Here is a 144,179-nt window from a genome sequence, read left to right on the forward strand (position 1 = left end):
AATGAGTATTTTTACACTTAAAATAAGATCATTAGAAAATATGCACTTGAAATAAGACTAAGAAATATTTTTTTTCTTATTTCAAATGTAAATTGTCTTGTTCCATTGGCAAAGTGTATCACTTAGATCCTCAATTTTAGAAAAAATGCACTTGTTTTAAGAAAAAATTACTTATTTAGATTTACATTTTTTGCAGTGTACTCCAGTGTTTTTTAGGGTTGTTTTTGTTCCTTTGGAGGAGTTGTCAAATTAATCTTAGACTTGGTAGATCAGCAGCTAATAGGAAGGTTTTCTTGCTCTCTCCAGGGTTTGCTGGAGTCCCTACCGTTTAGATCCCCCCTCCCTCCATTGTTGAATCTATTTAGACCAAGTAATGATTGTTATTTTATTCTACCACCTTTATTGCAATTACATTGTCACCAGTGGTGTCTAAAGTACGCACATTTGTTACTTAAGTAGAAGTATAGATACTGCAGTATAAAAACACTCTGGTAAAAGTTGAAGTATCAACTTGACCTCTTTACTCAAATAAAAGTGAAAAAGTATGTGCTCCAAAAATAAAGTAACCTTTAAAAAACAGCCAGATGCCCCTATATGAATTAAAAGCTCAATTTTTAACTATTTTGAAAAATTCTTTGAGATAGGGCCAAGGATGAGGGAGGTCTTGTTGGTCTCCGTCTCCCGATACGCTCTCGCCTGTGTCCGACCTTTCAGACATTTCAACATCTTTTTCTAAATCCGTCATTTTAGCATGGCATAGACAATTCACGTTTGCTTCTGATGATTTCCTTTAGCTAACCAATGAGTGTTTGCGTTATATAACTCATCCAGTTACACCAGTTTTCACTAGATGTGGATGGAGCCAATGATCTGCATTGGATGGAGCAGATGACGTGAAATAAATATTTATAAACATTAAACTAAAGCCAAGAATTATTAGTAACATTTGTTTTAAAAATGTAAGGAAAAGAAAGTACAGATACTTGTGTGAAAATGTAATGAGTAGAAGTCAGAAGTAGGAAGAAAAATAAGTAATGGAGTAAAGTATAGATACCTAAAAAGTGTACATAAGTACAGTAAGGAAGTATTTTTACTTTGTTACTTTACACCTCTGCTGAATCCTAAACAAGTGAAGTGTGGGGTTAAGGGTCTTTTTTGCTCAGGGACCCAGAGTGTCAGTCTGTGTGAGTGGGGCTCAAACTCAAACCCTCTGGATTCCAAGCTCTATGCCCTAACCACTAGGCCACCACTCCCCCAAAGCTGATTAAGCAGCTTTAATGAGATCTATGCATGGGAACTCATGAATTACAACCAACTTTCCAAATAATATATCTAATCACAGTTCATTTATGATCCTCTAATAGAGGGGCAGATTTGGTAGTTGTCTACAAATGAAATCATGGTTAAAAGCAGTTTCTTATCTTTATTATCTGTCTGGTATGTAAAATGTTTAATGTATGATGCAATTGTCATTTTTTTTCAGCTTTGTAGCTTTCATAAATGTTCTGTAGGGTAAAGATTCTAGTTATTTAAACCTTTTTTTAGATTACCTAGACATATGAAACAAACCAGGTCTGCGGAGAAGTGCCCACAAAGACGAAAGCTCAGATATAAAACCGATATGCTGCTTCATTTGCAGTTTTTAAACAAATTTACTTTCTTGAGTACCAGTATATCAGTGTGTAATTATTCCTTTCTGTCTCCATCCTGTCTGCTGCTGTGAGTGAACCTTAACATACTGTTTTTGTCAGGCCTGTTTGTTATACATGTGTCTCATGCTTTAAATGTTATGTTAACATCAACCTGTCCAGGGATTACAGATGGAGATTAGCATATGGCTACAATCTGGCATATTTAGATATAATGTGCTCATTAATATGAACTGCACCTTTTTAATTATCATACTGTATCACAAATACAAGATTTTCTCTAGTACATAAGCTATGTTGGTATATCGCCGGCCACCTTTAGCAATGCAGAAAAGCATGAAACAGAAAAAAAAACAAGCAAATAGTTTATATTTTAAAATATATTAAGAGAGCAGCAGAAACAAAGCGCTGCTGTTAGTTCTGGACTGAATGAAGGGACATTTCCATGTCAAATCTGATGTTCAATTAAAAAATGTGTAATTCTGGTTTGAAAATGTTAATTTTATTTACTTAAAATCAAAAACTGAAATAATTAGTTGCTAAATGACCTGATATATATCAGGTCATTGACCCTTTATAATTCAAAAATATTACATATTTTTGACTTATTAAAAAGAAATACCAGTTTTAATCAAATCAGAATTGGAACCTAAACAGAACGGATAAATTCAGCTGTAGCAAATTAAGAGTTTGTTTTTCTAACTGGGTCCACAATAACATAAAATAATATTTATTAGATGAAAACTAAAATACCATCTAACCGCAACTGAAGCTATCACCTTAATATATACATATATATATATATATATATATATATACATATATATATACATATATATATACATATATATATACATATATATATATACATATATATATACATATATATATATATACATATATATATACATATATATATATATACATATATATATACATATATATATACATATATATATATATATATACATATATATATATATACATATATATATATATATATATATATACATATACATATATATATATACATATATATATATACATATATATATATACATATATATATATATATATATATATATATATATATATATATAAAAATCATAATTACAACTGAATTTTAAAAGTAAAAAAAGGAAACTTTTGCAGAATCCATCTAATTTTTAGCATTTTTTCTGACATTATCCCTGAGCAACAGCTGGCTTGTAGATAGCATCTAATGAAATCCTTTATGATGCAGCTTTTTTCCCTCCACTACTCATCCATTTTTTTGGGCGATGTTAAAGATATGTGTAGTTAACTAGCCTCTCTGTCACCTCTTATATGTACCATTTACACCCAAAAAGAAAGTTGGGAAATTGGAACTAAAAGCTGACCTTAAAGAAACTAAAATAAACAAAAATCAGTTAGATACACTTCTACTAAAAACATGAGCTTATGTAACTGCAATTAAAACTGTTATTAACAGATCTTAAAAGGAGAAATTGGTAAACGTCACCAACACTATATATATATATATATATATATATATATATATATATATATATATATATATATATATATATATATATATATATATATATATATATATATATATATATATATATATATATATTTTGTGAGCTGAGTTACTGAAGCTGCTCGGTCCAGGAGAGGCCAGGGTGGTGTCGACACCCAACAGCAGCTTCATGGGGGTTGGGAGCAGGGAGTGGAAGTGGCTGACAGCCCAGATAAGGTCTATCAGGAGAGGCAGCATCGTGTTGGGAAAGCATTGCTCCACTGGTCACACAGGGAGCTGGGATGTCTTCCTACACTGGAAAAAATCCAAATCTAGATAAGTCAGTGCATTTGTTCTTGGATTGAGGAGGTAAAAGAGACATTTTGCCAATGGAGCAAGACAATTTATGCTTAAAATAAGAAAACACAATTGCATTGTCTTAATTCAAGTGCATTTTATCTAGTTATCTTATTTTCTGAGTGGAAATACTCATTCCATTGGCAAACTATTTCATTTACCTACTCAAATTAAGGCTAAATACACTTAATTTAAGAATTTTTTTTTACTTATTTCTAGATCGTTTTTGCAGTGTAAAGGCTAAATCTATGGAGGACAGGCAACACATGAAGACCAGTATTATTTTATCACATTGGTTCTGAGCCACAAACATTAGATTTATAATGCGTTACATAGATATATATAGTCTTAAAAGTTTCCATATTTTGTCAGAGTCTCATAACTACCATTTTTTTTAAATGGTAATATTTATGTGGAAAACCAACAGAAAGTTATTTAAAAGTTCTGTAAATGTGGAAAGTGTTGCATATATTGGAACCAGTTTTAAATGTGGTTCAAGCAGCAGGTGGATGTTTAGGAGGATCACTTCCTCTTTTTCATACTGTTTGTTCACCAACGTTCTCTATCCCATTCTTTACAGAAAAGAAGAATTTATACAAAGATAACATTAAATGTAAGAGACCTCTGAATTTGAATTTATTCAGAGATGTCAGTCTTTGACATAAAGCTCCAGAAAAGTTGGCCACATTGATAAAGTCTTGTTAGAGTTCAGCGAGGGGGTTTAACAGTAAAAAGGAGTTGAACAGAAAACAACACGTCCCACACTTTTTTCAAGTCTTTTTTTAAAGATATAAGTAAAATCAAATTATCCTTTCACTTCTACTTCACAATGACTCACTATTGTGGGCTATTCTAATTAAATACATAAAAGATTTAAATTATATGCGCCTAATTGTAAAGAAAAGGATCAAAACCTGTACCATATATTTTATAAAGATCAAACTATGATATTCACTTTATATTTTTTTTAAGATAAACCTGTTTTTTAACTGTCACTTTGACACTGGAAAAAAGCTAATTAGCTTTTATCAGGACATTTTGAGTTTAGCTGTTCCTTTTAATTATTTAATTGTTTTGTTTTTTTTTATTTCATCAAATAAACCCTTTTAGGTTAAATAAACTACTATAATACATCTTTCTGTCCACCTCATAAAAACAAAACAAAAAAGTTTTCCTATTGTTAGCTTTAGCGGATGCTACCAGCTAACTCAAGTTAGCCTTAGCATTCTGCTAATAGAAAATTTTAGTCTTTTTTTTATTTTTTGCAATAGAAATATTAAACAATAAGTACTTTAGTTTTTTTTATGACAGTTTTTTTTTTTTTTTTTTACAATCACTAGATAAGTTGATCTATTCATCCCGTATTTTCTTAGCATTTAGCACAGACCTACATCAAAGTATTTACACTTAAACTATTTAAGTCTAGATATTTTTATTTGGCCTTTTTATTACAACTATATGCCTTTAATATATAACAGTGTAGTAATCTTTTATTCTGATGGCTTTAACATTACAACAGGTTATTAAAACATAAAAAGGAATTTAACCATAACCCTGCAGTCATGGATTTAGTTTCCTTAAAACTCAAATAACCTACAGATGTTACCATGTTTTTATGCTTTATATTTTAAGAAAAGTCTTTCATATGATTGGTAGATAAAGAGATATGAAAGATTTGGCAGGAGAATATATATAAAAAACTTATAAAGACACAGAGATTCTGCAGCAATATTTAACACTACTAAAAATGTTCTATGGTAACCATTATAGATATTCAAAACTAGAAAAAGACCTAAATAAATGCATTGCCCTATAAAACTATTCAGGGATATTTAATTTAAGTTGATAAGCTGAAAATTAGTTCTCTCTATAAACTACTTACTGTTGCAGTTTAATACGTAATAAAAATCCAGGTCTTTCAAAAAGGTTTTCATTTTTTAGGAGTTAATAACATGTTTTAATGAAAACTGGAAAAAAAACATTACTCCTAAAATAAACGTTGGGCCGCTAATGTAGAAGTTGTTTCTTGCTTTGTTTACGTCAATAGACTTTAGAGAAAATCCTGATTAAATTCAACAACTATTTTTTAAGCAAAGGTGCTTCATGGAGAACAGGAAACTGATATTAGATGGTCAGGCAGCTGCTTAACACATGTGCTGCTCGGTTTGCCTAATGTAGGTTTGAAAAGGTTACAGACGATGTTCCTTAAAAGAAAATTATGCAAGAAGAACAAAGAAAAGTAAAAAAAAATAATTTCTATTCATGCTTAGCAATAAAACATGTTCATAACATAATTATAGAATTATTTCTATTTGGATTTTCACACAACATGGAATATAAATCTGCAGCATTAAGTGAAGCTTTTGAAAAACATTTTCTGCTTTTCAGCAAGAAATAAAAGTATCAGAAGGTGCAATCAAATGGTTATTAGGTCAGTCATTGCTAAATTCATCCTAGCAGCTGGCTGCTTAAAAGAGACTCTGCTTGAAAGCTGTAGTTTTAAACCAGCAGCTCCTGTTTCTACACTCTTTAATGCAACCAGAAGTATTTCCAAAGAGCCAAAGACTTTCCTGCAAGAGAGGTGGAAACCTTTTTTGTTCAGCCAGCTGACTGGCAGTGACGTCCAAATGGGATAGAACTTAATAAAATAACTTTAAACAAAAGGAACAACCTTTTTTGTTTAAAGTTTGGTTTATATTTATAGGGGCATCCATCTGATACTTACCCAGATTATATCCCTACCTGGTAGGGTACGGGCTGCATGACTCAAACACCCACTTCCAGGTTAAAGAACGAGCAGTACTGGGGGGGGAATTGAAACCTGTGGTGTTTCGCTGCAGACAACCAGAACGTTAATCTATATGATAAGCAGCACACTATGTTTGAAGATTGCTTCATCGGCAAAAGGACCTAAACATTTGGACTAACCAGATGAATTTAATGTATTCTTCCAGGTAAAGGAAGATATTCAATCTAAATGACTTTTAAAATAACAAACAGCTTCAGAACAAAGACAATAAAGGGAGTGAAGGAGGGTTAGATTATCATCTCACAGGAAATGCTCCACCAACACCAACTGCACCATAGTCTGACTGCTGCAACCCCCCTTCCCCCAATAAAGAATAGCTAATATTCATTACATGCAGCACAGAGCATTAAATCTTAAACCTTTTAAATGTTGACCTAAATTGGTTAAAGTGTCCCGTCCACCTGTGAGAACAAAGCTGTGTTGCAATCGCCTTTTTTCGAAACATGTCAGAATGTTCTGGTGGGACCCGAGCAACCAGCCTGAGGTGACTTAAGAACCAATTAAAGCATGCTCATCGTTAGATTTAAGATTTTTCTTTTTTGTAATAAAATGTAAAGTGTTTTTTTTTTTTTTTTCTAAAAGGGGGGGGAAAGAGCGGTGTCTGCAGAGAGGCAAAGAGAGGGCCGGAAGAGCAGCCTGTGACTGTTAAACCTCTTCCTGTGGGTGGCGTCACGTGGCTGAGGAGGCTTCAAAAGGAGGGAGCTTCTTCTTCTTCTTCACTCACTTCTTGGACGGACAGAAGACACCTGCAAGGCCGGTGGGGGGGGGGTCGTCGCTTTGACTAGGCAATCGATAGAAAAAGGGTAAAGTATGAGGGGAAGATGACGCCTTTTATTAATCAATTCAATCAAGATTATTTCTATCGAGGTGATTTTTTTTTTTTGCTTTGTTACTTCTCGAAACCTTTTGTATATATTTTTTGTCTTTTGCTGTTTATTTTTAAAGCTTATTTACTGTTTATGTTAAGCATTTCAAACCAAAAATGTTTTCTTTAATGAATTTGTAAATGTATCGTCATGGTATCTGTAGATAGCTAAATTTGAAAGTGATATCTTGTAACCCTGCTTCGACTAACTTCTGAGCGAACCACGAAGCAGACAGAAAAGCTTACTCATGTCTTAAAATGGCTTCCTTGAGATAGCGCTTCCGCTGTTAGTCGGTTTTAAAACTGCTCTAAAGCTTAAAAAAAAAAAGAAATGGAAGGGTGGGGTCTTCAGGCTGATTTTGGCCATTTTCTTTGTCTTCTCTGGGGTTTGACATGTTAGCGAATCATTGATTTGCTTTCGAAGTAGGCCATGCATACCGATGTTTTATGACAAACCAGGAAGTGAACGTGTTCTGGTTTTGCATAGAAGCAGTTGAGACGTGAGGTTTTTCGGGCTGACAGACATCAGAGGATGGGGGTTGGTGCAGCTGCAGGAACCCAAACAGGTGCAGAAGAAGAGAGAAGACCGCAGAGGAACGCTGGATGTACAGTGCAGTCATCCATAAAGTAGAAAGCACTACTAAACTCCTCGCCACAGTGTAGTGTTTCCTACTTTATGGATGAGTGTACTGTTTGCTTCAGGGAGCCGAGCGGAGCCCGGCAGGGCGTCCATCGCAGGAAGTCGGAGAGAGAAAAGAGGAAGCTGCTTTGTCTCGCGGGGCCACACGTTACCCAGAGTGTTGCAACAGTCGGTTCACATGGGCAGAGTGTGGCGCCGAGCAGAGCCGGCTCCTCTTTCTCCACTTTACCATCACCTGCTGGGAAATACGTGCACAGCAAAGCTTTCATGATCATCTGTATGCTGTGAAATAATAAAGATGCATTAGAAAACAATCCTTTTATCTTCTGTTTTTTCTTTTTTTTTCAAGTAAGACCAGTTTCACCTTTTTTCTGTGAAAATATACATATTTTATTTCAGTAAAAAAAAAAAAAATATTGAAAGAATTCACCACATTTTCAAGTCAAGAATATCTGTCTGAACTACAGTCCTCCAACAACAACGCGGCTCGGACATGCAAAAAAACAGCAAAATAAAATATTGTCAAAATATATACAGATGAGCTTTCAGAAAGGGCAATAAAAGAATAATCATATATAAAAAGGTTCATCAGTATTTTTTTTTAACAATGAATGTAGATGAGGAAAGACAGAAAGATTTTCTGTGAAAATATAACCGTATATACACACAGCTTCTCTCCCGCTGCAGCTTCGATCCTGCCTAGCCAGCTGAGATGTGACAGCAACGTAAATAAGGCGAACATGGGTAGAACATGCATGCAAACGTCCTGTAAACAACATATTAAGACTAAACAAGGTCTTCTTGTAAGGCTAGATATGATCATCTGAGCTAAAACTATCTACATGGGTCTAAGTCCGAGCCACTGAGCGGAGGAGCCCCTCGTGTTGCTACGCAGCAGATAAGAGGTCTAGACTGGTACATTAAAGGCCGTCGAATACATTACAACCATCTGCTGAACATTTCGCCAACTTTGGAGCATCCACCCTTTGTTAAAACACAAAGTAGAGAAAAAAAGAAACACAAGAAAAGAAAGCTTACAGTACTGCCTCTGGCTTGCATCTATCCCGCCGACTCCTCATCTAAAGTGTCTTTGACAAACCGTCCCCTTGTTTCATTCTTGGCATTTTCGTGCTCCCTTTATAAATTAACTGAAATATTGCAAAAAAAAAATAATTAAGGAACCCTAACCCATCCCGGTGAAATCCCTCCCACTTCCCATCGCTGCTGGGAATATTAGGTCTCTCATAACTGTGGTAAAAAGCAAAGCACCTAACATTTTGGCATATTCTGCAGCTTGGTGATGACTAGATCTAACATGTGCCTAAAAACACTACAGATGAAAACCTGAGGAGCTGCCTGAGGGCAGCACAGACGGAGACAGGGAAACTGGTGAAAGAGGGCCCGCTCCACACGTCTGCAACCAAACCGAACGCCTACTGCAGCTCCGCTTTAATCAATAAGCAACGTTATAAACAACAAAGCTTGGTCCTAATCCTCTAACAGAGCGTTATGTAGAACTAAAGTCAAAGCTAGGCAGCATTTCTAAACACTTCACTATGGTTCTGGTGAAAATGAGTTGACAGAAATCCTAACTACGCTGCATATGCTAATAGTGAACATTTATGTTGTAACACAGAGTTCACTTTACTCCTAATATGGAGGTGAAAGAGAAGACATAGGGGAGAGTATCATTCAGTGCAGACGCTCTGCTCGAACGCAGGAAGTGATGCTCCTGTGAAATGCTACATTCAAACCATCAAACCAGAGTCAAGCCACAGCGCCCGGCAAACTGCTCTCTGTCGCTCTAATCAGGTTCTTTCCTTTGGTTTCCGGAAGAACCAACCTGAATCAAATCAATGAACGGGCCTGTAGTTTCTAAGCTGATGAGTGGGCGAGCATCTGTGAGCAGATTAAAGGTGGGAGGCATGAGAAAAGCTCGGGTTTGTGTTAGTAAAGAGGGGTGAGGAGGGCTCAGTCTGCTTAAAATTAACAAGAAGTTTGTTCATGTGTCTGTAGGATGAGTTAGCTGTTAGCCTATTATGAGCTAAATCGACCCCTTCCTGGTCCATATGGGGAATGCTGGCGGCTATAGAGCTAACTGGGTTCAAAGCAATGACCAAATCCGTCATTATATTGGGAAAATGACAGAAAAATGGCGCAAAATAAACCTTCCACACCCTTAAAGTGTGTTAAGATAAGTGACTGTGGAGGATTTATGAGGGACCAAACATTTGTCTCTTTTTAGCTAAAAGTTAGATTTTTTTCACGTTCTTAGTGTGAAGAAAGCGTCGCTACAACAAAATCTAAATGTATTTAAAGACTTTCACATCTGTGCCTGTAATTAACTCACACAGACCGCTAGTGGATTTTATTTGCCTCGCTTCGACTCCAAAACACAGTGGTTCGAGGTTTAAAAACACCGATCAGGACCAACGGTTCCAAGCTAACCAGCTAACATCTGATGCTACTTCATACATACACATATAAATATGACTTAGTATGAAAAAACACCTGGCGATATAACATAAAGACATCCCTACAGGATGGATAGTGCATTTTTTAACAGCCAGACAGAAGGAGAAAGAAAGAAGTGCTGTTTCTGTCTGATGGCTGTAGATGAATAAATAAGGTGGCACACGCATATGAGCGTTAAAGCTAACGTTGACTCGGCCGTGTGAGTCTGGGTAACGTCCGGCCTCCTAATCAACACTGCTCAGCATTAAATAAGTAAATAGTTCTTGCATTTCCTTTAATTATTGCCATGTTTTTAACTCTGACGACGCAGAGGAAATTTAGAGTAACATCAGCGAGTTTGCGTGGTTCCACATGCGGTGATGCATGCTGCGTGTCTAAGTCCAAGTTTACAGCTGGTCTAAGGCAAATGTTTAGTTCCTGATGTTTAAAGCATCAGCTCACTGCAAACAGTATCAGTTACCAAATGAGACCAACGGTACAGACAGAAAAAGTGCTTAAAACGTGATGTGAGTGTCCAGGGTCTTATTCTTTCTTGCTGGATCCCAGTTTTTTTAACAGTTTCTTGCCTTTGGAGAAAAAGCTCTTCTTCTTCTTGGGCTGAACAGTGGACTCTGAGGATGCCGTGCTGTCCGAAGGAGAGCAGCAGACCTGTCCTGCGGCTGGATCTGGAGCAGTGTCCAGGACAGGGGCTGGACAAGCGGTGGCTTCTAGCTGGGGTAGACGGCCTGTTTGTTGGGTCATGTCTGGACTAAAGGGGTCAGCTGGGGGGCGTGAAGCCTCTTCTGCTGCTGTGGGATCCAAGTCTTGTTCTGAAGAGGATGTGCAACTATTCTACAAGAGGTAAAGCCAAGCTTTAGTATAGATTTATATTATAAAGAATGAGTATTTACAAAAAGGGGAAGCTTTTATTTATGTGTGTTTGAATAAGCAAGGCTAACATGTGCTGGAGGAGGGAAGGCGGAACTATAAAGGAGGTTCTTAACAGCACAGGAGTGGGATTCAATGGTTCTGTTAGTCCAAAACACTTACGATCAAGTCTCAAAGTGTACAGATCGTTTTTGCTTCTGCATGCAGGAAAAATGTCGACCAAAGAGATGCAACAGGCAGAGTTAGAGAAAACAGGAACAAACAGCCATCATGCAATGTGAGAATGCAGAATCTGAAGAACTTGTGGATTCTAGCAACCCAAAGAATGGCAACACAAATCAGGTGGTTACCAACATGTGAGCTGTCGATGGACAGACGGACTGAGTTACCTGGGATTCTTTCCTGAGTTCTGGGGCCGGGTTCTGGACACTGGCTGGTTCTGGTTCATCAGGGAAGGCTTGTAGGAAGTTGGAGGGAACCAAGCCTCTGTGTCCGTTCAGCTCTCCCTGAAAGAGGAATGAGAAATATTCTCTAGAAAGGCTGGATCTGAAACTCTATATGGTTCATTTCTTTATTATCACACAAGGAACTCAGGCTCTTCGGTAGCAGCAGCATCTCAGCCTCTGTCTCATGGCCTCATGTTTGTCAACTGCTTGTTTTGAATTCTATAGATGCTTTACACACAGATGTAACTCCATATGTTCTCATCCTCTGCAGTGCCTTTCAAAAGTATTCACACCCCTCAAACCTTTTAATCTTCTTGCAGCTAAAATCGGCTTTAATGACAGAGCGTCTGAACGTAGTGCAAAAAGGTGAGATAGGAGGAAAGGTGAACAGTTTCCATGCTGATGAAAAGTAGGGCTGACACAATTAATCGGATTAATCGTGATTAAGTGATCATTGAAAAAAATTGTCAACTAATTTAGCAATCGATTAATCGTTAACTGGAGTATAGAGACTATAAAATATGCCTTTAGTTGACAGAGCGACACACTTAGAGCAGTGATTATATCATAATTGTGAAAAAAATATTTAACATTTTGCATTTAAGATAAAAAAAATTTTTTTGTCTGTCAATATGCTTTATCCAGAACTCTTCAAGTGGGAAATTTTAATTTGACCTGGTTCAATTTTGTAAAAACTCTCCTTTAAAGAACCTTTTATTATCTAATTATTAATTGATTAATCAAGAAAAATAACTGACAGATTAATCGATTTGCAAAATATATGTTAGCTCTAATGAAAAGCATTTCCACCACATGAAGATGCTTTAACCACTCTGCTCTACACTAGTAGGTATATATATACATATATATATATATATATATATATATATATATATATATATATATATATATATATATATATATATTTTTTTTTTTTTTTTTTTTTTTTTTTCTTTTAAAGATGATTTAGTCTTATTTTTCTGTCACTTAGCATTTTGAACCAAAAGGTTTTATATAAATCTTATTTGACTAGGTAATTTGCTCAAGTTGTTTGCTGGTTTCCAAGATGGATACTTTGTGTTTCTTTCCCTTCGTCTTATCAAGGCCACCTGAGCTAGTGTTCTCTGCAGCTCCTCCAGTGTCCCCCAGGGGTACATGTTGGTTTGTAGTTGCACTTCCCTCATTGTTTTTAGGCCTTGGATTAGAATCTAATCCTTTTAACTTTCTACAAGTCTTTCTACATGACTTGTCTGCTGACTTCTGGTCTTTATGATGCTGTTTTCCTCCAATTATTTCACACCATAGAAATGAGCAGATTTAATTTCTTCTCCAGTAAAGTCTATTTACCTATCAGATGACTTTTAAAGCCAATTAATTTAATTTGGTTTTAATTCACTTTTCTGAATAAATAAGCCACAAAGGATTCTTTTTAATTATAATTTTGCAATGCTTTGGTTTTGCCTGACACATAAAATCCTAATCCCACAGCCTTCAGCCTGAACTATTAGATAAAATAAACAAACAAAAGTCGACAATGTTTATTTCTCAGGTAGAAACAATTAACTAAAGAAATGTACATGCAATAAAGTAATAAGCATCTTATTCAAAGAGGCCTTTTAGATCCTTAGGGCATTTTAAAACTTGTAATTTATGATTAAATATAAGATGTTTTAAGATGCTGCTACGCTGAGGGTTTGAACTATTAGGGATTGTTTTGCACAAATGCAGGCCAATCATTGTAGATGTTGTATAACTTCCTTCCTTTTGCATTTTCTAGAAATATTTAGAAAGTTGTAGAAGATCTAAGGTTGAAGGATTGACAAACTTCCTCAATCTCAAACTCACGTAGAAGAAACCATCTTCGTCCATGTCCCCAAGGACGTGAATGATGTCTCCTGCGCTGAAAGTCAGCTCCGCCTGAACAGAGTTAAATCAGAAAAGAATATTTGATACATATAGCAGATAGAGCAAGTAAAAAGCTAAAATAAAAGGTCAGGTGTGGGGTCAGACCTCTATATCAGTGTTGGGGGAGCTCTCTCTGGGATCATAGTCAAAAATGGCAATCATCCTTCGAGCCCCTGAGGCCTGCTTCCCTGCAGCGGCGGCACTTTGGCTGGGATCTGTGAAGCAAACAGCTAAATCAGAGCTGCTCTCAATGAGAGGGGGCTTAAACAGCCTGTAGAGCTATAAAACATGCAGATGTTTCTTCATGCTGGGCTCTCACAGTCAAAATTCACCCCACTGCACAAGTTAGAACAAGAAGAAAGCAGGGATTAGTAGTTAGTGATGTGTGCCTGCTTTGGGCCAGTGCCTGTCTCCGGTCATCAGGGGAGAGGCGGGGTTCGCCCAGCACAGAATAAAACCATGCACGCTACTGTGGGAGGGGCACCAGGGGAACCATGCATGAGGGAGACATGCAAACTACATGCAGAAAAACCTTCTTGCCTAATTAGTGTTCAACAACTAAACATTTTCAAACATGGTTCACATGCTCAGAACATCGTGTTTAAGGATCCCATAATGAAAAAGCTGTTGCGTCATGCTGGCCGTTTAAGGGCTGAAAACAAACCTCGACTGGAGGAGTCTATGCTCTCCTCCCAGAGCGCTGCAGACTCCACTGGACAAGAGAAAAGAAAACATGAGGTGAAGGGAGGGACAGCGGGAACTCTGTAGAATGAATCCAGAGCTTGAATGAGGACAGTTCTGTCTGCAGAAAGGCCAGCTTCACACTAACAGCTTGGTTGGTCACTTTGGACTATTAGGGCATATCTCTATAAAATCCTAGGATGGTGCGATTTGAAAAGATGCTACGGTGAATAATAAAAATGTTGACGTCTACCGAGCACAAACTAAGCAAAAAACATGCAGTGCCTTTAAAAGTACTCATATCACTGGATGTTTTCCCACATTTATTTGTATTAGATCCTACGGAGCCCCTCTGATGACATGGTCAAAAATTTTTTTTTTATTGTGGCCACGAAGTAGTATTTCGTGCGCACAAAGTAGTATTTCGTGGCCACGCTATAAGTATAACGTGCGCACGAAATACTTATTAATAATATTAACATCATTCCTGGACAACTGGGTAAGCAAATCGAGCGCGCCTTCTCTAAGGTCTAAGGCGCGCTCGATTTGCTTACCCAGTCGGTCTCCGCCAGTCACGTGACATTTGTTGCCAAGACGCTATTTTAGCTGGAAAAGGCGTAGTGTAAACAACCGCAGCATAGCTAAACGAAGGACTAAAGGCCCGTTTACATAGCAGCCTGTCCAAGATAAGCAATTACAGTTAACATAAGCCTGAAAACAGGGGCGGATTTATGGATATTATTAATAAGTATTTTGTGCGCACGTTAAACTTATTGCGTGGCCACGAAGTAGTATTTAGTGCGCACGTTATACTTATTGCGTGGCCGCGAAATACTACTTCGTGGCCACAATTAAACTTTTTTTTTGAGCATGTCATAAGAGGGGCTCCGTAAGATCCTCTCATATCCAGTTTTATATAACTGCCTGGCTGTTAAGTGGAGCAAAAAAAGTAAATGTAGTTTTTTAAATTCTTGTACAAGAAGGAAGCAGAGTTCAGAATTAAAATTAAAAAGGGGCATAGTCATGTTAGACATTTTTAAATGTATACACCTGTAGCTCACTTCCGTTACATACAAAAGTCTTTCTTTTGTAGGTTTTTTGTTGTACCCTTTTTTTTCAACTTATCAATGAATGAAACCCTTCTGTGTATATTTACAAGAACAGAGAGGTATGATACTGCGCTTGTGTTCAATGGGTAAAGAAGAAAGCGATGGGCTAAGCTATTAGCATCTCCCACCATAGTGTGAAAATAAAGAAAAGTCAAAGATCTAGTGTGAAAAAGTGGAATTTTTTTTGATTTTGAGTAGGATAAGAGTCCATTAGCCGTGGAAATACAGTATGAATGATGGTGTTTACTGAAGCAGGGAGCTAACGCTGCAGAGGTGATAGATGTTTGAGAAAAGGTCCTTATTAATACTAGTGATAGCAATGCTATTCTTTGTCACTACAGTGAAAGAAAAGAAAAATATTATTAATAGATTAGTTGATTGATTGTTATTTTTTTTATAAAAACAGAAAGAAAGGGGTGAAGACTAAAATCAGATTATTACCAAGAAAACAGCATTTTAATTCGTTTAATTTCTATTCATTCAAATTAATTGATGATATATCCCTGTTTGTGTTTGTTAGGAAGCGGAATTTACTTTTTCCCTTCATGTTTGAGCTGTTGCTTTACTGCGAGGCACTGCAGGACGGTCAGAATCTACAGTGCTGCTGCATCAAAAGGGTGTTTTAAGTCACGCCATTTTAGATGGAGGGCAGGAAGTAAACTGTCAATGGAGACAACAGCAGCCCAGATCCAGTATCGTAGGGATTTAGATTCTGTTTTAAAGCTACAAGGAAATACCAAATATGTTGGATGTGACCTCTACCTTATAGAAATTAGCCATAGAATGACAAACTATCAGGTCCTTCATCCTTCTACCCCAATCAGCAGGTGAAAGCCTATAAGTTCTGTCCAGAACCTCTGCACCATATGAGCCGAGATTATTATCGTTTGGTTTTCATCAAGCTGAGCGATGGTTCATATGTGAGATGGGAGTCAACCGTTAAAGCCCAGTCTACTGACTTAGCGGGACCCAAATAGCCTTAAAAGTCTATATTAGTCCACATTAGACTTACTAACTAATTACCATATTGGCTTGAATATAAGATAAGACAAACGATGTGAAAATGTGGGGTTGTCTTATAATTGGGGTCTAACCAATTATACAGGCTCACATTTGTCTGGTGTGGCTACAGCAGAGGTGGCCAGGTTTTTGTAAAGCCAGTGACTTTGCTGTGGCTGGGGTCATCTTTCTATCTCAACAGAGATAAAGTGACAAGGATGCAGCAGATGGAGAGTTGCTGCCCAGAACGGAGTGGATCAAAAGTCAGACAAGTTTGCAAACATTTGAGGCAGAGTTTGGAGGCCATTTTAAAAACAATGCTGGTCAACACAGCGGAGTCATCAAATAAACGTTAGGCAATAATGAAACAGGGAGTTACAGTGCAATGTCAGAAGATGGCACGTGGACAGCATAAGAAAAGCTTATTGTGGTCCACAAAGTGGAGGATACAGGACTGCAGGGTGAGAGTGGGAGTGACAGCGAGCGCCGCGCGTCTGTGAGTAAAAGCTTTTTGAGACGTTCCACGAGCAAAGTTCAGATTGCATTCCAGATGAAGTTTTCCAAGATTACAATTAAATGTGTAATTACTTTTCTTTACTGTTTATTGTTATTTAATTGTTCAAATATTTCCATGCAATATTATTTCAATGAATTTCTTATACTTCAATATAAAGTTGTCTTTTAAAGTCATAAGGAAACAGCTGTTCCAAACGTTGCATTTCGGAATCCTCCCAAGTGGTGCTCGACTTTACACGAGTGAATAAAGTGAATGTGATTGGTCGATTATCAAGGGGGCGGGATTGTTGTGGCGGAAGGTTCGCAAGCAAGTTTGTCGGAAGCATCTCGCTAACCAGTTAGCAACTTAGTGCTAGTAGGTTCCCAAAGAGAAATGACATTGGGACCAAGTAGCACTTAGCAACAACACTGTCTAGGAATGCTATGGACAGCAGAAAGCACAAGAAGAGGAGAGTTTTGTGTCGGAGGTCGTGGATGAGTCTCCTCCATCATACATTTTTTATTTAGAGGAGGAAAGTTGGGACGAAGATGTTGTGGAAGAGGACGCCAGGGCGGCAGAAGCTTGGTTTGGTGTAGAAGGCTTCCAGCCGTACATGTTTGAGCCGTTTCCTCGCAACGCTGCCAGTTCTGTTAGCTCTACGCCTGCTGTTGCTATGCTCTGACCGAATAAATTTGATTGACAGATGACTGTTGATTACAATTGGCCGAATTTAGGTGTTCAGGCTGACTTATGACTAACTGGCCTGCATAAAATAACGGAAAAAAACAACACAGATTTTAAGACAAGATTTAAAAAAAAAAAAATTTTTTTCTAACTTTTGGGACAATATCAGCCGATAAAGAGAACATTTATAGACATGTTTAAGCCAGAATGAGTTGACATTTAAATATGACTTCCCTACAACTTTAAACAAAATGAATTCAGTTTAGGAGTCTTTTTTCCTTTTTGTTTTGTTCCTAAAAAAAATAAAACACAATGTTTTTTTATTTTAATTTAAGGTTGTCTAACATTTAAAGAGTCTAACAGACAGATTCTCACACCTAAACTGAGAGGATCTCTTAGCTACACTAATTTATATTGGCTTGTTACATAAAAATCCAAAAAACACACATAGGTTTTCCAAAGTGTGTATATTTATGTTTCTATTCAGCTGCACGGGATGTAGTCTGTGTGAAGCTGGCCTTAAGAGATGAGAGCGGGAGTGAACATTAATTGATGGATGCAGATCTGAGAGCATGAATGTTTGAATTGGTGATCAATGAAGTTGCTTTACAGCAAATGGGATGCAACTTTGAAATAAACTACACATTAAAGCTACAGTGTGTAATAATTACAGGCATATAAAGTCAGAAATTTAATATATTATACATAACTATGTTATTTATCATCACCTATGAGCTCAGCCTTTTAACCATAATATTTGCGTTGCCTTAGAATTCGTTATTTATAATTACATAGGAGCGGGTCTCGCAGCCATGGGGGCTGACATCTTTGCGCTACGGCAAGCGCAGAGGCAACAAACTAGCGATTGCGAGATCTCCCATGACGCTCAAAAATAACTACGGCAAGTTGAGAGAGATTAACTGAGACGGTACTGAACAGTAGATGGCAGTATTATGCCTGAGAAGCGTTTAGTCTGCCTGAAACCAAAGAAGAAGAAGAAGCAGGTATACTGCGCCTCAGTAACAAGAAAGGTGAACAAGGCGGCAGGCGTGAGTGACTTTGCAAACTGTTTGGCACTGTGTGGCCAAACATCAGACGAATGGAGGATCATGCCTACTCTGTATCACAACGAAAAGCGGCGGACACCGAACCCCCGTCATCTAAGAAGCGGAAACACGACGAGAATAAACGCAAGCGTGACAAGAAACGGCAAAAAACACGGATCAACATTGGCACGGCATTTACACGATGGAAGTCACTGATGGAGGAAAAAGGTTTTCAAAGTGACGCTCAAGTTGCCAGTTTTCTCTTGGACAGGTAATTAATCCTACACACACAATTGTCTAATATCACTGCAGTTTTGGGAGTACAGGATGCTCAGACCTGTCTAAAACAATAACATGCTGCGTGATGATGCTGTTACTCTCCAGTATACTTATTCAGCAACGTCCCTGACGTTTCACAGATAATGATTCAGTAATTTTCTGTAAAATAATTTTCTGGATATATACCTCGGTTACTTCTCTCCGGCTCCTTTGGAGATCTTCAAGCCTTTCCTCCTCTGCTCTCACCCCGCTGGCACCCCTCCCTCGCCTGGCCCTAGCTGCACGGCCTCCCTGCCTTCGCCCTCGTCCTCTCCCTCTCCCTCGCGTTGTAACCCCCGTGCCACCAAAATGACTTGGACTCTGTAAACGGGGGATATATATTCTTCCAGCGAACACAATCTCGCTGTTAAACTAATGACTACAATTACTTCGTCTGTTTATATCACCATGCAAAGCAGCTCACCAAAACGTCACAACGATGTAGAAAAAATAACGGGTATATTTATTATCTTAAGTCTACATGAAATCTATACCCTACACAGACTAATGAAATACTATCTGTAAAATTATCTATGTAAACAAACCTCATCACTTGAGAGGGTAGGTGATGTGGACGTCGTAGAAGAAATTTTGTCCCGTAACGCTCGCCGTACTGTTGGGGGGGAGAAGCGGTGGGGGGGAGATGTTCATGTTGCTGCGGTCTGTAGTCTGACCGCTAGATGTCGCTGAAAATTACACACTGTAGCTTTAAGTCATCCTGCAGCTTTATCTGGTGTTACTGAGTAGATAAATCAGGTCAGACAATGAAAAAGTTTGTGTGACTTAGAGGGACCAATACAGGGTGAAGATTGCTGATTGTATGAATAGTTGGCCTAAATGTTTGGAATCCCTTACAGTGGCTGAATCAGCAACTGGAAGAAATGAGACTAATGCGAGAAAGAAGCAAACCAGAGAGAAGACAGGAGGGATGAGAAGCCACAATCTGCAGCGAGACACACCTTTCTTGGATCGTCTCGGTTTCGGCGGTGGAACAGGGCGGCGTGGAAGCTCTGCGTATGTGCGAGAGCCTTAATGACGTTTAGAAGGCCAGAAACAATAAAAGAAATGGAACCAAAAAAAAAAAAAACAGAGACAGACAGATGTCATTTTTTTAATAAAAACAAGCAGCCCAGACCAAGCTGACGATGAGAAGCCAGCGAAGAGCGACACAGACGGCGACAAACTGGTGAGCAGCAAACAGAAGGGAGAAGAAGTGGAAGTGAAAAGGTTAAAGCATCTGCATGTTCAGCTCTGGGTAGGAAGCAGGAAACAGAAGCAAAGTGTTGGCTTGATCTTGCTGCTTTGCAACCCACCATTCACCACAGACAAACACTCTGACTCATTCTACTTTTAACCCCCCAAATATGGTCATAGCTTCCTTCGGTGCAACACAGAACACGTCAGGTTAGTCTAATCGGATCGCTCTGTCTGAGTCACCAAGCCACAATCTATAGGGAGCTCGGTTTGCTACTTTATCAGTAAAAAACGCTCTTTGAATTTCCTTTTACGCATTTAGTCTAACAATAGACAAGCCAGAATATTCTTCAACACGTTTTCATACACCCTCTCTAGCAACACTTAGGTCTCATCTCTCCAATGTTTTCATGCAAACTTCCAGTAGAGTTTTATAACAGTAGGTCTTGAAACAGGCAGTAAACATATTAAAGGCATAAACTACCTGAGTCCTCCTGGTCATGGCAGACACACAACAGGCTTAAATTGGAGGCAACCGAACTTGTGTCCTCCTGGCTCCGTTGTTTTGTATGGGTTTTATCTGCTTGTCTAACCTCTGAAGAATGAGTTCAAGAACCAACCACTGATCTCTATTTATTCACTGGATTGCTGATTGCCCGAAAAAAGTCAAGCCACCATCCGCCATGCTGGTACTCCCTACTCACATGGAGATGCGCAGTAAAAATGCCTACATGTGTAGCATTTGACTGCAGAAAATAAGCAATTTGCCGGCTGTAGGAATACGTTCCACAGCTAGTTTAGAGTCAGTGGATGTACTAACCAAGAAAATCCTTATATACACTGATGTATCCTATAGTATAGTATGTATCGTAACCTTAGTCTGCTATCTCGGACTCGGAGACATTGACTGAGTTAGCCATTGACATTGTGTCTAATGTTAGAAAATAGAGGAAATACAAAGTAATTCAATGTCAATGTAGTAATTCTTTAATAAGTGGATGACACTCTCGTTTTGTAGTGTTTGCTGTATTTCTCATTTGAAAAAGCTATGTGCTGAAAGATATTGCATGTTATATGGATGGAGAAAAAGAACTCAAAAATTTTTAAAGGCTGATGCACACAGCATAAAAGTATATGGCATCATCCATGCACAGTTTGCAAATAGGAAAATACTATAGCATTAACAGACATGTACTCGTAATTCAGTCTTGATGTAACATTTTTTAAATTATCTGTAAGGAGTAATTACCATAACAATGTAATAAATACATGTACATTACATGTACATCATCAAGTTAGCACGTTTGGCATGTCAGTATTATTATGCTCCATTAACACATTAATCTGTGATGGATATGTATAATATGTTATATTACATGATCTATAAGACTTTATAATGACTATGGAATGTGATGTGCTTATTTGTATTATTATAAGTTAAAGTAATCTACTTATGTTATGAAACAGCAAGTATTTGTCAAAGTGATGAATTTATACACCCATCCATCCATCCATCCCGTCACACTTATCCCAAGCGGGATCGCGAGGGGTGCTGGTGACGACCTCCAGCTGTCTACGGGCGGGAGGCGGGGTACACCCTGGACAGGTCGCCAGTGCTCCGCAGGGCAACACAGAGACAAACAGAACAAACAACCATTCACACAAACTCACACCTAAGGAGAATTTAGAGAAGCCAATTAACCTAACAGTCATATTTTTGGACGGAGGGATGAAGCCGGAGTACCCGGAGAGAATCCACGCATGCTCAGGGAGAAAATGCAAAGTCTTTGCAGAAAGACCCTGGGTGTTGAATTTATCTTTTATTCTAAAAGTCTTAAGTCCCCCTGAAAATGAGAACATCATTGTTGTTCAATGCTGTAGTGCTTGTATCGTTTACATTGCGACGGGTCTAAATATCGAGCACCAATATGGCAGACAGTGGTGTCACTTCAACCCCGTACTACCAACGGGCAATCAGCAATCCAGTGAATAAATAGAGATCAGTGGGACCAACCTGTAAATGCTTGGAAGCTGAAACCACAATCCTTCCCCTCTGTTCAGCGATGGCTTCACTGAAAACAAAAGACTCCAACAACCCAGGAGAAGGACGATTTGCATCCAACTTGGAATGTTCTTAGGAGGGTGAACCTCAAAACATTAGAGCTCAAACTGCAGATCGCTTCAGTACAAGCAACAGAATTAACAAAGACTCCTGGATAGCTGTCAAAATGTTTATGGAGAATCTGAGCGAACATCTGGTTGCCTCCGATTCAAGCCTGTTTTATGGTTGCTAAGATAACACCATTGTCTGCAGATCTCAAGCAGAGCTACCCTCCGTACCATCATCATCCTCAACACTGCTCACTTATGTAATTATAGGCTTTAGCTTTACTGCTTTCACTGTAAATACAGGGAGCTTTAAGTGAGCTTCTGATTTCTGAGGAGCATTTCCAAGTTGACAAAACAAATGCTTATGCTAGCTTTAATGTCAGGTTGTCTCACCTTATGCAGTTATAAAAATGGCTGAAAAAGGCTTCTTGGAAACAGGATATTTATAACTCAGGAAAACAGGAAGTGATCAGTAAAGATGGACTGATTACGTTTTCAATAGATTTACAGGAAGTGTTTTAACTGGGGGGGCTAGACCTATGACTTCCATATTTACTGCTAAATATTGACCTGAACTGTTTCTAAAGCCCCATTTACACTACCCTCTGAAACCGATCCGTGTCGAGTTCGGACCGAGTTTGGATCTGCTAACTATGCCGAGTTTGGTTCCTTACGACCGTTTACACAGTTTACACGTTTAGGACAGTTCCTCACCTTCTAGTGACGATCTGTGGTAATACTGCTCTCTAGTCGGGTTGAAGGAGGGAATCAAGCAAATCAGAATGGTGGCGCCCGTAACTTTCAGGAAGTTATGCTTGGTTATAATTGTGATATTTCGTTGTTTGTGGAGAGTCAGGCGAAGAAAGCAGCGTTTGGTGAATTTATTTAACTGAGTCGGCTTTTGGGAAGCGGATACGACAAACAATAATCTAATCAGGCCTTACAGACGCAGGAAACAACAACAGACGTTGAGGTCCATCACACTGCTAAGCAGATTCATCGCTGGAGTTTGTGTGGCAAGGTAGGGAGGCTAGTATTTTATGAATGTCTTAAATTTCATGATTATGGAGGCTGACTGTAGGAGATGGCTCGGTCTACTCATGCACTCTTTGTTATCTGAGAACTGAGCCAGAACTGAGCTGCGCCAAGCTCTACTGTTGAACTAGCACTAGTTTAGCGATGTTCCGTTGTGTCTGGCACGGTCTGGTTCAGTTTGCGTGCCATTTACACTCAAAAGTTATCTCTGTTACCGTGCTCGGACCTTTCTCGGCACGGTTTCAAGAGGGTAGTGTAAATAGGGCATTAGACGTCTAGTTAAGCTAACACTTTGGTCAAAGGTTAGTGTTGCTTTAAAAACACTGGATTTTAGTGACTAGATGTAGTAGAGCAGCTGGATTATTCTAACATCTTCATAGTGAGGTTCTACTACTGCAGTAAGAGATACAATTATTTCCAAACATTTTTCTACACATCCTAATCCAAGTGACGCCAAAGAGGGATCTTTATGCCCCGTTTTCTTCTTGAATCTGAAATATTTATGGAACCATTTTCACTTACCACTTCAACATGGAAAGCAGGGACTTTATGGAATGTTTTACAGTTAACATCATCATACAACTGGTGTGGAATCAGGTTTTCTGCCCGTTCTCACATACCGATCTTCTCCATGGAGGTAGCTGTGGAAAGGAAGCCTTGCTGCAGTAGCTGCTGCTGGGTCTCCTCATCCTCCACCTGGATCTCAGACACCATGTTACACGGAACGTAGCCCAGGCGGCCACCCGTCTCCCCCCGGTAGAACCCATCCGCGTCTTTATCTCCATAAACCTACATGAAAGAGGGTGAAATAAGCTAATTTGCAATATGCTGGATCAAACTTCATTTAAACAGTTTAAAATAACAAGGATGCATCCTTACTTTGATGATCTGTCCTTCATTAAAGGGCAGCTCCTCCTCCGCAGCATCAGGATTGGGAGACATGGTGACAGGGTCGTATGGAAAAAGGGCCACAAAGAGGCGCACGCCACTGTCTCCTTTCATCTTTGGTGATTCACCTGGAGGAAGTCAGTCACATTAATTAACAATTATTAACCAATGATACAATATGATCCCAAGATTTAAGAAAAAAAAAGAAGATTAATAGAATCAGACCCCCATTTTGATGAACCACAGCTATAATGCTAACTTTCTTGGGTAACTCAAAACAGTGAAATCCTTCATTACATAGAATAGTATTCTTCAATCATTTCTTTCATTTTGCGTCATCGGATGAAGGTGCACAGTTGAAAAGGTTGCACTGCTGCAAAAAACCGACCCTAATTCCCGAAAGATCTTAATAAATTCCAAGCTGCTTCCCTCTGCAGCCTACAGGTTCAAAAGTAGCAAGACTGAACTGAAAACAGGTCCACCTGTTTCTAATAAAGATCTATATAGTGTTTCTAATAAAAAGAGAAACCTGGGTCAACAATTTAAACATTTCAATGCCATGCTATACTGATGTAGTATGAGTAGTATAGCAGTAATATGAGATCTAAGTTTTTTTTCTGTATTCATTTTATATTCCTTATATAGGTTTATTAGTGGTTCCTAGAATTTCTGAAAGTAGAATGGGAGGCAGATCTTTAGTTATCAGGCTCCTCTCCTGTGGAACCATCTACCAGTTTTAGTCCATGAAGCAGACAACCTTTCTATTTTTTAGGCTAGGCTTAAAACGTTCCTTTTTGATAAAGCTTATAGTAAGAGTGGTTCATGTTATCCTGAGCTATCTCTATAGTTATGCTGCTATAGGCTTAGACTGCTGGAGGACATACAGTAGGGACCCCTTTTTCATCATTCTGCGTCATTCTACTCTATTCTCTCATTCTGCAGTATTTGTTGGTTCAATCTCTAACTTTTAATGTTAATATACCTTGATAAACATTGCTGCAGACCCCTGTGATAAACTATTTCTTTTCAAGCCGGAGCCACATAGCTATTTGATCATTATTTTTTCTAACATAGAAAGTATATATAGATCAGTGCCTCTATGCTTCCTTTATGTGTCTGCTTCTCTCTCCTTGAACCCCAGTCGGCCTCAGCAGAAGGCCGCTCACACACAGTCTGGTTCTGCTAGAGGTTTCTTCCTGTTATAAGGGAGTTTTTCCTCACTACTGTCGCTGCATGCATCCTTTGTGTAAGGGATTGCTGTAGAGTCCACAACAAAATGCCAACCAATATCTACGGTTGCCACATGTTCGTTCAGGAGGAGTGAATCATGCCGCTGTGTGTCTTTAGATAGAAAACCTTGAACCAATCCGACTGGATGATCTCATCAGATGGACCAATATGTTTCTCCAGGACTTTTTTACTATTACAATATATACCAAATTGATGTTTTACATTCAATTAGTGCAAAAACACACTCTTTTGATTATGTTCTTTTTTATTTTTATTTTTACAGTGTCCTGTCTGGCAATGTGGCAATAGGAATAATTGTCTTGATGCCAAAAAGAGACCAACAGATTTTGCTTTCACAAGTGGAGCAGTACGGCTATTGCCATAGTGTTCCGCTTGATTAATGCATATAAATAGCTTTATTATAATTCATGCAGGGAGTATCACAGATTTTATGGACATTGCAATGTAAGTAGAACAGGAAAGGAAAAACAGAAAAAAAGAGAAAAGATGAAAGAAAGAGGAGATAAAAGGAGATAATGATGATGTTCTAATCTATTAGGCAGAACCTGGTGAACACATTAGCTGGTTTGCACCGAAACCCTGGAGATATTTTAAGCTCTTTTGCACCTCCCCCCAGCGCTAACCTCAATGCTGCTATGAGCCAAGTTGGCCCAGTGCTTGTCCTCAAAACAGGTAATCAAGCTAAACCACTGATACTAAGCTGTGTGAGCTCTGTGACAAACGTGCACTTAGTCCTCATCTGCAGCCCAGCAAAGGAGAAAAACAACATTTGACCAAAACTTTGCAATCAAACTGCTGCCTTCACAGTACAGTTAAAAGGCGTTTAATCGCTCAACACGCCCCATATCATGCAAAAAGAGTTTTTGTCTTGGCAACACAGGAGGATAATACATCAGTGTGGCTCTGGGCTTTTCAAAGCTGAAGTCAAAGGACAGAAAGGTAAGAAGCTGCGGTTGAGCTTAAGGTGCTCACCTTATTTGGGAGAATCAACCCATCTGTAGCAAGAGACACTAACAAACGACTTTCACATCCTCACACATCTTTGAGCAAAAAGCCCGGAACTTCTTTCTGCCCCCTTCCGCTATATGCACACGTGTCAAACATTGCACAGCCATGCCGCTCGCTGGGCCACCAAACATTTTTAGGATCGGTCAATCCGGGGGTTCAGACTGAGCGCGAAGTGAGGGAGGGCAATGTGGAGGAGGAGGAGGGGGGCGTTCATGTCTTTAAAGCAAGCCTTAATGCACAAGGTACTAATCCGACAACCTTGATGTGAGAGGGGAACCAGGAGAGCGTCAGGATCGCCACAAACTCTTCCACTGAAACCAGGAAGACAAAGGCAAAAAGGAGGGAGTAGCCTCTGACCTTTGTACTGCCTGGCATGGGGGCTCATCGCTTTAGAGGACGGCTCTGCCTGGCCAGCCCTGGACGGGCCTGCTGCCACAGCTGGAGGGATTTGGCTGGGCACCTGTTCAAGAGGAAAAAGAAGAAAAAAAAAATAGCATTCAGCACAAAAAAAGGTGTTAACCAGACAGAGGGGGGGAGGGGGGCAGCACTGGGGATGAGATGTTTACTGCAGGTACAGATCAGTAAAAAGTTACACTTCATAGCTCCCCTATGGTTTCAGTTTTGTTCAATATGACAGCAGAGAAAACAGCATTATGTAGCACGGGATATTGTAGCGCTGCCCCTCTCCAACCCGTTGCTGAGCTGTTCTGGTCAGCTGGCTTAAAGCGGGCTAATTCGCTCCGACCTTGTTAATCAGAAAGACAACTTCAGAACTTTTGAAATAATTTTCCTAAATGAGTACGAGAATCAGACTTTTTCAAATAAAAATGTGTGCGTCGGTGTCTTCAGCTAAAAGCTGCAGGAAAATCCAGAGAAGTTAGAGAGCTATAGTTTCTCTTTGTTTTTCATGAGCCAGAAAAGCAGAGCACAGAGCGCCGTCCATAAAGCTCAGATTTGGTTCTCTTTCTGTGTTGATGTTAATCCTGGTAGGATGCTAACGTTAGCAAAGCCTTGCTATCACTACGCCCATCTATTCTCTACGAAAAGGCCGATTCCGACAATCAGAAACTGACCTCCAGGCAGACAGTAAGTGCTGCTGCTTGTATAACTTTTAACCTCTTGTGTTAAAGTGCATAAAACGGTGATAAACAAACAATGGCTAAACAAAACTATGCTGCCAAAAATACACATAAATGAACACGCACACAGACGGACCAAATTCATTAAAAACTTCTATAAAGAGGTCTGAATGAGCTCTATTTAAATGTTTCTTCTCATAAAAACAATAAAACATGAATTTAAAGACAATTTCAAAAGGATTCTGCAAGGCGATTGAGTCCTATTTATTTGTGTAACAAAATAAACAAAGGAATAATGTTTTAGGTAAGGATAGCATGGCAGTAATCCTCAATATACTACATTATTTCAAAACAAATGCTACTTCCAAGCATTTGATTGTTTATATTTCTGTGTTTCTATTTTAAACCTACAAAAACAAAAATTTAGATGAAGAAGAAAAAAAATTAATATTTCATACGCTGACAAAAATGAAGGATTTCTTTTGTTAGAAAAAACCTAAGTATGTATGCTGAGGAGAGTTTGAAAGCAGCAGAAATTGAGCGATCAGAAGAGAAGGAGGGACTCAACAGAAACCTAAAGCCTGTTTCAAAGGAGAGCTGAAGGGAGCAGAGAGGTTAGGTGCTACGGCGTTACAGGGAGAGCGTAGGGCGGGGGACGACACAGATCACATCCACTGCAGCTATGTTTACCGCTGATTCGGCCTTCGGCTCTCTGCGGTGAGCAGCTTTGTGCTCCCCCTGAGCGCCCTCCAGCCACCACTCAGAGCTCATCTGCTCCACCACCACCTCCCCTTGGCTGTAAGCCACCGGCTCTTCGTTGTCCGTGCCGTACTCCACGTCGATCTCCATCCTACGACCAATGGGGGACTTCAGAGTACGTACCGTTTTGCTAACTGGGTAGGGTCTTGGCGGGGTAGGGCCATGGTCGGGGTTTTCCATGGCGGCGGCGGCAGCCATCTGGCTCCTGAGCATGGCCTCCCTTCTAAGGCGGTCCCCTAGCCCTTTGAGCAGCGCTGTCTCTTTGATAGAGGGGGTACGTTTGGGTGGACAGTGGGCTGAGACTTGCCTGCCGCTGGAACTCTCATACAAACTCGCGCTTTCATCTTCAGGATAATTGACGGTGTCCACAGTGTCGACGTAGTGCACCCTGTGCTGCATCTTCGGTTTAACCTGCGGCGTTTCCTGCCTGACAGAGGGCTCTTTGGTTGGGGGTTTGGGATCTCTGTTGAAGTGGTGGTGGTGAGAGGGGCGGTGCGAGTGATGCAGGGGAGCATGATGGAGGTGCTCAGAATCTCTGGGATGAATGGACCCGGGTCTAGGCTTGCTGCGGTGGAGTAAAAGCTCTTCCTGACTGCTGTCCTCCTCCTCCGTCACCTCGGCGATGCTGAACAGCTGTTTACACTGTGGCACCTGAGGAGGCAACTTAAGGATCCTCTCCAGAACGTCTTCATCGCTGTCTGGTGTCTCCAGTCTGCGTGACTGCAGAGTGTTTCACGGAATCAGAAGCGGAGCGATAAAGGTTTCGGTTTAAACAGTCGACGTTATCCGAGGCACAAACATACGTTCAGTCATGCAAGGAAAAAAAAGAGAAAAAAGAGAGGAAACACAAAACAACAAAAATGATTAAAAAATAAGAAAAATGAAACAGAAATTAGAAGTGAACCTCACTAAAAGAAGCAGAAGCTGCAGAGACCATGCAGACAGAGGCAGGCATTCATTTATTTACCCTGTTGGCTCCTACAGTGTACCCCCTGGACTGAGATTCTCCAGAGTACAGGTCCTCCTCCTCTTCCTCCAGGATATCTGACAGATCAGAGCGGCTGTTGTTGGCATGGTAGTCACTGTGAGGCTCCACCAGCCCTCTGCTATAACTCTGAAGGCAAACAGCAGCACCTCAGTTAATCAAATGAAAGTCATCTACTGTATATTTACTGCCTCATAACGGTAGGACTCCTTCACCTCTAATGATCCCAACAAAGACAAAGATGAGTTCACCCGAATCAGCTTTTATTTGTTGCATATTTTTTGTAGGCTTGGTCCTTTTAAACTTATAGGTCATAGCTATAAAGTATTACCGTATTTTCGTGACTATAAGGCGCATATAAACGTCTTTTTTCCCCCTCAAAATGTGCGGTGCGCCCTATAGAGCGGTGCGCCCTATGTGTGTTGTTACTGCGGACGTTTGAGACCACCATGAAAACGTTAAAGGGGGAAGTGTAGGCGTGGATTTTGTATAAAAGAACAGGTAGGTGCTTTATGCAGAACTCCTCATCTCCTCATTGAGGAGATGATGAAAGAGTGGCTGAAGGAGGTGAATGTAAGGAGACCAGGTGGTTTTTTCCACGCATCACCATCACTGTTAATCTGTGACTCATGCGTGCCCATCTCACAGCCGATGTGAAAAACATGGTGAAACAAATGAACGCTGTGCTTGCTGTTATTCCGGGAGATCTGAAAAAGGAACTTCAACCGCTCGCCATCGGTGCGAACCGGCCGTTCAAAGTAATGCTACGTTCACACCGGACGCAGCAAGAGCAGCAAAATCACGTCTGCTGCTTCATTTTTGCTGCTTGTACCAGTTAGTTCTGACGTGCGGCTGAAGCTGCTTTGCTGCTCTGGCTGTGCGGTAAAAAAGTGTGTCTGATGCGCGTTGGGCGGAGCTACTCTATCCTTTCTTTGCCCTGCAGCTATATTTGCTGTGATCAGTGGGATCATGTACCGGTATATAAAACCCACGCCCTATAACCCGCTGCGCCTTATGTGTGTGTTAAATACAGTAATGGCACACATAACTGAGACTGCGCCTTTTAGTACGGTGCGCCGTATGGTCGTGAAAATACGGTATGTGTTCGGAAAGTTATAGATTCGAGGAATGTTTAGAGTGGAGGAGAATAAATGCGTCAAATATTTGTAGATGAAAATGTAATTTATAATTTTGATGGAATTAAAATATACAAATATTTACTTCTGGTTAGTATTTTAGTATCAAAGGATTCTACAGTATACCGATAGGAATAGAAGGTTCATATGGGAATCAGGAATTGGAGAAAATAAAATGGCTTCTTCAACATTAGAGGTTGCTGTTTTTGATTTGAAAAGTGTGGAGTTAGGAAGCTGAGATGGAGGCATTTCTTGCAAAAAAAAAGAAAGGTTTGAATTTATTTAACGTCCTCAGACGGAGAGTTAGAGCTCTGACTGAGGCAACCTCAGTACATACATTCATTCTCAAACTTGAACAAAAGGAGGAAAAACAACTTTTTTTCATAAAGGCCATTCCCTGCTAGGTTAATATATCTTTCACTGGCCAGATGGATCTTCTAAAAACAACAGTCTTCCACTTCATGCCATGAAGGAAGCTGTGTAACTCATTCTTTATCTCTCATGACCTTCGTTTGGAGCAGGTGAGGCTAAAAACAGACATACCTCAACATTTTTTACTCCACAACAGGTAAGTAAAATGTTTGTTAATGTGAAAACTAGTTAGCGGACATGGCAACTGGTAGAGACGGAGAGAGGATGAGTACGCCACTTACTGGCTGGGAGGAGTTCACCTGCAACTCCCACCTTTAAAAGCTGCCACTGATGAAATTGATAAAGGGATTATGAGGTTTTGACAGCATCAGGTTGTTATTAAGACTCAAAGTCCTCCTCTTAACAAACCACATACTTAGGCTGGGTAAATAATTGCATTTTCAATATAATTGCAATTTTAAAAAACGCAATTTTCAATCGCAGAGGTGCTGATTTTTAATCACACTATAATTAACATGAGTAAGACACAAAATTTCTCCCTACAGCACTTCAGATGGAGGAAAAATGCTTGAAGTGGGTTAATCCCCACTCAAAAAGGTAGAGATCCATGTATGCAAGTAGAATTTTTTTTTTTTTACGGCACTAGTGGCTCGTTTCTTGGACAGTAGGCTGACAGGAGAAGGGGGGTGACATGCAGCAAAGCCTTTGTTTTTTTTTCTGAAAGCTTGGCTGCAAAGGAAAATCAAAAAAAAATCACAATGACAAGTTTGGTTAGAAAACATTGCGATTCGGTGTGCTGCTTTGGTGAAGCAATGGTTAGCGTGCACTAGAGACTGACATTTTTTTCGGGAATCCCACGGGTCACGGATTCCCGTGGGATTCCCGTGGGATGGGAGTCAGTATCAGTAACGATCACGTGATTGGGACGGTACAGGATTAAACATTAACGGCAGCAGACGGGAGCGGGACCAAACCAATAGTAACTAAAAGAAACTAGGCTCGATGCCAAAAAATAAAATAAAATAGAAAGAAAAAAAATCCAGTACTGGCGCCTCCATTTTGTAGTTTTTTTCCTTGAAGCCTACACTATAATGCGAGTCAAAAAAAACTACATGACCCAAAAACCAACAGTGCTTCCGCTCTGAGTTTTTCATCCACGCTCAAAAACAAGAATGGGAGTGGTGCAGGAGCGGGAGACTGAATGGGAGTGGGAGTAATTTCACCAGGAGTGGGATGGGACAGGATTTAGATTTCTACTCTGGCCCGGGATTGGGACGGGACACAATTTTTTTCTGTGGGAGTGGGACGGGACAGGAGTGAAAATCCACTCCTGTGTCAGTCTCTAGCGTGCACGACCCGTCTACAGAGGCTGTGGCCGACCTGGGTTCCAATTCGCCTGTGGTTCTTTACTGCATGTCTCTCTCCCTCTCTTTTACCCCCTTTACCATCAACCTACTTTGCAATAATGAGCCACTAGTGCTAAAACAAAAAAGCAATAAAAAAATAATCCCTATTTAGACTTTTGGCAAAATCATTCAGTCTACCACATATGGCAGGATCACCTCCTGATAATCATTGGAAAATCGACACGCCGGCGTACCTGCTGCCTGCTGCAGTACGATGGTTCTTGGTCTTGCCTCAGGAACTCCTCAATGGACACCAGGCGAGTGTTCTCCATTTCCTCTTCCACCTCCGACTCCAGCGGTGAGGTGCTGGGTGGTCGCAGGACGTTGGTGCTCTGTGGGTTCAGGAGGTCGACGATCGGGGCTTTAGGTGGACTCGGGACGCGCTCAGGGGTCCCGAGCTTGGCACAGGGGTCCTCGATGAACTCTGTGATGGATGGGAAAGGACGTATTGTTCCGGGGCTGTCCGTGTCTCTGCGTAGATCCAACACCGGCGCTGGTGCCGCATCTGGAGGAGGTGTCGCCAGTGCTGGAGATGGCTGAGGAGCTGTGTTGATGGGGCAGGCCACATTCACCTACAGAGATAAATCATCACAACATCAAGACTTCATTCAGTCAAATAGAGTTTTATTCCCCTTCCAGCTACTAAAAGATGTCAGGCTGAGCATTACCACTGGAGGACTGGGGGGGGCCACTGGTAATGTGGCCTCGCAGACAGTCAAGGCAGCAGCAGAGTAGGGGTCGGCCCAGGCCTTCACATAGGAGGCAGATGCCAGGTGATCTTGGGCGTGGTGAGCCTGAGGCAGGTTGGCAGCAGCCTCCGCTGCAGGACCCGGCCTGTGTGGGCCTGATGGCAGAGAGCTGGGCGGCACAGAGACTTTGGCAGCAGGGTTTCCATAGAAGGATGGAGGGGGCAGGGTATTGCGAGCTACAGAGCTGCAGGGGAGGTGTGGCACAACTGGGGCGGTTGGAGTAGGGCCTGCCATGACAGCAGCCAGCCTGGAGGGCACGTTTACTGGAAAAGAGTCGCAGGATTCCCCATGAGCAGACATGGTGCGGACAGTGAGCTCCTGAGCTGCCTGGAGGGACTGGATCTGAGAGGGGCCCAGCAGAGCGCTTCCAGCTGTAGGGGAAGCCACCTCCAAGACCTTCCATAGCACAACAACACAAACACATTATAGAAGCCTTCACTTATACCAAGAAAAACACATCAACATGTGTTCTGATGATTATAAATCCCTCTTAAAATGTGAGCTTGCCTTCTTCCTGTCCGCGTATATAGTGTATCCGGTGACACGGACTCCGTTAGAGGTGCCAGCAGCATCTATAGTGACCGGCAGCCAGCTGATTAACGCGATCCCAGGAGAGGGGCCGGGCTCCAGCTGTACGTCCAGCGGGGCATCAGGGGGACCTGCAGCCATTAAAAACATTACACCACAGGAAGCAGCCAATCTATATGCAGGTTGCATTTCTATACTAACACAGGACAACACAGCAGGAGTAGGACTCTAGGAAGCTGCCAACTATCTACCTAAATGCATGAGAAGGATCCAGATACCTGAACTCCCAGAGTGTGGGCTGGAAACTGAAGCAAATGTGAAATAATTATTTTAAGAAACTGGTTTTATAATTTAGGGCCATACAGATACAAATCACTCTGACATCAGTTTGTTCCAATATTGTTGCAGCAAAGAAGATATTTTATAAATCTAAATGAGAAAAACAATACATGAAGCTTTAAAAAACATTTCAATCAAATGTTCTCAGATCTTTTTTTTCCTCATTTTCTTTCAAACAAATGTCTCCCTTTTTTATTTTTTCTCAAATGTTACCTTTCAGATTTTCTTTTTAACGGATTTTATATGTACAGTAGAATGTTTGATTTCTGTTTTGAGTTCCACAAATTGCAGGCCTTTTTTTTTTAATTGCGTTCTGCAGATCACATTCTCTTCATCTCTCGGGGATTTTCTCTAGAGCGAGGATGCATTTCTGTTGGTCAACAATGACATCAGCAAACAAACACTCTCATTGGTTAATGTGTGTCATGAGCGAGCAGTTTTGGTTGAATTGATCTGAGACTTTAAAAACAATTCAATTCAAAAACTAAATTTGACAAACAGAATTTGGAAAAGCAAATATATAAATATAAAATCTATTTTTTTTTATGGAGGACCAGGAGAGTCACTGAAAAAGAAATGCAACCTGTTTAAATATAAATCTCACATTATACAATTAGAAGTCCAATTTAAAAGTGTTTTGTAATTTCCAATTTGAAATGAAATTATTCAAGTAATTGTAAATTGCATTTATTAATCCATTACAAAATGCTGCAACTTGAAAAAGTCTTTTCAAATCCCATTTCTAAATGGAGATTTACCAATCATCATTCATAAATACCTTTCCTCATCAAACGGTTCCATTTTTTATTTTTCACCTTGCATTTTCAAATCATTCTTACAGCTGTCTCTTTTTACTTTATCCATTCCATTAAGTATTTCTATAAACCTTCTTCTGCTCTGTAAACACACTGAAAACCAAGTTCAGTTAATAGCCTAATTTACACTACCCTTGGAAAACTGATCCATGCTGAGACCGGTCCGAGCTCGGATCAGTTAACCAGGCCGAGCTCGGTTCTGACGACCGTTTACACATCACACTATCTCGGTTCCTCGACTCCTCGTGACGATCTGCGGTATTACTGCCAGTATTGAAGGAGGAAATCAAGCATTTGGTGGCGGTAATGCACCAAAAGTTGTTTGCCAACCGCCATAAAACACAACAAGAAGAAGACGAAGAAGGAGGCAATCAAGCAAATCAAAATGGCGGCGCCCATCACATTCAGTAAGTTATGCTTGATTATTATTGCTGTACTTCGGTGTTATCATTTAAAATGCCATTATTTAAAATGTTGCGTGGATTATGATTGTTGTTTATAGTTGAAGAAGAAGTTGTTCTTCTTCTATTTCTGGAAGGGCATTACCGCCAACTACTGGAATGGAGTGTGAATCGCGATGTGCAGCCAGATGGAGATGACGTGTTCTGCTCATGCGCTCTTGTTATCAGAGAACCGAGTCAGGGAAAGACCGAGCCGAGCCCACCGCTGGAACTGGTCTGCAGTTATCTCGGTTCGGTTGTGTCTAGCTCGGTTCAGTTCAGTTTGCTTTCCATTTACACACGATAAGTTCTCAGTTACTGAGCTCGGACCGGTCTCAGCACGGTTTTTCAAGGGTATAAATAAGGATGATAGGGAAACATATTTCTAATCAGGTTCTAATCAGTTGTTGTTTCTACATCCCCATTTGGAAAGAGTTCAAACACATTTTGCAGTATTTAATAACGGATTAAAGCATTTAATTTACATTTTTTCTTTAATAACTTAATTTAAGCTGTTAAAACCAGACTATTAACCTTATGATTGAAGCATTCAGTTAGAAACTGCTTTTTCTCTCTCCTGGTCCTCCATTTCTGAATTATGTAATTACTTCAGAGTGGGGTTAGTTCGTCCAAAAAAAGAAAAAAAAAAAAAGGACCCAAAAAGCAGAATAAATTCTTCACCTGGATCAAACGTTGGATAGACCAGCTCTGCATATTAAATCAAATGATTAGTGGTGGAAAAAAAACAGAAAATGTTTGAAGTCCTGACCTGCCATTAGTGTGCTGAAAGTAATGGTGGCGCTCCTGTGTTCCCGCCGCTCCACAGGCAGCTCCCAGGGCGTCCGGTGCGGCCGCGCCTCCACTTTGACTGCGTACTGCAGGCTGGGCTGGAGGTTGTTGAGGCACAGCGAGTAGCAGCCGGCCTTCACCAGCTCGCACTCCTCGTCGTTCAAGGACACAATGTGCACGTAGTTACTGTTGCTGGGCAGCCAGGTCAGGCTGGCAGATGTGGCGGTAACTCTGTCCACGCGCAGCTGCGTCGGCGCCACGCTGACGTCCCGGCCGACCAGCATGCTGCAGCGGAGCTGGTCCGACAGGCCTTTCTCCGTGAGGCTTTGGACCGACACCCGGTAGGCTTTGAGGTTAATGTCCAGCCGCTCCAGCACCGCTTTGGTCTGGGCGCCGAATGGCACATTCAGACGCAGCTCCTGGTCTACGTACACATTGTAGCTCCACACGTTTCCCCACCCGGCCGGCACCAATGGCGGATCCCAGCCAATGATGATGCTCTTGGCGAGCTGCTTGATGAGGGTAAGTTTGCGTGGGTAAGGCACAACGTCCACTCCTACCTCCTCCAAATCCAAGTCCAGGCCGTTGGTGAGGGGGGCGGGGACAGACAAGGCCGACGCTGAATCTGAGAGGGTCGAGGCGGGGCCGGAGGCTGCCGGGGCCTCCGTCCTCTCCAAGGTGCTGACGCCCACCTGGAGGTGACGCTGGTGGCTGGCACTGTGCAAGCTGCTGTCTAGCAGGGAGTTGTGGGACACGTCCCCAGTCTCAGGGTGCTGAGCGCTCATTACGTCGTCGTCTGACACACGCTCCACAAAGTTGGAGGGAACCAGCCCTCTCCGCCCATCGATCAGCTCACCTGGGCACATCAAAATATTAAACATCAAGTAGAAATAGCAGGAACATTAGGCGGCTGAAACAGGTAAAGATCATAGTTACCTTCATAGAAGCCGTCATCATCCATGTCTCCGTAAACATAGATGTATTCCCCAGCAGTCAGCGGTAGCTCGACCTCAGGGTTGTCGTTTGGACCATCATATGGATTATAACTGTTCCAGGTGAAAAGAGCTCAGTGCTCAAAATGAATCCCTTCAAGCTATTTATATTCAAATAAACTGGGTTTAATTCAACAATTACCTGTATCTGGCAATAAACACCTGAAGCTTCGCCGCTCCCCGGCTGGCCGTGTACGGTGCCGGGGCCACATCGACGTCCAGGTCCTCCACTTCACTGGCAGTGTCCACCTGAGGTGGCAGGGATCCAACAAATCAGTTTTAACATGAGAAAAAGCAAATAAGGAAAAAAAAGCCATCCTTCCAGCATCTTATCATACTGCTAAGTCCTCCCCAGCAGGAGGTGGAGGGGTGGTTAATGACCTTTAAGTGGTCCTGCAGGTGGCGAAGAAACCCCTACCAAAAGTACCTCACAGTAGCATGTAGCCACCTTAGCAGGCCTATGGCGGCCATGGAGAGAGAATTCCTCCACCCCTCCAAAGAAGCACCAAAGGTAAACCTCCTCATCACCCTTCATCTGCTTATCCGTATAAATCGTGAAAAGCTGTTGCTGTTTAGAGGATTCACCCAAGAATTCATTTTTCCGAAATTAGAAGTAACTTGTTGAAAAGTTTCAGAGGCAGGTTCTATCTTATATCAGAGATCTGATCATTCCTTATGGTCCTAACAGAGCTCTTCAATCTCAATATGCAGGTTTTCTAGTTGTTCCTAGAATTTCTAAAAGTAGAAAGGGAGGCACATCCTTTAGTTGTCAAGCTCCAACTACCGGTTTTAGTCTGTGAGGCAGACATTCTGTCTGCTTTCCAAACTAGAGTTAAACTTTTCTTTATGATGAAGCTTATAGATGGAGTGACTCAGGTTATCCTGAGCTATATTTATTGTTATGCTGCTATATGTTTAGACTGCTGGAGGACATAGGGACCACTTTTTATTATTCTGCTTCATTCTATCTCTATTCTCCCATTCTGCAGTATTGGTTAGTTCAACCTCTAATTTTATGCTCTCTCTGCTTTTTCTAATCATAGTAGCTTCATCTGGTTTGTTCCTGTTTGTCTTTGACACCATCGTTGACAGAAATATCCACCGAGCTGCTGCCATCAACACCACCAGTTGTAGATGATGGTGCTGGGCCTGCTTTTCAGTGCTTAGTCTTCTTTCTCTCCTATACATAGCTATGTGCTCAACTTTTACTGTGACTGACTGGATGTGCTTCATGTTATTCCTTTGACATGAAAACTGGCTCTGAGCTTGTCAGTGTGAATATTTATTTCCTAGAGAGAGCCATTTGTGAAACTAGCTTGAGGGGAAACATGCATTTCAATCCGATGGTTCTGAAGTACAGGATTTGGTTTTCTGTCATTTCTACAGGATTGGAAGAAGTTACAGGTCGATATTTAACAGCTTGTAGACATTAGGTTGAGGGTTGAAAAACCTAAAATAGGTAGAATATTGAATGCTTCACAAGTGTCAGTTCTGGCATATGAAGTAAATCACTTTCATGCACTTTTCACTGAAGGATCACTAGCGTGTTTACATTAAGCCTGATAGGGAGAAGGCGGTCATTGTTTTTGCACAAGTCTTAGCAGATTATGGAAACATTGTGATATAATCCATAGGTGAAGATTCCTGTAAGGTGGCTAGGGGGTTGAGGTGATGCAAGGAGAAACAGGGACAGTTAATTACATAAAAAATGTGACATAAATAATGGAGAAAAAAAACCCTGCCATGCTTAGAAAAATTAAGAATTACCTCGTTTTATCATAAAGTTTGCATAAAGACCAGATAAACAGAGACATATATATATTTTTCAGTTTGTTTTATGTTGTTAAGTATTTTGAAAATCTAAACCTTCAGGACTTAACAGGGTAAGGGTATTGTACCGGCACAACTTTTTATTTTCTAAAGCTTTGATTACTGACCTCATATTGATACTGACCCAATATGATATCAGCAGGAATCATTTATACATTTATTACTTATTTTGCATTGCAGCATGTATGTGCAAGATGCACACATTGTTTGCATTAAAATCAATAAAAATTAACAAAGCTTGGAACATTTAGCAAGTTCAGTAGAGCTGGTTATTTTTGAAAAGGACAATGATATATACTAGCCGCCAGGTAGAGATAAAACTGTTACTCTGCTGAATCACACCACTCCATTTCCTATAAGACATCTGCATATTCAGGTGTACATATATACAGGTTATCTAGATAAAGTGTGGCAAAAAAACAGCATGGTGGTTTAGAGGTGCCTGCAAAGGAAACCACCGCCGTTGACTGTATGTGATATTGTGCAGAGTGAGTTACAGGATGTGAAGCAATGACGATAAACAGGACGAAAACATAAAATGAGTTTATTTTCGAGGTTAACAAATTAATCTTTTCAGGACTAATTAAAGCCTGAACAGACTCGGCCTATACCACTATTATTTATACTTACACTGCAAAACGTTATCAAAAAAAAGAATACAAATTTCTTAACTGAAGTGTATTTACACTTCATTTCAGTGGGTAATTGGATAAGTATTTTGGCCCTTAGAATAATACAATTATGTGCACTGCACTTAGATACAATAATGGATTTTTTATCTCATTTTAAAAGCAAAAATTGTATTTCATTGGAATATAATACTACCGTACTTATATCAAATCAAATAGACTTTAGGATTTTCTTATTTTTAATTTACCTTTTGCAGAGTAAAGCGAAGGCAATTTTCTTAATATGTCACATTTGCATGAAAAGACAAGTCTAAGTGCTGGACGTTAGAAGAAACAGGGCTTTAGTTTGTAACATATAAATAAAGAGATTTAAAATGTAAAATAAGATGATAATATATATACATATTAAAAAAAGAAGTTGGACAAAAATTGAATTAATAATTTTTACATAGCTCATTAAATTCCATTGATGGATGATGGAAGCCCATGACACCACATCTGCCGAAACAGCACGAGAACTTGTAACCCGAATCATTCATGGAAAATAAGCCACAGGCTTATAGATGCATCTGCCCTAAACTACTGAGGTGTCAGTCTGCTCATCAAACAATGTTTTAGTCATAAGGCTTCAAAATAAAAAGGCTATTTTAAGTGAATTTTTTCAGTAAAAACTCACTAAATGTCCCTGTAGTCTTTTTTTATGCAGGTGACGGTTTGAGCACTTTTACAGTTTTCTGTTTATTCCAGATTAGTGTAGCATAAGAACTAAAGCTGCTTCTGCATGTTTGGCTTGGTTCTGGATGGTTGATCTACTGACAACAAGTCAGTATTTATTTTGGAGCTAAGCCATTCAGTGATTTACAGACTAAAAGAAGTGTTTTAAAGTCTATTCTATAAGAAACGGGGAGTCAATGCAAGGAGTTTAGAACTGGGCTGATGTGGTCACCTTCCTCGGTTTTAGTGAGGATGATAGCAGCATCATTCTGGATCAGCTGCAGCTGTTTGATCCACTTTTTAAACCGACCTGGGAAAACACCACTACTATAGATTAAGGTATGAATCAGTCCTGCTTAGACATCAGTCCTTTAACCTAGGAGAAGTTCTTCCGGTGATTGAAGGCTGACTTTGTTCCTGTCTTTATGAGCCTCCGAATATTCAGGTCTGAGTCCATAACTACACCCATATTTAGAGCCTGATAGGTGGTTTCTTGCTGCATTAACTGAAGCTTTGTGCTAACTTATAAACTCTGCATTTAGTCCAAAACTATTACTTCAGTTTTCTTTTTATTTATCAGAAGAAAAAATTGGCACATCCACGCAGAGATTTCTTCTATGCGTTTACCCAGAGCTTTAATGGGTTCACATTCACCTGGTGAGTGCGGAATATAAAGCTGTGATAGCTTATTTTGTTTATAAAAACCTGATTTAGGGAGAGTATGTAGATAGTGAATACGCCCTAATATAAACCCTTTAGACCTGATTTAGCATATTAACATTTATAAAATGTATTTTTACAAGTATAAAAAACTACAGCAAATTGTCTTTGACATTAAAGTGGAGAAAATATAAACTTTGGTTCAAAATAAAGTTGAAGAAATGAGTTAAAGCTCTAGGATGAACAAATACTCCCATCTTAAATCAGTCACTAATCAAACTGATGTCTCAATATAAATAAACATAATAAGAGAAGCTGTATTCATAGTTCTCTGGGGAGATAATCATTCCCAGCTACTACTATATAACCTTCATAATCCACAGTGCAGAGTGGATTATCTCACTAAATATGAGCTTTGGGGGCTGAAGGGTGAGTAGATAAACGGACCAACGACATGCAGGAACAGAGGCAGACTCCTTAGATCCGCATTCAGGCTGCAGACCCTAAATATTCATCTTATGTTTGTGTGCAGAAGAAGCCAGGGTTCAGTGCTTGTATCCAATGATAGGCAGGTTTAAGGAGTTTTTTTTCTAATCCAATAAATCCATGGAAAACAACATGACTGTGCAGAAATAAAGACAGAGGAAGATCTGCAGCCTTGATATAAATATATTCGAATGAAAGCAAATGTTACAGGTCCATTTCATTTAGCTTTCTAATTTCTAATTCAAAAAGAGTTTTAAGTTGTGCATTTTACAGTGTATTTAAGGCGGTAGTGTCTGACTTTTTATCTGCAAAAATGAAGTATTGGTTTCATAAATTCATATTCTGCAAGAGACTAATAGAAGTTTCGAATGAGTAATTAAATATAGATATATATAAGTGGCAGCACATCCAATTAAACACGGCATGTTACATCATATTAGTTGATTACAGTAGCTGAAAGAGGACAAACTTGCTAGGCTTCAGCGCTTTAACTGTATATAAAAGACGTGCTGTCAGAATAGACAGTGGACCGTTCTAGTAGCTGTTTTCTAATGAAATGGAGGAGCATGCATACTCTTTAAAGAGCTAGAGGGAAGAGAAACCAGTAGAATATCTTACTACTGAATTGTAACGAAACAGTTTAAAATTACCTACATTTACTAAAAATGCCCAAACCTGCCTGTGAAAAAGAATAAATTTTAGTTCTTGCAGTTTTCACCACAAACCTGAGAAACGCTTAATATTCAGTTTCAGCTGCTAAAAAGAGTAGCAGGAAATCCCCAACAGCCGGAACGGCTTTCACTCCCAGCACTGTGGGCCACTGCTATGCAGAGGGGACTGCCACAGACACAAAAGTTTAGTAGGATCACAATCCTAATAAGTCATTTTTTTCAACTCATCAATGCCAATAAAGCAAAGATGATCTCTTGATTGTAAAGAAAAGAACAAAGAACATAAAGAACCGGAGCATTGAGCATTCAGCTTCCAGAGCGTTTGACTTTGAAAAGCACAGGGGTCTAAGTTGAGGTGCCATTTTGAAAATGCACATGGTGTGACCGTTATAGAGCAGCAACATGCAGTTAGGTGCCTTGCCAGAGGGTAAATTTACATGGCAGAGTTTCATTCCCTCCAGGTTGTTGCACAGGTGGAATAAACAGTCATAGCTTAAACCCATCTAATAATCTGAACCAGTTGTATTTGTCATCAAATATCTTTTCTGGTCTTTTAGTTTCACACATCATGAGGAGTTAAAAGGTACCTCGTGTGTTGGGCTTGATTTGTGCGGGCTGAGGTGGGTGTCAGATTTGGGGGTGAGGTGCGCGGCTTCCGACTTGGAAGAAGAGCCTGACTTGCTGACGCTGATGCTGGGCAGCTCTCGGTGCTTGGTGACAGGTGAGCGCTCCACCCTAGAGAGTCCAGCAGCGTGCGGCGTGGACCCCCGGCGTAAAGCAGCAGCCACATCTAAGAGAGGGAGAGAACACTTGGTGAACCCGGTTGTCTCTGACCTGTCTGGATGGCATGCAGGCAGCTCAAAGATGGCTGATTAATACGGTGGAGGGTGAGAAAAAAAAAAAAAAAGATCCCGTGTCCATCTGTCTGAGGTCGTAGGTCATGCTACCTCATGTCGCCATGTATCACACCAGCAGCGTTAAGGGGCTTAACCGCCTCTAGGCTCAGACGTTTTAAAGATCGGGCAGCGATTCTGGCCGCCATGTGATGATGAGAAACAAGTACAAGCCCGGGTATATCTGAGTGGTAACCATGGCGATGCAGGGTGAGATGACAGATCAGAGCATGCCGGGTTTAGGTGACAGTGGTCAACACAGAGCATGATCCAGAGAGACGGAGGGCGTACCGAGGGGGTCGTCACCCTCCGGGCAGGAGAGAGGGTCACCTCCCTCGAGACTCCAGAAGGCTATTTCCCCCAGAGACACCATGTCCAGTGTGACACCAGAGCCGTCTAAAACACAGAGAGCGCAGCAGAAAGAGACAGACAGCTCCTCAGGAGATCTGCTGATTTCAGGCTGGAATTCATGTTAGAAAAACTTTTTTACAAACATCCCTTTAGATGCAAAAAAAAAAAACGTAAATGAAAAATAAAATAAAAATATCCAAAAACCTCAGGAAGCATTTGAATGAGTCTTTACCCTTAAAATACAACAAGAGTAAAAAAAAATAGAAATAAATAAAAATAACAAGAGGTTCTAATTTTCATTTTTTCTATGGTTTTGGCGTAATCCCTGCTCCTAGTATATAGTTCTTTAGCTAGGTTTATGACTGTATACTTCGATTAACTATTATTCAACTACTAAATTAGTTGAAAATGTTTTTCATAATCAATTAATCGTGTTTAATCAAAAAATTTTCAGCTCTAATCTTTACTACAGTTTAATAGTTTTTTTTATTTCTCTTGCAGTTCTTTTTTTTTAACAAACCCTTTATTTAGTTTGAGGTTTAGCCTTTAGACTTCTTCATATCTTTACTCTTAAGATAGGTGTCTGTGTTGTAAACTGTTTCTAAACAATAGGAAACAGGAAAGACACTGAGCCTGGAGGTTTTCTCCTGTTCAAAGGGAGCTTTTTCTCTCCACTGTCGCAACAAGCATGCTTGGTGTAAGGGATTGCTTTCGAGTCAATGCAATTAACTGGTTTTCCTTGGATAGTAAACTTTGAACCAATTTGACTGGATGATCTAGTTGAATTGTAAAGTGCCTTAAGATTACATGTGTTGTGAATTGGCGCTATAGAAATAAACGGAATAAAAAATGAAACTTAAAGTATACAAATCACAAAATAACTGCTTTTACATTGATTTAAACCTCAGGGCATTAAGAAACTTCCAGAAGAATGTTTTGTAAAGGTCTTCACACCATTTCATGCATTTTCAGAAACAAACTATAGTCTATATAATGCAACAGAGTAGTATCTTGGCATAAGGTGGCTGCTAAATGATGCAGAGCATTTTTAATACTTCTACTAATAAAAACATCTGGTTCATACATATCTGTTTTAGCCCTAAATAAAACCCTGAGCAACTAACTATCCTCATGCTCTGTTAATCAGTGAATAATTCAGTCTCTCTATGAATCCCGCTTAGCATTCACAAGAGAACTAATCATGTAGACAGAGGATTGCTGTGAAAAGATCAGAGGAAAGTAGTGGAAAAGGTTTGAAGCACAGCTTGGTTAGATCACAATAACTCCAACATCACATAACTGTCAACTGACTGCCTGAACTCTGGAGCAGGTGCAGAGATCCACAGTAAAGGAGGGAGACGTTGTGAGCAGGACAACTATATGCTTCTCAATGCAAAATTCAACGTAATGCATGATAAAACAATTAGCACTTCACATCTTTATTTCTATGACGAGGTATGGAGGTGGCATCATGATGTTGAGGGGTTGATTTCGTTCAGCAGGGATAGAGAGTTTAGTTGGAACTTCTGAGATAGAAAGAGATCCAGGATGATGCCCAGTTAGAGGCGGGAAAGCTGTTAGTAGGTCTGAGCCAACCTAAAGCTTCTGCAAAGCTACTTCAACTAATTTCATAAGCTAGTGCAACATGGTTCATAGAGGTGTTGGCTTAAATGGGCCTAAAAATAGCAGCAGATTCTTATTTGTAAAATATTTTTCTGACACTTTAAAATAATACTATACATTGATTTGGTCTATCAGATAAAATCCCCCAAAAATACATTGCGGCTTGCAAAGGTCGTATCAAAGACCTCGAGGAGGTGAATCGGTATAAATTCTTTTGAAATATTAAACAAACAAATCAGTTATCAATAATGATTAAAACCGCGCAAAGCCAGCTCCTCACCTCGTTCAGTAGTCAGGCCCACTCCGTTGGTCAGAACTGAGAGGCCCGGGTTGTTGAGGAGCGTAGAACTGGCCAGGTCCACTTTGGAGGCCTGCAGTCGGAACTTCTCCAGCTCCTGGGACAGCAGGCCAAACTGCTCACTCTGACTGCGACATTTCTCCTCCAGCTCTCGTACCTTTGACTTCATGCAACATGGAGACATTTAAGGAAAAGGCGTGAACAGGGAGTGAACGCAAATGTTTCAGCATCATTAGGTGGGGCCTTCATGTCATGATAGTAAATAAAACAAAAGGGAACATCAATTTAAATCTGTTGTTTTAAGGATCCAACACTACAAAAGTGACTGAAAGTACAACTCTGCATACATCACATTTTGTTACTCTGCATATCTCTTGTTCTTTAACACTTTCTGTCACTTCCAACAGCAAAACTGACTGTATTTTATTCTCTGTTTAACAGACCAACACAAAGTAAAGCACAACTGTAAAATGAAAGCTAAATGATACAAGGCTTAATTTGTATTTTTTGGGGAGGAAAAACAAAAACCCCTAAAGAAATATGGAGAGTGTCTGGATTCAGCTTTAAAATCTCCTCCTATTTCAGTTACAGCCTCTCATCCAAAAACAGAAATCTTAATCCAAGCTTTATTTTCATCACATCTTTATTTTTGTAAAGCACTTTATATGTTTGACTAAAACCTTCCTGGACTGGCAGAGGTCTCTGAAGAACACTGCTGCTGGGCTCCTGACCGGATCTTCATGTAGCTCCAATTTAAATGCGACTTGCCTGGCTTCCAGATTGTCATAGAATCCATTTTAAGATTTTGGTTTTGATTTGGCGAGCATTGCACGGACAGACACCAATTTATATCGCTGAACTTTTACATCAGGGCCTTAAGGCTGTGTGATGTAGACCTGCAGATTTAGCCTTGATAAGCCAAACTAAATGTGAGATTAAATGTGTATTTTAGTCTGGCCCTGATGAATCAGACAGTGGAAGATTGTTGATGAGAACAACCCGATGTTTTTCAAACCATGTCTGTTCCTATTGGCAAACGCTCTGAACAATGAGCGCAACTGAATGTGACGTAGTAAGCGCGACAGAAAGCTGGTCAAACAGCCTGTCGGTAAAACGGCAAAGACGTCCTTAAAAATGAAATAGTGTAGAGCCTCTTCCTGCTCACATTTTAACAAAAACCCCAGGTCTAACCCTTCCAAAACTGATTCCAAAGCTGAGTCAAACGAGAGCTGTTCAATAGTTGTTACCATCTTCCTTGTTGTGCTTTCTCCAGTGTCGCGCAGCTTTGTCGTCATGCCCTCTAAAACCCGCCCTCTTTGCATCCAGAAATTAAAAACACATCTCTGCGTTGTGATTGGCCCACTAGTTCTAGGGCCTGGATCATTGATCGAGGCTAGACCAAACGCAGGCAAAAATTATTTTGGCCGCTGGCGGGTGGGGATAGCTTACTAGGCTACTTCCGAATGTCTCCTATACAAAAAAAAAAAAAACTAATGCCTGTTTTTTTTTTTTTTTTTTCTGGGTCATTTAGAACGGCCTAGACTCTAGGATTAGTTTTGGGCTTTGACTAGGCCACGTTCCTGCTGTACGCACAGTTATCCTGCTGGAATCTGTTTATCCATCCATCTTCAAATCTAAACTAAACTCTACTCATAAAGCACTACCCCATAGCATGATGCTGCTACCACCATAGTTTTCACTTTTGGTATATTTTTTTTTTACTGAAATGTGGCCTAAACGGATCTCTGACCCGTTCCAATCTGAGCCGTTAACCTCTGCAGCTCTTTTAAAGCTATTTTATTAAGGGGCATCAAACTAAAGGGGTAGGAACCGACAAAGATGGCAAATAATTTTTAGGTAAATTAAAACATGGATCATTTTCTTTCACTTTATGATTATTGTCTACTTTGTGTTGATATATCAAACAGACGTATCGGATAAAATACAAGGAAGTTTATGATTTTAACAGGAAAAATAATCATTTTTAAAAAGCTATAGTATGAACACTTTATGAAGGTCCTGTGAATATCAGTGCTCTGCAGAAACCTTTAGTTTTTTCAATGTCCACTTTTTTTAGGTGAATTTTACTCAGTTTATTCAAACCGGACAGTTCTGGTCAGCAGATAAGCTAAGAAATAAAGAAGGTTTCTGCAGAACAGACACAAACACAGGTGAGAAACACCTTTAGAATCGTTGGGAAGTAGAAGTAGTAGAGGGCAATAGGAGGAGTGAGAGAGATATGGTAGAAAAGGGGAAATTCAGTCAGGAAACCTTTAAAAGATCAACATTTAACTCATTGCTTTTTTCTTCAACCCACATAAAATCAGTGAGCAGGGAGGTTGTTTGCTATAGCTTTGTAGGGGATGGGGGTGTTGAGGGGGATACACAGCTCAACTCCAGTTTCTATAAGTGGCTGATTTAACTTCCGGTTGTGGTGGGAGTTTTTAAACAGACTGGTCTGACAAAAGCTGCAGGCTGAAACTGTCTGAACAACATTTCCTGTCATCTCTCACCTACACAGTGGTTTAGCTACAGGACTGCCAGAAACACCTTCTAAAGCTTGAGGGAAAAACACAACCTGTGAGAAACAATAATCTGTTTTGTTGCCTACATGGAGCAAGATGAGCAAATATGATAAATGTGGTGAAATGTTCTCAGTTCAAACTGTGTCACAGATCTGTTTCTGGCCTGGGGTGATTGGCCTGATTTAAACAAGGCTTTAGTAAGCAGACACTGCAAATCAAGTCGCTAGAAGCACTAGAAACTACGAGGTCCATGTGTATCGTGGTGAGGGGATTAAACTAAAGCAGCCCAGCTAGGTTTTTTTAATTCAATGAGCCACATGGAGGTTAAGGAAGGGAAACGATTGATCCAAGGAGGGCAGAAAGTACCTGCATGCAGTCCAGTGTGCTCTGGTTAGCAGCAAGAAAGCAAAGGACAAACCAGAGGTTCATAAAAAACAAACACGTGCGTCAGACAAATAAAAAAAAAGGATTCTGGAAGGATAAAAATGTATTTTAGTCAGGCAGAAGAAGCAGAAGTTTGAGTCCAGGTCAGCAGCCAGAATCACTAGAATGTCTCTCGGCCCTCAGGAGCCAACATCTGCCTTTCTAATAAAAGCAAATGTTCTTGCTAATCTTCTTGAAAACATGTTTTTTCCAGCAGACTGGGGGGAAAGGCCTGCGCATCGAGTCTACGCTCTCTGCAGGACGGAGACTTTCTCCTGTGATGCTTTGAGTTTGAAATAAAGAGACAGAAATCGAGAGGAGCCAGGAAGGAGGAAGTGAGCCGTTTAACAAAAAAAAAAAAAACAGGAGCAAATATACTCTACCAGCTCCCTCCGCAGCACGAGCTCAGTCAATGCCTAAAATAAAACACATACTTCTTTAGGGAAACAAAAAAAGGAATCTCTAAACAAAATGCACCGCATGTACTGAAGCTTGATGCTGACGACAACTTAGCATCAAGTGTCACATGACGAAGCAAAGAGAACAAAAAGCTCTCAAAAGGATTTTTTTTTCTTGCTTCAAATTTAAAACCACTAGCCAATCAGACGGGGTGTTAAACTGCTGCTGTCTGGTTTGGGTTATTCTTATTTTGGAGCCCAGAGGCAGCATGAAAGTCAACAAGCAACAGAGAAAACAACTGTTCAAACCGTTCTCCTCTTTCGACATCAAAAGCAGCAGCTTCTCTGAAATGTTTTTAAAGCAAAAACCTGTTCTTTTTGCTTAATATGAGCCAGCTCTTATTTAATCATTTATATATCAGACTTTATTGCATCTAAGTGGAGGGTTTAGATAAAAAAAAAAACAACAGGGAGGTCTCTTATAAAACTGTAGGAACGTCTCTTTAATATAATTTTTCCTGCACATTCTGTTACAGTTCACCTCTTATAAGCACCTCAGGGGTTTTTAGTGAGAGTAGAAGTGCTGCATGATATTTAAAATGTTTATTTGGGTTCATAACGAGTGCAGGAAACTCACCTCCAGCATCTGAACCACTCCTTCATGTTCCCTCTTGGCAAATAACTGAGCCTAATAAGTAAAAAGACATAAATGTTGGTCAATAGTTAGTAGGGCAATTTGCAGCACAGAGAGCTACGCTGATGAAAAACTTTTATTGTGCCCTAAGGTTGCCTCCTGCTGGTCAAAACAGCCCGTTGTACCAGAACACAATGAGGGCCTGTTAATTATGCTGCTATGGAGACAAACTTTTGTTCCTGAGGTTCTCACCCGCTGCAACCTTTTGATCTCATCCTGCTTGAACTTAAGGATAGCCAGTGCCTGCTCATGCTCCAACTCCAGCTGCTGCCTTCGCTCGGCGACCTCTCGCATATGCTGTCATGGAAAAAAAACATGACAAGACACAAACCCAACCCCAAAATAAAATAAAAGAATGTTTGAATAAATGAGAAATATAATTGGTTTTGAAGCGAAGTTTGGCATGTGTAATGAAATACCTTTAGGACCTGCTCTAGGTTCTCCAGTTTGGCACGGAGTTTCTGGTTCTCTTCGAGAACTGAATTGTGTTGAGCGGTCACTTCAGAGAGATCTTCCCTCAGCTCCTCATTCTCAGCCCGATCCTGAGAGACAGAAACACGTCAACCGGCCGGTTCCCAATGAAACCGTTAGTAGCCAAAAAGAGTTGAGAGACACAGACCTGGTCGAGCAGCTGCGCCTTCCTCCTGAGGAGTTCTGCCTCCTCCTTTAGTTGCTCATGTTTGCCTCGCTCATCCTCAAGCTGGCTCTCCTGTTAGAAAAACAAGCCCAGCTTTCAGACTCACTGTTCCTTCCAATGCAACATTAACACCAGGTGACAAGAGGAGGAAACAAAGGTTCAACTTTCTCTTACTAAATCCAGACATCTCTTCTGTCGCTTCTTTACTTCATGCTCAAGGTTTTCACATTCTTTTCTCTTCCTGCAAAGCTCCCGCTCCTGGAAAGAATGAAGAAAACAGTTAACGTTAAGACTCGTTACGTTTAATAAAATTGTAAAAAATATATATTTATTATTTTCAGTTTTACCCGCTCAACAGTAAACCTAACTTGTAATATTTAATAGAAAAAAGTGCAGCGGTTTTGATTTCTATAGAAAACAGAGAAATACAGTTGTGCTACGTTCAGGCCGCACGCATCAGAAGCAACAAATACACGCGTGCTGCTTCATTTTTGATGCTTGTACAAGTTTTGTTCTGACACGCAGCTGAAGCATCTCTGCTGCTCTAGCTGAGTTGTCGAAAAGTTTGTCTGATGCCAGTTGGGCGGAGCTACCCTATTCTTTCTTTGGCTGTAACAATGGCAGCTATATTTGCTGTGATCAGTGGGTAATAAGTAGTTTTAATGTTTTTCTGTGAGAAAGTTCACCTGAAAACTTCATCTGTGCAGTCAGTTCATGAAGATTACGATCCTGCCTTCAAATATTAGCCTCTCTGCTGTTTTCCGCTACCGTTTACAGTGGATAGAAGGTGTTTTTCATGTACGTGATCAAAACAACAGGCCCCAAAATAATGTGGACATATTTTGCTGGCAGGTTTTGACATTTTAAATTATTTTAGGCGTTAATTAACTGTTTTATAGGAGTGATCATAGCGATCTGCATCAGCAGTACTGTGTCTGTCTTCCTGCCGGCTCCCAGATTAGCTTCTCTGATTGGTTGATGCAGCAGAAATCTAAATTTTCTGACTCCAGCAGCTGCTCCTTCTGAAGCAAATCCCACGCGTCAGATGCTCAGAAGCACATGAGGTACTGCTCCTGCTGCTCAGACGCGCTGCTCCTGCTTCTCAAAATGCAGCTTTTTCTGCACCTTGATGTGAGTCAACCATTGACTTTACATGTAAACTAGCTGTTTCTGCAGTGCAGTCTGAACGTTGACTAAGTCCTGGTAGATCCAAAACAGAGAGAGTCTTGCTGTTAATGAAGCAAAACAAAACAAAAGTCGAATGGCTTCAGGCTTATTGTTTTTTTCGTGTTTGTATTGTAACAAGCAAAAAGAGGATATGAAAACATCCCGCTTTTGCTTTATTTAGCCAAGATTAATAATTTGGTAGCTCCGAGTCTGCTACAGGATGATTTAGATTCTTTTTATCATTTAATTAAACTTAAATTGAAAAACCGGGATCCTTTTAAGCCTTGCATTCACTTTTTTAAAGGTCTCATGTAGGCCAAATTTATAACTTAACATTTCGTAGACATGTATCTGCCTCAGCTGCCTGGGATGACTAAACATATTTACTGTATTCATGAAATCTGGTGAAGGGCGTCGAAAAATCATTCTGAGCAATAAATGGCCCCAAGCTGCACTTTGGACATCAAGGGTATAGAGGGAACATAAATTAAACTAAAGAGTACCTTAAAAAAGTAACAGCTCTGTTATTTAATCACTTTAGAACCTCAAACATTAAATGTATATCATTGGATTATTATCTGTCAGACCAACAATCTGTACTTTGACTAGACCACTTGGACACGTGCTTATAATAACTTTAGCATTGGCTGTATGTTTGGAGTCATCCTTGCTCTATAAGGTGAACATCCTTCAGGTTGCTTCTCAGAAAATATATAAGTTCAATGCTCAGTTTGCGCTCTTGTTACATCCTCTTTGAATATATACGATACTCAACGGGATGTTAAAGCTGCGTTCATCAAAATAAAACTTGACAAAGTAAGTTAAAGGGACACAAAAACTTTTACTTTTGACATTCATAGAGTGACGTTCTCCTCTTTGGTGAACACAATACATTGACTTTACTTTCCGTGTTGACCTCTGACAAAACACTGCAGAGGTATTACAAAGCTTAGCATCCTCTAATTATTCTAAATGCAGCTTACATGCAGGAGAAGCAGAGGAGAAATCAGCTTATTTCAGCACGGCCACAGGGCCTGAATAAAGTATTAGCACACCCACTATGTGTGTGTTTGTGTGTGTGTGTTTGTGTGTGGGGTGGGAGCCACAGAGCGTGCTGGCTAATTGCTAACCACAAGCAGCTGACTGGAAGAGACAGGGGACTCTCAACAGCGATGACATGGCAAGACAATAAAGATAATTAAACTGCAATCTGTGGTCCGATTTGGTTGATTATGTATCAGTCGCAGTTATTGGGACAAGAGCGATTTCTTACCCTTGTCAGAGCCTGAATGCTCCTATTTATGTTCCACTTGTTGCTGGAACATACTGTGGTCCCCATCAAAGGGAAATAGAGGCTATTCTATTCAATCCAATTCTATCAGATCGGAGCTGTAAAAGCAATGAACATGCCAACATGGTGGGAACTGGTTTTATTAGATTAAAATAACAGAGAGGAGGTGGGTAAGAGGAGCCACTGGGTAAGTGGCTCCTCTCACTGGGTAAGTGCCCCCCCCCCCCCGTATATTCGAAACGGAAAATATTTGTTGTCATGTGAGCATAAATTCTGCAGACAGATTCCATTTTGCTGTCAATGCGAAATATAGAAGCATGTGGTAATGTGGTTAATATGTTGTCTTTACATAAAATGTTTTTTTTGCTTGTCACTGCTTTTTTTTGTTTTGTTTTTTTTACATTTTTATAGAGTTAGAATTCTGCCAAAATGGAACATATGTAATAATAGACTAATAGGAGCCATTTTATTTAACACTCTCGCCTCGATGCCTGTGATTCTGTTTTTGGATGTTCGTTTCAACTTTTGTTACTTTGATGATGGAACCAACACTGAAGGAAATCCCACCACTTCAGACAATAAATGTCTTTTCTTGTTTGTGGCTAGTAATGTTTACAAAGCCTCTCCAGAATTTGTAATAGGCAAATCTTCATTAAATAACAGTCAAAAAATGTTCTGGCAGCAGTAGCTATATGCTCTAGATTTATGATTAATGTTACATTTGGAACTTCATATGACCTAAACCAAAGTTAGCTCATATTGAGGATGGCAAAAGACACATATATAGAGATATGACATTTACAACATTTACAGCTAATGATAAGCATTTTGCATTTTTTGTCCATCATTGTGTTGATTAAGTTATCAGTTGATGACAAAGATGTCTATCGGACAGGCTGCTCAGTGCGCAGTGGGTAGCACTGCTACCTTGCAGCAAAAAGGTTCTGGGTTCATGGAGTTTGCATGTTCTCCCTGAGCATGCGTGGGTTCTCTCCGGGTACTCTGGCTTCCACAGTCCAAAAACCTGTCTGTTAGGTTAATTGGCGTCTCTAAATTCTCCTTAGGTGTGAGTGTGTGCATGAAAAGTTGATTGTCCAGTTTGTCTCTGTGTTGCCCTGCGATGGACTGGCGACCTGTCCAGCGTGTACCCCGCCTCTCACCCGTAGACAGATGGAGATAGACACCAGTATCCCTCGCTTGGGATAAGTGTGACGGAAAATGGATGGATGTCTGTTAGAATCAAGTCAGAATTAAACTATTGAAGAGATAAGTAATGACCTTAAGATGCTTTGCTAACATTATTAGCCACAGCCAGAAACAATATATTACTGTCTCAAGAGGTGGGAGTTCCTGAAAAGCAGCAAATAACAGACAGTAAACCATCTCTGGTAGTTTCTAAAATTTGTCACAAACATGTAGAAACAGGTCTGTTCAAGCCATGAGTGCAAAGAAGGAGGAATCAATCATGCATGTTACATATTGCATGATTGATTCATTGCATTGAATCTGCATATAAAGTGTTCAAACTGTTCATTGAGAGTAGTTTACATGAACAAAACTGCTCCTATGAGTATTTAAAATACATGTACCCTATTGGCACAATTCTTTATACATTTCTGCCATTTTGACTGTTGTATGCTTTACATGTTGAGATTGGCTTTAAATGCAAAGCTGTTTTTTTCCCCCCAAAGTGATGTGTGTTGAGTAAACTGAGGCAAATATCCGCCCGGTGGCGCCAGTGTACTGCAGCCCCGCTTCTGTCAGTGAGCCCCAGGGCAGCTGTGGCTACAATGTAGCTTGCCACCATCAGTGTGTGCGTGAATGGGTGAATGAATGTAGTGTAAAGCGCTTTGGTCAAGTCTCCTAACTTGAATAAAGGCGCTATATAAGTACATGCCGTTTACCATTTACCATGTCTTGGGTTATCGTTCTCTGATCTCTTTCCAGTCATTGAACACCACACACCTACGCTCTGAAAGGTGGAACTGATACCAGTTTCAATGAGGATGCTGATTCTCAGTGCAGATGGGTCAACATTTGTGCCAAAAAGTCCTTCTGAACTGAAAGGGAAGCACAGAGCTTATAAGAAGCCATTCATAAGAAATCAGTTTTTGATTTTTACAGAGACATTGCAGCAGTTTTTTTTGGTTGGCTTTCAAAGAGAGGGGAATAATTTTGGCAGATAATATGAAGGCTGAAAAGAGTGAAGTAAAGCTACTCTGTTTTTTGTGTTTCAGCTTTTTGGGGGAGCATGCTGGACTTAATAAGAACAATAATTGAATTTTATTAATCTCACACTGGAGAAATTGACCTCTTCATTTGACCAATCCCCTTGGGGAGCAGTTGGCTGCCATTGTGCGGTGCCCCGGGAGCAGTGTGGGGTTAAGGGTCTTGCTCAGGGAGCCCAGAGGGCAGGCTGTGGGGATCCAACCAGGTACTTGCAACCTTCTCAGTGCACAAGCGCACTGCTCTAACCACTAGGCCATCACTCCCCCAAGTTATGAGTTAGCTAACTTTTTTAAATTTTATATACACAGAGAGTGAAGTAGTTTAAAGTAATAGCAAAATACCAAGAAACTATCCAAAAACTATGACAGTTACAATAAATACGATCATTATCTTGTCTTTTCTTCTCAGTGGTGAACATAGGGATCATAAATTGATCCCAGACCTGACCAATCAGAACCTTTTGCACAGACGCCAAATATTCAATAGCATTATGATAGAGCACATGTACCAAGCTCCTGTCCTTTGGGCTGAATGTGGCCTGCCATGGGATTATTTGGCCTTTAAGAGTTTAAAAACGAAATGCCATGTGATAAAGTAGAGAACTAGATGAGGTCAGGCTAGGCAGCATCTGCTAATATAAGGTCATCCCAAGTTTAAAATGCTAAAACCCCTATTTCATTTGACAACAATCAATATTTTTAAATGTGTATTTTAACTTCTATGTCTGCATAGATCTAAATGGAGTGGACTATTAAACTTTTTTTAGCAAATTTATTTTAGTAAACTGATCACAAACGATCTCATCAGTTCACGGTTGACTGCATTTTCATTCTGTCTTTATCAAATGTAAGAAAAACCATAGAAATTTTATTTCACAATATACATCATGGCTTTTGACTTGAAAATGCGGATGTTTGATTCTTTTCTGAGCTGAAGCGTGCATTATGTAAGGGCTATTCATTAATTTCTGCCTTTTCACAAAAGTGTACAAAACACATTCCTTTTGGCGAACGCCTTTTTCATATCAAAGGAATTAGAACCTAAGTATGTATTACACTGTTTGATAAAACTGATGTCATTGCACACTTTTACCAAAAAGGGAACAATTCAGTTTAGAACATAGAAATAATAAAAATGGATCGTTCTTTTAACAAGTCAGAATGATCTAGTTTGCCTGAAAGATAGAAAGATTGAAGGCTTTTGTTTCTCTTGTACTTAACATCAAACCCAATCTACCAGGTAAGAAAAATAAATAAATAACTTACCTAAAAAACTAAAAACAGTATATGGCTAACCTCATATTGCCAACATCAAACCAACCTGCTTTGTGTTGTTAAGAATTATCAAAATAACAGCACACATCTACTCCCTACTTCCCACCGTTGTGCTATGAAGGTGTGGGAAACATCTGAGCTATGAAGCACTGTAACAGATCCTACCAACCAGGACTCATGCCTAAACCTAAAGGCATGATATTATGCTCATCTCATTTATGTTCTACGTCGACCACAGACTTGCAGAACGTTGACAACATGCATGACAGGCTGGCCCGTGCAGCTTTTGTACCTCTTAATCTGGCCGAATCTAAGGCGGACTGCAAGTCAAAGACCGCCAGTTAGACTTAAAGCAGTGGGATGACTAAATTTTACACAGCATCATACTGTGCTATTGTATCTTACAAACCCTTTCCCCCAGCGGATGGCTGGTCCGCCTGTACTAACCTTTTTATATTCATCAACTCAGCAAAAAAAATAACCTCCCCTTGTTTCATTCTGTGAAAAACACATCAACACAGAATATGGATGTAGATTACTCAGTCTGGTTAACAAAAAAAAAAAAAAAAAAGGAAAAAGCTTAAATGCTTGAGACATACGTTTGTTGAATTTATAGGGATAATCTTGTAATCCTTTCATATTCTTTTGGATTCAATCTAATATAAATGACATTCTTCTTCTTTTATGGCAGCACATCTGTCACCATCAATTTTGCTATACATTAATATGAAGATTTCAAACTAAGTTTACCCTGAAGTGTATTTAGGTTTGGAAATAAAAAAAGGTAAAGAAAACAGGATTATTTAACAGCCCTGACAATAAAGAACAGGGATCACAGTGAAAATCGGGGAATATATCCTTTTTCTGAAACATCCTAAGTGCTGCAAAGACAAATAGGAACCAGGCAAGAAAATAAGATAATTAAGTATTTAATGTTGATGACATTTTAAAGTTAAATGTTGAAATTAGTTTGTTTTACACTGAAACCTAATACCAGACGCCTGTCTATCAATCAGATATAGAACTGGACATTTAGATTAACATGCTGAGTTGTGTTTTAAAATGTTGAATTGTCTTTTTGCAACATTTATTGGGTAAAAAAAAAATTCCTAAAAACAAAGATGACACATATAAAAGTGTCTCTTCTTATGTTCTCCATTAGCAGAATTTCACTTATGGACTCAATAAAAAACGAGATAAAGAAAACAATTCTGTGATTATTTTTCCCTTAGCTGAAATTTTAAGGCTGAGACAGAACAAACACAGACGTAGCTTTGGAGATCTTAAATTTGTCCTTTGTACCTTATTCAAACATCACTTTCCTTTGGAAAGCACCAGAAAAAACAGTAAAAATTACAACATTTGGAAACAGCATCAACTCCGGATCCCAAAGCTTTATCATCAAAGACCACCGGGATGGACGATCTGCTGTCTGAGCCTTTCCCTCCCTGGTTGACCTGCGTCTGTATTTATAAGTCATACAGGAACATCTAAATCTGCACATTGTGTAAAAGTGCATTTTATCGTGATTTATCCGACATATAATAAAAATATTGAAGCTTTTACCGCTTATTCTGATGATTATAGCTACAGGTAAAGAAAACACAAAAAGTAATTTTAAAAATTATAATATCACATATCAGAAAAGGATGTTTAAAGCAAAAATATCAAGCTTTTGAAAAGTATGTCAATTTCTATTCTTGCGCCATAAACCATGATAATGACTTTGAACATGGGGAACCAATGTCCATTAACCATGTCTGTCCATTGGAAGAGAAAGATGAACATTTTTCAGATTCTCCACTTCCACCATATGTTTTTAAATTATATTTGATCAATTCATACATTTACTGTTGAGTAAGGACAAAGCTGAGAAGATGGACGCATGGTACGCTAGGCTAACTTATCTGAGTTGTTGTTTATAGAGCTAAAACGAGCTTTATTTCATTAAGGGTTTAAACCTTAATAAAATGTTAAACTTACTGTATTTTCTCACATGCTCATTACATTTCGATTACCAAAGTATGACAAAAAGTCATTTAATGGGAGTCCTCATGTCTGCTAATATCTAGCTCACAAGAAGAATCAATTAACTACAGATTATTGGTTACTGATTAAGCAGGAATTTATATTTTGAATCGGTTTGAAAACATTCTATTTGCTCTTAAGCAGTTAAAAGCTTATTTGATCTCATCCTAAATTGTTCAAGATGAACCTTGGTTCTCTAAGATAAATTCATGCTAAACTGTGAAATCATTACATCCTCTCATTGATTATGATATTCAAACTTTTTTTTCCCTTCTTTGGATATAGCAGTTTCACTAGTTTTAGAAAAGTTTTTAACTGAAATATGTTAGCTTTGGAGCTGAATTATTTTAGTTAATAAACTCTTATTTTGAGAGGAAGTTGTAGTTACTGTATTCCATGTATGTGCAGAAGTATTTGTTTCACCATGAGTTACGCTCAATTCACAGTTTCATTTCAATCTGGAAAACTCACAGGAAGAGAAAAGACAATTAGGAGAAATTTATTGATACAATCACTTAGTCTTTGGCGCTCAGACCTCGGCAGGAAACATAGAAATTAATTATTATAGATATGCATGAACAGGAGCAAAGAATAGGGCTGTTTCCCCCCCAGGCCTGAAACTGGTGGTGGAGTGGAGATAATTGAAGTTGGTCAGTCTGTAGACTGCTGGTTAGACGGTCTGCTGAGCTTTATGGAGAGCTCCAGTGGATTGTCTGAGCTGATACTAGAGCTTCACTCAGGGACCTGGAGGATGGAAGTCCAGTTGGGTAACATTGGTTGAGAGAACCTGTCCATGATGAGCAAGCATAAAGCGACAGTGGAGAGGAAAAACTCCCCGTTGGAAAGAAACCTCTGGCAGAACCAGGCTCAACATGGCGGCTGCCAGACCGGTTAAGATGAGACAGGGAACGCAGTAAGAGTCCGGGAGGAATGACTCTGATGAAGCTTTAGCTACAATGGTGGAGGAGGGGCTGGAGATGGGTTGAAACTGTGTCATCTGAATGAAGTCACACAGCGCATCCACCGCCTGCGCACTGGAGCAGACAAGTGCGTATCAGAGGCCTTTTAAGATGAAACATGGATGCTGATTGGCTTTTGTGGAGGTGTGGTTCAAAGCTGATTGGCTGTGTCGCAGGTGGATGGAGGAAAGTAATGGATTTCTCCAGTTGAACTTCCGCCTAGGCTCCATTTGTGATTTTAACACGGAGGCAGTAGGGCATGTGTTCACTAAAGCCGTTTTCGGGCCCGACTTTCCAGTCGTGCGAGAATTTTTCGATCGGGCCGACTTTCAGCCTGATCGTGCGTCATGTAGTGTACAGGATGTAACGAGGGGGGATCAGCCTCTCACGACCACCTCCCGATCAGGAATGGTGAGGGCGGGAGAAAATCGAACATGTTTGATTTTAAGTCAACCGTCATGAGCAAATCGCTCAGTGGGCAAACAAGGATTCCTCTTCTTTCTCTCAGATGAAAACACAGAAGCATGGCGGAGGTGTGAGTGAAATGGAGTTCTTTCTGTAAAATTGACAGACCGTAGTAGCCATGTTTGCTTAGCCAGGTTTTTGTCCAAATAGGTCGTTGCCTTTTCTTCTTAGGGCTTTCAGCATAAAATTACTAAATTGCCGAGACAGCGAGTTTCACTCTAGTGAGCTTCATATTCTTCTTCTACTCATTTGGCCTCCGGATAGATGAGTTCCAGTAGTGCCATCTCTCTCCGGGGTTGAGCCCAATGTAGTTGTCAGACGTGCAGTGTGAGCAGGTAGATCGGTTCAGAGCGTCCGGCCGCACGTGCATTGTGAGCTGTAGCTGCGTGCAAAGACTGAAAAACGACAGTGTAAGTCCGGCTTAACTATGTACGGAAGTCCGGATATTTTCTGCTTAATTAACGTATTTACTACCCCTACTAGGGTGAGCATTAAATATATTATAGCTGCACAACACTATTCACTAAATACCTGGTATTTAAGTGAATAAGTTACTGCAAGGTAGAGCTGAAACAATCAGATTATTCATGTTTAATCGATTATTAAAATATTTATCAACCAATTAGTAATTACAACTAATTTAGTAATCGATTAACTGGAGTGTAGAGACTCTAAAACATGTCTTTAGCTGACAGAGCAACCTAGTTAGAGTAGTAATTACACCAAAATTGTTAAAAAGAATTTTTATAGACATTTTACATTTAAGATTAAAAAAATGTTTTCCTCCTATCAACATGCTCTATCCAGAACTCCTCAAGAGGAAAACTTTTAATTTAACCTGGTTTAATTCAGTAAAAAATCTTCTTTAAGAAACAATTTGCTATCTGATTGTTCATCGATTAATCAAAGAATTATCTACAGATTAATCGATTAGCAAAATAATCGTTAGTTGCAGCCCTACTGCCGTGGCATAGAGGCGATCAGTCTGTAGCACTTTGTGGGTTTCACAGACTCCAGGTTGCTTTTATAGCAGCCTTCAGGTCATCTGTAACGTTGGGTCTAATGTTTCTCATCTTCATCTTTACAGAAGCTCATAGATTTCAGGGGGAAAAAAACATTTAAAACAGATCAAATGTTGCGAGCTATATACTCTCTCTTTCAGGGATACTGTATTTTGAGTTTTGATGATGTGTAAGCCATAATTATTTAAAAAAAAAAGAACAAAAGGTTGGAATATACAACTCTAATTACTCTATATAGTTTTTAAATCTTTCTTTTTTTTGACATGACTGGCAGAAAATGAAGCAGAGATGTAACTGTGATTCAGTCCTTGACACCACGCTGCAGGCAGTGAGCTGATTTTCTGTTTCTAAGGGAAGAGATCAACTAAACATTACGTAACGAATCTGACTGTACTTTCTCCATCAGCTGCAGCACTGATTTAGGACTCAGCATCACCAGAGATCATGGAATGCACAGAGGATTGGAAAGCTATTTGCAAATTCAGCAGAACCTTTAGCTTGTGTTGAATCTCTTGCAAACGCATTTATAAACCTTTTCACATGTCGGTTTCTACAACGTCACGGTGTAACCACAACCTTTGATTTTTCCCACTGAGGTCTTTTTCTTAATTGAGCAGAAATTCTTTAACAAATACAAACATTAAAAGCCTCCTTTATTCTACTATCCCTGCTAATCCTTTAATGGGAATTTGGTGTATTCTTAGACGTCTTTTGAAGTATTTTTACTATATAAATATATAAATATATATATAAATAAAACAGGCTATAGAAATAGAAACCTAAGGTGGTTTTTCAGGTGCAAATGCACAGTAAATGACGAAACAAACTGCATATTCATGTGATGCAAAGTCCAAAACACACAAGCACAAAAAGCAAGGCGCAGTAAACAACAAACCGAGCTGCATAAACATGATGCAAAGTCCAAAACTCACAAACTCAACAAAAAAAAAAACAAATGCAACAGAAAAACGCTGCAAACAAAAGAAAAATGTTGCAATAACTAAAAATAAAAGCAAAAACCTGTAGAACACAAAACACATGGAAACAAAAAAATGCACTAATTGCAAAGAAAATGCTGCAATCAGAGAAAAAATTATGCGAATAGTAAAAACAGCTGCAAACTCAATCTTAAAAAACCAGAAGTGCTCCAGACCACTAGAGGGACCAAACACAGATTAATGTGTTTTTGACTTTGCATTATAGCTGTGCTTGCAGCTCATTTCGCTGTTTGCTGCATATTTTCATCTGTTTGCAGCTAATTTCTTAATTCATAATTTTTGTCTGAGCATTTTCCTTTTGCATTTGTCGTCTGTGCTTGCTTGCAGCACGTTTTTTGCAGCTTGTTTCATTGTTTACTGCAGTTTGGGACCCATCAGCCACTGTAAGAACCTAGTATCACCCTCTGAGACCACTACTGTTTAGCGAACCCATGCAGATCTTTTCTTTACTATGTACAAGCTGCAGTTAAAACTGTTATTTTAGATGTAAATGAAATAAATTGGAACCAGACCGATAAAAATATGTGCCATGTTAGCAGCCAGTCACAACATATTTGCAATGTGCAAATACAACAGGCTCATACCAGAAAATGTAGTCGTTGCTCCTCTGTGGGTTCCTCCTGCTGGGAGGAGGTCGGGCTAAGGCCCGGTGGGGGCGTCACTTGCAGCCACGACTCCCCCGCCTCTGCCGGAGTCTTCTCACACCTGGATGGAGCTTCATCTAACGCCACACGCGGGGTCTCTGCTAAAGCCTAACAGGGGCAGAAGAAAACAACATTTATACCTGATTAATGTAGCAACAAAACTGTACAGTGAAACCTAAATCTGCAGGAAGGGGATTAGCGCTCAACCTCCTTCCAAGTGGTCCAACTACAATCAAAGAATAATCCAGGGGAATCCCTTGATCCTCCAACATGACTGAAACACATTGGCGGTAGGTCTGTCCTCACTAATTAGCCTCAGTGTAATGACTTGCATGTTTCACTGAAGATATCTCCTCCTGATTTTCTCCACATTTATTCAACAAACAGACCCTATATGGTTCTGCAGCCTGAGGAACAGGTTGAGGAAATGTTTCTACTGGGCAAAGGATCGGGAATCAGTATCTAATTTTAGAACAAACTTGCTAATTCTCTGAGTAAAACTGTGCTAGTGCAGCCAAGGCCATGACCCAATAACAGGATCTAAGATGTCCGTCCACGTGCCCACAGAGAGGCCCTGCTTTACTCTTCTATGGTTTTATACAGACTTCCTTCTCCAGCATCAAGGCCTGATAAGTAGTTTTGGCCGATCTGTTGAGTTAGACGAGGCTGTCTTAGGTTGATCTTTTGGATAAAAGGCCAGATGGTTTAGAGGCAGAGATGAAAGGCCTGCTGGAGGCTCTGCAGCGACATAGAAAGATCAGCTTCATTCCTTATCTTTATCTTCCTGAGTTCATGACAGGTTCTGTCACATCACAGATGAACATAGCAGAGCTCCCCACATTTTAAAACTAGTCAAACATCCTTGCACCAGTCAATCCTCACGCGACTCCTAATAAGCTTGCAGCACCTTTTACCGTACACACTGATTAAACAGGTTAAAGTAGATAGAGTTAGATCCGCTTGTCAAGCTTCTGCGTCGGTGGCAGCGGAAACGGTGGAGTGACCAGATTGAATGTGTTTGAATGGTGCTGCATGTTAGGGAGGTTTTTCTGTTTGTCGTGATCACATAATCCTGTGAATACATTTCTTTTTTAGAATTGAAGGGGTGAGATTATGGTCTAAAAATGAATTTTAAAAAGACTTCACTTAATTCTACTTTCTAAACCTATTTATTCCCTCAAGCTGTCAAACACCTGCAATGCTACACAGAGATGGGGAAGCTAGACTTCCTTAGGCTCAAGGTTATTTCACCACCGATGCGTTTTGCTCAAACTGCACCTTTTTTTGATCAAACTGTATGCAAAGACCTTGAAAGATATTTGCAGCAGTTTAAGATAGCAAAAAAACTCAATAGTGCTTTGGTGGCGCAGTGGTTAGCGCACATCTCCCATGTATGGAGACTGTAGTCCTCAACGCGGGTTTGAATCTGGCCTGTGGTCCTTTCCTGCATGTCTCACCCCCCTTTCCTGTCAGCCTACTGCCCATAAAAACAAGCCAATAGTGCAGCAAAAACAAAAAAAAAGCCCAAATAACGCACAGACTCAGTGATTACCAAAGATCTCCCTTTACCAACTGAAAACATGTTGTTCGTATAATTTTTTTAAATAATTGTGTCCTTTTATTTGCTGTTGGGAAGTCTTGGTACATTTAATATGTTTTTAATATACTCTGGGAAACAACATAAGTGTTTACAGTCGTGAATATATTTAGTTGTACAACGTTCATGTTTTTTGTGTCCATCAGGGTTTTGTTTAAACACAATAAAAAAAGGGCAGGTTAAAAAAAAAAAAAAGGGTAACAACCAGACTGGAACTATAGCAACAGCAGCACTGATTAATGGACTTTTATAAAATATATGTGTGTTTAAAAAAAAACACTAAATACAATATAGTTAAAAAAAACTGGGGAAAGGAAAGGGAAGCCTGATTATGAATTAATCTGTCTGTAATTTTTATTTTATTGTTTTTAGATCAGCTGTATCATATTACTTTTGGCATATATTCTATGGCAAACCTTTTCCATTTTTCAAATGTTCATAAAAAACATTTTCTTTCTCTAAATGAACTCTATAGGTTATCATTTTCCTTTGATAAATATCAGCTACTATCTGAGCCCATTCTTAAACGATTTCTGTCCTCAGCTTTTATAAATGGTGCTTTTTCCAGCTGTTATAAGTATAACACTTTGACTACAATCTTGAGAAACCTTTAATGATCTCAGGAGTAGAAAATTTTTGATTAGACTGATGAGGGCTTTCTTAGGGGTTTCAGGTTTTCATTGAAGCCAAATCTGATTTTCTGCATCCTCTGCTTTTATAATTTTTTTTTTTCTTTTTTCCAGCATTTGTAAGTATAGTCCACAGCTACTGTATACACCAATAGGCTGCATTGTTTGGGTTCTAAGACCAAGAAAAACGCTTTAAAATTTAAGTTGTACACAGGCTTTTAAAATATGTCTAAGGGCAGTGTTTTTATACTTTTTATTTAAATATTTATGTACAGCCTGATATCCCCAGAATCTTCAGCACTGACCAAGTCTTTGTGGAAAACGAACACTTTGACACAAAAGGGCTTATTTTACCAGCAAAGTGAGGTCAGCTTCAAAAAGTAAGGACAATCTGCCAATCCTCCCTCTGTTATGGTGTCCTTGGCTTCAGGGTTAGGGTTAGGCCATAAGTCTAAAGCATCACACTGATAATACCAAACCATAATATTGCATATTTGCACCATTTTTATTTGTCCTGAAATGCTCTGAACGTCCATATCAATGCTTTTTTGCACAATGTGTTTTTTTTTCTCTCCCACACTGTTTACATTTGATCACCGCTGCACTTTATGAAATGGAAATGTTAATTTCACTGTTAAGCTGCTGCTCATTCACTGTCTGAAAGCTGTTCAAAACAAAATTTCATTTGTATACATTCTGTGTATGCAAAATTACAACAAAAGTTATCTAGGTATAAATAATTGGGTTTTTACTATTAGATAGAAACATGAGTTTTAATTAAACTAGATGATGCTATAAATGTTATAATAAAGTAAAACTGTAATATTTCCACTCAGTGCTATCCCTCTGCTCCATGTCTGCACTTGAATGTTAGACATTTCAAACTGACACGGTTTATAAATAAATGATATGCAGTAATCCTCTTGTTTTTTTCCTGCAGCTAAACTTCTCTGCAACAGAGCAACTGTTTTCCTGAGATGATAATTTCAGAGCAGAAAGAATCGGTGTTCGGATGATATAAATCTAACATGATTTAGGTGAATAACGTCGTAGAGCTGACTGTTATGTAAGCTCTTATTTATACTGTGCTGAGCGTAAATAGGGATCAGCAGAGAGCATCTGATCAGAGCTTCTGTGATAAATGTTCACTTATAGACACACTGAATTAGAAAAAGCTTGAAGTAGAGCAAAAACTGGCCCTAAGTTTTGTTACTAGAATAAAAGTCTTTATTTGCTCTTTAATCAACGAAAACTAAAAAATTTAGTGAAATTCTGAGAATATTGTTAACTAAAATACCTGAAGAACGACATTAATTTACACCAGTCAATTTCAATGAATATAAAATGAAATGACTGGGAAAGGATAAATATTAACAGTAAAAATATACAAAAATAAACCATTCAATAAAGTTTAGTAAAAAATTATCCTTCAGATTCTCTTGGATCAGAAAGAGAGGAGTAGAAATAGTTTAGGTGTTTCTAATTTATTTTTACCATTTTAAATTTCCGTTCAGGATTTCTAGAAGAACAAGTAATTAATTAATGATAAAGAAATTTTAATAAGAAAACAACTGTAAACATTTAAAGCAACTCCATTTAACACATTTTGATGTGTATTTGGGCAAGGTTTAAAACTGACCAGAATATCAGTGTATAAAGGTGTGAATGAGTGAATGTTACCCTAATGTTAAATACCATCAGAATAAAGTCCATTTACTCAATATATTTATTTTCCCACTCATTGTTAATGACTCAGTTAATGAAAATACGCTTTAAGAGAGAGAGAGAGAGTTACCATCAGATTTGAAACAGTTCTAAGAAAAACTGAGTGGAAGGAAGAAGGAAAGTTACTTTGGTGAGGTGAGACTGAAAGCAGAGATATTATTGTTGACGGTTTATTTTTAGTCTTTCAAATTTACTGTAATAAGTTTATTTTTCAACTAGTAATAAGATGTGCAAGGAACCCTGATTTGATCCCAATAAGGGAAACTGCAGAGTTAATGGAACCATCATTCCCACAATTTTCTCAAGTTTCCATCTTTACATCTCTCCAGTATTTTCAGATAAGTGAATAATCTTAGAATGTGTCTAATAATAATTATTATGAATATTGAACTTCATTGAAGAAATATTCCTCTGCATTTAACCCATCCTCTTGGGGAGCAGTGGGCTGCCATCGTGGGGCGCCCGGGTAACAGTGTGGGGTTTAGGGTCTTGCTCAGAGGGCCAGAGTGTCAGTCTGTGGGAGTGGGGCTCAAACTCAGAACCTCTGGATTCCAAGCTCTACGCCCTAACCACTAAGCCGCCACTCCCCTCTACCATCTGTATGGTGTCTAATGAACTTTTAGTTTCCGACAAATGTATTTACATTAACTATTAAACCCTCTCCAGGAATCTTTCCATGGTATCCCATTCTTTTTCTTCTATCTGGATTTTTTACTTCAATTCTCTCTCTACTCTCTACTACTTCTCTCTATTCAATTCTACTTCTCTTTTAAATGTGTAAGGGTGCCTCTTATACAAATTCAAAACATGTCTCCTAGTTGTTTTTTTTCTTTTCTACAATTGAAATTAGTGTTGAACCAATACCAGTATCGGACGGGGCCCCGATACTGCCCTAAAACGGTGGTATCGGTATCGGCGAGTACCAACAAATACGGCACAGATACCATTTTGAGAGCCATAAGTTTATTCAACTATTGTCACCCACTCCTGGTAGGCAATAAAAACTTTTTATTTTTTATTATCCAGTAGAACTTTTTATTAAAAAGTTCTACTGGATTCACTTTGCATTAGATTTTTTCCTGCTTCACAAAGGTAGGCAGCAGCTTGACAAGGCCATGATGGCAATTATTTACATTATTATGGTATCGGTATCGGCCGATACTGCACAGCCAGGTTTCGGGTATCTGTATCGGGACCAAAAAATGGCATCGGCGCAACACTAATAGAAATCAAATATTGTCCTATATCATTTTGATCTTTATTAATTCTCCTCTTTTCTTTAAAATTCATAATATGATGTATAATTAGCAGAAATCTATACATATAATTTGCAGAAGGATCAAATTGCTCCCTGATTTGTGAAAAATACTTTTTTCCTAAAAACTGGTTGAGAGTAATGAGTGTTTTTTTTTTCATTTTTTATATGTGGAAACATATTCAGACAGAGAGGCAGAAAAAGCTCCAACAGATATCATATTTGGTAAACTGTGATAAAAATGGGCTTTAACTGGTATAACTGTTTTTGAGGTGCCCTCAACTGCTTTTGGAGGGCACCTCAAAAACATTTTTTTTTTGCATTTATAATTATAATATAAAATACAAAATTTCATGATAAAAAATGCTTTTTAGTTTCATTCTGTCTGAAAAATGTAATATTTTTATTCATCAAAGCTTCTTTGATTTCTTTGCTGTCTTTCTTACACTAAAGGTTGTTTTTTCCCCCACACTACTGTTGCAGTTGGGACCAAAAAGTACAAACTAAATGACTTTTATACTGTAAATAAACTGCATACCAGTTAATTAATTACTTTATATATTATAGGCAGATATGCAGAGCCACAAAATCCAAATTTACTAAGAGCCCCAGGAGTTTTGAGCTGGTCCTGTAAATACTTTTCAAGCTAAATGGATATTGGTTTTGCAATAGGCTAAAGAGAAACTTAAATAAGTTTAAGACAATTATTACAAATATGAAACAACCAGATAGCAATTTATATAACACTCCTTTATTTAGGAGCTGCAGACATCAATGATGATATAGACCACAGAATTCCAGAATCGGGCCCCTGAAATGATTTTAAATGGCCCCTGAACAGTTAGAGAAAGAGACAAATCTGGTGATTTTATAAAATTTAGCATAGACCAAAATGCAGAATAATCTTGATGCTGGGAATAGACTTAATACATTTTCTAGACCAACAAAACAGAAAAAAAACTGTACACCTTCCTTTATTTACACACTTAGGAGACTCCATCAAAAATACAATAACCTGTTGATTCATACATCGTTTTGGTACAAGTAAAGCATTCGCAATGTATTTCTAGACAGGCAAAGAATTGCTAATGAAAATATTTTAGTGGTTTTAATAAAAAACAATTATATATACATGATTGGGCAACACTTATATAGACTAACGCACTTTGACAACAGTTTTGAAAAACTGTTGATGATCTCAGTAGAAGATTTTTGATTAAACTGATGACAGCTTTCTTTTGGGTTTCAAGCACTTTAAGAGCAACTCTCAGTTATGAACAACAGCTTATGTCACCAGCATTTATCAAAGTTAAAAAAGTAGATGCTGTGGCTTGATGTGTTTATTGACAAGAAAATGGTGGCAGTTCTTATTTGTGATCCATTAAATCAATTGAAATAAACAACAATGATCAAAAATCTAAATGGATAAAGGGAAAGTTTGCAAATGTTAATATCTAGCTATCTGACTGGTGCATTTCCTATTTAAGGTCAATACTTGATTATATTAAACAAACAATTTAATAGCAGTATATTTGAAATGAACTCAGATCTCCATCACATATCAATGAGAATCATTTGATGAAGAAGAGTAAAGTTAAGATGAAGGTTCGCTGTAATTCAGAGGTGACAGCAGGAGCCTGTAAGCACGGTAAAGGATGTAGCGCCGTAGATCACCTGTCCATCCTACATCCCACTGATGCAGCCAGTGGATCCTGGAGAATCTAGCACAACCTGAGCCCAGGCGTACTAAAGCAGGGTCACTTCCCATCCAGCAGGCCCTGGATGCCATAAGCACATTGGTGTAATCCCTGCAGACTACTGAAACGGGTAACTGGATCACTTCTTTTAAAAGCACCTTAATGGATTGGCCTGGCCGTTGATTTTCTTTTTTAATGCAGAGAATATCGATGTCCATCAATCAAACCTTTAACCGCGCCGTCACTGGTTTTCCTTCCGTCTAAATTCCGCTTCCAAGAGGATCCAAACTATGCCGGTTACAAAACCCTGCATCTGACGGGCTGCCCTCACTAGGCCTCATGCTTTCTGATTTGTAAGAAAGCGGCAGTCGATCATAAACAAGGTGGGTTGGGATGTTTTGCACAGATTGCTGAAAATTATTTTAGATTTGAAAGAGAAATCTGGAGCGGTGCAAGTCACCCAGTTATAAACTGAGACTTGTAGAAATAATTTAAAAAAGGGCAAATTAGTCTAAAATCTAAAACGAATCCAACAACCTTAAAACTGCTTTTGCAAAACCTTCACTTGTGATGACACCATTTAGTTTTTCTCCTATTTGAACCCTGCTGAGTTTCACATTCACACCGAATGGACACAGTTAAGCCAACAGAACCAGAAGAAACAGAGATCCGGCTTAAGAGAAAAACTTACCCCTTTAGTGTGATCTGTGGCAACATCTAGGCTTCCCCCCTTTGGCCTGCTAGTTATCCAGAGCAGGGCGAGATGGAAAAGTCTCTAGTGTGGCTGCAGTCTTACCTACCATCCAAAACCCTCTCACCGCTGCTACAGCAACAGAGAGCGGATTACTGGACTGTACCATTCTGTTAGGAGGGGATTAGAGTTCACACAACATGGCCCCTTTCTGGGAGCGCGCGTGGCTCTGGAAGTGCATGTGTGCGTCCCACAGATGAGAGATTACCACAATCGGCATTCTCACTTGAGCTTCACAGGCGGAGGAGAAATTTGCAATAACATTATCTGTGAATCAAATGAGTGCCTTTAATGTTATGTAAAATGATTTTTATCAAACGCAGGCCGCCTCTTTTTGATCTATCCCTCAAAAGGACGCTAGAAGTAGAAAATATGAACCAATATTCATGCTTTACATAGCAACATTTTTCCAATTACAGACAGGAGGCAGATTGCTACAAGAGAAATTAATTAAATATGTTTTTTTTTCTGTTTTAGGGGTAAAGACTGATAACTCAGACAATACAGCTGTGTAGCAGCGGCGAGTACAGAGAAGATCAGCATCACACGCAGAGAGGATCAGAGGTTATGACTTTGGTAGCTTTGATCAGGCCCAAGTTAAAGACGGGGAATCGCCTCATTATGGCTGCTAGCAGATTAGTATCAAGTCCAATGACAAGCCATTACATAATACTGCCAAACGGCCTCCGTTCCAATGTAAACAGAGCAAACCTCTGAGAGCTGCATTTACCACCACAGCAACTTTAACCCCTTCTGTGTTTTAGAGGCAACAGGGCAATGTCTGGTTATGCAAGTAAGGGTCAAGACTGCTGCATTTGTTAATCAACCCTGAAAAACACTCATTACTGTTAGACTGAATACACAGAGCTCTGTCGTTAGCAGGGGGTGTTGAGTTAAGGGCTGTGTACACTCCTGCAGCAGTGTGTCGCAGGTATGATGCAGACATTTTTGATTTATGCTCAATTTTGAAGCGTGGCTGCGCCATGTTTATTCCACGCCACAACACAAAAGGGGCAAATCCTGAACTAGCTGTGGGTCTAGATACAGCTGAGGAGGTGAGGAAGTGGGGGCAAGTTTGTCCGAAAACGGAGGGGCATGAGGGCGAAAAGCAGGGATCCAGGTGAAAAAATGGTCCCAGCGTTCTCGCTCACCTCGTTCTTCTAGCTGGTCCAACTTCACAAGTCGTTTTCCACAATTGCGGTCATACAAACAAAACAAGCTGGTAAGGTACCAAACAGAAGATACAAATAGTGTAGTGTAGCGATATAGATTTGACCAATCAGAGGCCTCCTGTCTGCGGCACTGTCTGCAATCACCTATAATTTGGGAGAGACGCAGGAGAGTGTCTGTGGAAGGGGCGGGGGCGTGCCTGCTTTCACTGTGACAACTACGCAGACGACCTGGTTTCGTAGTAGTATAAATCCGCCTTTATTATTGGGATCCTTTACCTTCCCCTGGCCTGACTCTTTGGCGTTTTCCTCACTCTTTTCGGTGCCGTCACCGTCGTGCCTGAAGTCGCCCCGCTGCTGGGTGGAAGTGACGGACAGCTGCCTCTGGAGCCGCAACACCTCCTTCTGAGACTCTCTGAGGAGCTTCTCGTACTCCAACTGAGGCGACCGAACAGGGGAATCCTGTGAAACGAGGTCAGGAAAACATTATTAAACCTATTTAAAAAAGTAAAAAAGAATTCACTGGAGGCGTTTCGCTTCCCATCCTGGAAGCTTTTTCAAATCAAAAAGTCAGAATTAGCATCGAGTTTGAGGCTTTATAGAGTGGATCAAAACAAAAATAATGAAACCACCCCTTATGAATGGGGAGTCATTTTGGGACCTTTGTTCGCCTGCAATACCCGATACTCTACGCCTCTGAAAGGGGGTTCTTAGGAGGAACTGTTGGCCTGGCTGAACCTTTCAGTTTTGGAATCAATTCTTTCAATATTTTTAGATCTTTAAGATAAATAAAAATATTTAAAGAAGTTGTAGCTTCTACATTAAAGACACTCAGTTTAAAACCCCTATATGTAATACTTAACACATAACACCTATTAATATGAATAGTTTCTGTCAAAATGTGAAAGTTTTAATTGTTTAATATAGACCTCTTGTTTCAATTGAAATATAACTGCTCCCCAAATAAACCTATTCTGCTTTCCACCCAGCAGGGGCTCAGATTAGGCAGAATCAGCTCTAATTTACAGACAGGCAGTGAGAAAGACAGCCTGTTCCTGCACTGTCATCTATCCAGATATCAGCAGTGACGCAGCCTCTGTAATACAGGCTTAGTTGAGATGGAGCTATACCTAAACTGACCAGCAGAGGGCAAGCTTGTGGTGGAGATGACAGTTGAGGAGAGGGTTTTAAACCTTAAGCTCATTCTACAGCAAATAATTAGAGGGAAAACTAAAACATTTGCACCTTGGCGGGTCCCAGCCGTGCCTCGAGCTGCCGGCACTCCTGCTGCAGAGAAGCAATCTCTTTGTCCTTACATAGCAGTGCATCAGCATGCTGGGCCAGGTCACGAGCTCGTTGGCGGGCAAAAGCTCTTTTGTACTGCTCCACGGCACCAGGTCTAATAAGCGAAGGAGGATTCACCTAGATTGGAAAAACAGAATTTAAATAAAATAAGGTTTTCTATACAAAAAGGAAACAAACTTGGTTTTTAAAGGTATTAGAAATGCATTTTAGGGATGCTCTAATGCAATCACATTTATCTAACCAGGGGCTCAATGCGGAAAGTTTAAACAACTAATGGATTCCTTAAAGATAAACTCTGCTCCCAGAGCATTTTCTGACTGTACCAGCTGAGTTTCCACTAATGCTACGTTCAGACCGGACGCAGCAAAAGCAGCAAAATCACGTCTGCTGCTTCATTTTTACTGTTTGTACCAGTTAGTTCTGACGCGCGGCTGAAGCAGCTTTGCTGCTCTGGCTGCGCGGTGCAAAAGTGTGTCTGACGCGCATTGTGCGGAGCTTCACTATCCTTTCTCTGCCTTGCAGCTATATTTGCTGTGATCAGTGGGAATAAAGTAGTTTTAATATGTTTTTAAGTGAGAAAATACACCTGAAAACTTCATCAGTGCAGTCAGTTCATCCAGATTACAATCCTGCCTCCCAATGTTATTTCTGTCGGAGCCGCTCAGACCCCCACATACCGGCGGTGCGCCGACAGAAGGAATCCCTTCAACAGCAGCCTCTGGCCGGGTCGCCTCCTCGCGGTTCACCGCGGCGGCTGGTAGGTGTTTTTCATCTAAATAATCCGATCTGCAGGCAGCACAATAATAAAAGCGAACATATTCAGCCGGCAGATGTATGCATTTTAAGTTAATTATGCGTTAATAAACTGTTTAAGAGGAGCGATCAGAGCAGTCTGTGTCATCAGCGCTGTGTCTCTCTCCCAGCCAGCTCCCAGATCAGCTTCTCTGATTGGTTGACGCGGCGCGTCGAGTAGCAAAAATTCAATTTTTCCATCTCGAGCAGCAACGCGTTTGCGGCGCGTCATGCGCATCAGATGCTTAAACGCGCCCGACGCGCTGCTTCAGCTGCTCAGACGCGCTGCGCCTGCTGCTCAAAACGCGCCGCGGGACCTTTTGCTGCGCCTTGACGCGCGTCAACCATTGACTTTGCATGTAAACTCGCTGCTTCTGTCGCGCCAGCTGCCTCCCGTGTGAACGCAGCATAAGATCCATTTCAGTTTCTTTTAAAAAAAAATGTAAAATAGCTAATGGAAATTATTAGGGGCTTCTTCCCACTTTATAACTGAGTTATTTTAAAAACAAAAAAACATCTGCAAAGCAGCTAAATCATAAATATCAATATCAAAAATATTACTATCTTCAATCAAATTCCATTATTTTGTGAAGCATTTCATAAAGAGTTGGCCCGGAGCTGCTTTTCTAACTCAGAATAGTGTCTGGACAAAAAAAAAAAAAAACATCATAATAGGGTAGACTTGAGTAGATTGTTCAGCAACCACCGGTAGTCATCAGAGCACTCTGAGAATGTGACATTTAAATCGAGGGAGTTGTTCAAAGAGATTCCAGGAACGCCATCATAGAGCTTTATCCAGAATGGTACTGTTCTAGGAACAGCGAAATTATGAGAAAAGTCCTCAAGCTCCCTGCCAAAGGATCAAAACTAACACAGAACTACTTATCATGTTATGCTAGCTACTTTTTAGCCGATGATCAGGCATTGAGACAAAGGTCAGGCATTATTAGGGCGGTGTACCACTTTGAGGTTGGCCTCCTGTAGTTTCCTCGCTCTTTCTTCCAGTCTCTTTGCAAGAACAGTCAGCTCGGTGTTCTTTCTCCTCAACCGCCTGACCTTCTCCTCAGTCTCTGGGGCGCTGCTCTTTCTCTAAGAACACACAAAACAAACAACTTGATCACAACGTGTATATATCTATAGATATTTATGTCAGTTTAAAGTCGAATGTCACACAGAAAAGCATGAAAACATGAATAAAATGAAACAACCGAATAAAGGTCTGCAAAATAGAAACTAGTGGTGTTAGAATTCTCTTTGTTAAGTATTTTGTGGGTCTGGCCTACTTTCTAAAAAGCTTTTCATCAAGGGAACACACACCCACCCACATATACACACTCAGTTATTTTTAGTCCTACCAGCAGGCCATTCTCCTCCTTTAGAGTGTTGCAAGTCTTCTCCAGCTCGTCGAGGGCTCGCAGGAGCTCTGAGTTCTGACGCACCAGCAATTCATAATCCATCCCATTCTGTGAAAGAAGCAAAGCAGAAACATTCAGTTTATCAACCATAGTGTGAAGTTCTTTGTTGGTTTTTTGGGGGTTTTAGAGAATACAAACCAGGCCAAGAAAGGGATGAACCGGTTTAATAGCTACAGAAAGTACTCTTAGGTTAAATTTAAATGTTTCAGATTAAACGAGGGTAATATAGACTCAGAGACTGAGGTTGGCAGTGGTAAGCAGAGATATAAACCTGCGTTTATGGTTTGAGAGATGTTGTACACTATAATCTGAATAATGGGGATCAAATGAAAATGAATAAAAGTCACACTATAATGGCTCTTAAAAGTATAACCTATACAGACTTTCATTGTCATAGCCTCCCTAAACCTCCAGTGATGAGGGGGGGTGGAAATTCCCACCTGAAATGATCCGTCCACAGCATAACTACCAGTGTCCCTGGTCGGTGGGGAATAATAATAACATGTATTTTTGTTTCGGTAAACAGCGTACAGTTATAGCCAAGGCAGAAGACAAACCTCTAAAATCAACACACAGTCAGCAACAGGGGTGCCATCACAATCTCAGAAGTAAGGGGGACATAGTTTCAGTGGTTATATAAAGTTATCAAAATAAATAAGAAAAGAACCGGTGAAGATTTAAAGAAAGTCAGTCCTCGAGGACCGTTGTCCTGCAGGTTTTAGAGGTTTCCCTATTCCAGCATAGCTGATTTCCATTAATAGAGGCTTTTGCTGAACTGCAATCATCAGAATAAGCTGTGCTGAAGCTGAGAAATCTCTAAAACCTGCAGGACAGCGGCCCAGGACCGACTGTGGAGAGGCCTGCTTTAAAGCAAAGCCCAACTTATTGACCAGAACAGATAGAGAATTTGTATAGGCCTGTATTAAGAACAAAATGGGAACTAAAGAAAAAGAAAAAAAACAGCAATAAAGGCTGTGGGATGGTTTATATGCTGACTGAGGCAGTGAGAGCTGATTCTCAGAGAGAGATCTATGAAGTTTGTCAGTTTTTTTTCTCCATAGAGTCATGAGCTTCACTTACCTGATCTGTCTGCCCCTCATTTTATTTTTTTATTAAGGCACAAAAAGGATCACTACTTTATCCGTTTTCTGTCCTCCTGGACTCCTATGGTGAGTAAAGTATTCTATTTTTTAATGTTTAATTGATTGTTTTTGCACAAGTCTGTCCCACTTGCTGTGTATGCTCTATGAAACTCCAAAAATGTCTCTTTCCCTGTGCGGTTAAATCAAAAATGTCTCTTTCCCTGTGCGGTTAAATCAAAAATGTCTCTTTCCCCGTGCGATTAAATGATTTTATTTTCTATTTTCCCCCCAAGTGGATGAGTTTTACTATGTAACCGCATCTCTCTTCCTGTCAGACCCATGAAATTGCTGCTAAATTGCTGGTTAGTCAGACTGAAATAGACCTGGAGTCTATCTTTGTTGGAGCTAAAATTGTGTTGGGTGTGATCATCTCCATTAACTTTCAATGTGCACTATACGCCACAACCTCGCCCAACACAATTTTACATCAGATTGGTTGGAACATTGGATTTTGTGTGTTCTGGCCTTTACCCGCAAAGACTCTGCATCTTCATCCACTGCTTCTGGCCTCTGCCCTTCTTTGATTTGGGTCTTTTTTAATGTTGCTTTAAAGATTTGGCTTTAATATGTGAAAAGCCTTAGAGAGCAGAAATCAAAGAGCCAGATAGCAAAGTATGTAACACAGAGAACAACTACGTAGGATAACATGTTATACTTGCATGTATTAATGCAACTGTTCCGCCCATGGTCAGCAGGCTCACTTCTCCACTTTGGAGTCCTTTTTGGGTAAAGCTTTGATCACATCTTATCAGACAAACATTCTTTCACTTTTTCAAAAAAAAAAAAAAAAAAATGTCTTTGCTCCTATTTTTTGCTGATTTTATTTCTCCAACCAAACAAATGTGTCTCTGTGTAATCTATGCCTTCAACAGTTGTGAAATGATTTAGATAATCTTCTAGGTCAGAGACATCTGATTCTCTACAGAAGGAACAGAGAATCTCTACACCATCGTAATGGAAATGTACAAAACCTAAGTTATGGCTGCAGGTTCTCTATATCTTCCCTCCTGATGCAGCAGAACGTATTTCAGCTCAGCAGACACTGACCACAATATTTAATAGCCTCTGAAATCTCTGGCACTTTCCATAAGCCTCACACCAAAAAAAACTTTAAAATGACTGAGATCAGGGAAAGAAAATTAAAATAGAAATATGCTGATGATGTAGGATATAAGCCCATATATAAGCCCAGAACTTCATGGTATCTTTATTGTTATCTACCATTAAAAGAAACATTGTGTTGCTTAAAAAAAAAGAAACAAGAAGGAGCATCTTATTATAAGACTACTTGCTTCCATGCATTTATCAGAGGCGGAGAAATACTACTTATCCGACCGCACAGAGTACATCACAGGGATGTGCTTGGTAACACGCTATCGACACAGATGACTATTAAAGCTAAACAATAAACACTGCTGTTGGTATATTACAATGGAAAAAATAGAAATCTAGATAAGTCATTTTTTTCTTAAAATAAATGCATTTGTTCTTGATTGAGGTGGTAAGTGAGATACTTTGCCAACAGAATGAAACAATTTATATTTAAAATAAGAAAAAAAAATATTGCATTGTCTTATTTCAAATGCATATTATCAAATTATCTTATTTTAAGAGTAAAAAATCTAATTCCATTGGCAAATCATCTTATTTACCAACTCAAATTAAGGGTAAATACGCTTAATTTAAGAAATGTTGACTTATTTTTTCTAGATTGTTTTTTTCAGTGTAGGACGACTGGGTTACCATCACTTCTTAACGGATGCACCAACGCTGTCGTCAACTAGGGCTGGGCGATATAGAAAACAAGCTCATCGATAAAAAAAAAAAGCACATTGATCGATATCGATAATTATTGAAAAGATTTTAAACCATATTTTATGTGCAGCTCTGCCTGGACATGTTATGATATTGCTAAATGATTTAATTTTATTAGAGAACACAAACACAGACTTCCAATTAAATCTTTATTTATCCAACTTTTTTTTAACCATAACAGAATTATTTTAATTCCTGGAGATTCCTCGGAGGCAATGCAGAGCCGCCCCGGGCCCTACACAGCTCGTACTCCTGCGGCTGTGAGCGGCTGAGATGATAAAAAAAAGTTGGTTGCGTTATCAGACTTGGTTTTCACTGGTTCCCGACACATTTTACAGATGACTGTGTTTTTTTTGTCCGACTTGCCATGACCGAAATACTGCCAGACTGCCGAACTACAAAAACCCTTCTTTGGAACAATTTCCTCCGCCTCTCCTTGCTGCGACATCTTCATGTGCTCTGTGTTATCGTTTGAGAGGGCGGCGCTTTGTGACGGCGTGCCTGGGTCCGCGATTGTGATTGGTTGGGAGGAAGTAGTAACTAGAATAAACCTACATGCTAGGCTACAATGAGAAGGAAGGAAAACTGCGTTTCTTTATCGAACTTTTATCGACCCTCTTTTTTTCTATTGCGCCCAGCCCTATCGTCAACACACAATACGTTACTATTTCTTTGACTCTTTTTAATTTACCAAGACAGAAAAGCATTTCCTCAAAGATGCTTCTAATTCTAAACTAGCTGCATTAAGTGGCATAGCTGGAAGTAATGAAAACTGGTAAGTAACAGACAAAACTTAAATCGATGCAGGACAGAAAACCCTCCCACATCCCTATACCTTGGGGCAGTGGCTAATTCACTCTGCTGATAATATCCAAGCCTTGATATTGTTAATTTGTTGCTCTACATTGTTGTTATGGCAAAGACAATGAACTGATTGATTTAATAAATAGTGATCTAAATTGTTATTACAACAAATTGTACGGTCAGGAAAAGCTACCTAAACTCTTAAATGTCTGACTTAACTTCACAACTATATATTAACATAAGGTATATTTAGTTTTGGTTTCAAACTAATGCTAAAGAGCCTATATCCTGAAAAAATAACCTTGTTGAATTTTTAATTATTTTATAATTAGGGCAGAGCAACCAATTTAATTTGCTTTATAAATGCAACTTAAAAACACAATTTTTAAATAAATCATGATGCGCTCAAGCTTGGTCTCTGGTCCACTCTATAAAGCCTCAAACTCAATGCTATTCTTGACATTTTGAAGTAAAAAAAGCTTCCGGGATGGGAAGCAAAATGTTTTCAAACTTGGAAACAAAGTCCAGCATTGACAGGTATCAGCTACTGCAGGCTAACAAAGAGCCCATGCGACTGCCAATTCATAAGGGGCGGACCCATTCGTCTGGTTCAATTTGCATGTTTTCTAAGCCAAAACAAGGCTTTGATTTGTGGTCCACTCTATAAAACCTTGACCTCAAGCAAATTCTGATATTTTGAATTGGAAAAAGCTTCTTGGATGGGAAGTGAAACATCTTCAAACTTGGAAAACAAAGTCCAGTGGATTTTTTAAAAACTTTTTTGCAATAAACTTTGGTCAGATTACATTTAACAAGACTAAAGGCTGATTTATACTTCGAAACCAGGTCGTCTGCGTAGGTGTCGCAGTGAACAAAAAGACGTCCCCACCCCCTCCGCAGACACTCCGCTGCACCTCTCCCAAATTGTAGCTGACCGCTGAAAGTGCCGCAGACAGGAGGCCAGCTTGTTTTGTTTTTATGACCGAAATTGCGGAAAACAAACTCGTGAAGTTGGACCAGCTAGAAGAGTGAGGTGCGTGAGAACGCTGGGACCCATCTTCCACCTGGATCCCCGCTCTTTTTCGCCGTCATTTCCCTCCGTTGTTGGACAAACTTGCCCCCACTCCTCTCCGCCTCGGCCGTATCTAGACCCACAGCATATAGCGCAGACCACGCGCAAAATTGAGCACAAATCAAAAATGTCTGCGTCAAGCTCACTGCAACACACTGCTGCGGGAGTATAACCAGCCCTTAAGACCTTTAGGGGAAGGTAATAGGCCTAAAATGGGTTTGCTGCCCCTTCCATTCATGAGAGCAGAAATATCCGTACAAAATTAGCAGTAAAATCCTGGGACAACGGATTGTAGACAAGCAGGGTTTCAAGGCCATGAAAGCATGAAACCTTGTATAGGAGAATCTAAATAAAATCTCAACAGCAATATTTGTTAAAAAATATTGCAATTTTCATTGTCATCATTCAGCTTTTGTTACAATGCAACCCTTAATAAAAGATTGCTGCATTTCACGTTAGTCCCTCATGTTTGAGTACCGGTAATCCTCATGAATTGGACCCTCTGAGCGACAGTCACTTCCTATCACATCACTGTTTTCAATTGGGCTGTGTTTACCTGCTCTCTAAAGGAGGCACCTCGTTTGACTGCGCTGCGCCTAGAGGAAACAACATTTCGTCTTTCTCCAATCAGTAAATAATGACATGAGGCAAACATGATAAGTTCTGCTCAAAGTTGAGACAAAAAGGTTCATTTAGCAGCTAATCCATGAGGTACTACAACATTTCTTTTCTAACAAATGAAAAAAAAAAAATTATTTTCACCTTACAAAAGCTGTGTCTCTAGAGCGACATCAGGAACTGAGCAGAACATAAAACAACAAAACAAAAAGTATCAAATCAATATGCTGGATATTAATCAGTTTATATGACTAAAAAAACTTAAACTGAAGTTAGATTTTCTGATTTTGAGCAAATAATAGGCTTAAACAGAAAAGTAATTTGCAGGTTACTGCAAGTAAAACTAAACCAAAGCTAGAAGGAAATCTTCCTTAACTATTGCCAAGTTGTGCATAAATGCCTCTCCTGTCTTCGTTCTGACCCAAATGATAGTGGATTCTATTCAAGCGGATTTTCACATCACTGCAAATAATGCTGAAACTGCCTAGAGGATTTTCTTTAAATAATAATGCTGCTTCAGAGGAGCAGAATCCGCAGGAAGAAAGGGGCTGCAGGTGGTGAGGTCTGTCCAAGGCCAGTCTATATATTAGTATTCAGCCCATTCTCTCTCACAGTCATGTTGGTTGCTTTGGACCTGGCTCAGTTAGGCTAGGCAGCTGTAAATTAGTAGTGAGAGGGCAGGGGTCTCTGCACAGACGTCTGTCGGGTGAATCTGAGCCGGAAACAAGGCAGGAAGAACAGCCTGGCAGACTAGAGGCTGTCTGCTGTAACAGTGGACACAAATATTTATTGCCTTTAAAGAACCCCCTCACTTTTCTTAAACAAGAAAAATGAAAGTTCCTGTCTAACCTCCGTTTCCTGCTTGGCCATGTCTTTTGACCAGTTGGAGAGCATGCGCTACGTGAGTTTAAACTGGGAAACAACTATTCAGTCTGTTATATGTGTGTGTGGAGGAGGTGTGTCTCTTGTGATACAGCCTGCTTAAATATAAGGATAGGAAATAATTTAATTGAGTGTTTAACTGCTTTATAGGGTGCGCTAGCTCTAGAATGATACCTGCCATATTTCATGGTCACCATGGTGACCATCTATGCATCAAGAATTAGACAAAATCGAAAAAAATCGATTTTCCCCATTCTGAATCGGTTCTTATATTAATTCCTAAAGATCGATTCATCTAACCAAAGATGGATTAAAAAAGAAGCATTTCTACTGTCCTTACAGCCACCATTAACCACCCTTCTATTGATAATTTGCTGTTGACTATTATTATTCCGGTACTAATATGTTGCACATAAGGCTAAAACAAATAATCGGGATTAGGTGATCTTTTAAATTATCCTCAACTAATTTAGAAATCAATTACCTGAAAGAACGATCCAGTCAGTGCAGTAATTTTACAAAAATTCCAGATAAAAAACATTTTTTTTTGTCCATCAATATAATCCATCCAGAACATATCAAGTAGCACAGTTTTACCCTGACCTGTATAAAACCTTCACTAAGGAACTTTTTGCTATTTGATTATAAATGGATTAATTGAAAAAGTAATCATCAGATTAATTGATTTGCAAAATATAGTTTGTTGCAGCCTTACCCCTTGCTCACACTGGCTCCGGTGCGGTTACCGAGCCGACGGAGACCGCAACTCCCGCACACCCCCTCTCACACAGCCCTTTTGACTACAGTGCGGTGCGGCTCTGCGGCTCCGGCAACAGGTCCGGAGATTTAACAGAAGTTCACATAAGTTCACGTAACTTCACGCGATAACACGGCCCAAATAAGGATATTTGCGAGAGCTTGTTGCGGAGGGCTCCGGCCGCAAGGATAGCTTTCTTGCGGAATTTTCTGCAGCGCCGGAGTGTCTCGGTAACCGCAGCCGGACAGCTCAGCAGCCGGTGAGAGAGGTTTACGTCTTTTTAATGACTTGGAATCACTGTGGCGCCGCACCCACCGCACCGCAACGGTAAGACCGGAGTCGGTGTGAGCCTGGGGTTAGTTGCGTAACTACACACATGCATTTCAAGTAATAAATCAATTCTGAATCTTCAGAATGAAAATGGAATTGATTCTTGAAGATGGAAGTTAGGCGTTGCTACTAGCTTTATGCACTCAGTCAGACAGCCACCAGCAGCTACTGACCTCAGCCAATAGGAGAGCAGCTGCAGCGGCGGCGCTGTTACAAAGCCGCCCCTCTGTTTTCACATTTACAGCAGCACATGAAGGAAACACAGGAGGTGGCAGAAACTGCTGAGAAAATACTTAGATAAGAAAATATATGCAATTAAAAATAAAATGAAAACCTAAATAGCTAGAAATTAATATACAGGGTGAATAAGCATGTTTTAAATATATTTGGGTAGTAAAAAAATAAGAAAGTAATTTTTTTTATTAATATTTATTGTGGCAGGATTGGTCCTCCATATTTCAGAAGAAAACAAATGAACTATTTGACAAAACAAAATACTGTAAGGATTGTAAAATGATTAATGAAACTAATATAGGACAATCTAAATATCCAATTGGATTGCTTTGTTTGTAAGATAATATAAAGAACAGTAAAGCTGCTTTTCCTGATGTCTTCCCTTCAAATTGCCAATCCAATTAGCTTTGTTTGCAGGCAGATATAATAAAATATGTGATCTACCATGTTGAATTATTGTGCAAAGATTCCAAATATTGTTTCATAAAATATACTATAAATTCAGATCTCAAGAACCACTGGTTCTTCATCCATCCATCCATTTTCTGTCACGCTTATACCTGCCGGGGTCGCAAGGGATGCTGGTGCCTGTCACCAGCTGTCAATGGGCGAGAGGCGGGGTCCACCCTGACCCTGGACAGGTCGCCAGTCCATTACAGGGCAACACAGAGACACACAGGACAAACAACCATTCATGCACACACTCACGCCTGAGGAGAATCTAAAGAAGCCAATTAACCAAACAGTCATGTTTTTGGACTGTGGGAGGAAGCCAGAGTACCTAGAGAGAACCTAAGCATGCACAGGGAGAACATGCAAACTCCATGCAGAAAGACACCAGGCCAGGAATCGAACCCAAAACATTCTTGCCGCAAAGCAGCTGTGCTACTCACAACTCCACTGTGCAGACTGCCTCTATAAATCATAGAAATGTGATCATGTTCATAATTTTATAAATTAAGATTTTACACAATCTGTGAATGTTTTAAGCAGTAACGGTAACTAATTTTAAGGGCTATTATCTTGAATATTAATACAGGTGCAATTACAGTAAGTTCTTTTTGCCTGGGATCCTTGGAAAGCTTTTGATTTGGGTATGGAAAAGGCATCCCTTTAAAAAGAAAATGCTAACATCAGCGTTTTTAGCTGACAGCAATAGATCCCCCACCAGAACCCTCTGAGGAGTCTGGTAACAAGACAAAAGACACAGACAGGCAAATAAGCACTCATGCATTGCCATGTGGGCCTCTTTGTTAGACATGATCGCTGAAGCACCAAGAAAAGAAAAGAAATCTGATCCTTTTCAGATATTGTTTATACATATTTTCTCTCTCACACTTGTTTAAAATATGGTTAATCTATCTATCAATTTGTCATGACAGAGACAAGAAGAATGGTTCTAAAGGGCAGATCTTTCTAAAACCCCCCCTGTAAACATTCTTATGAAACTATTCTCATAGCAGCAGTACTTGTTCAAAACCAAACAACAATAATTACTGATGCCTCTCCAAACTGCAATAACATTATTCTCGTCTCAAAGAGAAAAGAACCACAAAGCTGTTTATGTTCTGTTTCATTAGGATCGGATCCCTCCCAATACTCATATATAAGTCATAAGGAATCCCTCTTAAGTGTCCTCTTCAATCCCCCCTCCTGAATTTATTACATCTCATCTCTGCGGGTAGCTGACGCTGACAGATTTGGGGGGGGGGGGGGGTCCTCATATGGAGAGAACAAAGAGCCAACATTGGAGTCCCCGTTACTCCCCCCAGGCATTCTACCTCCAACCTACCTCCTACTAACCATCAAATAAAAATCATCCAAATTAGGATGCAGAATCAAACTTCGCTTGAAATGTCGTTTTTTAATCCTAAAACTGGAAGACAAAAGAAGCGCACATGACTCAAAACCTCATAGGAGCTATTCAGATTCAATATACATTAAGTAAATCCCAAATTTACTACAAGCTAAATTATTTATTTCTTGTGAACGTCAGTGTAATCTAGTTTTCTGATCAATCTAACAGACGGGTTCCAGGTTTGGGCTTCCCTTTGCAAAGCAATTAACACTGCCTCTTCAACAAAGTAATTAAAACCCATTTAGGCATGTCTTCCCCTTCATCTTGCACTCGACACATTAAGCCACCTCAATCTCCTGAACCTTCAAGGGCCTAATAAATTGTTGAAAGTGCATAAAACGTCTGGGCATTTCAGAGGCAGAAGGGTCTCCAAACGATTTTCCTGCAGCGTCAGCTAAAAGAAAACACGTAAAACAAAGTAGTAGAGATGATCTAATGGACCAAAACCCTGCAGAGGGCCGATAACAAAACACATCTTTATTTGTTTAAGAAAATTACTTCTGCATAAGAGCAGGAGAACATCAGCAGCGACTATGCTTGGTGTGGTGTAAAAAATGAGTTTGCGGATTCTACTTCAAGATTTAAAACCTCTCCTCTGACCGTAAAAAAAAAAAAAAAAAAAAAAAGCTTGAATGCAAAAAAAAGTGATTAAAAATCAAACTGATTTCACTGCTAAAACAAAATGAATGCAATGTCCTTCCTCTGAATCATGAAAGCATGTCTGGGAAACACAAATAAAGGGAAGTCTGCAGCACCAGAACAAATAACAGTAACCTGCCAGTCCAAAGAAAACATAAACAGCAGATTTTAGTACGATAGCCCAAAGTTAAAATATAATGCTTTTAAAGTATCGCTTTATTTACGTAAACAAAAAGATATCAAATAACGTCATAGCTTTAAAACAAAAACGCAACAGCTATTACATTCCTGGAGCTCTACCCTTCATTATTACAGATATAACATTGCATGTATTTCTCTTTATTTATTTATTAATTTTATATCTAAAGGTGTTAAAAATCAGCCACTTAGTTTACTCGTGGTAAAAAGAACTGCGAAAGCAGGTGGATTAAAGATGTTACTTTTTTATCAATCCGAATATTATGGTTTGTAGTTTCCTGCTTAAGGAGATAGAATAAGGAATTAAACATTGAAAGCCAAAAATAGATAATCTGGTTAACCTGAGTTTATATAAAAAGATAATCTGGTCTAGACATTTTGGTAAACCAGCTTAGTTTACTGTTTTAGTTTTCAAGAAACTTTCTTTCATGCTTTCTTTTTATCTTTCAAACGATACAATTGAAATATGTTCCTTTTGATGGAAGTGTTGACTATTTTTCATATTTGCTGACTGTAAGAGAGTCCAATTATTGTTTATTCTGCTGGAAGAAGTTTTTTACGGTTCATTATTTTATTTCCAGACTTGCAACAAAAGGAATATACTAAGTAGAATATATTGAATTTTCTGATCAGACAAGTTACTGTAAATTTTTCAATTATGTTAGTAGAAAGAACAATGTTGTAAACTATGCTAGCCTCGATGGTCTAAACCAGGGTAAAAGCTGATTTTCAGTTTTATTTAATGATGAATATTATCACAGATTTTTCTCTATCCATGGTCTGTTTTTCATTCTGTAAAAACTACTAAAACAATTATAACTTATTTTATTTTACAGAAAAATATTAAAAATTTTTGCACAGACAGTAACGGAAACGTATAAAGTTGTGTACATGACAGTTAGTAGCCTTAGATCAACAGCTAGTAGAGAGCAAGAAGATGCATTTAATACAACAGCAGCATTGTTGATATAGATGGTTTAAATATCTCTCTTCAAAACAAACATTCCTGGTTTAGGCTAAAGCTGAAACCTAATTCTTATCTTGCATCTAGGAGTTTGTAATTAAAAATACAGAAACAAACTTGCATGGTGTGTGAACTAACTAATAGACACCAAATGCACATCTATCGTGCTGAAGCTCAGGTTAGGAGAACCCACTAAGCATCTCGGTTGGACAGGTTTCTCCATGTCAAGAGGAGATGAAAATAACATTCAAAAACCTTGGAAGACATGCAGCAGAGATCAACAGGCCAGGACTCAAAGGTACGATAGAGGCATCAAGGACAAAAGCCTGTTTAGATAGGTCCAACACTTAACCCCTGCACCACTACTGAGCCATAAATTGAAGCCATTCTTGTGGTATGGACCACCAGGTCATTGTACTGGCAAATGCTCTTCTATGATGCACACACACTAGAAAAAACAATCTAGAAATAAGTAAAATTCTTAAAATAAGGGCATTTACCCTTAATTTGAGTCGTTAAAGGAGATAGTTTGCCAACGGAATGAGTATTTCTACTCTTAAAATACAAGATAATTGGATAATATGCACTTGAAATAAGACAATGCAGTTGTGTTTTCTTATTTTTAGTGTAAATTGTCTTGTTTCGTTGGCAAAATGTCTGTTTTACCTCCTTAATCCAAGAACAAATGCACTAATTTTAAGAAAATATGACTCATCTAAATTTAGATTTTTTTTCCAGTGCAGTGACTTGGACGAAACTTATTCACATCTTGTACACACAGGGCCGGATCTATCAAAGGTTTGCGTGTATAAAAACGTGAGCTATTTCACTGCGCACGCTAAAAAATGTACAAACTGATCTATCAACAGCGTGCTAAAAGGATTTGGTCTTTAAAATGTGCTAAATAGCGCCTGTTATCCATTTAGTACTTTTTCTGCAATGAATATGCAATATGGGGCGTTTACACGCAAAAGTGCGTCTTGTGGGAGGAGAACATGTAAATATATTAATTTAGCACTCGCAAAGTGATTTATTAAACCTGAAAGCAATTTTGCTAAAGGTATCTGACTCTATATTTAACACATTTCAAAAGAAGGTGCAAATGGTCTGTATGCGTAATTGCGCACACATGGCAGCGGTTATTGTCGCAAGAAGGAGACATGGAAATGAAGCAAGGAGACGCAGAGAACGCACTTTTTCACTCCGTGTGAATATTTTGGGAATTAACGAGGAAACGATCAAAACATATCGTTTATCCAGCATTGCCATTTTGGAGCTGCAATTCCAGTGATTTGCTCCTCACAGAGCGTCAGCTGTACTTGTTCCTCAATGCTGGTCAGAGGCATCTCATCTACTGTGCCCCCTCCTCTTTTGTTCGCAGATGTTTTGTTATATGCCAGTTTTTCTTTGGTTCGCCTTCTAATATCCTGGTATCTTTTTTTTACTTCATCTACTGTTCGCAAGGTTTCACCAACAGCGTTTACTTTATTACAGATTTGTTCACATATAGCGTTCCTCTGTGTGACAGTCACACTTCTTTGCTGTAGCTCACTTAAATGTTTTTTGGCTTCATCCACCAACACCTCCATTTCCATGGGGTCGAATTTCCTTTTGCGCTTTCTGCTGTCCAAACTCGCCATGCCGCAAACCACCAAACGCGCAAAACCATCATTTAAATAGGGCGTCTCCAACAGTTTTGCACCTGCCACCAGTTACGCAATCGCTCTTGTTAAATTACCCGCAAACCATGGTTCAGCCCCTCGCGCAAAATTCCAGTTTGCGAGCGCAAATTACTGCACGCAAAATTGGATCTTGATAAATCCGGCCCACAGTGTACACAAAATGAAATTTCGAGGAATACAGCTTTTCCACAGTCACCGGGCAGCTTACAGCAGTGAAATGAACCATTTAAAGTGCAGCAGTGATCAGAATATGGTGCAAATGCACTAGAAACATTGACTTGAGTTCTGTTTAAAGGGATTTGAAAACTTCGCCATGTAGTGCAAATATGTTTACAAGTGTGATGCTGAGTCTCGTTTTGTGACTTGATTAGAGTTTTCAACATTTCAACAGTCTTATGGCAGCGGGGGAAAAGCTGTTGCAGAAGCTGCATGGAATGCTGTGAAGCCACTTCCCAGAGGGCAGAAGGAAGAGGCAGCAGGAAGTGGAATTCTTCACTTTTCTGTGAGAGTACCAAATTTGGCATAATATTTGAGCCAATAAGTGGTAGCATTAGAAAAATACTACATAAAAATATTTTAGCAACACAATTTTCTGACACCTATTTCACTGAATTTTAATCTGTTGGAGCTTAATATCTTCAACATCAAAAGTTGAAGAAATAAAAATGTATGCATCAAAAACCAGAGCCAGAACTCCTCAAAAGGAAAAGATTTGGTTTCACGTGGTTTCATTTAATTAAAAATATTCTTTAAGGTACCTTTTGCTATCCACTTATAAATCGATTAAATAGTCTCATTCAGTAATTTTCTTAATAAATTTCTTCCAATGTAAAGTATGAAGAATTCTATTTTTGTCTGAATCTCGATTAAAAGTCATTTCTAATCCATGAGTGTTATCACTTCTGTTTTCTCAGTCAGCATATCATATAACCGAGAAGTTAGAGCAATAACAATCCTACTGGGATTTGACCCAGTGGGATTAAACCGGTCTGGTTTATCCTTTTTATTGTCAGTTAGAGAAAACGAAAACAGTGCACTTTGTTTTCTCAATTAAGAGTGCAACAAAATATTGACATGGCTGTCCTTCACATTGCTCACCAGTACTTCTTTGAAATGTGGTGATTAAATGACAATAAACGGCAGGTGCGGCACATTTTGCATCACAGAGAGGGACAGCATCTTAAACTTTAAGGCTATAATAGGAAAAAAACTCATTTTAAGACTGACTCTTGGGGTGAAAGTCAACAAAATTAGCTTCTCTCTCATCCTCCAGTCAAAGAGCAAACACAGTTATGAGCAAAATGTGGGCAAATGTTAGCTTAATCTTGAGAATCACCTTTAGATAAGAACAAAATGATGTGCAAATGTCACAGAGAGGACAAAGCTCTAACTAATAACTGCTCTCCCATATGTAAAACATTTGCATCATTTAAGATGTTATTTTACTGTGTGTATTAGAAGATATGGGTTTGAATTTACACTCTGCAGCTGCATCAGGACAGGGCAAACCACCACTGATTATGTCATCACTATTCAGTTTGTTATCTTTTTCCATTACTAGTAATATGCCAATCATCTTGGGCTCATGGTTTAATGTTTTATACAAATTTTAAAACTGTAACTAAGTGGTCAAATTGGTAACGGAATCAATAAAAAGAGGCCAACATGCCATGTCTACCATTTCAAGCATCTGGCATGCCAAGTTGAGTAAATATTTCTCAATAAGACAGTAAGACAGCTATTTAGTTTCTGTGATGTCTCTTCAACAAGTTAGTTTTATCTTGCTTGTTGCTTATTCGATGTGAGTTGTAATTATTAAAGCCTGTGCGCACTTACTATTTATTAGGACTAGCATTACTCCTTATGTGTACCGTACGTAACTTCTCTTTACATTCTCAATAATAACATTGATTTATTATTCAAAGAAAATCTTGACATAAAAATAAATATCCATCCAAACAAGTCTGTAAAAATCTGACAGGAACCGACTGATGTACTGCAGCACATAATTAACACAATCTGGTTGCTAATCAAGCAAGTTGACAGCAAAAAGTTACACTGAACTTTAGAAAAAAAAAAGTTTGGGGAAAAAAAGCTCTTTATTTTTTCACTGATCTATTCAATAGTCTCATTCTTAAAAGTCAGAAATAAAAGGCATCCTGAGAATAACGATTACTCTGATCACATGGCGGTAACTCACTGTAACGCTCTAGTTCATCCCAACTATGTAAAAGCAGTTGAATAAGTGCATTAAACCTCTTTTTGGAATCACATGTTCCTACTCAATTCACAGGGAACCGGAATGAGACAAAAAAACAGCTTTAACATTTTTACAGACTTGGTTACACCAGTTTGTTAAAAGGAATGGGTAGGATAGAGTTTCAGTTTAAGAACCAATGGGAAGACCCCCAACACTTTTTGGTCTAATTCATCCAGATTACATTTACAATTTATGAAAAGAGCAATTATTTTACTAATGTTAACACTAGGCTGCAACAAATGATTATTTTGCAAATCGACAAATCTGTTGATTATTTTTTCAATTAATCGGTTAATAATCGGATAGCTAAAGGTTTACTTAAAGAAGGCTTTAAGCTATCGATATGACAATTATTATTATCCAGTTAACGTTTAATCAGTTGCTCAATTATTTTGTTTCAGCCCCAGTTAACACACTGGATTTAAATTACCATCAAATATTGTTGTAAAGCTATATACAAATAAAAGAAAAGTGAGTTTTTGGGGGTTGTAAACTGGTTTTCTTTTTTTGTATCTGAAATCAATGATACATTGAACACTAAGGAGTGAAAAGATTTGATGACATTCTTTAACTTACTGAAATTTGTCAAGTTTAAGGCGGTAACCAGCAGAGTGAATGTCCATCATATGGAAAGCCTTCATTTCACAAAGACTCCCTGCAGCAGACGGCAGCCAGACACTCTGGTATGTTTCAGCTGGGATACGGAGGGGAACAATTACCCAAGAGATTCTCCTTCCTCACCAAAATTAATTATTTACACAGCTTAACATGGCTGGCCAATAAAACAAAAACGTGCAGCCAAAGAGACATGTAACCAACACATACCCGATGAGACCACTTAGCAAACCAGGAACAAGGTTAGATGTAGAAAAGTTAACCTTTCAAGGGTTTTATGTTTTACAATCTTTTCTAAATGCTTTCTCTGTCCCTTTTTTCTCTGTGAGGGTAAAATAAATATACTGAGACTTTCCTGAATAAAAAATATGGAGTGATTTTATTATTTCCAACTCTGCATAACCATTTCCTGAGGAGGCATGACAATCTGTTTATCACACAATTACAGGAAATATTTACCTCATATGCCGGGAAGCATTCTGTCATATAAACCATGATTTATTTATTTTCTGTTTTTTTTTAAGCACTGGGTATTATTTTTACTTTCTGGTTTCAGGGGGAGGTATGCATCTATATCATCTGAAAATGCATGCTATGTTTTACAATGTGGCAGTGGCAGTGGCAGTAAACCTAATAGAAACAGAACTGGACCAAAGATGCAACCCTGTGGAATACCAGTGTTGAAGGAGAATTGGCCTAACTGGGTATAATAATAGTATAATTTAGTATAAGAACCATTCTATGTACAATAATCAGTGACTAAATTGGAAAAAGAGAAAAACCCTTAATTGTCCCACAATGGGGAAATTCTGAAAATAAATGGCCACAAAAACCTGGACTAGCTGCAATTTGTTGCACAAGATGGAATGCATATAACGGGGAGTCAAAAATAAGACTTATATAATACTATCAACCTAAATTTAAACTAAATATATGCAGTATGATGCGATTGTATAATATTCTAAAATTTTAAAGTGACATCTAGTTCTGCCGCATCCAAAGTAACATGTTTCATTTATCAGAGGTTCCCAAAGAGCTCAGCTTCTGACCCACAAAATGTTATCAGTCAACTCATGACCAAAACTATTGGTTGAGTATACAAGCACACAGGTGCAATAATATCATAAACGGCATCATCAGCAACCAAAATAGTTTTTTTTTTTTTTCCTATTTTAGGTGATGCCTTTATACCTTTAACAACTTTAACATATTTACTGTTGCTTGATTTAATTTCTGTAGTGGATGTCAAGAACCCTTGTTTGTTATTTAAGGAACCTAAGTGGATACAGACCCCAATTTAGAGAATCAAAGTTATATAAGACATATATTTAGTGATGTTTATTAAGTTGATTGACTAAAGTGGAGGGACTAAAGCAAAATATAATAAGCATGGGTGGTGGTGGTGGGATTTGAGCTCAGAGCTGCAGTAATGTTTGCTCAATAGCCTGAGAGTTTAAAATCATAGGAACAGTAAGAGAAATAAGTTTAATTTCAAGCCTAAACAGCATTCCCACAGACACTAGAATTACACTGTGGGTGGCAAAGCTAACACAAAAGAGTCAGTACTGAGTCAGAGTAACGGGGAACAAACACTGTAAAAGCTTCCATTACAGGGTTTACAACTCGGAATGGATACACTGGTATAAGTGAACAAGTACAAAATCAAAGGTTGTAGAAATAATTTCTTAAATAAAACTCACTGTGCAAATCCGGAGCGCTTTAAGGAATCCTTATAGTGCAAACGGATGTTAAAAAGAGGCGACCCTACTGGTAGGAAGGACTGCTCACTCTGTGGTCGAACTGTGCAGTTTTGTTTGTTAAACTAGTCTTTCTTGATACTTCTCTACTTTTTTTTTCTAACAATTTCTGCATAAACAGCAAACATGTGCTAAATATAGGAGCTGTTATTTTACAAGAATTTAAGGTAACTTCAAAAAACAGACATGCTGCATTGTTTCTCCAGCACAGATACAGGGCTTAATAAAACAACTTCTAATGTTTCTATAAACTGTATTTGAACACATTGCTATTTATCACATGTTTCACTCTTTAACTCACATTAGTATCTGTTAGTAGCAGCAGTTTAGGTTGATAGAATAAGAAGAAAAGACATTTTTTGTTAAAATCAAAGCTAATCCCAAAGAGTCATCCAAATGTGAAACCCTCCTGCTGAGGAGCAAACAAATTACGGACCCTTGCTGGGAAATGACCAAATAATCTTTCCTAATGTGTCATTTAATGCTTCATCTCACCGGCTGCGGCCACACATTTACTGCCAGGTTGTGTGCTGAGGCTTTATTAGAGGCCTTTTGTTTAGCTGTGATTGCACTGATAGGGTAATAAAGTGATGGGCAACGCAGCAGGGAACATGGCACCCAGATTACTAGCTTGCGCAGATGAAGACTTGACACATTCAAATCACCAATTTAAGTCTGGATGGCTTTGATTTTTAATGTTATTCAGTACAGAAGAAAAAGGATTCACTTATCTTCTCTTTACAAGCACTAACATTAATGTGTTTTTGGTGGATTTTATGTGATAGATCAACACAAAGTGGTGCTTAACTATGAAGTTAAGGCAAGGTAAAAAAGGTTTTTTAACATTTATTTACAAATGATGTAAACAAAATAGTAAAAAAAAAACTGACCTAAAATGAGTCAGAATGTCTTAAAAAGACTGTATTTGCCCTTAACCTTAGCAGGTAAGTAAGATGAGCTACACTACAAAAAGTTAGTCAGATATTTAGCACTTGACATAAGATTATTGAGTTGTTTTGTCTTACTCTCAACAAAAATCGTCTCATTTTATTGGCAAATTGTCTTACTTGTTTAAATCAAGTAAAAATACTTGCTTTAATAAAGAATCACTTATATTACAGTGTAATACAAAGTGCCTTTGTTCAAAGAAAGCCAAAATATCATACTTTTAAAGTTTGCCAAAAGCCACGAATGTAACAGAGAAAAAAAAATGTTGTACACAAGCTCTGAGAGACTAAAGCTGAGGACAGAAGGATGAAGCATTCTATAAGATCTGATACTTTTTCTGTTATACTGGCTACGCTGAGGGCTCCTTTACAGGCCACTTCTCACATGAGACGAAGTATTCATTATAGATTATGCAGCATAGATTCCCCCAACACAAACAAGCCAGGTATTGAACGGAGAGCTGCAGTTGCGGCTCTGCAAGATCAAAGAAAAGTATTGTTTTACATTACCTGAATTTTGTTCTCCTGAGCTCCTACCAAGGGGAATTCCACTGTTTATTGACATGTTTTATTGACTGCGTATGTCCTAACCTAACGTTATGGAAAGTAATTTACTGGTTTGCAGATTTTTCTTTGTATTTTCACCTTAGCGTATGTTTCATGGTGTCTTTCTTCCCGCTGACTCATGAAAAAGTGTGCGGTCTGCTTAGCCGATGCCTTTCATCTGGATGTAATCCTTATGACTTCTTACGATACGATTTTCCTTTCTATCAGACGCTAAATCGCATCCAATGTGCTTTGACCTAAAGACCAGCATATTAAACAACACATTTATAATTAAACATCTTGATTGCTGTATAGTACTATGGGCATGATGTTTTATGGCATCAGTATGAAGCCTCTATAGTGTTGTTGTTACGCTGAAGCTAAGCAAGGAAGAATCTGGAGGAAAGTTTGCCAGAGGCTGCAAAAGACTTAAGGGTGAAATCTAACTTCCTCTGTAATGGTTAGGGGTGGAACGGTTCACAAAATCCACGGTTCGGTTCAGTTCACGGTTTCGTGGGCACAGTTTTCGGTTCGGTATATGTTGATTGTTAGCCTGACATGTTGGTCGTGTTGCTGTTAGCATAAACAAAACGTGTTGCACAATGTTTGCACACTGTTTTTATCCACAACTTTCTTTCCGCCGTCATCGTAGGTCACTCTAAATGCAAAGCGCTCCCATACAGCAGACCTATAAAGTGCTGCTGGCGCGTCTTCCAACTCCTGTTCTTTCCCACTCGCCATACCCACAAAATTCTCCACAACTGATTTTTTCCTGCTACACCTGGCTACGCTGCTTCACTTCTTCTTCTTGTTTACTACTGGTGGTTGGCTTTGGTCGTAGTACCGCCACCTTCTGCTTTGGAGTGTAATCGCTTCGCCTATGAGAAAAAGGAGCAGGGCATGAACCGAACGCAACACACGCGAACCGAACCGAGGCAGTCAAACCGAATGGTTCGGACGGTTTTCATAAACCGTTCCATCCCTAGTAATGGTTACATCAAAGTGTACCTTTGTATTTCTAATGCCTAGTCAAAGTCTAAAGGCTGATTTATACTCAGAAACCAGGTCGTCTGCGTGTGTGTCGCAGTGAATGCAAATATGCCCCCCTGTTTGGTACCTTCCCGGCTGGTTTTGTTTTTATGACCGCCAATGTGGAAAACGACTCGTGAAAATGGACCAGTTAGAATCACGCAGTGCGTGAGAATGCTGAGACCCTTTTTCCACCTGGATCCCCGCTCTTTCTCGCCCTCTTGGCCCTCCGTTGTCGTACAAACTTGCCCCTTGCATTTTTCCACTTCCTCACCATCTCAGCCGTATCTAGACCCTCAGCTAGTTTGTGATGTCCCTCTTGCGTTGAGATGTGGAATACCATAGAGCAGACCACGTTTCAATATTGGGCATAAATCAAAAATATCAGTGACAAGCTCACTGCGACTCACTGCTGTGGGAGGATAACCAGGCCTTAAGCCTGATTCTGACAAAGAAACTATGGCAAGATTTGAAAACAGACTTTCCAAAATTCAGAATCGAACAAGACGACTCTTGAAGCTCAGATATTAGTCAAATTCTATCCAATTAATTCTCTTTCCTCAAGATTTTTTAAACAACAAACAAGGGGATTCTAGAATATGCACTGATGACATCAAAAGTTCTTTGTTTAAATTTACCATAAAGTCTGTCTTGTACTTTCTTGTAGAGCACGCATACAAGTGAAAAATAGTTAGTAGGCCATCCTCAATCAAAAATAAATCACACCACGCACCATCCTGCTCCAAATACCTTGCATGGACAAGTATGCTGCTCTTATTGAGTCAGTGAAAACCCTGGATGGTTGTATCTGCCAACTTCAGGAATTCTCATCTTATGCTTACCTTCTGTAATCCTTCCGCTTCATATCCGTGGAGGTTTGCATAAAGCGAATGGTGCCTCTTTCCTAACAGTGATGCCTTTAAAGGGGGAGAAGTTGGGATTTCCTTGATCATTAGCCCATGCTCCTTATCTTCCTGGCACGTGAGAGTTTGTGTCACTTCTGGGCTTTCCATGTCTGTGTGTCGGTGCAGGTTCAGGCAAATCGCTCAGGTTGCACATCCCTCTGCTTCACCAACAAGCAGCAGAGGAGATCTCTGTGACCGAATAAAGCCCACGACTAGATTCAATCCACTCACTACATCATCACTATAGATTGAGAAGAAAAAACTGTTGTCCCATTCTACCAATAGCTCAGAAGAAGAACATGTTTCACAGCAATGAAGCGTCTAAAATCAAACAGGATGCTTTTATGGATGTCAGATGTTAAACAATAAATGTATTAATAAAATCATGGAGTGGAGGTTGAAGGAGCCTGGTGGTCTCATGCAGTGACGATCTCCAAAATGAAGACTTTCAGTTCCGTTTTTCTCATCCCGGCTCTAGAAAGCGAGCAACTGATTGTCGTGGCGCCGTACCAATCCTTTGCTCGTTATTTCAAACATTTATGACAAAAACTAAGGTCCAACCATGGCTTGTTTCATTTCTTCTCTGTGATCTCGGAGATTCAGCAGGGACAGAGACCAGAACACACACAGGCTCGCTTTTTTTCCCATGCATAATTTTGAAAGGGCTCATGCAGGCCCTGATGGAAACACAGACAGGACTGGATTAACATTGGAAAGCATGAAAACAAATAGAAACAGTCTAACTAACAGGTCTCCTTTCCAGTCTCCATTCTTGCAGCGAGGCTGGGATGTGGGAGGCACGGTGACTCCTCGGCACTGTCGTCACCGATGCGTCCGTGTCACAAAGCATCTTAATCCAAATTTAAACGAGGCTCGACAGGGCTGCTTAATCCCATTTTATTTACGACGCTCTAAAGGTAAGGAAGGAGGACGAAGAGGAAAATGAGTGAGTCTTAGACTGCAAGTGTCGATGAGAGGAGGGGGTAGGGAGTTCTGCTCCCCTCATCCTATCACAAAAAGGCAGGCTTCGAGAGAGGACCCAATCATCACGGCAGCTACAGCTCGTTTCCATGGAGATGACGCTGGAATGATAGTGGCTGCATATTGATTGTTGAAAAGGCAGAGGGCACTGCAACAGAGGGAGGCAGGCAAAAGAACAAGTGTGCCTCATCCAAACTGAAATTTTACTGCAGCTCTTTAGTTTTTTCCTCAAAAAGACAAAAATAAAACAAGACGATCCCCTAATGGAGCTCAGTTTCCAGGAGAAGTTTTAGAAATGCACATGAGGAGAATGTGTGTAAACGGCCCAACTAGGGAAGGTAAAACCCTTAAGCTTGGCGAGTTATTCTACTAGTTTCAGAGCAAATTCAAAGCAAATTCAAACTGGTTAAGTAACATGTTATATCAATCCAAGGAGAGAAGTAACAAATCTGATGAACAAGGTCAATACTTTTCTAAACTGAAAAACTTTTTTTTTTCAGATAAAAAAAAACACAAAAAGCTTTTATAAAGCATTAAAGTTTGCAAAAACCTAAATGACCCATGGACGGACGGACGGATGAAAGGTCAGATGGCTGGATGGACAGACGGACAGATCGATGGGTGGGCGGGCGGACAGATGGGAAAATAAAAATGGAAAAGTATTCTATTAAATAAATAAATATCCCCATGAATGAAACAAAAATTATGTTAAAATATTTATATCTAATTTTATATTATTATATTTCAAGAATTTTTATTTATACAAATATTTATTTAAAATAAAAATAACTCTAACATTTATGATCAGCTTAGACTGCTGCCTCAGTGATCCCGCCCCGGATAAAGCGGAAGAAAATGTATGGATGTTGCAACATACGACTGGGAGGAAGTCCCCCCCCCCCCCCCCAAAAAAAAAAAAAAAATGCCTCAAAAGAAATGAAAAAGTGTGGCACAAAGTTAAAGTTTCTATTGTATCCTACTGTAAACATTTTTTTCCTCTTTCCCAAAGTTTTAATTTATTGCTCTACTGTTAACAGCAACATCAGCAGCAACTCAACCAACAGAATCATTTGGATGATCAAAGATAAAGGCGGCAGCACATATGCCTGCTTATATCTGCAGATTTGTCCGTCAGGTTTAGGTCTGCTCAAACAGAAAGGCTGCTAGTCAGCACTTTCCAGTCAGCTTTGATGCCCAGATGAAGTAAACAAACGGGCAGAAAGGGAGCCACATTCTAGCCCATCAGGATCAGAAACATTGACTTCCCGTCACTCAATCTTTTTTACACAGCCTCCTCCTCAGACTAATAAGTCAGCTGTCAGTCAAATACAGGCATAACATTTAACTAAGAGGTGGTTTCTAATCGGCCTTACAATATAAACTATTGAATTAGTAACTAAATTTCACTATTTTTAAAAGACGTAATTGGAAACTTTAAATGATATTTGAATGATAAATGATCTTTAGTTAAATGTTTATTCAGATTTTACAGAAATGGTTTAAGCGATGATATGCTGAATTTTCTCTTTTCAAACATAATCCAAAGCGAGCTGACCCACTTCTGCCACTCACAAACGTATCATAAAAGAGCCACCAGCAGCCGTGCTCCCTGCACGCAGACACAGATTCAAAAATAAATATATTAGCCACCAACCCAGTGATTGCGCTTCTATAGCTCAGAGTGATCAGTTTATTGCTTTTCATTTTCAGATGTCGCACTAGCTCACTGTGTGATACCAATCTCTGAAAATATTTACTTTTTTTTATTTTCATTATTGTTGTTAAACCTGATCATTTTACAAGATTGTTTCACACCTTGAATTTTGTTGCCTTTTATATTACAGTCACCTCTAGGGATGGGAATCGAAAACCGGTTCCTGTTCAGAACCGGTTCCGTATTTTCCGATTCCATGGCATCGTTTGGCAGCTCGCTGAACGATTTTTTTTCCGATTCCCGCAGCACCAGAGCCTAGAGCGTCGGCTCTGGGGAGCACGACTTACGTCACGTTTTTTACGTAAGTTACGCAAGTTACGCAAGTTGGAAGAACTATTCGAGGAGGAAGACAACGAGCTGCGGTCACTTTGTGAATCAAAGCCCTGTCTTTCCTTAGCCCAGAGGGTAGATCAGGAAATCCAGCTCTGTAAAAGCTTGCCCTCCATCCCCTGCAGGGATAGCGCCACACTGTGGTGGTGGAACAAGCAAGATACGCTGCCCTTGCTATCTGGACTGGCTGAAAACTACCTCTGTGTGCAGGCTTCCTCCACCCCATCTGAGAGGGTGTTCTCCACGGCTGGAGACACCTTAAGCGCTGAAAGATCCTGTATCCTTCCAGAAAAAGCAGATATGCTCATCTTTCTGCAAAAGAACTGTTAATTTTCCCTACTACTGTTTTATAATTAGTATTTTTTGTTATTTAAAATAGGTTATTATCCCATCATTTGTTATTAGACATTGTTGGTTATTAAGTTTGTTCTTATATTCATTTTTCATTTAAACACAGATGTTACTCCAGTTTCACATTTCCTGTGGACATCTTGATCTTGTTGAGTTTGTAAGATTGTGCAATAGTGAAGTAAACAAAGTTGATGCTGATAATCAAACTGTTTGTTCTCCTTTTTCCCCCAAATTGGAATCGAAAAAAGAATCGATAAAGAATCGAATCGTTTCATAGAATCGAAAAGGGAATCGGAATCGTGAAAATCTTTTCAATTCCCAACTCTAGTCACCTCCCAGAAAACCAGATTGAAAACAAAGCTAGTTTTTGAAAAGAAGAAAAGAAGTAATCTCTCCACTTTATTATGAAATTTAAGAGGGAGAAAAAAATCAGTTAACCGGATTTGGCAGGAAAAAATATATTTATATCGGATATTAAATATTTTAGCTAGATTTCTGGCCTTACTCTTGACTAACAATATATCAAGAAAACAGCTATCGATAGACTTTTAACACTGAAACAACATGGCCGAACCTTGTGATGAAGGGCACAAGGTAAGTCCATATTTTGATGCTTTTTTAAGTGATTTATTCAAACGCTTTTTTGTGGAATGAGTAAACTACATAACCAAAAATGCTGCAACTAACATTTATTTTACAAATCTGTCAATAATTTAGTTGATTAATCGATTAATAATCGAATAGCAAAAGGTTCCTTAAAGAGGATTTTTCATGAAATTAAACCAGGTCAAACTAACTAACTTTTCGATTTGAGGAGTTTCGTATAGAGCATACTGAGAGATGAAAAAGCAAAAGGCAAAATATGTACATATTATTTTTTCAATCTTGGTATAATTGCTGCTGAAGGTGGGTTGCTCTGTCAGCTAAAGGCATGTTTTAGTCTCTATACTTCAGTTAATAATTAATCCATACCTAATTAATTGACGATTATTTTAATAATCTATTAATCAGCATTAATCTGATAAATTTTTTCAGCCCTAAATATTTGACACAATCATTTCTTTCGGTCCTTTGGTTTTAAGCCTTTGTTTCCTCATCATTTCTTTTCGGTTTCAGCCCCGAATTTTAATTTCAGTGCATCTCTAGTCTTGACAAATAAAAATGTTGCTAACATTCATACAGACCAATAGAAACGTTCTTCACTTTGCACTCATGTTTTCTCAGTTAGCTCGCTCCTAATGATGTACCACTGGTGATGTGGTCTCTTTATGGTAAATAACAAAACAAACTCGAGTATACCATTAAATAGACACTGAAATAATGTAGAACACTGAATGAATTTATTCTAAATTTAATCAGAAATTCTCTAAGTGTAACTATAGGGATCTATAGGAGTAGAGATCCAAAACGCTGGAAAAAATAGAAATCTAGATGAGTCATTTTTTCTTAAAATAAGTGCACTTGTTCTTGGATTGAGGAGATAAAAGAGACATTTAGCCAATGGAGCAAGACAATTTACACTTAAAATAAGAAAACACAATTGCATTGTGTTATTTCAAGTGCATATTATCTAATTATCTTATTTTAAGAATAAAAATACTCATTCCATTGGCAAATCATCTTATTACCTACTCTAATTAAGGATAAATACACTTAATTTAAGAACTTTTTACTTATTTCTAGATCGTTTTTCCAGTGGATGACTTGCTCTCTTTAATAAATGGGAGACAAAAATCTATTTATAACCTTCAATTGCACAAAAAACCCACATAGCAATCCTGTCCACCTCTATGTGTACTGTGTGTTTAAGGGGTGCATTAAATGCCACATTTATGTATGAAGATTCATAAACTCACCTCCATGTTTCTTTTGGTGCCTGTGGTGGATGAGGACTCGTCTGATGAAGAAGACTCAGCACAGAGCGATGGGCGGTGTTCCTGAAGTGCATGGGTGGAGTTGTGGGGTTGACAGATTTTCAGCGATCTTAACTGACCGCCACCTGTGACTGGCCTACAGGTGCATGGCCCAGCAGTGTGGAAGCTGATGCTTGAAGGCTGCTTCCTCTGGTCAGGTTTGGACTTTCTGTAGTATGGAGGTAAAACTCTCTGGCTGTTGGAGCAGGTCTGGGGTCGTCTTGGCTTCTTTGAGAAGCTCCTTGCGACGTTGCTTTGAGGTCTTGAACTTTGAGTGCACTGCAACAGCCTCCCATGAGCCTCTAGAAGGCGGCAGAGGAAGACAGCCTTTTCTAGCTCAGATCCTTGCCTATGATGAAAATGATAACTTGCCTGCTTCCCATTTATCTTCTCATAAAGTATGAGGAGAAATTTCTCCAGCTTTGAATGTCCACTGCTGAGATCAAAGCCCGTTTCCCCTGCAGACTTCACCTTGCTGTGTTGCTCTGTGTTTTTAATCGTCCTCTCTTCAGCCAAGAGATTTCTACCTCGGGTTTGCCTGGCCGCCAGCTCCCTCACGGCCCTCTCGTGTTCCTGCTCCGCTTCTTCTCGTAGGCGCCGAAGCTCTACGCCAAGCTGCCCGCAGGCCCACAGCGTTCGGATCTTTTCTGCCTCCAAGTCTGCTTGCAGGCTCTCTAGCTCTCGCCGGTAGTCCGCCTGGTTCTGGCATGACCTCTTAGACAACAGTGCCAGAGGGTTATCCCTGTTCTCCCTCATGCTGCCTCATTCACAGCACAGCATGCAAGCAGGGGTGAGTAGTTTTATTTTCTATACAGGAGGGCATGCATTAACAGTAGAAAGAGGAGCAGGTGAGTGATGGCTGGATGGTTAGCAGACATGCATTTTTTAAACACAGGAGCGTTGGAAAGGTGAGACTGTAGAGGGCATGGGAGAAACGAAAATGGGATGAAGATTAAATTGCAGAAAAGGAAATGAACAAAAAGAACAAAACATGCAAAAACACAAACTAATAAGATCATTAAAAAAATCTGATTTCAAAAGGAGAATTCTGGTTTTCATTTCACATTGTGTATGAAAGGTGTCAAGTAACGAAGTACAAATACATCCTTACTGTACTTAAGTACATTTTTTAGGTACCTATACTTTACTCCATTACTTATTTTTCTTCCTACTTCTGACTTTTACTCATTACATTTTCACACAAGTATCTGTACTTTCTATTCCTTACATTTTTAAAACAAACGTTACTCTTGGCTTGGGTTTAATTCTTATAAATATTTATTTCCTGTCATGTGCGCCATCCAATGCTGATCATTGGCGCCATCCACATCTAGTGAAAACTAGTGTAATTGGATGAGTCATATAACGCAAACACTCATTGGTTAGCTATTTGTCAAAATTCATATAAAGACATCTCGCTGTTTTTTTTAAAGGTTACTTCATACTTTTAAGTAGTTTTTGGAGCACATACTTTTTCATTTTTACTTAAGTAAAGAGGTCAAGTTGATACTCCAACTTTTACCAGAGTGTTTTTAAACTGCAGGATCTATACTTCTACTTAAGTAATAAATATTTGTACTTTTGACACCACTGTGTATGACTGTAATGATCACTTTAACAATATTCGACTTTTCCTGACCTGAAGTGAAACGCAAACAAACTGACTTAGTGTCAAAGTTTGGCATCCGGCCACAACAAGTTTTCTTAACGAGACAAACATTGCCAAAGTGAACGTTTTAACCCTCCACCTAATGCTGCTAACTGCCAGTCAGCTGGCTAAATAGTTTTCGTCTTTAATCGGGTCACAGGGGCAGGGGTCTCAATAGAGACTCTCCTCTCCCCAGACACCTCCACCAGCTTTGCTTGGGGAAGCCTGAGGAGCCCCCGGGTCAGCACAGAGACATAATCCGTCCAGTGTGTCCTGGGTCGTCCCCTGGGCCTCTTCTCGATGAGACTAGCCTGGAACACCTCCCTAAAGAGGCGTCCAGGGCAGAGCATGTGAGCGGAGCGTGGAGCGAGCATCTGAGCGGGGCGGAAGAAATAAGGTGGAGCGCAGAGCGGTTTTCAATTCAAAGCCCGGAGCGAGGATTTCGATCTGCTCCAGTTCACTCCGATGCACTCACAGAAATCAATCAAAGTCAATAGAATAGTATTTATTTTAATTCATGTTTCACTTAAAACCTAGGCCAATGTCTATGCTGTAGTCTGTGCCTATGATCTGTTATAGTCTATGCTTCAAATTTACCACAGAATCACTGATACGAGGATTGTATACTGTGTGATAAAAGTGTGATAAAATATCATAAAAACAAACACTAACTATACTTTACAATACAGAGTGGGTTTACAAAAAGTGATCATTGTAGTAAAAGCCTGTGTTTGAAAATGGATCGCATACATTATACGCTATTATCTCATTTGCAATGGGATGCCAACTGACCTTTTTATTGTAGTCAAGTAAAATAAATTAATAATTAAATAGGAAGGGCAACATGAATGGAGCGAGGTGTTACGTTCACAGCTGGGAAACAGTGCGATAACTAAACAGCCAGTTAAATAAGACAATACTAATATATGGGTCACATCATTAAATGAAACGCTGTGTGTCCCAGGCGCCTGGCATAATTACACGAAGGAAAAATGTCAGAAAATGCCTTCTGAAAATTGAGCATGCATGAATCAATTTCGCTTGAGCGGCAGGAACATTAAGGTAAGCACGGAGCCAATTTTGAGCCGGGCGTCGTGGCGCAAATTTTGAGCGGCAGATCGAATGAGCGAGCACCCTCCTGAGCGGGAGTTGCGCGGCGCTCCGCTCTGTTCACATGCTGTGGTCCAGGGGGCATCTGAAAAAGATGTCTTAGCCACATTAGCTGACTCCTTTCGATGTGGAGGAGAACCAGCTCTACTCTGCGTCCCTCTGAATGACGGAGCTGCTCAGTCTATCTCTAAGAGAAAGCCCAGACACCCTTGAGGAGAAAGCTCATTTCAGCTGCTTGTATCTGGGATCTCCTTCTTTCGGTCATGATCCAGATTTCATGAGCATAGGTGAGGGTAGGAAAGTAGACCAACCACTAAAACCAGAGCTTTCCCTTTTCACTCTCTCTTCACCGCAACAGAATGGTGCATCCTCTGCATTATAGCAGCAGCCGCACCAATCCCTCTATTTCCTGCTCCATTCTCCCTTCACTTGTGAACAGGATCCCAACATGCCTGAACTCCTCCACTTGAGGCAGGAACTCTCCAAACTGAAGAGGACAAGCCACCCCTTTATGTTGGGAACTGTGGCTTTTGACTTGCAGGAGCTGACTCTCTTCTAGGCCGCCTTACACAAACCGCCCCAGTGAAGGTCTTGGCAGTATGTGGCCAGCAGATAACCTGACTCCGCCAGATGGATTTGCTCCGCATATCCATCTGGAAACCTTCCGTTGAAGTAATTTTGGGAAGGGGCGAAAATACTGGTTAGCTGATTGGCCTATGTTGGTGATAGACGGGCCAAATAAACCAATCAGATCAACGAAGCATATGACGTACTAACAGGGAGACGACAAAAACACAAGCCAGGCACAAGCCAATTGATAGATCAAACTCTTGCCGAAACAAGTCCGGAGAAGAGCAAAAACATATTTTCCTCTGAAAAAAGCCTCCAGAGCAGTGTTTTGCTCTTCTTTCAGTGAAGAAATACAGTGTAATTCCGATAAAACTTGCTCGATAGCCACGCTAACGCTAGTTTCATTGGCTGAAGCCGCCATGTTCTTTAGACTGAACTGTCGAGCTTCTCGTTGCGTCACATCTCAACCCGCCTCAAAGCCAACGCTGATTGGACCTTCGTTTGGTGAACTGCTCCAAATTTTCTTTAACGGAGAGTAGCCAGACTGATCTGCGAGAGAAACCTTGAAAGCTCGCAAGATCAGGAAGGATGGTCTCACGAGGCTAGCCAGCAGACCTGTTATCTATGAAAAGCAGGGACGAGATCCACTGATGACCAAAGCAGGTCACCCTCTGGCCATTGGCTGCACCTAGAAATCTTGTCCATAACGATTATGAGCCCCTTAGGCATCCTGCAGAGAGCATAGAGCTGGTCCACTGTTCCACAGCCAGGATGAAAACCACACTGCTCCTTCCTGAAGCCGTGGTTCAACAATCAAACTCTCTCCAAAACCCTGGCAAGGAAGGCTGAGGAGTGTGATCCCACTATAGTTGGAACACACCCTCCAGTACCCCATCTTATGCAGGGGAACTCCCACCCCAGTCTGCCAGTGCAGGGTCCCTGTCCCAGACCTCCATGCAATGTTTAAGAAACGTGTCAGCCATGACAGCTCAATAACATCCAGAGCTCAAAGGTATTCAGGCTGGATCTCATCCACCCCTGAAGCCTTGGAGTGGCAACTAAATTCACCTGCTAGATATCACTGCTCTTATCCCTGACACAGGATTATGGTGAGGATTGTTTTCATGATTGCATTGATAATCATTAACTTCCTGTTTTTCATAAAAGCACATTTTTATCTATCTTCTTTTGAAAAAGGCAAGATCTTATTACTTAATATAATCATAAATTAAGATTCTCACACCAGTTTATTATGATCATTATTAACTAAGTATGTAATTATTGTTATTATAAAATGCAATAGAGCCATTCATTTTATAATCCTCTGGCAGAGATAAAAATTATTATTTAAATTATTTTTTATGATTATGATCATTTTCTGTTTAAAGTCATAGGGAAATAGCTGTTCCAACCGTTGCATTTCTGAATTCTCCCGAGTGGTGCAAGACTTTAGCAAGACTTTTCGTTTATCAAGAGAGTGGGGTTGTTGTGGTGGAAGGTTTGCAAGCAAGTTTGATTGTGGCCGGTTTCTCGGAAGAATCTTGCAAACCAGTTAGCAACTTAGTGCTGACTATTATTTTATTATTTGAACCGTGGCGTATATTAGCTTCGACATATGAATCAAGATGCTATGACCAAAAAGATTTGATTGATATGTGATTGGCCAAATTTAGGTGTACAGGCTGACGTATAACTGACTGGCCTGCATAAAATAACAGCAAAAAACAAAACAGAGATTCTAAGACAGGATTTTTTTTTAAATAGAAATTTTCTAAACATGTATATACATGTTTAAGCCAGAATGATTTGACATTTAAGTATGATTTCCCTACGACTTTAACAGTCAGTTGGTTTTCAGATTAATGGTCCTGGTTTTAAGAATAGTCCTGGTGTCTTTGGACACTGAAAAATGCCACCATCTACCTCCAGAAGAGATTCTTCCTCAATCAGGTTCTGCTCAAGTAGCCTGTCTTGTAGTCAAAACACCAACACTGATATATACCGATGTATATGAGAAGCAACATTTCAAACAATCCTAGCTTTTGTTAACTTCGTTTACTTGCTCTGTTTACAAAAATTGGCTTAATAAGATATTAGCTTGCTTTATCTAAGGAAGTTTTGATCTCATGTTGTAATTAAACATTTTATATTTATCTAAAATGATTTGTCAAGTTTCTATAGCCTGGATTGAATCCTTATTCCAAAAAAATATAATTATGGTAGAATCTTTTTATACTGTCAAACAACTGACCAGGTTTCTTTCTTTAAATTAATATTAACTTTGGATTAAAAAAAATATAATAAAAATATGAAAATTCCCATAACTGGACTGAGGGCTTTGTTTTTTATTCATTTATTTTTTAATTGAATATGTTTAGCTTCTGTCGATGCAACAAGTAACTTTCACCATGAGCAGTTTTAGCCCATCAATAAATCATGCGAGTGATGCTTCACTGGATGCTGCTGGATGCTTTATACTCCAGACACTTTGCCAATAGAAGCTAATTAACAAGCTTAATCCTGCGACACGGTAGCATATGGTCAACCAGCTTAAGTTTTAATAACACGCTGTTGAATTAAATAAAGTGTAGGATACTTTATAGTCGACATGGCTAATTGTTAATACGTCCTGTTAGCAACAGTTAGCTAGCCTGCTGTTAAGTTTTCTAGCTAGAACTTATATAAAACTCACCTCTCGGCGGACACTACTGTTATAGTAAACTTTTCACCGTCTGGACATCTTCTATTAACTGTTGTGTCGACAGTAAACGAGGTCATGCACTGCCTCACTGATTAGCAATATTAGTTTTTAAAGGTCCATAGCATCATGTCATAATGGGCTGGTTTATCTGCCACCGTCCCAAACTGTCCCTGTCCACCGTTATCCTGTTGGCCAGCATTGCTGCTGCATTCACGGATACCCTGTAATTCTCTGTGATGAATTGAATAGACAAGTTTCCCTTAAATTTTCCATCCTTTTCCACCAACCATAATACTATAATAGTTCCATATAAATTCTCTGATATATATTTTTCCCCTTTTAAGTACATTTTAAAAGAAAAAGGTTTCGCTGTGGCATTTATCACATTACCAATGTTGTTGTTTTTTTTTTTTTGCGTAGCCTATTATTCCCTCAAGAGGTTGTCATAGCCTATATGTATTTTTTCTGTTACAAAAAACTTTAAAAAGTTTTAAAATATATTCGTGTATTATTCTTAGCAAAAGTAATCCTTCGTTTGTACTGATGTACACATTACTACCAGAGGTACCTGAACGCAACGCATGTGAAGCATTTTACTCAATGTATGACACTTTGGTGACAACTAGTGGCCACATTCTGCAGTCAGAGGTAAAAATATTATTGCAATAATAATATTGTGTTATTATTATTACTACTATTTTTATTACAACAATAATATAAAATGTAGAATTTAACGGGATACCGAATCAAAACTATGTGGAAAAAAGAACAAAATGACAAACTCATGTACTAAAAGTACTAACTATACAGAAGAGATAATTGAGAAAAAGATTCAAACTAATATGGCAAACCACAAACTACAAAAATGGCTGAATTTGGCAAACCAGAAAGAACCAAAACACAATTATAAGATAACCTACAGGACATAATAACTAATAGCTAAATATTTTAGTTAGAGGTCAATAAATATGAATGGAATTTCTTTGATAATTCTAATAACAGTTATATATATTTTTAATAAATTATTATTTAAATATGAGCAGCCCAGTATGTGTAAATTAAATCATAGCTAGGATAAACAAGATATAATCAAATACATTTTTAAATAATTATGATACCTATTATTAATTTAAATAACAGCGATGTAGTAACAGTTTCAGCTTTAGTAATGTATTATATCCTAAATTCTTAACATAATAATAATAATAATGTAGTATTTCTGTACTACTAAAGCTTTTGATATATTTTTTAAATAGACCACATCTACATGATGCTGTCCTCTATAGGGTATAAGGTATCTAAAATATAAATCTTAAAATTACTTTAGGGCAAGAGTTACCTATAATATCTGCAATATTTCCTCTGGTGCAAATCATTTATCACAGAATTCCACATAGACAGCCTTTGATTTTAATATCCCGGTGTTGGGTGACAGGCCTATTGTTGATGCTGTGAGTAACACCTGTTTTCTATATTGTGACATCCCACAATGTGTAATGTAAAAACAAACCATACGGGGGAATCCAATCCTCCTGAGAATTGCAATATAAACTAGAACTTTTGTCCTTATCATTTTATTATACTACTCGTGTCTATACAATATAAATGAGATGTTGGTGTGGGCACGTGTGTGCTGTGAATTTGGTTTATTCCCCCTTGTCTTCATTCTTAAGGAGGTACAAAAACAAACAAACAAAAAAGGCCACAGTACATATCAATTTCAGAAGGAACTATTCAGACACTTGTATTATATCAAACTGCACTTACAATATTCACCACTATTTAGCGCCATTTGCCTTTTTCCTCTGAGCTGGTTTGCTTGGACTTACATTGAATTACGGTGTCATGATCTTGGCACTGATGACCGGATTATTGGTTCATTTCCTCCACCTGCCTAGCTCCGCCCAGTTTTCATTATCACTCATCAGATCCACCTGTTCCAGTTCCTATTTAAACTACTTGGTCCCAGCAATCAGTGCCTGATTATTCGAGCCGTAGGTGAGAGTTCTCTAGCGTTCCCCAGTGTGTTTATTCTGATTGCCTGCTCCTGGCCTTCTGGGTTTGCCTGCTCCTGTTCTTATCTGTTTGCCTGACCTGTCTTCTGACTACTATTGGATCTGTCTCCCGACCCCAACTTGGATTTCCCTTCGGTACCTCTTCTGATCTCTGATCTTCTGGCCTGGACCTCTGCTTCCTCATCGACAACAGCTTTGGATTCTCCTTACGGATACATCTGCTCTTCTACGTCAGCTTGCTTCTGCTCGTCTGTCTGCTCTGCAGCTCCTTTGGCGTCTACCCCTAGAACTCTCTGGGCGACTTCCACTGCAGCTGTGAAAAATTATCCAGCTGGATTCCACTCCTTCCTTTTGGTTTGGATTGAACTTAATAACCAGGTTAGGGACTCAAATGGTCGCTATCGTTCCTTGTCAGAGTTACAGTACGTGGTCACTAATCTATGTTTCGTCCTCTACAGAGGTTCAAGACATCTTATCCTTGCTGTCAAGATCCATAAATTGGAGCAATTAATAAACGAAGCTCAGACTGTCTGCCTGAATTCTGGGTCTAGCGTTGTGGGTCCTGACACAGGGGATATCCAAGGCTTTAGAGGATACAGCAGACGTGTCCTTCAAAACGGCCAAAAAGACCTCAGAGCTGTGCTATAACATAATTGGCAGACTGGCCTTCTAAGGAAGCAGCCGCCAAATTCGAACTCAGCAAAGGTGTGCTTAAAATGCACTGTTTGAATATAATTCCCCTAATGATGTCATATGGGGAAATAAGTTGACAAGTGCTCTCTGGAGCAGCCGATTGGTCAAACTACTTTCATCATCTTAGGTATTATTCCATAGCCTGACGTAGTCCGACTCAATTCTAGTCAGAATATGAGTCTGATACTGCTCCATAGAGCTGTGATTATGGGGCGTTTTTCGAACGAACCAGGAAAAAAAATGCCTCTGCACTCAATTGGATAGACCTACAACCAATAAGAGCAACGGAGTGCGTGACGTATGTTAAGCGAGGCATAGTTGTTGTCCACAAAAATGAAGCTCTAGCGGAAGTTCAATTGAAGAAACTCTGACTTACCTCCATCCAATCAGAAGCTAATCCGTCTCTGAAGCGAGCCATTCAGCTTCGAACTACTCCACCACAAGCCCAATCAGCGTCCTGCTCTCACTTTATAAACGCTCCAAATCTTCATCCCAGCCGTTATCCTGCAATCGCAATGTCGGACTTCGATTCAGACGACAATTCAATTCTCCCTGCTCACAGAGGCTCCCGTTTGGCTGCTCTCGCATCTCCTTCTTCCGCATTGCGCTCCGAGGGCGTGTTGCCGGGCTCCGGCATGGACTCTGCTCGTCTGTCTCGGCTGGCCTCCCTCCTGCCTCCTCGTGGTTCATCTCCCCCGCCCTCCGCTCTTCAATCTGCTCCGATACCTGGCCGCAAGACATGCAAGTCCTCCGCTCCCCCCGCCAGCGCAGAGGGCTCCAGATGCGCCCGCTCCTCTCATCGTATCGATGCGGGCTTTGGACTTTCTTCAGCTTCCCGATTTGTGGCGGCACCCACGTCCGGTCCTTCAGCTGTTTGGCAGCTCCCGGCCTCCCTCCACTCCTCTGGACTCTCTAACTCAATCCATTTCGACGCTGTCCGCACGCTCCGAACCTGGAAAATCCCCGCACTGCCACGTCATCCCTGCCGCTGCCTGCTGAGACGGACCCCCCCCCCTCCCATTCACATTAAGGAACGCCCGCGGGCCATCCCTAGGTAAGATGTATCCAACCATGTTTTCTTCCATATCTTCTATCATTAGATTCGCTTCATGCTTGTCTGCCCCTTATTTAGGCATACACTTATTTCCATGCATGCTATATTTCACTAGCCTAGCTAATTATTCTAGGGAAACTTGTTAATTTAGTCTCTCTTTTCCCCCCCCCCCTGAAGTCGCATCAGCAGGTGACGTCTCAGCTTTAATCATTGATCAGCCCGTCATCTTACTACCCCTTATTATTTTCTGATTATCGTCTTGTCTCCTCATCATCTGTCGTCTAATAATATATATAATTATAATAATAATAATAATCAATAATAATCATAATGATATAAAAATAATAAAAATAATAAAATAATAAATTAATAATTAGATAATTAAAAAAAAAAAAAAAATAAATAAATAAATATACAAATATAGACGATATTATCAATCTTCTGCATGCTCCATTCACGGGTGCTGGTTCATCCTTAGGTTTTGGGGGGTCTTCAGGTTAGGTGTTCGTGGTCCACGGCCTTTATTCTACACCCATCATCTGCCCTGAGGCTACCCCGTTCCATAGCCTGCCGTCGAGGGGCCGTTGGGAAGATTGCATATCCGCCCACCACGATATTTGCAGTAGTAAACTTTATTAGGTCGCTCTCCCGTTTCTTATGCCCTCACCAGAGCATCATCCGGCAGCAGTTCTAACATTTCATCATCTAGCGCATCATGTTCAGGCATTCTAGCTCTTCATTACACCCGAGGGTTACCCCACGTCACTCGATGGTTCTTCATCACCTCAGGATACTTCAGATTCATGCGGCTTCCCTCAGGGTGTATCCTGGGCATCCGTTCCGATTGGAGCAGCTACGTAGTCAGCTACTCACGGGGTTTCTGAGGCTTCCCTCAGTACTGGGCCGATGGTCTTAGCTATACCTCATCTTCCGCCCAGATCTCATCAATTCTCGCAGCGCAGCACACTCTGCCTCTAGGTAACTCTAACACAAATACTGGTGGTGGTTCGAACTCTTTCTCATCATTACCTGACCTAACCATGCCCATCCTAGCTCGTCTTCTCCTCTTCCTACTCATCAGTTATCAACATTCTTGCTTTGTGCAGCTTCATGCTGTCTCCCTGCTATACTTATGCTGTCTTAATTCTGGCTTATACGTGCAATCTCACCTTTATGTCAGGCAGCATCATGCCTTCCCTTGTGTGTCTCGTCGTGTCTGGTCTACGTCTCGTCATGCTCTTTACGCCATTTTGATGCATTTCCTAATGCACCAATATGCACCATGTCTGCGTCTCGTCATGCGTCTGTATTTCGTCATGTCTTTTGTTCATATATGTCATCATCCGCAAGATATATGTTTTATGTCATCCGCAAGAATCATCCGCAAGATATATGTTCTATGTCATCCGCAAGAATCATCCGCAAGATATATGTTCTATGTCATCCGCAAGAATCATCCGTAAGATATATGTTCTATGTCATCCGCAAGAATCATCCGCAAGATCATTATCAAACTCATCCGCAAGATTCATCATCATCTCACCTTATGCCAGGCAGCAACATGCCTTCCCTTGTGTGTCTCGTCGTGTCTGGTCTACGTCTCGTCATGCTCTTTACGCCATTTTGATGCATTTCCTAATGCACCAATATGCACCATGTCTGCGTCTCGTCATGCGTCTGTATTTCGTCATGTCTTTTGTTCATATATGTCATCATCCGCAAGATATATGTTTTATGTCATCCGCAAGATCATTCAGCTCATCCGCCAGATTCATTATCAGACTCTTCCGCAAGATCCATTATCAGACTCATCCGCAAGATTCATTATCAGCAAGATCCATTATCAGACTCATCCGCAAGATCCATTATCAGACTCATCCGCAAGATTCGTCGCCGTCGTCATCATCATCGTCGCCGTCATCATCACCATCGTCATGGGGTTCATCATCATCATGGGATCATCATCGTCATCATCATCACCATCATCATGGGATCACCAGCATCATCACCATGGGACCTTCAGCACCATCATCATCATCATGGGTTCATCGTCATCATCATCGGGGGATCGTCATCATCAGCAGCATCATCAGCATCAGCATCATCATCATGGGGGAATCATCATCATTATCTTCATCATCACGGGATCATCGTCATCACGGGATCATCGTCATCACGGGATCATCATCGTCATCACGGGATCATCATCGTCATCACGGGATCATCATCGTCATCACGGGATCATCATCGTCATCACGGGATCATCATCATCATTATCATCATCACGGGATCATCATCAACATCATCATCACGGGATCATCACCATCATCATCATGGGATCACCAGTATCATCACCATGGGTCCATCATCATCATCATTATCATCGGGGGTCATCATCATCAGCATCATCATCATGGGGGAATCAGCATCATCATCAGCATCATCATCATGGGGGAATCAGCATCATCATCAGCATCATCATCATGGGGGAATCAGCATCATCATCAGCATCATCATCATGGGGGAATCAGCATCAGCATCATCATCATGGGGGGAATCAGCATCATCATCATCATGGGGGAATCAGCATCATCATCAGCATCATCATCATGGGGGTATCAGCATCATCATCATGGGGGAATCAGCATCATCATCAGCATCATCATCATGGGGGGAATCAGCATCATCATCATCATCATGGGGGAATCAGCATCATCATCAGCATCATCATCATGGGGGTATCAGCGTCATCATCATGGGGGAATCAGCATCATCATCAGCATCAGCATCATGGAGGTTCGTCATCGTCATCATCATGGTTTCATCATCGTCATCGTGGGTAAGTATTCATCGTCATCACCACGGTTTCATCATCGTCATCGTGGGTATGTATTCTTCATCATCATCATCATCATCATCATCATCATCATCTTCAGTAGTAAGTTTTCTGCGTCAACCTTGGTCACCATTCTCTTCAACAACCTGGCTCGGTAAGTTGTTCTCAAATCTTCTCAGCATTTCACTACGCACACTTTTATTCTGTCCTTAGCGTATGCCTCACGAGCATACGGACTTTCCGGCTTCTACCTCGGCTTTTTTTGGGGGAACATCCCTATTCTCATTTATCTACTCATGCATGTTAAAGCATAATTCAGCATGAATGTGCCTGCCGAGGTCTGAGCGCCAAAGACTATACTTTCTATCAATAAATTCTTCTAATTATCTTTTCTCTCTGTGCGAGTTTTTCAGATTGAAATGAAGCTCTAGCGGAAGTTCAATTGAAGAAACTCTGACTTACCTCCATCCAATCAGAAGCTAATCCGTCTCTGAAGCGAGCCATTCAGCTTCGAACTACTCCACCACAAGCCCAATCAGCGTCCTGCTCTCACTTTATAAACACTCCAAATCTTCATCCCAGCCGTTATCCTGCAATCGCAATGTCGGACTTCGATTCAGACGACAATTCACCCACCTCCATCCCCTTCCCCGCCATCGCAGCTGAATCGTCATCCATGACTCGACTTCACCTCAACCTCATCAGAGAGTATTAATCCCAGTTGTCACCATCCCCTGTCTCACCGCATTGGTCCGGCAGAAGACCAGCATGTTGAGCCCGGTTCTGCCAGAGGTTTCTTCCCAAGGGGGAGTTTTTCCTCTCCACTGTCGCTTCATGCTTGCTCATCATGGACAGTTCCCGAGTCTCCGAGTGAAGCCTGGCGTCAGCTCCCTCAGTCTTCTAGTCCCACATTCTGCTCGGCAGATCACCTTGTCAACCAGCTCCGATTAAACCACCACCAGTTTCAGGCCGGGGGAACATCCCTATTCTCATTTATCTACTCATGCATGTTAAAGCATAATTCAGCATGAATGTTCCTGCCGAGGTCTGAGCGCCAAAGACTATACTTTCTATCAATAAATTCTTCTAATTATCTTTTCTCTGTGCGAGTTTTTCAGATTGAAATCAAAGCGTGCAGTTTCACGCCTATAATAAGAAGATGAGACTTGATCGCGTTTCTCTGTTCCTCTTTTAAAATTAATTTGCTGTCGATATCTTCTAGAACAGACCTGATAGCAGAATCTACTCACCTAAACTCTCCAGCGGCAGCCATTGTTGTTGTCACCCAAGCGCGCATTGGTCACGTGGTTGATTACGTTACTGTTGGTCATCTGTCCATCATCGTATAAAGCCCGCCCTGACAATTTGATTGGATCGCCTGACAGTGGGCGATAATACTCGCGCTACTATGGAGCAGAGCCAGACCGAACTTCCCCGACCTCAAACTTTGTGGGCGGGACTAAGTTCGGAATGGCACCCAGGCTAATTATTCCATGCCCCTAAGCTATTTTAACAAACTCAGACGTGTTGTCATGGATATGGGTTGTAGGGTGGTGGCCTTCGGTAGGATGGGACATGGAAAGCCAGAACAGCTTGTCCAGAGAAGAGCTGGAAAATGAGGTTTTTGGTAAAGGCTGTCTGCCTAATCTGAGAGGAATTTACCTGCACAAAAGGCAAAAACATGCTCTGGTTGATTTGGAGCTTTGAGTAGGCCATTTCAAAAACCATATCAGAATGTTTGTGGAATATGGATAATTATTATAATTATGCAATTATTATTGTATAATTATTTCTAAATACGGTTAAGTTTGTAATTAAAGCATTTTGTGCACATAATGCTTACAACAATACAACAGTATTTCAGTCCTGCAAGCTGGGTTAAATGTATTTTTTCTGCATTTTGTAGATGTTTTTTATTGCTTCAGTACAACTGATTTTTGCAAATAACTCAGCAGCGTCTGAGTTGCATACTTTACAACAATGTTAAAGTTTAAAAACCACTTTAAAAATCACTCTGTACTGTACTGATGTTTTTAATTAGCTCCTTTGTTATGTCCATGGCTCAGCGTGTTTACATCATCTGTCCAAGAGCTCTTTTAGTTATGATTGATAACTTATCATCTTCTATTGTTCCTGTCATGTGGAGTGCCAAAGGGTTACATTCTTGGACCCCTACTTTTTTCCCCTTTATCTGCTGCCATTGAGGCTGATTATAACCAAATGTCACCTGTCTTTCCATTGTTTTGCAAATGATCTCTAGATGAACCTCTGTTTAAAACGAGGTAAGGGGCAATTCACTACGTCCGCTTTAATGGCATCTGATGTAAAACAGTGGTTTGTAAAAACATAAAAAACATGAAACACAAAATAGAAACTAGCCCAAAATAGCTTTGAAGAGGGACTTCCATGGCCAGAACCGACCCCGGACCAAAAAGAACCAGAGTCCAAAACATGGGTTCATGACTTCCACAGACACTAGATGAAAGTTGAAGAAACCAGTATTTACTGAATTGTAAATGTTGTTTTACTCAGGTTATCTTGGTTAACCTTAATATTTGTTTAATGATGTGAAGCAGAAAGACAAAAAAATGAAATTTTCTGGAGTAGAAGCAGTGTACCTCATGGGTGGTGGCAGCATCATGGTGTGGGGCTACTTTAATACCACTGGTAGTGTTGCATTGTACAGATAAGGTGGAATGATGACAAGGGGGCCCTAGAGTATGATTCTTAACCCCTGCATCCCCCGGAGAATAGCTAAATAATAGAAATATGGACATGGCTGTTTTTTCCAGCAGGGTAAAGAACCCAAACAAAAAAAGAAGAAACAAAGAAACTATTAACAAAAGGTTGTCTACATCACCTGAATGACCATTATGAAAATAACATGCACATTCCTCGCTACACATTTAACCAAAAATGCATTTTAAATGCAGCTTCTTTCTCCTAAATGTCTCAATTTCCAGAATAAGTATGGGCAGGGTCTGTCATTTTATTTTTTCCTCCAACAGAAACTCCTTAGAATAGACCAATAAGGCTGTGAAATTCATATTTAAGGCCCAAATTGTATATGTAACACGTTTTCCTTGTGGACCAATATGGGTACATTCATATACATTACATATTTTTATCAAGACTGGGTTTAATTGCATCAGCAGATTATTACTTTTTATTTTTTTTATTATTACTAATTTGTTTTTTTTTTTAGAAACATTTCATTTCCTCCCTGTGATATAATACACCTGTGGTAGCATAGGTGTCTTGAACAAGGACTATATAGGAGTTATAGGATGGTCAGAGTCATCATTCTGTGTCCTTGGGCAGCCCACTCACTGATTCTCATCTCTGTGGCGCAAAAATATTGGGAAGGAGATGAAAAGAGGAGCCGGCCATTAATCCAGATTCCTGCTGTTATAATATTCTTCGGCCAATGAACCATTACCTGATCATTTATTTAAAGGAAAACATTCTCAGTCACATATGAATTGGTCTGGACAGATCACAGTACATGAATATCACAACCAGATTCATATGAGGTCTTCTGAAATAGAATATTAAATCTGGGTGCTCAGAAAATATTTTTACCCACTTTCTATTTTTGCTTTTTCATCACTCTTACCCGTGTCAGGTCCTCAAACAACTCAAATGCAGACTGGACATCAGCAGAAGGTAGTTAGATGAATAATCAAGGATACAATTAGGAAGTTACAGATCTGATAAAATAATAGGATGGAACCAGGCCACAAACAACTGAAGAATCCAACAGTGAACAAAGAAATTAAGCATTTTAAATACTGTAGAGGCAACCAAATAATACTGGAGGGCAACAAAATGACAAACATACAATCTGCAGGTAAGCTGTCTTTAATTTATTATGATTTAATTTCATATTTAAATAAAAAAATAAACTCTGATAAACTACATGAGTTTTGTTTTTAATTTCTCTAGCATAACAACAAATAAATCTTTAAAACGGAACCTGTCTGACAGGTTCTGTGAGGCAGGTGTAAAGATATCAAAAAGTAAACACATGATCCAGAAATTTAAGAACAGGAAGGAAACAAGAGACAATGATTTCCATCAGGTTGGAAAAGGTTTGAACATAATTTTCCCTAGAAGTTGGGTCTGAAAGAACAAAATAAAAGTTACCTGCAAATGGAGAGATCATATTGAAGAGGGGAGAACCATTCTAGAAGCAGGAATCAAGAAGTATAATTCTGAAATGATTCACCCAGGTTTTACCATCTGTCTTTTAGTTTATTTCTCAGGCGTATTTCTTGATGTTTAGGTTAGTTTTGTCTGTTCTATAAATTTCTTCCTTGCATTTCGTCATTTAATATTGTCTCCCTCTGATGATTCTATTAACCTGTTTTTCCCCAATGCTTAAGCCTCCAGTCTGCTGTTAGTTTTCAAAGGGTCCCTTAGTTTTTTCCTTGATGTCTCCATTTTAGTTTCTCTGTTTACCAGCCACAGTAACTTCATTAAATTCTCAAACACACCATGCTGCTTTTGAGCATCTGTCTGCACTTTGGTCTATTAAACTGGACGATGATGCTTAGAGAAAAAGAAAAGAACACACATAGCAAAAATGAAACAAAGCATACTTATATATTCAGTTTGGCTGGGGGGAAGCTGGGCCTTGAGCTTAATGTGTTCAGCGATTGGCTTTGGAAGGGGTGTTGTCCCAAAGTTGACTGGCTGGAGAATGAGGCACGTCAAACTATGGAAAGCTCTTCTGAATAAAGTCTTGATCAAATTCTAACTTGCAGATCCTTACATCCCTCCATCCATCCATTTTCTGTCACACTTATCCCATGCGGGGTCGTGAAGGGTGCTGGGGCCTACCTCCAGATACCTACAGGCATGAGGTGGGGTGAACCCTGGACAGGTCACCAGTCCATCGCAGGCAGATCCTTACAGTTCTATGGAATAACAAGACAAATGTGGAACATAGAAAAGTGTTTTTACTGTGGTTTAAACCCTATTTAGCCCTTTATGAAAAAGAGCATTATACCACTGAAGGTGTGGCGTCTAGGATGGCTTCACTGCCTCAGGACTTCTTAGACCTTTCATAATTGATAACGCCCTCTAAAACCTCCAACCAAAACTTATGAATAAATATGCAACACTAAATGACATATACAGCAACGTTAAAAAAAAACAAACAAAAAAACAACATTACAAATAATCTTAGTTACTCTGTTTTGCATTTTCCCCCATTTTCCCCCACAGAAACAGTGGGAAAGGGTCAGGATTTTAATGTATCCAAAATGCTTTTATTTTTAAAACTCACGTTTGACACGAAAACATGTTTCACTTTGGAACACATCTATATTCTAAATTATATGGTGGCCAAATTTCTTATAGTGTTTACACTTGCTCGTTATGCACGCACTTGCTTAAACTAACAAAACATGGCACCTTTATGCATCTGAAAATTGAACCCACACATTAACCACACTTCTGGGAACTAACCTCCTCTTCCTGACAACCTATTTGGTCCATTTTCCAATAATAACTGACAAGGAAGTTGTGTAATTCATTTGTAGCCTTGAAACATGTTTATCTGAAATGCTGAAAATAAACCTAAACAAAGATTTTAAAGCCATAACATCAACTTCAGTGCTTTTATACATTTTAAAAATAGAGTAATCTTTATACTTTAAGTGCAAAAGCAGGTATTTTAAGAATTCAAGGTTACGAATTAAGAATTTAAATCATGATAGCTGACCTGAAACTGGAAATTTAGTTAGAATCAAAATTAGTTATTTAGTTTTAACTGTATGTTTTGCAATTGCAATATTCTGTTGATATTGTGTTTTTTTAGACCTATAAACTGTGTTTTTTTTTTTTTTTTATTAATTTATTATTTTTAAGTAATTCACTATTGATGTTAAATTTTTTATATTATAACCCTTAAATACACACAATGTGGTACTTTGGGTAATTTGTACCTAAACAACAGATCCAGTAGACCTCTCTGAATAGGTTTATTCACAGAAATGGCCAGAGGCAGGTACGGTGCCGTCTTACAGCCTTTTATTCTCAAGACACTCGAGTCTATTCGTTTTTATATGGTGAGCCACCTTGTCGGGTACTGACACCATGCTGTAATTCTATGTGGGATGCGGCCCTCAAAGAAGAAACTGGCATCCCCTTACTTTTTTATTATTATCAACGGTAAGTCCCATTAAGTTAATATGGTTATGTAACATCCGGGAAGCTTTTTTTGCTACCAAAATATAATTTGTGTTATGACATCGACTGAAAGATGATCCTAAGTCATTTGTATGAATCACTCAATTAGTGGGATTAATGGAATAGGTTCCCAAATATTTGTTGAGATATCACTCTTTTGAGGTCTGTCATATTTTCCCTTCCTGCAGGATATGGAACCCTACCTGTCTTCATGACCCACTTTATGGAAATGTGCAAAACAACAGTGTCCTGATCTCTTGCTGCAGCAAAAATATCTTAACACATAACGGTTAAAATATTTTACTGAGAGATAATTCCACATCGGGTTTCTGACTTGCATTGTTGCACCTAACAGTAATTTGCACATTAAAACTGGCCCCAATAACTGACTTTACTAAATGTCTAGCATTGTAAAAGAGATTTCTTCAGAAAGAACTGAAAGTCGCACAAGGGAATAGCCCATTCCATGACATTGTGGATTTCTGTTCAGTAATTCAACTGGGAGAGGAAGAAACCAGTCTGCCTTGAACCTTTTCTTCCTCCTTGTCTAACTGGTAAAGCAGCTTTGTTCCTCTTTTCTGTAGCAGAAACAGACCTTTCTGGACCTACAGTAGGAAATAGAGCCATCATAGAGTCACAGCTGTATACCAACCTGACCAGTTTGGATTTAATAAATTCAATTTGATTTAATTTTTTTTTTTTTTTTTTTTTTTTTACAGTGTCCTGTCTGGCAATGTGGCAATAAGAATAATTGTCTTGATGCCAAAAAGAGCCCAACAGATTTTACTTTTACAAGTGGATACTTGGGATGTTCATGCATATAAATTGCTTTATAATAATTATGCAGGGAGTTTTACAGTTTATATGGACACTGCAATGTAAATAGAGCAGAAAAACAGAAGAAGAAAAAGGAAAGAAGAAAAAAAGAGAAAAGATGATAGAAAGGAGACAATGACAAAACTGTTTCAGTCTGCTTCATCATCTGCAACGAGATATAAAGAACAGCACAACCGAAAGACATGGTACGAGATATACAATAAAGCAACACCTTGAAACTATCGCTGAAGTAGTATTATTAAGTCTGACATGTACTCTGTGTTACCTGAAGAAATTAATGATTTAGTTTACTGTATTTATATTGAGCTAAATAACAGCACATCCCAAGGCCCTTAACAGAGACAATTAAATCCGATTCTGCAGGCTGTTTGGTAAAATATGTTTCCTAAGCCAACTTATTGCATCCAGTCATTGACTTTGCAGGTTTTGCTCCTCCTGCATCAGCATGTGGCTACAGTAGATATTCGCTTGCATTTTGTCAAATCTAATTTAGTGTGAGCTGCATTCTGCCGAGGCCGACTGGGGATTCTAGGGGAAAATAACAGAAATACAGAAAGGAACGTAGAAGCACTGATCACTTTCTATATTAGAAAGGTCACATTGAAATTGCTTAACAGGTGGCTCTGGCTGGGAAAGAAGCAGTTAAGCAGAAAAGCTCTGAGCCAGTTTTTATGACTAAAAGAAAGAAAGTGAGCACATACAGAAAACCAAAGTCCAATGCTAAATTGAGGAGAGAAGCAGGACTAAACTCTGAAAAACAGGCCCAGTACCATAATCTATAACCAAATGTGTTGATGGCAGCAGCACAGCTGATATTTCTTTTCAAAATGGTGTCACATCCAAACAGGAACAGACCAGATGAAGCTCCTATGACAAGAAAAAGCCGAGAGTATATAAAGTTAGGGGTTTAACTAATAAATACTGCAGAAAATAGAAGGAAAATAGAAATACAAAATATAATCAAGCTGAATGTTAAGTGGTACATTTGTCCTCCGGCAGCCTAAGCCGATGGCAGCATAACACTGGACATATCTAAGGAATTTAAACACATTAGGAACCTCCTACAATCACTTCAGTTCATGGGTGGATGCATATAATTTGTTTCAAGATGGAAGAGGGATGTTTTTTAGTTTATATAAATCCATGGATTTTGGCCCACATTGCTGAAATTTTGTTTTTTCTAACATTATTAATCATCAACTCAACACCTTAATAATTTTAAATGTGGTTGAAATAAAAGCCATCAGCCTCCTCTTTGTTCCTTCTTGTTTATCGTTACATTCATCAACAACCTGAAGGTAATAAACAGTTTTTTCTCAGATTTTTTTGCCTGCCTATTGAGCTTAGTGACATTAATAATTACAAACAGATACAACAAAAAAGGGCTTTACAGAACATGGAGCAAGTATTTTACACTGTCAAAATCAAATCTGTGCTTAAGGTTTACAATTCTTTAAGGGCAGTTATGATCTGAATGGCTTTAGCATTTGAGCTGAATTTTAAGAATTTATGAATATATATATATATATATATATATATATATATATATATATATATATATATATATATATATATATATATATATATATATATATATATATATATATATATATATATATATATATATATATATATATATATATATATATATTAATAGAAGATAAAAAAAAATCTGGAAAGTAGGTTTTTGTTTTAAATATTTTGAGGTGTGAATATCATTTACACAATAAATAATAATGATAAAAAAAAAACCTTAACAACATACATACTGTATAAAAAAATCTGTTTAGTCAAGTTCACATTTCTGCATCCAAAACAAAACATGCTTATCTATTAAAGTAATATTGAGATTTCTTTGATGAAAAAATTGACATATCTCTCCAGAATATTTGGTATAATTACAATCCCAAAAAACATGAAAAATCTTTTCTTCCTTATTTTTACAAAAAGTACACATTGGTTCAAAATCCCATTTATATCTTTTTTTAAATCATAAATGCTATAACAGGATGAACATTATGAATAATTACATAAGAAATTTCTCTTACTCTATTACCAATAAAAATATACAAGCTGGTGAATAAACATCTAATAATAGAATATTTCTTAACATTTTGTTGGCTGTTTTCTTACTTATAAATATCAAAATCAATATAAATGGAGTTTGGATGAAAATTTGGCATTGAGTCAATTTGACATGTAGGTAAAGCTAACAAAAGCTTTAATGACCCACTGGGGATTTCGTCAAACACTACAGCATATTCTTTAGGGGTAACAAGAAATTGGAAAAGTAACATACCATCAGAATAAGACAATAAATTACTGTTTGGATTTAGTAATTGGCTTTAAAGTGATATTCCACTATAAAACAATTTACTGTAAAAGATTTGTTTTATTTTTGTATTTAATGTCTTCATTATTCCAGATATAATATTTATGAGTAGAAAAATTTGTTTGTATAAAAATGACCAGCTTAACAGCATCTGTTAATGAAACATAGATCATTTTAAGGGTATTTTGGGTATTCTATAATTGCATTTAAAAAGAAAGGGCAATCCTCCAATTTTGTCAAAATTGTAAATGGGACGAGCAGCACAGTCCCACAATGCTACTGCTAATGCATTAAACTAGGAATAATTATTGCTAATAGACCTGATATTTGCCTTCTGGTGAGATACATGCATAAAGCAGGTTTAGATGAGCATTGTGTATTTATTTATTTATTTATTTCAGAAAGCAGATAATAACAACAGGTAACACATTGCAGATAATGCAAATACACAGTAAAGCTAGCTAAAGCTAAGGCAACTGCAGTAATGTGCGTGCAGCTCTGCCTCTTTGGCGAACCTGATCTCCATGTTTAGTGAAGAAAGTTACAGGTGCTGGTCATAAAATTAGAATATCATGAAAAAGTAGATTGATTTCAGTAATTCCATTTAAAAAGTGAAACTTGTATATTATATTCATACATTACATACAAACTCATATATTTCAGATGTTTATTTTGTTTAATTTTGATGATTACAAATGACAACAAATGAAAATCTCAAATTCATCATATCAGAAAATTAGAATATTACTGAAGACCAATAAAAACAAAGGATTTATAGAAATGTTGGCCAACTGAAAAGTATGAACATGAAAAGTATGAGCATGTACAGCACTCAGTATTTAGTTGGGCCTCCTTTGGCCTGTATTACTGCAGCAATGCGGCGTGGCATGGAGTCGATCAGTCTGTGGCACTGCTCAGGTGTTATGATAGCCCAGGTTGCTCTAATAGTGGCTTTTAGCTCTTCTGAATTGTTGGGTCTGGTGTATTGCATCTTCTTCTTCACAATACCCCATAGATTTTCTATGGGGTTAAGGTCAGGAGAGTTTGCTGGCCAATTAAGAACAGGGATACCATGGTCCTTCAACCAGGTACTGGTAGCTTTGGCACTGTGTGCAGGTGCCAAGTCCTGTTGGAAAATGAAATCTGCATCTCCAAAAAGTTGGTCAGCTGCAGGAAGCATGAAGTGCTCTAAAACTTCCTGGTATGTGGCTGCGTTGACCCTGGACCTCAGAAAACACAATGGACCAACACCAGCAGATGACATGGCACCCCAAACCATCACTGACTGTGGAAACTTTACACTGGACTTCAAGCAACGTGGATGAAGTGCCTCTCTTCTTTTCCTCCAGACTCTGGGACCTTGATTTCCAAAGGAAATGCAAAATTTACTTTCATCAGAGAACATGACTTTGGACCACTCACCAGCAGTCCAGTCCTGTTTCTCTTTAGCCCAGGCAAGACGCTTCTGACGCTGTCTGTGGTTCAAGAGTGGCTTGACACAAGGAATGCGACAGCAGAAACCCATGTCTTTCATACGTCTGTGTGTGGTGGTTCTTGAAGCACTCACTCCAGCTGCAGTCCACTCTTTGTGAATCTCCCCCACATTTTTGAATGGGTTTTGTTTCACAATCCTCTCCAGGGTGCGGTTATCTCTCTTGCTTGTACACTTTTTTCGACCACATCTTTTCCTTCCCTTCGCCTCTCTATTAATGTGCTTGGACACTGAGCTCTGTGAACAGCCAGCCTCTTTAGCGATGACCTTTTGTGTCTTGCCCTCCTTGTGCAAGGTGTCGATGGTCGTCTTTTGGACAACTGTCAAGTCAGCAGTCTTCCCCATGATTGTGTAGCCTATAGAACTAGACTGAAAGACCATTTAAAGGCTTTTGCAGGTGGTTTGAGTTAATTAGCTGATTAGAGTGTGGCACCAGGGGCCATCAATTTTGAACCTTTTCACAATATTCTAATTTTCTGATATGATGAATTTGAGATTTTCATTTGTTGTCATTTGTAATCATCAAAATTAAACAAAATAAACATCTGAAATATATGAGTTTGTATGTAATGTATGAATATAATATACAAGTTTCACTTTTTAATTACTGAAATCAATCTACTTTTTCATGATATTCTAATTTTATGACCAGCACCTGTAGAGCAACAAGATATCTATATTGTGACTCTGTAACCGATTCAGGGGAAAAAAACAAGCAGGAGTCCTAAAACTTTTTCAGCTCAGCATTTTTATGTCATTCCGCTGTCACAAGTACAGAGGAATGAAATGAACTCCCTGCTTTTAACCCATCCCCTTGGGGAGCAGCCGGCTGCTATTGTGCAGCACTCAGGGAGAAGAGTGGGGGTAAAGGGTCTTGCTCAGGGCCAAATGTGCTCAGGACCAGAGTGTGAGTCTGTGGGAGTGGGGCTTGCACTCAGAACCTCTGGATTCCAAGTGAAATACCCTAACCACTATGCCCCACTCCACTAAAACCCCGACAAAGTCTGCAGACAGGCAGCACATTTTCTCCAGGAAGAATTATCCGTTCGCATCAAGTTAAGAGTTTACCGCATGAGTCAGAGAGGGTGCTGCATATTTACCTTTACAGGAATCCCATGTTTTAAAGTAAAGTGCTAAGCAGTGGGTGTTTGGATGGTTTATAGAAAGTATCTTTATTTTTTAAAGTCTTTTATTGTTTTTAAGCATTTATTTAGCTTTTTAATGGTTTGCCATGTTAGGAAATTCGTTTCTCGTTTAATCTGAATGTAAATTTTAAAATCAGCTAACATTATAGCATGTTGAGTTTTGATTTATTTTTTATTTACCTTGTCCACATTTGGTCAGATTACAACTAGAGGGCTTCATCTCTTTAATCTGAGACATGATCAAGCAATACAAAGTGGAAATAAGCAAGTTTTTTGCTTATGCATAAAATACAAACAGGGTTGTTCACAAGTCAGCTAGATAGGAAAGTCTATATGTTTAATATCTATTTAGTATAAATCCATTTGTTCTGAGGCCTTAAGGGTTCATTAGGACGACACTGGTGAAATATTGCATCATAAAACCAAAGAAGGCTGCAGGAAAGTAAAGGTTAAGGTTGTGGAGAAGTTTATTGAGATTTATTAAGATCAGGAAACAGATTGGTAGAGATCTGCAGCTCACTTGGCATCAAAGTTAGAGATAATCCGCTGTGCAAATCCAGCATTTATGGAAGAGGAGCAAAAAAGAAAATCAATATTGAATAAAAGCTATAAAAAGTCCTATATAAAGTTTTCAAAAGCTATGTAGGGAACACAATAACTATTTTGAAAGCCTCTGGTTAAATGAAACCAGACCTAAGCCGTTTGGCTTATATCCAAAATCCATTTAACACTTCCTAGAACCATGAACACACCGTACCCCACCAAAAGACAAAAAACAACAGGAAAATAAAATAAAATAATGGTGGGTCTTTCTTCAGCAAACGCAACCAAGCACATTAAGTAGGTAACTAAGTGAGCAAAGTTTTTTTATTTAACACCTTTTAAAGATAAAGCAATCAAGAAGCTCTGCACAGAAGACCAATAAAACAGCAATTAAAGATAAAAAGCAAGATAAAATGATAATACATTTACAAAAAAAACCATAAACATTCAGTAAAAGGCTTGTTTAAAACACAGAGTTTTTAAAGTCAGAGCTGATGGGAAGATGCATGTAGTACAGCTGCTGAAGTTAACATTTCCATGCTCTACATGTACAACATCAGGTGCAAACCTCCAAACGCTTGCCACTGTTATTCCAGGAAAGGTGATTTTACATAGTAATAAGATGCATATCATGCTTTGCATTTTTTCTATTGTAAAAATAAAGTCATTGTTCATTTGAGCTGATTTTTTCCATAAAATCTGAATTGAACACAAGGATTTTGGCAACTTCCAAAAAAAAAAAGGAGCTTGAAAAACTTTACATGGCACTTTCTTTCTGCCAAATAAACTAATATCTCTACATGCCAGTGATCAGGTGGATTTCTGACTCATTGCCTCAGAGTCTTCTCGTTTGGAGCAGCTCTCTGTGGGAGCGTCCAATGCACAAACGTGGACAGACAGAGAAGCGAAGCCACAGCCTCGCCTCCCTCTGCCACTGACTGTGTCCAGGGATGAGCAGGACCGCACCTTCTGAGAGCTCCTCCTGAAACTGGAGATGCTGGGACACCAGTAAAGGGTTAGCTCATATTGTCTTTGTGTCTTTCACGCCCCTCCTGCTTCTTTTAAGCTTAGACAGGTACAGGGCGTTAGAATATTATCATACAATGCTGTGGTATTTATTGTTTTACGTAATCCCTGTCACTGAGGCCAGGTACTTATAGGCAGGCAGGTTTAAGGAGATGAAAGACCTAAAACAAACGTAGCGGTGGATTCTGGAGTTTTCTGACTTCTTTTCTGTGTGTAGTTTTAAAAAAAGAATTTTCTTTATTTGTGGAACTAAACCACCTGCTGGTTCAACTCTTTTTTTCTCTTTCATTTTGGGGAAAGGAAACCTATTTGATTTATTTTTTATATTTATTATTGTGGGTCAAGATTAATACTTTTGCAACAGGTATGTAAAGTTTTTTTCTGTAACTATCATATGATATGAAGACATTTTACTTATTTTGAATGATCTTTTGTCTTTTTTCCAGAACTGCATTATTTGTCATAAAGTGAAAAAGTTGTTCCAAACTGACCTGGTATAAGATGTTTTTTAATAAACATGGTTGTGAAAATGATTAAACTTTAAGTAACTTAAATTTTCTCCTTTAGGATTATTATTATTTTTTTTTTACTTTTTGTTGCAAGGATTATGAAGGAAGTCAGAACTCCAGTTCATGACAGGCTGATTTTCTGCTTAAATGACAGCAGGTTCTTCCCATCAAAATGGGCTGACGGCGTTATTCTGTGGTCTATCTCAGACATTAGGGGGTATTTTTGTGGGGCTGAAATCTTTCAGCTATTTCTCAGCACAGGGAAGTGAGAAGGGAGGGGAAGCAGGGCCGACACAAAAGGCAACATTATTCCCCAGCGGATCTGCGCTACATCCTACTATGAATGGAGTATTGAAAAACATAACATTGGGGACAAGATTGTTTTTCATCCCTCATAACTGAACCATTTGTCCCAGAGTTTTGAGTGGTGTGCTCGTACAGTTTCCAAAGGAGGTAGCCTCGGTTCTCAAGCACCCTGGTGGTGTTAAAATCCCCACCTCCTGACTGGATGCACTGTGTCTTTACTGTGCACCTCATGTTCTGGGACTGGGGCCTAACCTGGATGGAAGCAGAGCAGAGGCCTGTGCATTGGATCCTCACTATATAAGCTGCATCCATAGGTTGATAGTGGGTTTAAATAAAAAAAAACATTTTCCTTGCTTCTTAATTCGCCTCCTGCCCTCTGAGGAGATGAGAGGCGCCCCTGCAGTGTCATCAGGGGCCTAAGCGTTTCGGAGGGTTCTAGTGACAGATTGCAGGAAGCAGCGTTTATGCCTGACGAAGGGGGACCACAGAAAGCAGAAATGTCTTTGTGTGCTACCGAGGCCCGGAATGTCCACTATCTCAAGGGGCCAATATCAAATTTTCCCCTCATCATCCCCTAATACACATTCCTGTGTAAGGTCAGGGGGAATTCGGCATGAGCGGAGAAAGAAGCTGCAGGTAGAGCTGCACAACTAAAGCTCCCGTCTTTAACAACCATCTTAGAAACTTGGTTGGAGGTTTGCATGTTAAAAGTCGGAGTAAAAACTCAGCGGCTGTTAAGTTTAGCACAAACAGGTCAGGCACATCGTGCAGCAATACCCGCATTGAGATGCCGCTTTAGAATAAGGAAGTTTTAACATGTCAAAGTTGCTGCTAGTAACATCATTTTTATTTTAACTTTGAAACAAGTTGAAAAGTACAGCACTGCATAATGATCTGAGGTGGATGGAGGACCCAAAAATTTTACTTAAGCAATACTTTATCATATTTTTACACATTAAAAAGTTGCTATCCAAGTAATTACTCAAATAAGAGCATAAAAGTATTTGATAAAAAAGGGAAAGTCATGTAGTCAGTTACTGATCATGATCAAAATATTTGATTTAGTGTTTTTTAAGGTAAGGTTGTACAACATATATATTTATATGTAAATCCTGGTGTTGCAAAGAATTTGATGAAAAAAATTAAATACAATACAATACAGATACAATACTTAGTGATTTTAGGTGCTTGAATCTTTAAAGTGTATATATTTTCTTTTATAAAACACATGAAATTGAGACGTACTGTTTGTAATGGATGTAGGTTAGATCTTGTTACTTCCAATAACCAGAAGCAGAAAACTGTTTTTATCTCTTGACATCCAAACCACACAAAAGAATCAGCAGGTAAAAAATTTAATTAATCTAAAAAAAGAAATCTCATTTTAACAAAATATTGTCTTTGTGTTTTTGGATGCATTATTTTTTTTTTTTACTTATTTGCTCTGGATTATAGTTATTTATGTTGGGTAGAGTAGGCAAAAAAATGCTACTTCAACTTAGTTTTTACTAAAATAAAAAGTAGAATGCAGTAAAACTGTTCTTAAAAGTATTTTTTAAAAGAAGTTACTGAGGGAAATGTAACTAGTTACTGCCTGCCTCTCATAATAACTTGTATTTCCATTAATACTGCATGCAAAATATGTTTTTTCCCTCTGCGGTTAAAGCATCCTAGAAGCTCTGAGGAATTTTTTATCAGGCTGATTAATGAGTGATCCCTGTGAATCCTGACATTCCCTATCCAGAGGAAAATCCCCTGGAAAAACAGTGACAAAGATATCGGCCTCCGCTTGTAACACAAGACTCCTCCAGCTGCTGCCGTTGTTCAAAACCTGAACCTCTTCCCCCTACCAGTTTGTGAAGGGTGGCCATTTTGTGCCCGCAGCAGCAGCACCCTATGGTCCCCGATAATATCAGTAACTGGTGGCTGTTGCTCACCTGCTGGGATTTTTCCCGTCAAAGCTCTTTTCATGTTCACCGAAAGGGAAGTTTGTAATGTTATTTCCCTTTGAGCTGACTGAGGCTACCATCAATACCCAACTACAGCAGAGCAGCAACAGCTGGAGGGCGTATCAGATAAAACAATCCAATACTATAATCAGGCTACTCCAAACCAGGACAGCGAATACTGATTGTTTTTCATTTGCATCTGCAGTAGGATGTGGAAGTTTGTGACACATGCATCTTTGGACTTGGGATACAACAGTGAGATTGACTGAGACTGTGTTTCTGTGTGCTGCAGGCAGATGGTCAGTCAGACAGCCATGAGGAGCCAGCGTGTGGTGGAGAGCGAGTGCAGGTGCTGGAATCCGGCCGTTTGGCTCCTGCTGTCCCTGCTGGGGTCCCTCATGTTGGTGGCTCTCAGCATACTGATGCGACTAGGTAGGTGTGATGGGGGTTGGGGGGGTTCTGGCTTTATCTAAAGAGCACAACTGATGAAGCTGAAACTAAAATACAATGCATTTGAATATTTGTATCCCATTTACATTTTTTTAAATAATTTTTTTCCCCTTTAAAATGAAAAAAAGAAAATCTTATCATTCAGCAAGTGGGAAATTAAGGTAGTCATCCCTCATTACAGATCTCATCTAACCCTTTTTAAATCAAACTTTAATGTTTTAGATCATCAGAAAAAGGCATCTAGAATAAAGATAGAAATTGTTTGTTTATCAATTAAAATATCAAACCAAATTAACCAATAATCACTGGTGAGTTTAATTTACAGAACCAAACAGCTTACAACTTAGTATATAGGACTGAGGAATGCTAAGATGTGAGGGCTTTTTTTGTGTTATTAAGAATAATTTTCTGAGAATAAACAATTCAATAAACAATTAAACTTCTCCTTTGGACTTTCTGAACAGTTCACATACACAGACACCCCAAAATGAAACTTTTTTAAACACTATTTTTATTAATCAACTCAAACTAACACAGTAAAAACAACTTCATATATTAATGATATCCCATAATATGATTTTGAAATGAAAAAAATAAAGCTGATTTTTAAAAGCACAGATATCTTAAGTTTAATAAAAAAAACAGCAATGATTTTCTTGACTTTTAAATGACAATAATTGAATAACATCCCTCCCTCTTCATGAGTCAGAACACCATGTGCTAAATAAACACATATTTGAGCACAAGATAGTCATCAATTAAATTATTCAAAGATTTAGTCAAAATAAATTGTAATTTATTCATAGAAATGTTCAGGACAGTTAGATAAAAATACATGATATAAAAAATTTACTTCCACACCCCAAAACGTTTTTAGTTCGCAATGAATTTTAAATATGTTCTTTGATTTGTCTTCTGTCCTGCTGGTGAAGAGGAGGGTCCAACTGAGCATATTGAGGATCAATGTCAAACAATATAGCAGGTTTCTGATTAAAAAAATAAATAAAAAGACGCCTTTTATCAAAGATAGATGAACACTGGAAAATCTGGTGGTGCTCTGCTCTGTGCAAACCATGACCTCCTGCTTTTACACAGAAACTCATGATTGTAGGCAGAGATTTGGCCCACATGCAGAACACATTTAATAGGCTGAACAGTTTTAAAAAGGTTAATTTAGAAGTAGTCATTAGATCTGGAGGCATTGATCTGGAACGGGATGCTCAGGAGACTGGGAGATGTCAACTTTCCAGGGAAACACAGCTGTGGTTATTTTATGAAAATGGAAAAGGAAAAGATTAACATTAATATTCTTGTTTACTGGGTTTGAGGAAGAATTGTTGTCATGAGGGATCCTTGGAGGAGAAGCGGAGATGATGGTTAGTGGATACCAGAATACATGCCACTGGAGGTTCCCTTCCAGGGGATGTTTACTGGCTCCAGGTTTTTTGAAGCAACGTGGAAATTATGATAAAGAGGGAGGAGGGGTCATCACTGTTGGAGGGTGAGCAGGGTCTGAGCAAGGTGCTTCAAGTAGTAGCCTTATAACAAACTACCAGCAAGGAGCCTCAGGTGGCACAAAGGAGTAAACCATGGAACAGCTCAGAAAAGGAGCAACTTGGAACAAACCAGGACAGAGAAATCATCTTAGAGTGAAACACAAAAGACTAGGGGCCGGTTAGATTATCATCACATGGGTTAACACTCTGGCAGTGACTTCCTTGTAAGCCTCTCCCTTAATGAACGTGGCTGGAAAACACCTACGCTCCTCCACTAACCTGCTCCCAGAAGTCACCCATAGAGAAGAATGAAGAAAAGTGGCCACAAGAGGGAGCCACACTTCAGGATCCCAACAGTATTAGTATTTAAACAACCAAAATTACTCCAGGAGTGCACCCAGGACTCAGTCAGGAAGCCAATCAAACAAAAACAACATTTAGTTTTAGTCAGTTTTCATTGATAATAAAAAAGACTGCAAAAATCACATCCACTTTTAGTTGACATTGAAATAAAGAAAACAGAAAAGCAATAAATAAAAGATGTATTCATCCAAAAGTGGCACAGATAAGTATGATGGTTAAGAGCTGGTTACGTTTTAACAAAAAAAAATAAAAATAAAAAACTGTTTGGATAGCTTTATTTTGGCTAAAGACAAGAGATCATCCTTGTTAAACTGCTTTTTTAAATCTACATGTCATCAAAATGGATTTTAAAATTAAAGATTCTCGTCAATGTGATTTAAAGAAAAAAACAAGCTTTAACATTTCTCAAAAACTCTGTGTATATGTTTCTATTTTTAACCGCATTCATTGTGATAATGATCTGCTTTCAGATCCAAGCTGGTATCTTTTAACAACAATTGGCTCCATAGTAAAAAATAAAAAACACCAACCATTGTTGTTGTCCAATCCCTATGAGCAAGAGACAGAATTATTATTATTACATCCCTATGTTGTTTTCTTGTTGAATCGAAGCTGCTATTTAAAAAAAGAGTCTTAAGTAACATCAAGCTTGATTACAGTGATTAAAAATCAGTGGTTTAGACTCCAACTGACCCTCTTTTCTTGGAAGAGTCCTGGATCTCTGGATGGAAAAAGTGAATAATGTTTACCTTGAGAAGCATTTGTAAGAATGTAAGAGGCATAAACAAACCCCTTTCGCATGGGCAGAACTTTTAACCTCTTATGGAGGCAGAAGTTTACAGCTCGTTTCCATCCATCCATCTCTTAAATCCATCTTTATCCACTTATATTCTATACTAGTGTAAATAAAAACATTTTTTAGGTTACACTTGTCAAGGCACAAAGCAAAATAAATAAATTAATGACTTTAAAAATAATACTTACAAACGAATTATGATTTTTAGATAGAAAATTACAGGACTTGCTCAGCTGCTGTTCATCTCTATGCCAGATTAAACTGCACATGTCTTAAATTATTTGTGCAGTAACTAATGATTAAAACTTTCTTTTGGCAAATCTTAAAGGTAAATATGGTTATAAGTCATTTTAAGACATAAATGAAGCAGAACCTTGTTAAAGGGGTGACCAGGCGGCAGGGCCGTGCAGAGACCACTAAAGGGGCAGGTGCTCAAAAAAAAAAAAAGGGCACATCTTATCGCATCTTAGGACAGAATATTAACAAAGTCACATAGCTTTCAGAGTTTAATGAACAATGATAAATTACAAAATTGTGAGACAATCAAAGCTAAGGGAAATCTCTACATAGAACATAGAACTATGCATATGTAAAATATTTTATTAGTAATTTCTTTCTGCAGGTCTATTTTGTTATAGGAAAGTATTACAATATTCAAACCTGCAATTTAGCCAAAGATGTAAATCAGAGCTGGACCACCAGACATATTTTGTCTTTACAGAATTAAACTGTTAAAAATGCATACAAGGGCACAATGCAACCTTTTAGTGTACTGTAATCTATAAAAAAGAATGTCTGCCTGGTTTGCTGTACTGACAGTGGAGATGGAGACGGTCCATTCAGAAAAGCAGAGCTGCTGCATCAAACTTTAACGTGGAACTGCAGAAAAAAAGAACAAAACAAACATTTAATTAATGCATGTCACCATGAGAAAAGCCTACTCTGTTTGTGTCTTAGTGTATTTTGTAAGTACCTATATACATTTTCTTCAATCTTTCCTCTTCGTTTTTTTCTTGTCAGTTTCTCTTTTCTTTTTTTCCTCATTGTCTCATCTTTTCTGTGTTGAGTGAAGGTCAATGTCTTATTTATTTCAGTCTCTTGCCTTTCTTTTTCCCCCAAACTAAATCCAAGATTATGATCCAAAAACTTATTTTCCGTCATGGTGATTTAACTGTTTAAAAACAAATGTCCAACTTTTAAGTATTTTTTGCTATTTTTGTTCTCTTTTGTTCACAGCAGCAGTTTTCTGTTAGCCATGTCTTTAAAAATGTTAATAACCTCACTGTGAATGATTGGCACATCCTTCTCGATTGCCAACAAAAGAAGGTCTGACAACCGATCCTCCTTGCATAAGCTGCGCAGTTTTGTTTTCACCAGCTTCATACATTATATCTATCATATATCTATCATGGTAGTTCTGGATGAGTTCTCCTTCAAGATACATTTACCTAACGCTAGAATAAATGAAATGTACATCATGCAGCAAAGGAAATTAGAAAATCAGACATATATCCATTATGGAGATGATAGGTTTTTGACGGGCGATGTGCCCCTACTGCATAAGTAATACTGAAGAATGTCCTACTATCATTAACGACACAGGGAAGCTTTTTAGTTATCTTGCTTTGCTAGCAAAGTCATTAGCTAGCAGCTAGCTCATAGCACAAGAACAACAGCCTAATGTCTGTATGATAAAAATACTGAATCGATAGATAAGAACAGCTTTTCCTCACCTGGCTCTCTCCTCCCGCTCAGTAGTTCTTCAGAGAAAGGCGCGCCGCGTCCTATACTTTCCTCTGTTTAAACCGCTACTCTTTGCTAAAGTAGAGAAATTATACAACGTTCAAAGTTTTCCGTTGTCTGACAAGTAGCAAGCCTACTCCAGTATTTTCACCAAAAATTATGTTTTTTAATTCACAAAAAAACTGTTCTGTAATGATTACAGAACAGTTTTTTTGTGAATTAAAAAACATAATTTTCAATGTAAAAGACTAAAAGCACAGAGTAAACAGTGTTTTAGATCAAACAATACTGCATCATCCATGGGGCTCATTTGGTTTCACTTACATGTCTATTCAGGTTGACATTGGAGAGGCGGTGCAGACTGAAGACATAGCCATCCGTCCGATCATGGTTGATCTTGCTTAGGGCCAAATGAGCAGCGGCCACAGTGTAATGTGGAATATTCGCTACCTTTAGCTCCGCAGTTAGCCGCCTTATCTGACTGTGCGAGAGGCAAGTGCGTCGTCACCGGCAAAAGGTCAAAGGTAACAATGTGACCGGAGGGCTTATTGTATTGTTTTTCTTGCCAAAAAAAAAAGATAATAATAATAATTTCAGTACATGTGTCAAAAAAAAAAAAAAAAAGAAAAAAAAAAAAAAAAAAAAAAAAAAAAAGGGACCAAAAGGGCACATTGGGATCATGGAGCAAAAGGGGCAGGTGCTCAAGCCCCCTTAGCCCCCCCCCTCTGCACGTGCCTGCCAGGCGGTGACTATGAGATATCAGGGATTGGCACAGCAAAACCAGAAATCAGAACCGAGCCTGGAGTCTGGAGTATTCTGTTATCAGGTATACAGGAGCGAGGGGAAATTGGTGAACCATTAAAAGGAAAAAATAAATAAATAAAATGATTCACCTCAATGTACATATAAATAAATAAGTATTTATCTTCTGCATTATATATATATATATATATATATATATATATATATATATATATATATATATATATATATATATATATATATATATATATATATATATATATATAAAAAACAAACAAAACAAAAACAGGCTTTTCTATTACAATTAAACTCACTGAGAGCCAAAAGTGCCAGTTTTGTAACTTAACTCCCAAGCTTCATACAAAGGTTTGGTCACCCATAATAAATCCACACACACACACACACACACACACACACACACACACACACACACACACACACACACACACACACACACACACACACTCACACACACACACACACACCCACACACAAACACACACGCAAAAAACAGTTTCAAAAGTTCAGGACAGAAACCCAAAGAAGAATAAAACTGAATTGGAGGTGAACGATGTCTGATTCCCTTATAATGCTCCAGAACCTGCTGTACCTTGAAGCAAACTCCCTGTAGATGGGAGCCTTTGTGTCCACAGGTCCAGCTTGCCTCATGTTTCCCTCTCAGAGCTGGCCAAAGCCCTGCAGTTGTTTTCAAGGGAAACATGATCAATATCAAATTGTTTGCAAAGCAAACAATTTGATATAAACATGCAGACAGCTGCTTATTTCTTTTATTTCACTGCAGGGTCTACAGATGTAATCTATGCTGACTTTTTTTTCCTTTTTATGTTTTTAGGAGACATGAAGATAAGCAAACGATCTATATCCAGTAAGTAACGGCAAACGTTTTAAAATCATTCCTTTGTAAAGAATAAAACCTCTTGAACAGGAACAGAGCAGGTGAATTGTGATCAGTCTGAGACACCATAAATAAGCATTTTCTGGCTCCTGTTAACTTTATTCAGACACTGCTTGTTTGTTTTGTGTCACAGACAATCAGAGGAGGCTGGGAATTGACCTACATTAGACGTGGTTGTGAAATAAACATTGTTCTGGGGTCTTTTGTCAGATCTGAGAAATTACTGCAGTGACATTCATCCTCTACTTTAAAAAACTACCTGAAAAAAACATATTTACATTTTTATATAAACTTAGATCTTATTTTGATCAATTGAGAAATTAAAAATCTTTTTTAATTTGAAAAATTACAGGTCTAAGTATTAAAGTCTGCTGTTACAAAGTTCAGTCCTTGTTAGCTGTATGTAAAAATAATAATTTTACTGCCATTCTGGGAAGTGCAAATGATGGATCCAGTTATTAACACTGAAAAGTAGGAAGCATTAAACATTTTGCAACTTAAAGTGTCGCCCCCTGCTGACCATCCAGGCCAGCTGCTCCTTTCCAAAAAATGAAAATTCTGCAAACTGTTTTTTTAGTTTAGAGGTGTTTGATGTTTCCCAGCTTCACATTGCTTTTGTTTTAATGAAAACATAAAAATGATATAATATAGGGAAGATTTCAGGAACAAGATTCATTTGAATATTTTCCCTTCCTATTTGCAACATATGCTATGATTTAATATCACAGCAGAAGTTTAAAAAAAAGATAAAAATGTTCTTCTTTTGCAAACAAAAGAAGAGAAACTTTGAGGCTTAAAAACCATAAGTAGTAATTCTGTGGTTTTCTATTGATGGCTGTGAAAGAGGTAATATGAGCTCTATCCCTTTTGTTTAAATTTACTTTGGGTAGAGTGCTGCTTTGAATGAAAGGTTAACCAAGATGCTTAAAGTTTTCAGATATTGCGAAAAAGTAAACAATGTGAAAACCATGATACGTTTAAAAAGAAAGACCTGGCATCATAAAAGCTCAAGTGCATAAATGGATATCACTGTTTGCTTTTCACAGGTAAGACCGAAGCTGTCAAACTCTGTTTATCTCCTTGTCCAATTTTGGCATTTTAACTTCTAAATGTTTTACATCAACAAACAAAGTTGCAGAGCAGATAAAAAGAGCCCATTGAGAAAAAAAATATGATTTATCTATTAAAAAGGATATTTTCTTTAGAAGGGTTTAAAAAAAAGCATAAAAAAACAAACAGTCAGTATTCAAAATCAATTGAATTAACTGTGATAGAACTGTTTTCTTAAACCAGTATTATAGATTATTATTTTTGCCAGATCCGTTCAAAAAATAAATGATAAATAAATAAAGGACTCAGTGAAAGGGAATGCATTAAGCAAAAAGATAAAAAATAAAACCCACATAATTTAAAGAAATTCAAGTACAGAGGAGAAGCAAGCTTGACTAACGTCTGGTATTCATTAAAGATGAAGGGCACAAATGGGAAGGGTTCCAGAGTCAACAGGGCAGAACAAAAAGAAAAAAAAATCATTCTACATTTGGCCTTCATAATCCCAGGGTGATAGAGGGATGCATAATGCTGCTTTTGGACTTAGACTGCCTTTTTTTAAAGGATGAAACCACTTCTTCTGCTATTTACCAATCCTCCTGTTCAAGAATATCTTTTGTTCTCCTTCTGAAGTGTGTCGAAACATAGACATTTTAATTAAATGTCAAATTTTTGTGTTTCTTTGAATTTAGAAAGTCTACAATAATGATTTTTGTCGTTTTTTTTTTTTTGTAAAATTACATACATTTAATTACCAAAATATTTTTGCTCCTTTTGATAGAGTTGTGATTTTTGAAAGAAACACTATCCCAACAAATAAACATGGAGGTGACAGTGTCATGCTGTGGGGATTTTATTTTCCTGAGCAGGAAGAGCTTGGCTGCTCAGTTATTGGAGAAAGTGGATCAAACAGGAAGGCTTTAGTTTTGATGGTAACAATTAAAAGATGCATAAAAACCTTTGTGAGTCACTCAAGAAAATAATTTGAGCAATTTTTTTCGGTTGAGAGAATGGGAAACCTCTAAATGATACTAATAATAAGTCTTGTTGTGGTGGTAGTACAGCAAACATTCCCAATGTTTTGTGGTGAAAACAGCTTTTTTTTAGGTTTTATTACATAATCAGGAAAACAGATTTGATGCCACATAGACCTTAAACTTTGGTTCTGGTCTGAGTCTACCATTATAGGAAATGGAATACAGTAGATAAAGAGTGCATAACATATGGAAGGCTGAGAAGCAAACCATCAAGAAATAACTAAAGATTCTTGTCTTTATGTTTCAGGTAATACGGTGCAGACCCTGGGGAGGTACCAAGGTGGGTGAGATATTAATGTCTAAAAATAACGTTTGGGGGAAAAAAACTTTCAGTCATCTCATGAAATGAAAGCATATCTTTAACTGATTAAAAAAAAATGAAATTAATTTTCATTTTTACATTTAAAATAAGAAAAAAATTGCATTGTCATATTTTTAATATCTGATTATCTTATTTTAAGAGTAAAAATACTCTATTGGCAGACCATCTAATTTACTTACTCAAATTATGGCTCAGTCCACTTTTTTCAAGATATTCTTATTCATTTTAGAAGGTTTTGAAGTGTAATTCCTATTTTTTCATGCTTTAAATGTAATATTGGTTAATCCGCAGGATAGTTAAATATTCAGTTGTAATTTTACTATTAAAATTTATATCTAATATTTGAATTTTTTACTCCCTATTTCATGGTATAGAAATAGATATTATTTTAGGAAATATACATTTTTACTTATTTTTAAAGAGTTTTTGATGTGAAATTGTTGTTTTTCCCAATTTTAAATATTCTTTTGATTACTCAGCAATAAAAATTGCATATTTAATATTTAAATCATATATTAGATTAGCTAGTAAATGTTTTATCTACCTATGGCAGTAGATATTTAAATGTATTTATTTCATGATGTACTTTGGCCCTCCATACACCTTATAGTGAAAATCATCTTCTGACCGAAACTTTGGGAAACCCCTACTTTAGTTAAAGGAAAACACACATTTGTTTTAACACAGCAAACTAAAAAAAACATCTCGTCTCTCCAAAGTCAAACTGGTGAATGGCCGTAACAGGTGTGAGGGCAGAGTGGAGGTGCACTACAATGGTTCGTGGGGTACGGTGTGCGACGACGAGTGGGACATGGTGGACGCCAACGTGGTGTGCAGGCAGCTGGGATGTGAGGTGGCTGTGGCCGTGGGCAGCAGCTCCCAGTTTGGACAAGGCGCTGGACTCATTGCGCTGGATAACGTTGATTGCCAGGGAAGTGAAACAGACCTGAGTCAGTGTCACAGCCTTGGTTGGGGTGTCCACAACTGCTACCACTATGAGGATGTGGGAATAACCTGTAGAGGTAAAACTTCTCAGAAAATAGAAAACAGTAAAGCACTATGAGAACATTTTTAAAAACATTTAATGTTTCATTCCCAGAACCAATAGCTCTGGGGGAAAGAGGGTTTCCACAGCCCATCACAACTCCCATGGTGAATTCTGGATTACGTAAGTGTTCTCCTGTGTGGTTAAAATCCAATGTATTGTTTATTATTGTATTGTATTGTTTTGTTTAACTTAAATTTACAAGGCATGAATTTCTTAAATCTAAAAAATATGGTAGGTATAGAAAAGTGAGAACTGCTTCAATCATTACATTACCTGTCCTGGACTATAGGCCACATACACTGGAAAAATGATCTAGAAATAAGTAAAAATGTCTTAAATTAAGTGTATTTACCCTTAATTTGAGTTGGTAAATGAGATAGTTTGACAATGGAATGAATATTTTTACTCTTAAAATAAGATAATTAGATAATATGCACTTGAAATAAGACAATGCAATTGTGTTTTCTTATTTTAGGTTAAAATGTCTTCTTCCATTGTTAAAATGTCTGTTTTACCTCCTTAATCCAAGAACAAATGCATTTATTTTAAGAAAAAATGACTCATCTAGATTTCAGTTTTTTCCATTGTAATGCATCATCTGCTCACCACTACAAGCTCACAGGAGAATTTACTGATTAAGCAAGTTATATATCAAAATGTTGACTTCCTCAATCAGGAGGCTACTGATAAAATATATGTTTGCAGCATAAACCCGCACAGGTAACTAGTTCTCAAATCTTTTGAAGCAATCATTGATCTAATATTGACTTAAAATCAAAAGTAATCAAATATCTTTTTTGAATAAAAAATTGTTACCCAGCCTAGCAAGATTGAACAGTAACCATTAAATCCAACAGTGACCTCACTCATGGTGTGGCAGAGTTAGCCACAAGTACTCCCTGATAATAGTAGGTATTTTTCATTAAGTTATTTAAGTTATTTATAATCTAAAAACAATAGTTGAGATTATTCCCGAGGTTTAAGTTAAATGTACTGAAAAAAAATATTTATTACACAATTTCCCATTTCATATTTCCATTGTAAATTTGACAAAATAAAGTTTAAACTACTTTATTTAATTAAAGGTATAGAGGAGGATTTTTGCAATTTTTTGGAAAGACAAGCCCTCTCCACTATAAAAAAAAATGCACATGCACAACCCTGCACCCGCTACGGAGAGGGAGGGCCTGTTAAACGCGTGCGAGAGCGTGCACAAGCCCATTTCTCCTAGTAAACGCTCTGTTTAAAAGTTGCTGTTTGCATCACTCATACAAGCTTACTTTGCAAAAGTAGATTTGCAATTTTTCCATTATGTCAGACCGCCTTACGTAAACATATCGTCAGAATGATTAAAAATTGGGAGGACCACCCAGAAAACGAACATCCTCCACTTTACCTTTAGGTACTTTCAATCATTTGGTTCACAGTTGTAACCATATATCGACATTAACTACAAATGTACCTGGGTTTAATTCATACTGAACAGATCTGATAAAATGGCATTAATATTTGAAAAATGCCCTGCAATGTTGATACTGCAATGAAATAAGTTAGCATAAGTTCAATCTGAAAAACTCACATGAAGAGAAAAGACAATTAGGAGAAATTTATTGATACAATTACTTTGTCTTTGGCGCTCAGACCTCGGCAGGAAACATAGCGCTTCATTTTGATAGATATGCAGGAACAGGAGCAAAGAATAGGGCTGTTTCCCCCCAAGGCCTGAAACTGGTGGTGGAGTGGAGATAGATGAAGTTGGTCAGTCTGTAGACTGCTGGTTAGACGGTATGCTGAGCTTAATGGGGAGATCCAGTGGACTGTGTGAGCTGATACTAGAGCTTCACTCAGGGACCTGGAAGATGGAAGTCCAGTCAGATAACACAGATTGAGAGAACCTGTCCATGATGAGCAAGCATGGAGCGACAGTGGAGAGGAAAAACTCCCCATTGGGAAGAAACCTCTGGCAGAACCAGGCTTAACATGGTGGTCTTCTGCCAGACCAGTTAAAATGAGACAGGGAACGCAGTAAGAGTCCAGGAGGTAAAACCCCCCAATTAAGTTTTGGCTACGATGGTGGAGGAGGATTGAAACGGTGTCATCTGAATGAAGTCACACAGCGCATCCACCACCTGCACACAGGAGCAGCCAAGTGCGGATTGAAGGCCTTTTAAGATTTACTTTGAATGACGATTGGCTTTCGTGGAGGTTTGGGTTGAAAGCTGATTGGCTGTGTCGCAGGTGGATGGGGGAGAGCAATGAGTTTCTTCAGTTGAACTTCCACCTAGGCTCGATAATGTAACAACAGTTAAATGTTTTGAAAAATATAAACATTTATACCCATAGAACTTTTCACATCTATCATTTTAAACAACTTTGAGGTACTTTATAGGAATTTATGGTTATAGACGAGTCCCTCCTTTATAAAACATTACTGCATAATGAATGACAAACATTGGTTTGCTAATTCATTGCTTAACTAGTCACATTCACATCTCTTTAAAAAAAGCACAATTTTCTATAAATAACTCGATACAAAAAACATTGTGACTTTAAACAGCCACTGTGTTCGGTGGACTGTATCCCTTTGGATGTCCTCAGGGAAGCCTTAGAACACACCCAAAAGGTCACTTCTGTTGTTTAAAAAGGTTTTCCTTTGTTGCGCCGCCCATATTGTTTTCTTTTGTTGTTCCATCTGTTCCCAAGATGATCACAGAAAAGCAGAGATGAGTCAAATTCGTTGTAAAATCGGCCGTGTGACGTATTCAGCTAATTCTCTGGTGACCATGGTGAAAGCAGGGATAAAGAGGCCTTCCACATTCATGACACCTCGACCTAACAGACACATGAGAATGTCTATTGTCTTTGCGTTTTGTCTAGGAAGAAACATAAGGTGAAGAGTGTTGGCTTTTTGCAACTGTAGAGGCTAAACTTTTCCATTCTGGCCTTAATGTGTTTTTGTCTCAGTTTCAGTTATTTTTCTTCTTGTATCAGTCTTTTCAAGACATCTTCTTGGTATTTAAGCACAAAATCCACCAGTTTTGCTCTAGCACACAGTTAAATATTCTCCCCCCTCCTTTTAATTTTAGGTGATGGCGCTCTCCGTTTGGTGAATGGCCAGAACTCCTGCCAAGGCCGGGTTGAGATCTACTACCAGGGAAACTGGGGGACGGTTTGCGATGACGACTGGAGCCTCCGCAATGCCATGGTGGTGTGCCAGCAGCTAAGTTGCGGAAGCGCCGTCCATGCGAAAACCAACTCCTACTTTGGCTATGGTACCGGGCTCATTCTTCAAGACAATGTCAACTGCCACGGCGGTGAACAGGAGCTGATGAGGTGCAAAAGCCTGGGCTGGGGGAAACACAACTGTGGACATCATGAGGATGCTGGGGTCATCTGCACTGGTACGCTGTCTTAATGATTTTGTAGTTATAAGGCTTTTGCAATAGTATTAAATTGTTATTGTAATTGAGTTTACCATAGCACAGTAAAGACCCTACAGTGTAAATGATTCTCTCTGTAAAGGAATTCAATTTATTTCAACTTCACATTTCAGGAGTAAGCACTGCTCCGCCTGCAGTTACAGCAGCACGGAAGATTAATTTGGAAACAACAGAGATCACAGGTAAATATATCCAACAAAATGCACATCAAGGTCTTTAGTTTGCATGTGAGCTGGGTTGGTTTTTCGTTTCCCTGTCATTACGATTAAACCTGCAGTTTACATAGATCGCCACCAGATGGGGCTATTTCTCCCTCTTGACTTGAAGATGTGGATTTTAGTTTCCTCTGTGTGTTTAGTTTGAAATTTAAATGATGTAATAAAGATGACAGCACCATCCTGCCATTCAAAGGAGTTCCCAATTAAATATCTGACCATATATGTAATGGAGTGAGTCAGGATATAAAAAAGGAAAAAATTATTAACCCTTAAACAAAATAAAGACACATTAATTACCTAATATTCTGTTGATTAAACATCCTTCTTTTTTTTTTCAGTCACAGAAACAATTTCAACAACCAGGCCAACAACAACTACAACAACAAAAGTTTCCACTACAACACAGTCTCCAGGTAATAAATATGTCATATATCAACAAGGTTATATTTGTCTTTGTTATTTCGTGTGTCCAAAATCTTTTATGTATTTTACTGGGATCATTAATTGAAGCAAAAGGAACAAGATATGTGGTTTACCCATTTTCTATTAAAAAGATGTGCAGAAAATTAGAACCATCACGCTTAACGCACCACCGACGTGTGGCAGCATATTGCAGTGGGGCTGATTTCTTTGGCAAGGAAAGGGAAGCTAATTGGGAGATAGATGGAGATACAATAATAGAAGAAAACCAGTTAGAGCCTACAAAAGATTTATGACTCATGAAGAGTGTTTCTCTGCATCAGGACACCCACTATAAACAAAAGATTAGAGGACGTTAAGGCTATTATTAAGAGGTTTAAGGGTGTGAATACTTTTTCAAAGCAATCTTACAAGGCAGGTTTGTTCCCATGCTGCTATGATGTACCTGTCTGTTCATCCACCTCCAGTCAAAACGTCCATCCGTCTGAGGAACGGCAACAGCAGCTGTCAGGGTCGCGTAGAGGTTCTCTACAAAACCGTGTGGGGAACTGTGTGTGATGATGACTGGGACCTCACTAACGCTGACGTGGTGTGCAGAGCAGTCGGATGTGGCCCAGCTTTGTCTGCCAAGACTCAGGCCTTCTTCGGCTACGGTTCGGGTCCCATCCTTCTGGATAACGTGGAATGTAGGGGCACAGAACGCGACCTGTCCCAGTGCTTCCACCTGGGCTGGGGTCAGCACAACTGCGGCCATCATGAGGATGCTGGTGTTATCTGTGCATGTAAGGCCTCATTGTTTTGGATTATTCATTAAATCCAGAGATTTTTTTTTTGTGCTTGTTGTCAAAT

At 39.1% G+C, this 144,179-nt stretch overlaps 2 protein-coding genes across 5 annotated transcripts in view; one reads left to right on the plus strand and one right to left on the minus strand.

Moving 5' to 3' along the window:
* Window positions 1–8,208: 8,208 nt before the first annotated feature.
* On the minus strand, window positions 8,209–106,460 carry LOC119785595 (RIMS-binding protein 2). Of its 3 annotated transcripts, XM_038288323.1 has the most exons (31): window positions 106,329–106,460; window positions 100,252–101,222; window positions 73,906–74,013; window positions 73,511–73,639; window positions 71,699–71,875; window positions 70,733–70,915; window positions 49,728–49,811; window positions 49,536–49,625; window positions 49,336–49,458; window positions 49,109–49,213; window positions 48,860–48,910; window positions 48,208–48,240; window positions 44,859–45,039; window positions 42,896–43,000; window positions 42,299–42,501; window positions 36,864–36,970; window positions 36,666–36,775; window positions 35,710–36,585; window positions 33,326–33,477; window positions 32,738–33,214; window positions 32,264–32,641; window positions 29,138–29,284; window positions 26,690–26,792; window positions 24,065–24,201; window positions 23,806–23,974; window positions 19,807–19,875; window positions 14,179–14,226; window positions 13,620–13,729; window positions 13,455–13,526; window positions 11,553–11,669; window positions 8,210–11,127 (listed from the first exon to the last, which is right to left on the minus strand). In XM_038288323.1, exons 2-31 carry the CDS (start codon window positions 101,062–101,064, stop codon window positions 10,819–10,821), a joined length of 5,766 nt encoding a protein of 1,921 aa, XP_038144251.1. In that variant the 5' UTR covers window positions 101,065–101,222; window positions 106,329–106,460; the 3' UTR covers window positions 8,210–10,818. The 3 variants fall into 3 exon arrangements, with proteins under 3 accessions (XP_038144250.1, XP_038144251.1, XP_038144252.1); XM_038288322.1 differs by lacking the exons at window positions 48,208–48,240; window positions 49,728–49,811; window positions 70,733–70,915; ... (3 more) ...; window positions 100,252–101,222; window positions 106,329–106,460 and adding exons at window positions 28,102–28,890; window positions 33,625–33,651 and having other exon boundaries at window positions 8,209–11,127; window positions 49,536–49,549; XM_038288324.1 differs by lacking the exons at window positions 48,208–48,240; window positions 49,728–49,811; window positions 70,733–70,915; ... (3 more) ...; window positions 100,252–101,222; window positions 106,329–106,460 and adding an exon at window positions 28,102–28,890 and having other exon boundaries at window positions 49,536–49,549.
* A 19,912-nt stretch (window positions 106,461–126,372) lies between these two features.
* Window positions 126,373–144,179, plus strand: part of LOC119785583 (scavenger receptor cysteine-rich domain-containing group B protein) — a 19,099-nt gene continuing 1,292 nt past the window's right edge. The window contains exons 1-10 of one of the 2 annotated variants that reach the window (XM_038288311.1): window positions 126,373–126,494; window positions 129,562–129,701; window positions 135,733–135,765; window positions 138,130–138,162; window positions 138,924–139,226; window positions 139,304–139,372; window positions 142,339–142,653; window positions 142,806–142,874; window positions 143,249–143,323; window positions 143,798–144,112. In XM_038288311.1, coding sequence (XP_038144239.1) covers window positions 129,566–129,701; window positions 135,733–135,765; window positions 138,130–138,162; window positions 138,924–139,226; window positions 139,304–139,372; window positions 142,339–142,653; window positions 142,806–142,874; window positions 143,249–143,323; window positions 143,798–144,112 — 1,348 coding nt within the window. In that variant the 5' untranslated portion in view covers window positions 126,373–126,494; window positions 129,562–129,565. Of the gene's footprint in view, window positions 126,495–126,601; window positions 126,870–129,561; window positions 129,702–135,732; window positions 135,766–138,129; window positions 138,163–138,923; window positions 139,227–139,303; window positions 139,373–142,338; window positions 142,654–142,805; window positions 142,875–143,248; window positions 143,324–143,797; window positions 144,113–144,179 lie in introns of those variants that run through there. The other variant, XM_038288310.1, reaches the window with a different exon arrangement.

The sequence above is a fragment of the Cyprinodon tularosa genome, unplaced genomic scaffold (assembly GCF_016077235.1).
Source record: "Cyprinodon tularosa strain WSP-4 unplaced genomic scaffold, ASM1607723v1 ctg251, whole genome shotgun sequence".
Classification (NCBI taxonomy): domain Eukaryota; kingdom Metazoa; phylum Chordata; class Actinopteri; order Cyprinodontiformes; family Cyprinodontidae; genus Cyprinodon; species Cyprinodon tularosa.

What these genes read in the sequence shown, in the direction of transcription:
- LOC119785595 (XM_038288323.1), bottom strand. Translation starts at nt 101,064, where the DNA reads ATGAGGGAGAACAGGGATAACCCTCTGGCACTGTTGTCTAAGAGGTCA. An exon ending in CCCCCAACACTGATATAGAG is followed by an intron (nt 13,527 to 13,619) that starts GTCTGACCCCAC and finishes AACTCTGTTCAG; the next exon opens with GCGGAGCTGACTTTCAGCGC. An exon ending in AACTCAGGAAAGAATCCCAG is followed by an intron (nt 11,128 to 11,552) that starts GTAACTCAGTCC and finishes TACCTCTTGTAG; the next exon opens with AATAGTTGCACATCCTCTTC.